The sequence below is a fragment of the Podarcis vaucheri genome, assembly GCF_965113315.1.
Source record: "Podarcis vaucheri genome assembly, chromosome: 4".
NCBI classification, from domain to species: domain Eukaryota; kingdom Metazoa; phylum Chordata; class Lepidosauria; order Squamata; family Lacertidae; genus Podarcis; species Podarcis vaucheri.
In genome coordinates, this window is record NC_138762.1 from 67840617 (window position 1) to 67984795 (window position 144179).

The 144179-nt window shown below is 41.1% G+C and overlaps 3 protein-coding genes across 11 annotated transcripts; 1 reads left to right on the forward strand and 2 right to left on the reverse strand.

Annotated features, from left to right (window-relative positions):
• Positions 1 to 1905: 1905 nt before the first annotated feature.
• On the reverse strand, positions 1906 to 34664 carry PPEF1 (protein phosphatase with EF-hand domain 1). Of its 4 annotated transcripts, none has more exons than XM_082221638.1 (17): positions 34178 to 34664; positions 30342 to 30548; positions 26966 to 27093; positions 26402 to 26462; positions 21704 to 21861; positions 19134 to 19248; positions 16160 to 16206; positions 13613 to 13779; positions 12716 to 12752; positions 11754 to 11903; positions 10478 to 10807; positions 8993 to 9178; positions 7319 to 7461; positions 6756 to 6862; positions 3733 to 3896; positions 3455 to 3539; positions 1906 to 2449 (listed from the first exon to the last, which is right to left on the reverse strand). In XM_082221638.1, the coding sequence occupies exons 2-17, from the start codon at positions 30391 to 30393 to the stop codon at positions 2256 to 2258; spliced, it is 2124 nt and encodes a 707-aa protein (XP_082077764.1). In that variant the 5' UTR covers positions 30394 to 30548; positions 34178 to 34664; the 3' UTR covers positions 1906 to 2255. The 4 variants fall into 4 exon arrangements, with proteins under 4 accessions (XP_082077764.1, XP_082077763.1, XP_082077766.1 ...); XM_082221637.1 differs by having other exon boundaries at positions 30342 to 30564; XM_082221640.1 differs by lacking the exons at positions 30342 to 30548; positions 34178 to 34664 and adding an exon at positions 29335 to 29399.
• On the forward strand, positions 32391 to 72999 carry RS1 (retinoschisin 1). Of its 3 annotated transcripts, none has more exons than XM_082221642.1 (7): positions 32391 to 32530; positions 51268 to 51374; positions 63462 to 63487; positions 65475 to 65580; positions 67603 to 67744; positions 69216 to 69411; positions 70986 to 72999. In XM_082221642.1, exons 2-7 carry the CDS (start codon positions 51326 to 51328, stop codon positions 71136 to 71138), a joined length of 672 nt encoding a protein of 223 aa, XP_082077768.1. In that variant the 5' UTR covers positions 32391 to 32530; positions 51268 to 51325; the 3' UTR covers positions 71139 to 72999. The 3 variants fall into 3 exon arrangements, with proteins under 3 accessions (XP_082077768.1, XP_082077769.1, XP_082077767.1); XM_082221643.1 differs by lacking the exon at positions 32391 to 32530 and adding an exon at positions 33265 to 33347; XM_082221641.1 differs by lacking the exon at positions 32391 to 32530 and having other exon boundaries at positions 47476 to 51374.
• Positions 73000 to 79793: 6794 nt separating this feature from the next.
• On the reverse strand, positions 79794 to 143305 carry CDKL5 (cyclin dependent kinase like 5). Of its 4 annotated transcripts, none has more exons than XM_082221632.1 (18): positions 143160 to 143305; positions 130603 to 130819; positions 128131 to 128165; positions 120740 to 120785; positions 117206 to 117342; positions 115141 to 115261; positions 114636 to 114695; positions 111744 to 111834; positions 105379 to 105568; positions 102609 to 102689; positions 101680 to 101831; positions 100201 to 101227; positions 97646 to 97751; positions 94438 to 94561; positions 93701 to 93797; positions 90304 to 90426; positions 89030 to 89149; positions 79794 to 86918 (listed from the first exon to the last, which is right to left on the reverse strand). In XM_082221632.1, exons 2-18 carry the CDS (start codon positions 130664 to 130666, stop codon positions 86529 to 86531), a joined length of 2964 nt encoding a protein of 987 aa, XP_082077758.1. In that variant the 5' UTR covers positions 130667 to 130819; positions 143160 to 143305; the 3' UTR covers positions 79794 to 86528. The 4 variants fall into 4 exon arrangements, with proteins under 4 accessions (XP_082077758.1, XP_082077759.1, XP_082077757.1 ...); XM_082221633.1 differs by having other exon boundaries at positions 94438 to 94543; positions 143024 to 143298; XM_082221631.1 differs by having other exon boundaries at positions 143024 to 143297.
• Between the last annotated feature and the right edge of the window lie 874 nt (positions 143306 to 144179).

A 144179-nucleotide genomic window follows, 5' to 3' on the forward strand; every position in this document is an offset into this window, starting at 1 on the left:
TTAGAGGCACAACACAGTGGGAACTTCCAGCCTTCCAGTCGCTTAATTCAACATTACATAACATTCCCAAATCAGAATGAATACTCAGTAAATAGCCAATGTCATATGACCTCCCTGCATCCTTTGTGCAAACAAATCGGGATGAACGATCAATATATACGCCATATGGAAGTGGCCTCCTTATCAGCAAACTACCATTCACCTGGATCGAATTGCAACAGGCAACCTGTGCATGAAAACTCCTTTGTGAATAGGGATCATCTTTTATGGATAGCTCTGGGAATGACCTAGAGACCTGGATGCTCCACCACTGATTGCACACCAGTTTTGTCCCATTCTGACCCTGAAAAGGAAGCAGGCCAGGCCCTCGACTCCATTCCATGGATGTCTGGGCTGCAGTGACAGCTTTTCCCCACTGGAAAAAAATATTAACAAATTTCTAATGAGGATGTTACTTTTATGTGAAGGACACAAGGATGAATAAGCATTAGCCTAATCTAAGAACGGGATGCGGGTGGCACTGTGGGTTAAACCACAGAGCCTAGGACTTGCTGGTCAGAAGGTCGGCGGTTTGAATCCCTGCGACGGGGTGAGCTCCCGTTGCTCGGTCCCTGCTCCTGCCAACCTAGCAGTTCGAAAGCATGTCAAAGTGCAAGTAGATAAATAGGTACCGCTCTGGCGGGATGGTAAACAGCGTTTCCGTGCGCTGCTCTGGTTCGCCAGAAGCAGGTTTGTCATGTTGGCCACATGACCCAGAAGCTGTACACCGGCTCCCTCAGCCAATAAAGCGAGATGAGCGCAGCAACCCCAGAGTCGGCCATGACTGGACCTAATAGTCAGGGATCCCTTTACCTTTAATCTAAGAATGAATGCTATTAATACAAGATAATCACATCATCCCATATCGCTATTTAAAACAAAGGGAACGTTCCCCTGTTCTGATTAACATTCCTACAGCTGTTTGTTCCCAATGCTTGTTATTGCCCATGCATTTCTTCATGTTGTTCAGCAGTTAAGGCAACTCTTTGGTTCATTCATTTTCATGATCTTAGGCGCATGCTGCTAAGACTTCAGGTGCCAGTTCCGCATGATGTAAAAGTCACAAGTGCTTACGATGTAAGAATGTACCGTAGTCTTGATTCCTTCCAGAGCATTTGGAAGGAATGAACTTTTGATACTGCAGATTAGCGAAAGTCATCAAATAATCTATGCAGTTTGGGAAGCATTTCACCTGTTCTCTGTGTAACCTTAAGATATTGTGACCAAATTTGCATGATAGGTCATGAAATCAAGAAGCAGGTGATTTTGCTTTATGTTTGGCTACAACTGGATGCCATTTTGAATTAAAGGGATGGATACTCCTTATACTCCTGCACTGATTTTTTTGGCTGAGGGATGCTGAGTACAAGACCACTAGCAGCAACTCTTTTATACTAGTGCACCTAGATGTCTCTTATCAGTTGTTTTTGAAACTAAGGCTCCATGCAGAAGTGTGAATTTTATTGGTTACAATGCCAGCACTTCTGTCCCAATTTCTAACATTCCTTTTACACTGCGCTACCCGCTGCAATATGAAACAGTGGCTTTTAAATCAATATACTGCCATATTGCAGTAAATTTTAAATCATGGAGAAGAACTGTATGCTGGGACACTGCCCCAGTTTTTGTCACATGAGCAGCAGTGCTGAGATCATGAAAACTGCGGGAAAGTTACAATGTAAAACTATGATTTTCCAAGTGAATGAGGTTGCAAATGGACTTTTTCTAGAAACAACACAAAAAGGACCGCTTAATTTTTGCTAGTTTTCTAGATCACGGAATATCAGTTTTGCCCCATTAGAGATGAATAACCAGCAAGACCTACACTGTTCTTCAAACCTGAAACATGATTGGATTAAAAAAAAATTGTCTGACACAACTGTATGTTTCACAAGAAAGAAAACACTGCATATGAAAAAGCCATCTAAAGGAACCATTATTAGAGTAACCCTGAGATTATTAATATGGCACTACAGCAGTTATTGTGGACAGCGTAGCTTATATGTGTTTTAACCATATTTTTTCCATTTACCTATACATCTCATTAGCAGCATTCTGCCAAATAGCTACGCTGACATATCATAAAGTAGTGCCTTCCCCAGCCAGTCTCTTTTCTAGGAACGCTGCTCAATCAAACTTAACAGTATTAAGGCAGCAATTTATTTTAAGCAAACGTGCCGTGCGGGGGGAAGGGGCTTGTCAGGAATTCAGCTTCTTTAGTGATTGTACCTATTCTCAAATTTATGGACCACATTAAAAGCTTCCAGAAATTCATTGAAGTCAATGCTACCATCTTTGTTGAAATCAATGCTTCGGGCTAAGCTGTCAATGGATTCATCATCCACATTGATTCTCAGATGCAAGTTGAAGAGCTTCCATGTCTGACGGAACTCATCAACGGAGATAAGACCTAAAAAGAATTGGAAGGAAGGGGTATGTCACTGAAAGTACTGCGCGCGCACACAAACATGAACACACACATAACTGTTGGAGAGTTAATGAAATCTGGAAATGTAAGAAGACTCTGGACTTGAATTTAGGGTGCCTAGGCATCTTATAACAAGCCTTGGCCGCATTTTTTTTGGATAATAAACAGACTACTTCAATTAACTGTTGTGTAGATGTGCCCAAAAGTGTTCACATAGCTGTCCAAACCAAATCACTGTACAGGCCAAGACCAGGGAATGGGAGAGAGTGTGTGTACTTAGCTGTACCAGTCTCAATGGTCAGTACAACCATGAACCAGCCCTCAGAGTACAGAACCAAGATGGTGGCATAAGAAGAAGCAAAACCATAGTCACTTATGGTCTGTAATACTGGAAGAACCACCTATTCCCTGGCTAAATGGTATCCCTGCCTTCTATCTAGAACACGGGTAGGCAACCTAAGGCCCGGGGGCTGGATGCGGCCCAATCGCCTTCTCAATCTGGCCCACGGACAGTCTGGGAATCAGTGTGTTTTTACATGAGAAGAATGTGTCCTTTTATTTAAAATGCATCTCTGGGTTACTTGTGGGGCCTGCCTGGTGTTTTTACATGAGTAGAATGTGTGCTTTTATTTAAAATGCATCTCTGAGTTATTTGTGGGGTATAGGAATTCGCTCATTTCCCCCCTTCAAAATATAGTCCAGCCCCCCACAAGGTCTGAGGGACAGTGGACCGGCCCCCTGCTGAAAAGGTTTGCTGAACACTGATCTAGAGGGACAAATCAGTACATCGGTACACAATACCTAGCTAGGGAGGACAACAAATGTTTCTAGTTTTCAGTCGCCTTGTTCCCACACATATCCACTGCTTATGTTTTCTAATACTGATGAAAATCAAGCAGCTTCTACAAATATCCCTCAAATTTCCCCCCTCCCCCTATCTATGTTTACTTCCAATGCACCACTTTGGGAAACTGGATTTTAACATACCTGAATGATCTTTGTCAATCATATTAAAGATAATCTCCAAATCAGCTTTGTATCTACACAGGGTTTCCACCAAAAATGGCTGGACCTGAAAAATGTTTTATCAGAAATCAGAATACAGTGGTACCTCGGGTTGCAGATGCTTCAGGTTACAGACTCCACTAACCCAGAAACAGAACCTCGGGTTAAGAATCTAAATAGAATTAAGTGCTATTACAAGATCTTATTGTAAAACATCTTAACAAGGCTGTGAAGGTCAGCTGTTTCCTAAACTATCTCACCTCTTTGATGGGTAGCTGGATTTCAAAATTGTCAAAAGATGAAAGGTATTCAACTCTACCATCCTGGTCCAGGTAAACCAGCCGTGAACGTAATGTTCTCCAGGGAAGATCGAGACATAAGACAGACTCCACTGCTGAAGCCCACTCACCAGGAGAAATCTTTCCTGTCAAAAATAAACAAACAAAGAGCATTTTATGGTCAAAAGGAAATGGGTGCATTTCTTATTGAGTCACTACGCTGAGAATAGATTATATGATTGCAGGAGAAGTTCTAGAGTTCTGCACACTCAAATTGCAATGTTAAAACTGTTAATTTAAAATAAATTGCAAAACTCAATGGCTTGGATCCTAACAAGGTAAGGTACAGAAGGCACTTTTTATGTCCTGGACCACAACACCACCTCCCTGAGAACCTTCTCTGGAGCCATATGGGTCTCGCTGAACCACATGGAATGGGACATGGGTGGAGAGAAAAGGCTGCAAACTTTCCTGCCATGAACATCCTTAACCTACCATCTTTGAACCCCAGCCTAATTTTGGCTGATCCCACACATATCCCCATCCCATGTTGCTCAGGGGAGCCTCCATGACTGCCCAGAGAGACTTTCTTGGGATACTTTCCTTCTGTGAAGATCTGAAAGTTAACTTTTTTTAAAAGATGCAAGACAAGAAATGTCTTATCCATCTGAAATGCAAGATGAGGAATTGCAACAGAATTCATTCCATCTGATATGCCTAGATGAACATGATTTGAGATCAAAGCAATCACTTATTTTAAGGACATCAGATTGGAGCCTGCCAGGGGGACGGTTCATAATATTATCTAATTTTTTTTACATCAGAGATGCATAAGATATTAACGAGAAACTTGCTCACTTCAAAAGACCGCACTGTAAACTGAAAAATTAATTCTCTAATACAATTTTTTTTCTTGCATTTGTGTACTGCAAAACACAATTGGGGGGGGGGGAGAGCTCTGATGCCTTTAAGAATTGCCACCTCACTCAAGAGGGTAGCTTAATATCCAAATTTTTCTTGTGTACATGAAAGGGTTCCATTCATGTACACAAGCTGAACATCCTGCAGCTCCCAGGATTAGCAGAGTGGATTCTGGATCTGGCTATGATTGTCCATGTAATTAGACTAAATTGCATATAGAGGGCACCAATCCCTCAGCTGATGGACAGACTTTATTTCACTGATGCCATCTGTGCAATTTCCAGTACTTATCTAAAAGATACCGGTCCCAGAGATTTTTTCTTTTAAAGATGCTTATCTGGAAACTCCAATCACAATTACAAAACCTCTACTATCAGAGACTACTTCCCTTATTTTCTGGCAGCAGATGTTAAAAGTTGGCTACTTGCTAAGAAAAAGTGTGTAGCCAATCAAAAAAAGTGTGTAGCCTTCAAATATATGTCCAAATGTTTCCCACCGACCTTTTTGAACTCCAGTGTGCATCGTTTCCCACTTATTAAACCCCATTTGCTATTTTCTTGCCTGATTAAAAACCTTTAGGAGTTGCTTGGGTTTTCATCATCAGGGCTAGCCCTGACACAACCTTCTTCAGATAGCATTACAGGACGAGGGGGAATAGATGAAGGCAGAAATTGGTGTAAATGAATAGTGTTGGCTTTCAGTGCAGGGGTGGTGGTGTTGAGCATTGTTAGGCTGTACTTCAGATGGCAGAATGTCTTGGGCAGCATTGTCCATTGTCATACATCCTTTGATGTAACCCACCATTCTCAGCTACCTAATTGTCAGTATTGCTGAAATGCAAATCTTTGGAGGGGCCACTAGGGGCGCATCGGAAGATGGCTGACAATAACATCTCTCCAACCCACACGAGGTAATTAGGAGGCTGTGATGGGAGTAAATAGCCTCCCTACCCCCCCCCAAGGTTGTGGGGGGGGCTGCCCTTGCCTGCTGTGCCCTATACCACCCCCAAATTTGTGGGGATGGGGGCACTAGGCAGAAAGCCCTCCCGTGGATCTCGGCGCTCCTGGACGCTGTCTCTGATCCACGCCCCTAGCTGCAGTAACTTCAAAAGAAACAGTTAGGAGGAAGCGAATGCACATATTTCAAGGAAGGAGGGGGAGTAAAGACTGCTAACTGAAGAGATCTCTGAGAAACAAGACGGGTCAGAGGAACAGGAATAAATCATGAGAAGATCACCAAGGCTCGGTATGGCAAAGGGACTGGATGGGGGAGGGGGAAAAACTTTCCTTTATGTGATTAACCAAGAATCCCCCCCCTCAAGTCAGAAATGCCGTTTTAATGACTTAAGCTGTGGATTTATTACTGTGTGGAGAAGATCGTGGAAAGTATAAGAGCTTTGGAATGACGCAGTTAAAAATACCGTTGCCATGTTGGCAAGTTCTGTCGGAAGACTTAAGTCCTCAGAGGGACTTAAGAGTGACAGATTTGTAAGATTAATGATGGAAAGAGCGATGTTATTTATGAAAGCGATGATATATGGAAACCATCTTGATATGAGGATTGGACGAATGGAAAAATTCACACAGGATTATAATTGGTGTTTATCTGCTTAAGGAGATTATCAGAAGAGATCATAAATAAAAAAATAAAAAATATACGAATAAGATGAGATGTGGAAACAGCAAGATAAGACTGGATAGAATTATGAACATTATTTGGACTGATTTGGATATTAACGCAGTAGCAAGAAGATGATCGGAATCCCCCTTTGGAACTTGAAATATGGGTCCCCTCAACAAAAATTTAAAATTTGGCTTTGTAATTCGGAATTTATGTGATGTGATTTTTTTTTTATTTGATTGGTCGGTTAATAAAAGTTATTTTAAAAAAAGAAAGAAATGCAAATCTTTGGGGGGGGGGTGCCCTGCCGCTTATGTCCTTCTCTTACAAACTCTATGCATCTGCTTCCAACCTCTGCTTTCTGTTGATTTGCCTTCTATTTCCCACTGATCCATCATAAATACAGTCATTTACATTACACTGAAATGGAGCAACTGCGAAGTGCTGCTTTCAAATTGTGTTACCTGTATAATTTGGATCATACTGTCTAAAAGCAGCAATCAGTTCCGATTTGTGTGTGTAAATTTTCTCTCGCAAGCACCTCAAAGCAGACAGCTCAATTGCAGTCACCCTACAAGGGAAGAAAGTGATTAGAATGGACAGTTAAAGAATCAAAAAATCTCTCCTGAGCTGTTTAACAGCAACTTAGCATTTACTAACTTCCTCTGTCAACTTTCTTTACTTTGGAAGAGTAGCTCCCAAACCATGAACTACTTTAAAACTGCTGAGGGTCTTGGCAGACCATTTAATGATTTTTCTGCCCATTGTATAAATTGCAATTCCATAGAATTCAGACTGTAATGCAACATAAAAATAAAAGAAGCACTAACAATACAGTTAAAAATAAATTTGACTATTTAATATGATGGATGTGCTGTCTCCCATCTTCAACCACAAATCCACACCAGCTGCCATGAATGAAGCTCAGTGACCACTGGTGGTGGGCCAGAGCATTGGGGACAGTTTTGCATTTTCAGTTCTGTTCATAAATCTTTAAAAACTAATATGTGTGTTCTCCTTATCCTACCTCTGATGAAGAGTCTCTTTGCGTGTAGATTTGCTGACTTGATACTGAACAAAACGAGGGATCAGATCTGGGTTTAGTTTGATGTAAGCACCGCGATTACTTCCCTCTGCATAGTAGTTTGAAGCAGAAAAAATAGTGATAACCTGGTTTTTTAAAAGGAAACAAAAATGCAATTTAAGTAATGAGGATTTCAAGCTTGATCTGGCAAGATTTTAAACAAGTTGTAGACTGAACGAAGCAATATGTGTTAAGTATGACAAAGGCTAATATTGTGAATGAAAGCACCCTTTCCATGGCTGATACTAGGAAACTGAAATGTTCTTTGTATTCGAGATTACATCCAGGGTCATGAGTCTCTTTGTGCAACAACCTTTATCAAAACAAAACAAAACCTTAATTCAAGTACTGGGTACATTGTCTTTCTCTAGGACACTGGAGAAAACAGTCCAGCAGAAACTCCATGTGATAAACATGCACAGCTCATCTACTGAGTTCAAGGGCAAGTTCCACACCTACATTTGTCCTAAACAATTTTATTTATTTATTTATTTGTTATTGTTGTTTAGTCGTGTCTGACTCTTCGTGACTCCATGGACCAGAGCATGCCAGGCACTCCTGTCTTCCACTGCCTCCCACAGTTTGGTCAAACTCATGTTAATAGCTTCAAGGACACTGTCCAACCATCTTGTCCTCTGTCACCCCCTTCTCCTTGTGCCCTCAATCTTTCCCAACATCAGGGTCTTTTCCAGGGAGTCTTCTCTTCTCATGAAGTGGCCAAAGTATTGGAGCCTCAGCTTCAGGATCTGTCCTTCCAGTGAGCTCTCCGGGCTGATTTCCTTAAGAATGGATAGGTTTGATCTTCTTGCAGTCCATGGGACTCTCAAGAGTCTCCTCCAGCACCATAATTCAAAAGCATCAATTCTTCAGCGATCAGCCTTCTTTATGTTCCAAGTACTTACTTACTTACTTAATTTATTTATTTATTTATACATACATACAGATATTCATATACCACTATATCATAAAAAATATCAAAGAGGTTGACAGTAAGATCTATATATAATAAAAATTCAAATCAGATTATTATCAGCTGTTTTGGAAAGATGCATACTGTATTGCCTGCATAAGCCTAGTGGGATAGGAAAGTTCTCAGCTTGCATTTAAAGGCTGAAACACCTGCTGAATGTCTACTGGCCGAGTAGTGCACAAGGCTGGGCCAATGACACTGAAGGGTCTATTATTTTGTGTTGATGCCAAATGAGCCTCACCAACTCAGGGGACAACCAATGACACTCCTGTAGATGATCTCCCAAGCCATTTAATGAAGTATGGATTGGTGCCCATGATTGAGCCATGAAATGGCTCAGTGGAAAATAAGGAGGGAGAGGTGAAGACAAAAATTAGGAGTGGCTGGCAACTCTCAGCACCCTTAAACTACAGGTCCCAGGATTATTTATGGGGAAGTCAAAGTGGTATAAGACTGCCTTCAATGTATACTGCAGATGGGGCCTAGTAGACGACAAAGACTCTGTGCTGATCACAAGTACCACACAGATATGGTTAGTGACTTGTATCTGGCAGACAGAAGCTCCGGCCTTACTCAGAAAAGCCGAGAGACTTACAATAAATGAAGCTGTGAAGACTCTGAAATTTAATCTGTAAATTTCTGGTTACCTTTCCATTATGACTGATCTCATACCCATCCTGCTTGCATTCATGAGACCGGATGAGCATTTTCAAATTATAACGTCTTAGCAACCTGGCAGTAACATCTGGTCCGAAGTAACAACCTCCTCCTCGAAATTTGTTTGGTGTGCATCCATTCTGATGTTTCGGGTCACTCCAGAGAATATCCACCACCTTTCAATAGCAATTAAACAAAATGCTAGTGACCATCCATCGCTGGAGTAACGTAAATAATAAAAAGCAGAGTTTGGCGGGTATCTACAAGGTCATCCCATCACAGTATGTAATGGGACTCCCTCCCCGTCCTCTCCCTAAATCTACTCCAGAAGCTTGGGGGGACTCCTAAGACTGGAAAGTCGCATTGCCCTATTGGAAACCCTTGCTGTGGCAGCACTATGTTGAATAAAACCCTTCGAAAGAAATATGAATCATCGGGATGTAAGGATCCTAACTGGGTTTAGTTCCAAACAATATAATTTTATTGTACTAGTGGTGGTAAAACCTTATGACACTGAATAGGTAAGTTGGTATGGTGGCACAGAATGTTGGCTCACATAAGGAATGTTTGCAGTTCAGTCTCTCTGAGGGAAAGGAAAAGATATCTGTTTGGCTGCAGTTAAACCTCACAAAGTCTTTGGATTTGGGGGAGGTTGCCTGAGGGGGGGCATCAAGACAAACCTGTTTGCTGATCGTATGTCCTAATTTGTTCAAAGGAAGATTAGACAACACTGGAAATTCAATAAACATTCGTTCTAGTTTGTATGTGGGGAGATTAGATGACCTTACATCAAAACAAGGGCCTTTCCCACTACAGTATTTTCCTTATTGCAAAAATTCTGATCTCTTGGGGAAGGCAGTTTGTAGTGCAGCCTGAATTTGCCAACATGTGACTGGATCTCAACAGTGATGGTCAGGAAGTGCCTTGGTATCTGAGAAGGGATTCCAGGTGGCAAGGAAACTAAAGTGCAAGGAGCCCTGAGGCAAGAGAGCTAAAGGAAGTATTCAAATAGGCATTGTATTGCAAAAAGGCAAAGGTAGATGAAAGAGGATTGAGGGTGAGGGCAGGGGGAATACTAAACTCAGACTGTGTTTTATATAAGGGGTGTTCAAATAATCACCCCTCACATGATGAGAGAGGGGAGCACACCTATAGAGTATACCATTGGAGAACCCATTCTGTGAAGGAACTCGGACCCTTATACCCTTTTGATTCAGCCCAACATCATCCTCAAAGCATGAATGGGTGTTCATTTAAGCGCTCACATACTGACTTGACAAACCAGCCATTTTGTTTTGTCTGCAAGCTTCTAGCAACTATAATTTGATATTAAAGTAATTAGCATGCCCATTACATTATCTCAAAAGCTTGTTTCCGAGTTGGTTTGTTTTTAAAATTATTTCTCAAATGTTAACATTTTAATAGCCAATATTTGTGGAGGAGGGGAAAGACTCTTATATACAGCTTTGGCATACTTGCTTCCACTCCTTTGTTGTTAATTCTGAGGATGTGTGCGGTGTGGTAACACTGCCAGGCTTAAGATATTGCACCTCCGGAAGAAGACTAGAACTGCCTCTGCCAGGGAGGTTGCCAAGATGCTCTTTGCCATCAGACACATCCCTACTGTATCGCCTTCTCTTGCTAGGTGCTGATGTGGACCTCGTGGCCTCTTTGAGAGAGATGTCCTGCCCGGAAAGGGACTTCGTGGCCTCCGTCCGGTGGGAACAGGTTTCTACAAGGCTAGCTCCACGTGGCTTACAGACTGTCTCTGCATTTGACTTCACTGGCCTCAGCACAGACTTCAGCTAAAAAGACAAAATGAATGATCACCATTTATTGGTCTAGATCAGCACAGGGATATTGCTGAATTCTGACCATGAAAGTGAAAATATAGTAGCTGATCTACCAGGTATAGGCGAGAAGCAATTCATAAACAAGCGTTGACCACAATGGAGATCTGCACAAAAGGAAATTACCTTAGCCCTGAAAGTGTGTTATCTTTAATGAACTTTGGCCAATGGTCAAGGAGTGGAGCAGCTCACCCGGTGAGGCAGCAATAGTCTCCTGGCAGGGGCACCACTCCCAGTTACTGGAAGGAGGGAAGCAGCAGTGAGACCAGGGTTGCAGGGACAACGATATGAGCACTGGATTTTCTCTGCTGATGCAGCCCAGACCTTCTCTTCACCTTGCCCCTTTTCCGCACCTCCCCAGTAAGTGATAGCAATCTCATTGCTGGGAGGCTATTGCTGCAGCACTGCTTCTCCCCCCAGGCAGTGCCAGTCCTTGGGGCTTCAGAGGTGAAGCACCACTGCCCTCCCAGCTTCCAAATACATTATGTTGCTGGTGTGTACTGGAAGGAGAGGGATAAGGCATGGAGAACTAGGTGCTGTGCAGTGCAGCATGATGGAGCCAAACCACAGCTCTTGCCATTATGTGCCTAGACTAAAAATCACGATTAACCCCTTAAAATATTGTTAAGGTGACTATTAGCCTTAAGGTATGGTCTAGAGAAAGTATGTACTAGGGCCACATAATGGAACAAACTAAGGCATTTTTTTAAAAATCTGTTGTGTGTTGCTAGTTTACTCCTTTAAATTTTCAAAATGCTAATGGCATGTTTACGTAAAAGAGTTAAGATACACAAGGTTAATTCTCATTGATTTCAATAGCATTTGTGTGTTGGTGAGATGGATTGGAACCAAAAAGAGCAGAACTAAATAAAAAGAGTGTCTTGCGAGTTTAACACCTTACCTTGTTTCTCTGAAATAAATTAAGGAAATTCAAATCAGTAGTGTCCGATATCCCTCCGTGTAAAATAAGAACTTTGCTGTCAATTATAGTTGCAAGAGGAAGCCAGCTATAGACATCTTCCAGAAGATGTAAAATTGCTGTTCCGTAGCACTATGAAGTGAAAATAAAGGTAACAATCAGAAGGTCCCTGAAATAATAGCAAATTGATGTGCTTCGTGGGTGGTTTCTCAAAGCCATAAAATAATGAAGTGAAAACTATTTGTAAATCTATGTATGCTTGCCCCATCTCCGAGTCGCCTTGGCCCGCCCCCCAGGTACCCAAGCGGCTAGCTACACCGCTGAGCACATGGGGAAAAATAAAGGGGTTCTTGTGAGTAGGGATGAATGAATCTACCACTTTTGGTTTCTCTCTATTTCTGACTTTTCCATTCTTAAGCTCAATACTCCACATTCATTTTTTAAGTGCTCATGAAAATTCATCATTTTAGTGCAATTTTTTACACATTTGTATGCAATTTTGCATAATATACATATTTTACTTGATATACAAATTTTCCTGTTTTAAGGAATTTTTGCATGTTATATTCACTAATATATGCATGTACACACACACACACTTTACACAATATATGCATTTTTGTACACATTACTTGGCTGGACAACTGTATAGCAAGGGCAAGAACATGTGAATTTTGAAGGATCGCTGAGTTTCAGTTCACATATCATTTCAGAAAATGTAAATTGGGTAAGTTCACCATTAAATGCAAACTGAATTCAGTTTACTCCCCATACTTACTCATGGGTAACACTTAAAACATCTCTGAGTTCAATATTCTTTACAGAACTAAGGTCCATAAAATTAGGTTAGGGCTTTGAAATGCAAGGAATGCAGTCTGTATCACTTAGCTAAAAGATGAGGTTGCTAACCTGATGCCACTACCAAAAGACAGCCAAATATTTACCTGGTACTTCTTCATAACTTCTTTTGTGAAACCATATCTGAAACAAGTTAAAGGTCATTTCAATAGTGGATCGCACTCTCTATGTACCTATATGTAAGAGATAATTCTTTCTTCTACATTATAGATTTATAACAGAGGAGAGATCCATTACCAGAGTACTGTATAGCAAGACAACAGAAATCAGATTTGAATTGTAGGATATTTCTGTTGCATATTTCTGTATCTGCACCCCAGATACAGATTTCCCACTTATTTTATCAGTATGCATCAAGGAACTTTTCCATACTCTGGTACAGTTTTTGTCCAGTGCATGGTCTGAAACAGGGGTGAGCAGATTTCAGGCTTGTGGGATCTACTTTCAGCAGTATAAGACAGAGCCAGGGATGTGGTGGGCGGATTAATTTTGTTGTTGCCATAGTAAATTAACTTAGAGTCCTTGCTGAAATGCTACAGAGATCTACCATTATGTTCCAAACTCCTTCCTTCCCACCTCTTATCTAAAGCAAAAGAAATAACAAATAAGGTTTTCTTTTCCAGTATTTCTGTATATTGAAATGCTGAACCATAAAATAACACAATGCTTCTGCCTTAACTTAAAGATAATGCTGCCACAACCTTCAGATGCCAAGACCATTTCTAAAGAGTAAACGGAGTCCAAATTCTAACCGAAATGCACAATAATTTGATTATTACTTTCCTTTATACTAAGCTACAGTAACATGTGTAGAGAGAGCTCATAGACAGTATCTACTGATCTGAAATCTGAGCAAAAATTACAAGTGCATCTCTCAGTTATCAGATCAACTGTTTCAACTGGAGGCTTTGGGAAGACAAAGTATGTAGATTAGGCGAATGAAAGATAATATATCTAGCTAGCTAGCAGAACAATGGCGATACCTAAGATTCATGATATGGTCCTCATGGTTTCCTCGGTTCAAGTGCAAGTGGTTAGGGTAGACGAGTAGAAAGGCAAACAGGATTATGAGTATTTCTATGGAATTTTTCCCTCTGTCCACAAAATCCCCATTAAAAATGTAGGGGTTTTCCTCTGAAGGAAGTCCATTCTGTAGAAGAAGAAAAATGACAACAACATGTGCAAGTACAACAGATATTAATTATCGCAAAACAAGAGTCGGCCGGTCAACAGGGCAATGCAGAGCTGTAGGTGGCCTCACCTCCTCATTGATGCCAACATCTCTTTTGTAGTACTGCCATATCACATTAGTAGCTGCACCTGTGCCCAGGTGAGCATCAGGTCCTTGGTGACAGACGGAGGACACCAGGGATGGTTTTACTTATGTTCACCTTGAGCTGCCATGTCCGCACAGTTCATAAAACTATTCCTTTTATATTCCTTTTATATGTACCATTTAGGAATTCTTTATTATGCTTGTCCTAACCAATTGTGGAAAACAATGGTTAGATGTGCATCTACCCTATGACCAAGGAGTTCAAGTCAGCATACGTTCTTCTTCCCTGTGTCCCCCAATTTTATCATCACAAGATCCATAGGTTAAGCTAAGAGGGTGAATGGCTGGTACACGGTCGTCCACCCAGTGAGCTGTGCAGCTGTGTGGGCATTTAAACCCTGGTCCAATACTCTAACCAAGCAGTGATGAACCTTTTTGGGTTATACCTCCAGGGCCTGTGGGCCCATGGGTGGTCTGACAAAAAGTGTATGTAGCCACCCCACACACTCCTGCACACACACACAGTCATCAACACACATACAGGGGAGCCTCCCTTCCTCAGCTGATCTGATTTTTCTCCCCCACTCATAAAGTAATTGATCTGATGGCTGGGGAGGGAAGGATTTTGTGTCCACATTTTTGGTGGGAGGGAGGATGTTCTGCTGCTGCCAAAATTAGTAGGAGAAGCCGGAAACATTTGCGCTCTCTCTCTCTCTCTCTCTCTCTCTCTCTGTGTGTGTGTGTACATCTCAGGCCCATGGGCTTGGACGTAGCCACACTGCTCAAACCACTACACCGCAATGGTTCTTTCGGCTCCTCTTCCAATCTCCCATAATGATCATAGACAAATCTGAGGCTGAAAGGAAGGGAATGTTGATGAAGCTGAGCCCTAGTCATGCAACGTATCTAACTCTGTTCCAATTGCTCTGTCCCCTGCCTAGACGTCATATATATCATAAGCCGCCCAGAAGTCCAAGGAGGAGCAGTAGAATGAAATTTTGTCGAATGAATTTTAGCAGGTTCTCAAAATGCCTGCAATCAACGTTTATGTAGCCTGGAAAACTTTTTTTTTTTTTTTTGCAGTGCCAGCTCTTAATACACCTTTACATTTGACATTGCATTTACATTTCAAATGTGAAAATCCAATTTACTTCAAAATACAATATATTATACAGCATGCTTGCTTCCCCTTGCTTTCCTCAAACAGTTCCCTGGCTTTTGCTAATGCCCTTTTCGAGGCTGGGGATGAAATGAAAATCCATAGCAGCAGGCAACGAGAGTGAAGACAGCTTTCCAATGGTGAGTGGAATAGGGGGTTGTTACTGCCACTGCCTCATTAGAGTGCCTTCTGGGTTTGCGCTTAATTAGCTCCCTTTGTCAATCTGCCTTTTAATTCCGCTCCAGGATGTCTATATGCATAGAATCAATTTAACACAGGCTAATTTAGCAACTGGCAATTTAAAATATTACGGGTTTGGGGTTCTTTTTTGAGGAACATGATGGGAAACGGCATCATTTAACAATGATTAGTGCAGTGAATGGAAGTGTCTCCAAACTGCCTACTTTAATTAAGCCAAGGTGTTATTCTTAAGAGAAGCCATTAAAAAGCATTAAAGGCATGTTATCTAGTTTAACTGGCTTCAGACAATGTTAAGGTCATCACTTATGGCCTTTAGCTGTTTCCCACCCACCCTTCCTCATCCCCTCCAAAGGCTTGTACATGGTGCAATTTGAGGAAGCAAAATGAAAGAAATACAAGCCACGCTGTAATCTGAATCTGGGACTATAAACTCTAGTGGGCAGTCCATCAATACACCATGCTTAAAGGGCAGTAGCAATATGATACATATGTTATTATCAGAGAGTTAGGGGAAGTTGTCTTCCCTGAAAGCTCCCAATGGAGATCACGCTACACAGCATGGATAAGGTTAAGCTTCTGTCCCTCATGAACACTTTGAACAACAGATCACTTGAGGCTTGGGGAGATTCCCACCCCTGCTTTGTTTATACTTCACAAAAATCGAAAGGAGTATCGTCGTTGAGGTTTGATACTCTCCAGTCTCCTGCAGATTGTGCCCTTCAATCAACATTCAGTCCTGATTAACTGAATGTGGAGAACGGAAAGATGGCCATAGGCCAAAAATTGATACCACAAAGTGCCGGTGATCTCTCTCTATATTTACACACACAGTTGCTAACGGAATCCAGCAGCATTGAGGCACCGTGAGGAAACAGCAATGCCAAATTTACTTACTTTGTAGAAAATCAGCAAAAGGTCATCAAGCTTTCCATGAAGATCGCCTAGAAAGAACACAAATCGGGCAGGTAGAATATGCAAAACTGGAAGCAAACAGTGATTATTGTTTCCTCCTCCCCTAGGCAGGATTCTAGAGCTCATGCATGTTTAGAACTGTTGTAAAGCAATGGTATGAAGCACTAATTGCATGGTGGTCAACTCCTGAATCCGATTCCCCAGGGGAGCACTTTGCATTCCCTGTGGACCAGCTGCTTAGAGTAGACATTTTGTGAAAATATGCACATATATGTATGAAACCATAATGGGAAACACAGCAGGTGCAACTGGTTATCTGCCCACCCACTGCCCCAAAGCATTGGGAAGCTGTGTTGGAAGCAACAGGGAAGCTAGGAGGAAGCAGCCAAGGCTTAATGGTCCCTCTCAAACTGCTATTTCAAGAACAAGATTATAAAATCCTTTTCACTCTGAGGGCTACATTCCTTGATGGGCGACCTTTCGAGTGCCACATGGAATTGGTGGTCAAGGTCAGAGGCAAAAATGAGGAGAACAACAAATGTAATTTTTAAAATTTTTCTATAGTATACTAGTTAACACCCACACTTGAGTTGTTGGTGACGATGCAAGTGAATCCTAAACACTACACTGCTCTTTTCTAAGCAAATATGACCAGGGTGAGAAAGCTCTCAAAAGGGAGGGGGATCATATTGAAAATGGAAAGGAGTCTTAAAGGAATTTAAAATGGGAAGAAGCTATTTTAGGACTTTAAAACAGAAAGGGGGGGACATTAGCTTCGTAATATGGAACATATTAAGCCCTTTAAGACCAAACCCAACAAATATTACTATGAAATAATTAATTGGATTTGGATTTAGTGGGGTTTAAATGACGCTCATTAAAGGAACTCTCACATATGCAACACATGAACCAGATGAATATTTAATGCCTGTTTCAATGTAGAAAGTTAAAAAGGATTTGACGGAAGTGACATAGATCTCGTTTTGTGGCAATCAACATTTTGGCTCAAACTTCAGTAAAAAAATACACTTTCATCTGCCATTAAGGATGTTTTGAGCATGAAGACTATTATTTGCTTGAAGGACACATCAAAAAATCTCTCAGATGCTCTTTCAATTGTGCAAATGAGGACACCCATTGGAGGATGTATGTACATTGATTATCAAGGCCACACATAAACACACATACGTGTGTGTGTGTGTGTGTAGAAGTCTAAGGATATTTTGTTCTTGCTTACTAAAGCTCATTCAATGGTATAAACCTGTAAATAAAAGATATCTTATCTATTACTGCATTGAATATTTTATTCAATCTTTTATTAAAATTTGGTTTCTCTCTGCACCTGCAGCAGTATAATTAATTTATTTTGTGTGCACGTCTTCTCTTGATTTGAAGAGAGAGATTAATTATTACTAGTAACCATTTAGTGCTGTCTTGCAAGTGGGTCTCCTCAAGCAAATCCAGGAAGTCCAATCCCATCCATTCATCCATGTATGGCAGTGTAATCAAGGCCAGATGACTGAGAGGCACTTAGATGTTGCCATCTTTAGCTGACTCTTCATGCAGGTGGCCAATTGGTGATCCATGGCCACAAAGCAATTTTATTTGGGCTCCAAATGGATCCCCAAAGCTCAGGACAAAACATTTTGCCTCCAGTTTCCCTATGTTGTTTTTCTTAAGAAAAGGAAGATTGCTTATAATACTTATATACCCAAATACTAGACAACCACATATGAATTTGTAGTTGTTTGCATATATTAGTGATACATACTTTACTTTTCTTTCTCTTTTTATGCACCTTTTCTTTTTCTTTTCTTTTGCTCAACTGAAATACTTTCAGGCAAAAACTAAAATAAAAAAAGATTGCTTTCTGAATTTCTGCATTAGAGAAAGAATATGCACTTTAATGTTCGGCCTCTCTCTCTCTAAATATACACCCCCTCAGAACAAAGACGGCATAACATTTCCCCACTGAGACATCTATATATGGGGGGGGGGGGAGAGAGAGAGAGAGAGAGAGAGAGAATGCATCATTGCTTTGCTCATTTTCATCACAGTGTGGATATGTGTTTGTTTTTCTGTGTGTGTGTGTGTGTGTGTGTGTGTGTGTGTGTCTGTCCCCAGAAGAAACATCAATGGACTGGGATTTTCTTCTATCATGATCATGTTCACGAACCGTTTGTTGAAGCACTTGCGGGAAGGCAAGAGGTGAAAGAAATTATTTACCACACAAAGTAGCATTTTACAGATGGAAAAGCAGCTCTTTTCTTAAAAGTTTGCCAGATTTAGTCACTGACTCACCCAGCAACATCTGACAGGGGGGAAAAGAGGGAGGAAGTGTTCGGCTTACTTTAAAAATGCCAGGCGATGAGTCATCAGCCTTCCACCCCCCCACCCCCAATAATAAAGGGAAGACAGGAAGGATTTGTACTGCGAGGGGGTTGGGGAAGTGTAACATTCCAATGGCAGCTATAAAGACCACTTACCACTGGCTGGTGGGGAGTGGGAGTTGTGGTCTGGCCTGGCCAAGGTGGGTTAAGGTTTACTTTAGGCGTAGCTGGGGGAGGGGTTCATTTCTGTCCGGATGCACAGACAGCGGCTGATGGGCCATAGCACCCTCAAAATGGTGGTTGCGGGGAGGGGGTTCACCCCAATTTGATGTATGCCAGAGGGCGACCCTTAACCTTGGTTATCCCTGCCAAAAATCAACCAGTAGGCAGGCTGGTTGAGGCAGGATACACATCCAATGCCTACGCCCAAACCTGCTGACACCTGTAATCAATAAAGCTGTGGCCTGCTTAAATCTCCTTTTGGTTGTCCTGCGTTTATTGCACCTACATATTGCCTTGGCCCTACAGCGCCTGGGCCTGCAACCACAAATGCTAGACAGTCCTACAGATTCACAATATAGTTTAGATATCAACCCGGTGCCACATTTCTCTTAAGGAGAACTCACCACAGATGGTTATTTCCTTGGTATAAGAGGTGGAGAGGTGTGTGATGTTTGGCAGCTGCTGAAGGACCTTCCTGGTCTCGTGTAGCAGCTGAAGAACGTATCGGGCGTGGAGGTGCTGTACGGAGTCATGCAAGAAGAAGAAAAAGAAGAAGAAGAAGAAGAGTAGGAGGAGGAGGAGTTTGGATTTGATATCCCGCTTTATCACTACCCGAAGGAGTCTCAAAGCGGCTAACATTCTCCTTTCCCTTCCTCCCCCACAACAAACACTCTGTGAGGTGAGTGGGGCTGAGAGACTTCAGAGAAGTGTGACTAGCCCAAGGTTACCCAGCAGCTGCATGTGGAGGAGCGGGGAAGCGAACCCGGTTCCCCAGATTACGAGTCCACTGCTCTTAACCACTACACCACACTGGCTCTAAATGATATATTACAGAGAGTCGTTGGAAGAACTCCATCACCAAAACCCAGTGAGCTTTGTGCTTGCACACAGTTCTTGCCAGCGTGACAAGCATTTTCCAGTCATGACTGCAGACTTGGGGGATCGTCACTGCACAGATGAGCATGGAGATGGGGGACATCTCTAATGCAGTAGCAGCGTTGGTGCCCATACTATATTAAGAATCATCATTTTATTTGTATGCCACCTTTCCCTAGGTAAAACCATGCTCAAGGTGGCTTACAACATGAAAAGATTTACATGACTTCACACATAACAAAAGTAGCTTAAACATGGAATAAAACACATCAAAAAGCACACAACCGAATTGAACAAATGCCACATAAATCATAATATCTAAAACAAAGATACAAAAAATTGATATCAATAACAAACAAAAAACCCCTAAGCAAAACTCAGCCTCAGCTTTCATAGCTGGAGTCAGTCAGTCAGGCCACTGCCTTCCTCAGACAGGCAAGGGGGCGGGGAGCCAGCAAGGCAAGGAGCAGGCCTTCCAGGACTCACAGCCAAGATGCCCTCTGGCCTCTACAGCAGCCTCAGCTTTTGTAGCTGGAGTCAGTCCAGGCCCCGCCCTCCCAGGTCAGGTGGACAAAGGCAAGCAAAGCAGGGATCATAGTATCAGTATTGGGTTGTAAGTGTGTGTAGGGGATGTAGCTCAGTGGTACAGCATCCACTTTGCTTGCAAAAGATCCCAGGTTCAACTCCCAGCATCCCCAAGTAGAGCTGGGAATATCCCCAGTTTGAAACCCTAGAGAGCTGCTGCCAGTCAGTGTGTACACTGAGCTAGATGGACCAGTGGTCTGGCTCAACATAAGCCAACTTCCTATGTTCAAGTAATGTATCCCGCTGTCCCTATTGTTTTAGTGCGGTTCTTGACACTGCCAGGTATACCCAGAGACCGTGGAGTTCAGTTTTAGCAGCCAACAGATAAAAGGAAGCAGAAATGCCATGGGATGGGATATCCAGCTTTGCAATGTCCGTCTTTCAAATTAAACCATATCCCATTATAGCTAAAGATGTGGAAAGCATAGGGCTGTGTGAGTCTCCTGCGCCAAATGCTCTCAAGAGCAGCAGCAAGTGCCAACAATGACTAAGCAATTGCTAAAAAAGCGTGCCAGTGGAAAGAATTATGTTTTCTTCTCTGATGAATGTATTGGGGTGAATAAACAGCCTTTCAACAGGAACAGGGCTGGCAGAGCAACCTTTTTCATAAAGCTGTCAGTTGAGGCCTGTTGTGTTTAATAGGATCACAGAATTGTAGAGTTGGAAGCGACTCTGAGGATCATTCTAGGCCAACCCCTTGAAATGCAGGAATATGCAAGTGTTCCATACGATGTTCGAACCTGCAACCTTGGCGTTATCAGCACCATACTCTAACTCACTGAGCTATCCAGGCAGAATACATACATACATAATTTTATGTGTATGCCACCTTTCCATGATTAAAACCAGGCATCCCCAAACTCAGCTGTCCAGCTGTTTTGGGACTACAGTTCCCATCATCCCTGACCACTGGTCTTGTTGGCTAGGGATGATGGGAGTTGTAGTCCCAAAACAGCTGGACAGCTGAGTTTGGGGAGGCCTGATTAAAACCATGCTCAAGGCAGCTACAGGAAAAAATACATAGTTACAAACCTAGCAAAAGTAGTAATAAATAATAAGTAAAACATCAAAAAGTGCACACTCAAATTAAATAATGCCCACATAAATCATAATAAGAACTAAAAGAAATATACAAAAAATTAGTATCAAAAATAGCAACAACCCCCTAACAAAAGACCCCTCAGTAATACCCCAACCCTACTCCTCAGTATTGCATCTGCTATTACATGTGCTTTCTTGTAATTGTTTTCAATGTACCGTAAGCTCCTTTGAACATTTGGAAAACTGGCATACCATTATTTTGGTAAATAACTAAATGCACCATTGTTCATCGCTTTCAATATGCGCATATCAAGTGCTGACAAATTCCTTTCCCCCCACCATGATGCACATTAGCCTTCCACGCCCTGCTGTCTTAATGGTGTCTAAGATGCCCTTACGATTATCAGCTGACACTTTTAGAGAGCCCATAAAAATAAAACAGAAATCCATTTAACCATTGGTCTGAGCTTGCCTGTCGGTGCTTGAAAGCCTGAAGAAGAACATCAGTGTCAGCAACAGTGAGGGGGAAACAAAGGTGGGGCCCGTAGTAGGAGGGAGGGACCTCAATGGTCTGTTCATATTCTCTCATTGTATAATCACTGGCGGTGGAGAAAAAGTTAGAGCTGACGTCTATAAAGGAAGCAGAAAAGCAACTTACAAGGTTTTAGTTAGTTGTCAACAAATGTGCCTTTGGATAACGAGTTCATGAACATTTGTTTAAATTGATGATATATTCAGCATAACGCCAACAAATATAACAGACACTAAAATCCAAAGAACCTTTTGGGCATTTGTAAGAACAAGGAAGAGCTTTGTCATGCTCAGTGTTGTTCTGATTTTGGGCCCAGTTTTGGCATGGAAACCTCCTTGGTTGCCCTTTCCTTTATGAGGAAAGTGACAGGACAGATGTTTTTTTAAAAAATAAGATTTTTATTAAAGTTTTTCACAATACAGTACGATAAAAGCTACAAAAAATACAAACAGATCCTGTAAAATATGGAGTCTTCTCCTAAAGGCAATTTTCAGTCCCCACCACCCACAGAAGGCAGCAGCCCTTCCAGCTCTCACCTTCCTTTCTCCTTCAAGCCTCTTTCCTTTGGAGACCAACATTTCCCTGTCTCCCACCCAGGGCTCTCCATCAAACATCTACCACCCCACATGAGTACACAATCCCAAACATATGACTCCCAAGAAGAAGAAGAGAGAGAGAGAGAGAGAGAGAGAGAGAGAGAGAGAGAGGAACAAGAAAGGAGAGACAAGAGAAAGAGTGAAAAGTAAAAAGACAAAGGGGGAAGAAACTTTAGAGAAAAATAAAAGGACTTCTGATGTTCCATCTGCCAGTTACATTTTTAAAAAGAAAGATTATTTAAGACATTCAGTCCACGATCTTCTCCACTTTCTGTTAAGCAATATTTATTTTAAGTCAAAGTGTCTCAGAGTCATTCATTTCTTTTTCCCACAAAAAGTCCAAGAGCGGTTCCCGAACTATTATTATTGGTAAATGTCTGCCATGGTTTCCCCCCTCTAATATTAACTTTACCTTCATTAATTGTCGATTCTCCCTACTGAATGTCAATTCTTCCATCTATTTCTATGTTAAAATCTCTTGACAGGAGAATTTTAAATTGCTGCTGGAATCTTATTGTTTTGCTGTACAGATGTTTCAGAGATAAACCTCCCACCCACAACCACAGGACGTCTGATTGTGATGGGGTCCAATTCGGGTTCAAGAAAACACAAGTTGATCTTCCTCTTCAGACCTTCTCTGCTCAAGAAGGGAAAGGCTCATAACTGAGGAAGTGGGAGACACTCGGCTGGAGCCAGTGTGCTTGACTCCATGCCTCCTACTCATGCTAATATTTCCTACTCAGGGCTCTTTTGTCATCCACAGGACTAAAGAATAATGTTTCACCTATGCTTTGTGTATGATATGTGCAATTCCCACAGGGGAAAAGCTTCGACAAGTATGGCTTAAATGAAAACTATCAACCAACCTTGGCATTTACTGGAGGACATGCCAGCTTGTGCAGGGAAAACCACTAATTACTTATAAAGGAACAAGGACTATGGCAAACAGACTGAGTCACAGCAGCCTACATTAAAATCACAATTATAAAATATTGTCAGGAACAAATATTGCCCCAAGAGGCATTTTCTGCGTAAGAGCACACTGCAATTGAAATGTGCTAAGTGTGATAAGAATTTGGAGTGCTTCTTAAAAGTAAACATTATTTCGAGTTATTTATTGGCTTCCTTGCTAACAACCCCAAACAAGAGCCACAGTCCCTGGTTTCTCAGCATCAGTCATTGCAAATATGCACTCCCTGCTATTTGAAAAATGGGTTTGTTAGTCTTTTAAAAATATATATTATTTACTTTGAAAAATTGGCATTACAGAACATGAAAGCAAAACTTTCCCACATACCTTCACACATACAAACATATACATAATATATACATAACATTTACATATACCAATATATAAGAGGCATACTAAAAGCCAATTTCATATATACCATGTAATTTAAACTCTTAATGGCAGCATATAATTTGATTCTTTTTCTGTTATGCCCAGTTCTTTTTCAATATATGTTTCTACTGGGACCAGTTTGGCCATTTCTTCTCTAATAATTTTATAGCGATACATCATCAGTTAATTCTTTGTCTCTGAAATGTTTCCTTCATAATTCCCACCACCATTTGCCAATACGACTGCTTTTAAAAAAAACAAAACCATGACATATGGTAAAAAAATCACCTTTTACTTATGGATAAATCCAGGACTTACTTTCTTCTGGCTTACTGATCATTTTACTTTTCAATGAAGTCCAACACAATCTTAAAGCAAATTTATTTATGGATCATAGCTGTCGAGAAACTTGAACCCTTTTCAAACAGACATTGCCATGCCTCTCTTGGGATTTCTCTATTCATATGTTTATTCCATCTCAGCATATAGTTATAGACTATTTTCTTACATTTTAAAATATAAACTGTTTCAAATTCAGGACTCAGCTATACAGCTGCAAATAAAACGTTTTGAAAGTGTTGTAAAGTGCAATATACAATTGTGACACTAGATGGTAACTGAGCTATAGCAAATTCAATGCATTTTTCAAAACGATTTTTAAAAAGCATTTTCACAATGTATTTAACATGTGTGTAGATTCCACCTAAGTCTTATCTCTCTAAATCTCCTGGCTTCTGATCAGTCCATTTCATAAAGTCCCGCTGTGTGGATATTGATATCTAGGTGGAGCGATCTTCACTTTAGTCTTTGATTGTTCAACGGTCTGTATATTTTTCCAATCCTGGTATGTCTCTAGTCTGTTTTCTTTCCATTAAAAAAAAATCCTAATTGCCCCTTCAGACTAAACCATGAATCTTCCACTAGAGATGCCAATGGAAAAGTTTTAGATGGGGGAGGGGCACTAGGGGCACATTGGAAGATGGCCGACAATACCATCTCTCCGACCCACACGGGGTAATTAAGAGGCTGTTATGGGAGTAGGCAGCCTCCCTTGTTGCCCCAAGGAAATGGGGAACACTGCCCTTGCCTGCTGTGCCCATAAATCACCCCCTAATTCGAAAGAAGGGGGTGAGGGCCCTAGGCAGAATGCCCCCGTGTGGACCTCGGCTCTCCTGGACGCTGTCTCTGATCGCGCACTAGCTGCAGCAATTTGGAGTAATTAATTACAAAAGAAGCAAATACACATATTTCAAGTGACGAAGGGGAGTGAAGTCTGCTAATTTAAGTGACCTCTGCGAAAGAAGACGACGGGTTGGAGAAACAGGAATATTTTACGATGAAGATACACCAAAGGCTGGGTATGTTGACAACGGGACTGAATGGGGGGGACGGACCTTTTTTACTTTCCTTCTATGTGATTTACAAGAACCCCTCCTCATTAGAATCGTCGGTTGAACTGACCCAAGCAGGATTATTAAGGTCTGTGTGGAGATAAACTTTAACCAAAAGTATGCTCTATGGAGATTGAGTAGCAATAAGAGCTTTTGGAATGGCACAGCAATTAATTCGGAGTCGCCATCTTGCCAAAGGATTTATAGCCGGGAGGAAGAACGGACTAGTTTTCAGACTGCATTCCTGGTGAATCTCCTCAGAGGTTTTGAGAAAGGAGGCAGATTGGTGAAGATTAATGACGCTAAGACTGTTTTGATGTATGGAAGTGATGTTATATGGAAAACGTCTGGATATGGCTACTGGATAAAAAAAATAATATCCACGCAGAATTACAAACTGTTCTAACCAGCTTGTGGAGACTATCAGAGGTCACAAAGAGAAAGGAAAAATATATGAAAATAACAACAAGAGATGTGGGGAAACAATAAGAAAGGACTGGATAGTACTGTGAACATCATAAGGTTAGATTTGTAGACATTAAAACAGCAGTAAGAAGCAAGAAGTTGATTGGATCCCCTTCGGAACGTGAAATATGGGTACCCCCAACAAAAATTTAAAATTCGGCTGTGTAATTTGGAATTTATGTAATTTGGTTTGATTTGATGTGATTGGTCGGTTAATAAAAAAATATTCTTTAAAAAAAAAGGAAAAGTTTTAGATGGAGAGAAATAATTGTTTATATCAGGCGTAGTCAATCTTTTTATACCTACCGCCCACTAATGCATTTTTCTTGATGGGGAAATTTCCTTACTGCCCACCAGTGCTGCAGTAATATGTGTAATAGAAGCCCCTACCGCCCACCTGGAATCCTGAAACGCCAACTAGTGGACAGTAGGGACCAGGTGGACTATCCCTGGTTTATATTGATCCCGGATTCCTGAGCAAACATTAATTGCATAGGACCCCCCCTTCCTAAACTGTTTTCCTAGTCTTTCTACTTATCCATAACTAGTTCGAAATGCTTTTCTTTTCTTTTACATCATATCCTGGCATTGTCCACGCCACTTCTGCTGCATCTGCACAGTCATATTGACCATTTGACTGCTATTGCATTTGCTACACAGATGCAGGTTTTTCTGATTTGAGAAACATACAGTTCCTCAACTAGCTACAGGTACACGTGCAAAGATAAGTAGTTCCACACATATATGCTCTTGCTGCACTGGCACACACACACATACACACACCATTTTTTTTACAAGATACGCACATGTAACTGCTCTGAAAACGTATTCAGTCAATCCTTACCTGGATCAGTTTCATTGGCCTTAGTAAAATGGTCCAGCATGAATGTGAAAAACTTAGATAGCTGAATAAGAAAAGACATCGGTTAGTTTACAAGCAGAAATGATTATATTACTTTGTCTTCCCCTTATTTGAAATAAGCATGCTGGCTCCATCTACACAGTAACAACCCTGGCAAAATCTCAAGCCTCTTATATCTCCATTGATAGGGACAAAGCAATTTAAGGGTCTTACCAGGGGAGTGTGTGTATGTGTCTTTAGATGATAACGTGCATTACTTTGCTTGTGTCACAATTCAAAATTAGCATTTTTTTTTAATTAAAAAAGGCCTGATGTAAATGAAAATAATGTTTCGCAGTTTGTAGATGTGCCTGATACTAACCAGCTTCAAAAAATGAATGGCATGGTACTAATTATATTATATTATCTTCTTAAAACTTAAGCATCAACCGTGAGAGGGAATAAAAATTTACAAGCTACATTATCCATGATGAATATAATCTGAAAAGCCGGCATGTCCTACCTCACTAACAGTTTGCGTCAAAGAAAAATCCACAGAGTACAAACCTGTAGCTGTGCTTGTTCTTCTGCATATTCAATGGACTGAAAGATACTCAGGGCATATCTCCGCCTCATCTCCAGCCGGGCCATGTAAGAGCGATACCACCTTTGAATCAGGACAGCTGCTTTAATCGCTGCCAAGACATGAAGGGGACAGAAAGAGAAGATTAACTGTCCACAACTAGTTATGCAGATCTCTGGATCTTTGGTTCTAAAATGCTGTGTGTGAATCCTGCTCTGAAACGCAGAAGGCTAATCATGGCTCCCCTTTTAACCTTACCAGCACTCCTGCATTTAAAGTTTGAGATAATCTCATGGCAGATTATCTGGTGCTCTCCATGTGTCCCAGCCTGGTCAGGAGAGTGCTGATGTGCCCATGCTCTGCTTACAAGCTTTCCACAGTCACCCGGTTGGCCACCATGGGAACAGCACGATGGACCATACCACTCTTGGTTTAGGCAGGTTTCTTCTTACTTTCCTGGGAGTCCTCTTCTCTGAAGGGCTGTCTGGTCCAGTTTAAGGCAAAAGAAGGGAGAGCTGCAGTTGTTCATCAGCTGTTAGCACCTGGAGAGCAGATGGTCAGGCACACAGGGCCACCTGGGAAGTTTTTTTCTCACTGTGTGTTTCTATTTCAATTGAAGTAATTCTTTCTAAATTTGTATCCAGATGTCTAAATTAACGCATGCTCCTCCTCCCTTAATACACCTGAGATGGGGCAATACTAGGAAGGTTTAGGAGGGGATACAAAGCTAGGATTGTCTTTGGAAGCATTGCTGTACAGCTCAAAAACATTGCCAGCTGTACAATAAATTCCAAAGCTTCTGAGGCCAAGAAGCCTATGAAAGTCACATGGGTCAATATCTTAAACACATTTTTCAAGCTCGCACATACAAAATATCATTCGTTATAAACAAATGTAGGTTAAAGTCTCAGGTGATGCACAGCAGCTCAAAATTTGTTTCAGTGTGTGCCCTGGAGTACCAGTTTTGCTAAATCCCAAGTATTTGGGTCATAGCAACTTGCATGAAACAAAGGGAAGGGCATTATGAAGTCATAAAACAAATAGTGCTTGCATTATGATTTACTAATGCAAGTTTTTTACAATAAAAAAATGAATTTTATTATACAGTAGGCACACAGTTGTAAAATACTATTTTATGCAGAAACTTCTGAGTACAGTGGTACCTCGGGTTAAGTACCTAATTTGTTCCGGAGGTCCGTTCTTAACCTGAAACTGTTCTTAACCTGAAGCAGCACTTTAGCTAATGGGGCCTCCTCCTGCTGCCGCGCCGCCAGAGCACAATTTCTGTTCTCATCCTGAAGCAAAGTTCTTAACCTGAAGCACTATTTCTGGGTTAGCGGAGTCTGTAACCTGAAGCGTATGTAACCCGAGGTACCACTGTACAATTTGTCAAAAACAAATTGTTGTAGATAATTATTTTTGGGTTTTTCAAAATTTAAAACATTTGTTTACCTATAAAATATGCATTGATAGTATTTTTATAGCACCACCATATTAGTGCCTAAGAACTGCACATTAGTTAGTCTCAGCTCCAGGCAAACTGTGTGCAAGTGATTGCTATATGGTCCAAAATAAGGTACTGAGAGATTCATAGATCATAGGATATTAAACAAGTAGTAGCCTGCCTTTACGATGCGAGTCCTGGCACAGGAACATCACACTGATCACAGCTCCTGATTTGATTATTGCAATTCTCACTCAGGTAGAAGTGTTGCTTTGTTATTAAGACAATTAATTGAAACTCTAGAGACTTAGAATCAATGACATCAGTCAAGGCTATTCCCAAAAGGAACAGTCAATATTTCCAGAATCTACTTGCTATGGCAGAAGAAGCAAATAGATGTTGCAGAAGAGATACAGGAAAGTGTATGAGAGAGATGGCATTGCTGAACTGAAACAGGACTGATATAGATGATACTGATGTTGACCTGACGTAAACCATGAAACGTTGCGAGTGTGGTTCCAATCCATCTGATGGCTGAGAAACGGAATTGAAATCTGTGTTTGTCACTTCAGGCCTAGCTGAGTCTAAGACAGGCCCTGAAATCCAATTCTATGCATCACTTTGTCTTCCTTCCACAAAGACTTGCTTTTGTGTTCTACACAAGGTACAAATATCTGTCTCCTGGTGAGATTTTAAGCAACGGTATCCAGAGGGGGAATCTGTTTTGATGAGGGCAACCAAAACAATAGATGCTGATGGCAGACTAGAATAAAACCTATGAGTAATGGAATGGAGTTCTCAGCCAAGGTCAATTTCACAGTGGAGAATTTTCCTTTCCTTTTTACTTCTCATCCCGAATTCAACCCAGACTTTCTCAAACATAAATGATAAATGGAAAGATACACCAACCTTTTCTCAATGACTATTGATGACGGGACATTATAGGTAGTGGCTGTTTAAAACAAACAAAACCACGAGCTTTTGTTTTGCTGCCCTTGCATGTGGTGGCAGTTTTCCTAGGTTCCATCCCCACCCCCAACAATAGCTCATTGGAAATGATGCTTCTAAAAGGCACTCTATCATTTTTGCACCCTGAAATTGGTAAGTGGTTGCTTTTCTTTTCCTCTTTTCGTGAACCCCCGTTGAGTCTAATTTAGAGAGAGATAATTGCCCCAAAGATATTCAGATCCTGGCTAGTAGTCAGATGCCCAAACAACTTGCTGGGTATTCCTGAATGCCCTTACAGTAATTGCAAGAATTCCAGGCTTTATATGCATTGGGCTGGCAGTTGAGAAGGAGTTCTAGGAGAATGAGTTCCACACACTAAGAAAAGCATTGAAAATATAAAACTACAGCTTGCTGGTCTCTTAAACCTTCAAGACTTCTCACACCTCTCCTGCATGTCACAACAGAGCCCATTTTAACACTGGAAACGTACCATGTCTGTGAAGTTTCTCTTAATCAAACCTTTCTTGTCAAGAGAGTAAGAAACACCCTGGCCAAACATTTGGGAGAGCACTAAGAGATGTTAATATACATTGTGCCCTTTTGCACCAAGACTCTCAAAATAGGCACCAAGGTTTGATGCTTTAAAGCAGCCTGGTCCCATATGGTTTTGACTAAACTCTCATCAGTTCCAGCAAGTAGATATATGCTGGCAGAGGTTGAAAGGAATTGCAGTTAAAACTATATGGAGGGGAATCAGGTAGGGAGAGGTTCTTTAAACAGAGAACTGATGGCTATATTATCTCAACACCTTCTTGAGTCTTCTTCATAGTGTGTCCTCTAGCCTACCAGTCCAGCAGAACCACCTGGGATGGTCCAATCTACAATCAGTATCTTCCAAATTAATGCAGACAATAAGTTTGTTTAAGTAGCACATCAGAGAATGGAAAGACCACACACAGGTTATTTACCTCTTTCTGATTTGTTCACCCGCCTCGTCGTAATAGAAGTGCCACATCCCATGACTTCAGTTGAGACTGGGGTGCTGATTTAATATTTCCTCATGGGCGATGGTTTTCTTCAAGCCATCGGTGTTGCCAACCATACCATCTTTATATTCATCTCAATATGCAACAGTAAACGACGATTCCCGGAGAAAACTACGCCTGCCATTGGCCCTAATAACAGAGAAGACTGCATGACAAAAATAGATACCATATTGTTAGCCACTAAAGTGCTGAGCAGCAGAAATAATTAACCAGGTTATCTATGCACCGGTGAAGGCACTGCAGAGATTTGCCGGTAAACACTAAGCACACCATTCCAGCTTTTGGTATTGTTGCCCAAGCACTCCTGACTGGGGATCCTGCATTATGGGGTGGGGCAGTAAGGAAGGAGATCCGAAGGGGCCTAATCCAGCATAAGCAGCCACATTATAGTGGAAATCACTGGGCACAATTGTAAATCACACTTGAGGATATTTGTGGAAACCTCTATCATTGTATCAGTGTACCCATCTTGTGAGATTTGATGGAGCCAATCAGAAGCCATGTTAGAAGAGAACACTCAACATTCTGAACAGTGAGCTGCTGGCCTGGGTGCTTCTCTAGAACAAAGGGAGTGGGCTTGTGCAGTTACACCTGGACTTGTAGAAACAGAGAGACTGGTGCTTCCCCAATGTGTCACATGCCACGTCAAGAACTACCAGACCCAGAGTTGCTGAAGCATAGGCAGAAAGGCGAGAGGCATCTGCGGGGAAACCTAAAGCACCATAATACATCAGGAACATTGATCTTGGGGATAGGGTGATAAAGTGCTGCTGATTTACATGTAAGTAAATGTTGAGCACAAACACACATATCATACTGCCATGTCCAGCTATAAATCATGTAGCCAGAAACATAAGGATGTTAAACAAAGGGAATGAAAAGAAGCAAAAGGATGCCAATTAAACCTTTGTTTGTTTGTTTGTTTGTTTTTCAAAATGCAGAAAGCCTTTCTGAAGTCTGGCTCAGGCACTACAATTACTAGGCAAGCAGACGGCCAAAAGCAAGATGAAAATGATTTCAAGATAGGGACGGTGTCTGTGGCAACAGACGGGGCGGGGGGGAAGCTTCTAGATGTATTATGCAAGTCTATTCTAACGCTTTTAAGTAATACAACCATCAGCACTGCAACACTAAGAAGGAGAAGGAAGAGAGAGAAAGAGAGAGAGAAGTCCAATTTAGGCATTCAATGTGGGTGCATTTAAAGTGGGGACATTAGGGGCATGTACTCAAAGTCTACACAAAGATCTGAAGTGTGTGTTAGGTGGAGGTATTTAGAATCTTTACCACAATTGGGAACCCTGAAAATGCAGGGAGCAATCTGAAGCAGAAGAGATCAGCTGACAATCAAAGCATGCACGGAAGAAGAAACAGAAGATGGTGGCTCCTAGCTTCAGTATTTGTCTCTCATTGGTGTACAAATGTATTCTCTCTCTAAATATATAGGTACTTATTTAATTGTCATGGTTGATAAGAAGGGCTTTCATAGGTGAATCTGAGACAAAACAGGAGGTAGGAGCTAAGCTAAGGTGTTGTCTCACTAGGTGGGGCAGTGGCAATCCCACTTCTTGGTCTAGAACTAAGTCCACATTTCTCAAAAGACATTTTTCTGGCCAAGATTTCAGAGTACTTCCTTTTTCTCACCCCATCTAGAAAAGGGCCGTTTTTTTTCTGGTCACACATACACACACATATCCAGGGAATGATCACAACACATCTGGCACTGTGGAAGATGCAATATGGTAGTCAGGCTGCCAACACAGGTATTACTGCTGCCACTTGTAGTGGTGGTGGGGGAAACAACTTTAGGGCAAAAGAAAGACGCTGACCTACTAACACTGCTAAGTTGTTAACCTTACTAATGGAGAATTTCTCTTTTCCCTGGGAAAAGTTAGTCCCCTCCCACCAGTTCTCTTCCCACAAATAGGGTGGGGAAATCTGAAAGGCATTTGTGCCCAGCCCTCGTTTGTACTTACAAACTGCCTTGCCTTGAACCTATTTTGAATGTTATATTCATTCCTTGAATATTACTGAAGAGACAGCAACAGAGCATGTGCAGTTTCTAACCTACTGGTCACTACAGGATTCAGTACATAGAATCGCAGAGTTGGAAGGTACAAGGGTCATCTAGTCCAACCCCCTGCAATGCAGGAAAATTGGCACAACATGGGGCTCAAACCCACGACTCTGAGATTCAGAGTCTCGTGCCTTACCAACGGAGCTATCCTAGGTAGCTAGAAGAAAATTTTAAAGCAAAGGAAGTCTGATTTCAAAGGAAGTTTGAGTCCCAACTTTACTCATTTTAGACATGAAAAATATTCAGTGCTAAAGTAATGTGTGTGTGTGTGTGTGTGTGCGCGCGCGCGTGTGTGTGTGTGTGTGTGTGTGTAATGTAACAAAGGGAAGTGTAATAGGAAAACAAATGAAACACAAAGCTGGTGGCATGAGTGTCAAACGATACTCATGTTTAGGAAGTTATACTCAAGGCTGGGAATGGGGAAGAGATTCAGTTTGGTTCACAATTTAAAGGAAACTTCCTTAACTTGTACTTCCCAAAACAATATACAAACAAATACAGCTATATTTAATAATTTGCAGTTCCCCCAATGTTGTGTTGCAGTTTTCAAACCAGAAGAAGTGTACAAAAAGTGTATTAGTGAAAATAGCATACAGAATGTGCTACATTAGGAAAATTTGCTTGAAAAATGTGCATAATGGGAGATGTACACAATAAAATGCTGATGAATTTCTACAAGGATTTTAAAATCAATCAATCAATCAATCAATCACAAATGGATGCAGCAATGTGGTAAGCTGAACTTAAAAAACAAGAAACTGAAATAAGATTTACCCATCCTTACTCAAAACCAAGTTTATGCTGAAACTGAACAATTAAAAACATGCCTCTGGTTTTTAGAAGATGACTAAAAAGTAAGTAATTTCCTAAGGGGCTATGATTTTCCCACTCTACCCTGATAGAAAATGAATGAGAAAAATAATTCCATGCTTGCTGAAGGGTTGTTAGAAAATAAATAAATGGTGCAGACGGAAATCAATTAATATGCATTACATGAAAGAACTATGCATTGTTTAGGAAATATATGAATACCCCATATGTGGATCCAAGACTACATTTAACACAGTTCTGGAGACTGGAGTGCTGGGATTTCAAATTCTTTTTAAGGGAAATTGTAGTTTTCTTTTGCAACACCAACACTCTGTGAGAAGGGGGTCCAGATGCAGCAGATAAGGGGGATCATGTATCTTTAACAGGTGTGCAGAAGAGGAAATTCTCAGGAGTGTAGCATCCCTCAGCACCTAGGTGTTGTGTCACGACAAATTTTACCTGCCACAACTCCTTCTTCTGCACAGTTTTTAGCCACTGTAGCCACCCAATATCTCTGGACATGAGCAGGCAGAAAGAATGCGTGGGCAGCTAAATATTTAATCTAGTTCTACCCCAACATAAAATGGAGTTTACAAAACCCCAACAAACTAAAGGCAGTCAATATGTGACTCTGGAGTCTGTGATCTTAGAAAAGGCTGAAAATAAATAAAATCAAGGCTCAAACTATGGATCATAAATGATTGTATTTATTTAGAAATAAATTTTATTTAGATGGGCTCAATTGCAAAGAAGCGTGTCAGCAATGGCAATCTGTGTCACACCATGCACTCCTTCTCTCCACCAACATTGATTTAAAAATAAAAACAAATGGTTAAAATTTATCTACCAAAACAAAGGTACACAAAGAAATTACCTTATGTCTTCCATTGCATCAGCAAAGAGGTTTACTAGGCGTTGTAAACAAGCTTTCTTCCTGGGCAGAGGGTATAGGATGCGATATAAAATCAATTGACATTCCAGCTTCCTTCTTGGTGGTTCATATTTGTGCTCCTCTTACATTTATGCAGATAGAAGATTTATCAAGGAACAGCTCCTTTCTCCTTCTAGCCAGAAATAAGAGCTGTGTTCTGCAGCTACGAACAGCAGCGCAGGCACAATGATGTATTGGAGAAACCTATGTTGTTACCAGGCTCTCTGAATCTGAGGCAGACAAGTGGATGGCTAAAGTTATCTGCTTCACATTGGAAACTGCTTCTCAGCAACAGCCATTATAGTAATAATGAACCACAAACTAGCATTATGGCATAAGATAAAGCGTTTGGTGAAGCATGGGAAGAGGCACTAGAATTATTTAAAAAGGGGGGGGGGACAGAGACAATGCAGGTCATACTCCAAGTTAATAAAATTTTCAGAGACCATTTAATACTCAGTACCCGATTAGCCTGGCCATTTCCACAGCATCTTCTCAATGAGCTTGTGAAGACCATTAGAAGGGAAAATACAATGAGGGAACAAAAAGAACTTTGCAAGTTTCTCATTCTGTAACACAATACCACATCATAAAGCCTTCAGTTTTCAAAAGCAACAGAATGATATATATCATCAACACAATTTTTAAAAATCCATATGGCTTAAAGGGCCAGTTCTATTTGAATAAACAGTGAGTGCAACTTAGGAAGTTTCCCTGAGTCAAAAATCTATTACTTGACTGTTTGGACTAATCTATACATGTCAGTCTACCTTTGTGGTAGATAATGAGAACAAGAAAAAGGTGAAGACTTGAGCTACATCTCAGGTTGCCTACAAAGGGGATCATGATAACATGCAACCTGAGGAAACAGCAGTGAATTTAGTTTCCTCTCTCTCCGTTTCCAGAGTGGTAGTCATGCCAGTCTGATGCAGCAACAGGCCTTAGCTGACATCAAACATACCTACTTCATGAGATGGAGCAGACAGCCCTCACCAAAGAATCATATGCATATTCCTAACGTACATATGCTTTTAACACAGTGAGTGCAAAATATACAGACTGGTAATAGATGGGAACAAAATGTTCACTGAAACAAGAAAAAGCTAGTGCTTATTCAGCTTTAGACATATGTTTTCTACACATTGGTCAAATGAATGCACATTACAGATTCTAAAACTATGTAACTTTTATTAAATGGACTCACGCACATCATACAAAGTTCTGCCTTGTGGTCCAAGAGTCAGTTGACCCAATATGGTAACCGGACAAAGCAAGTTACATTGGGCTTAACACACCTGTTAGCAAAAGCTTTGTGCCATTAACATCTGCATAGCAGACAGAGGTCAACAGGTGGGTTTTCCACCAGCTTGGCGATGTAGTGATGGAAGAAGGTGTCTACTCATCCTGCAGCTGTTAAACAGAGAGTCCCTGCTTATTAAAAAGATTATGGGTGCTGTTTGGGATGCAAAATATTGCTGCAGATCGTGGGAATGTTTCTCCTTGAGTAGAAATGGTTTCTACATCATTTGAACAAATTAAAAACCTTTTATACTATTTGCTAAACCTGAAATTCATAAGCTACATTGCAGCATTCTTCTTTCAGGGTCATCAGTTTAGTAAGTGCAGAAAGTGCTTTTTAAAAGCAATGACAGGATAGGAGAGAGTAAACAAAACAAAAAAAGGAGTAATACTATGTTTGTACAGCTATTCTTTTTATCTCGCCTGAAGAATTTCATGATTCATGATAATGTTTTGCTTTCGTTTTTTTTAAAAACAATTCACTCCCTGAGGACTGAACAGCAGCAGTCTTCAAGAAAAAATAAAGGAAAGAAAGAAAGAAACAAGATCATTTTGATGGGCAGCAATTTGGAAGCTTCTTGTCATCAAGACAGCATGAAAAATGAACCAGGCAAAGGCAAAAGGGGGACTGGCAAACTGTAGCAGCTGTCAGATACCAACCATAAAGGAAAAGGCTTAGAATTAAGCAATCTGTAAGCCGTTGAAGGAATATAAGCAGCTTCCTTGTACTGAGTTAGACCGCTGGTCCATCCGAGTTCTCTATGCTGATGGGCAGTGGCTTCCCAATATATCAAGCAGGTATAGTATGTTTCCCAATCCCAGGGATTGAACCTACGATCTTCTGCATGCAAAGCTCTACCACTGAGACATGCCGCTGCCATTACTCCCAATATGGCTGCAATTATGGCAGGCCCCCGTTATTCCTGCTGCCTCTGAGCCCTCAAAAGTCTGTTTTTAATTCTTCATGCATACACAAACATAGCCGGCTCCACTACCCCACAACTTTAGTTGACATACAGCAGTCATATATATACACCCAAAGGACAGTGCAGGAAGAGTCTCATATACCTCAAAAATCTCCACCTTATTTTGAGAAAGGTGAGCACCAAAGGTAACAAGTGGCTTCTCCACTCTCAACGAGGATTGACAGCCCTCTGCTGACAGAACACCATAATCTGCTTCAAAGGTAAACTGGAGCAAAATAGTATCTCAACATACCTCATCCTTCGGGGTATTGCGTTTTATGTTGTTGCATTCCAACAGTATCTGCAATTTTTTTTCCTGAGGATTTTATAGCGCTTTTATCCACATATGTGGATAGTGTGGAGATGATTGTTAAATCATTTTAACTAATGCTTCTTATTTCAGTTCCTTAGCTTGACTAAAGTTATTGTTATTGGTTAGCAGTAGGAAGAGTTGTTGTTTAGTCGTTTAGTCGTGTCCGACTCTTTGTGACCCCCTGGACCAGAGCACACCAGGCACTCCTGTCTTCCACTGCCTCCCGCAGTTTGGTCAAACTCATGCTGGTAGCTTCGAGAACACTGTCCAACCATCTCGTCCTCTTTTTTTTTTTGTTTTTTTTTTTACATTACAGTACAGTGGTGCCTCGCAAGACGAAATTAATTCGTTCCGCAAGTCTCTTCGTCTTGCGAGTTTTTCGTCTTGCGATGCACGGTTTCCCATAGGAATGCATTGAAAATCAATTAATGCGTTCCTAGGGAAACCGCCTTCAGACCAGGTCCGGGGACAGTCTGTCCCCGGACCTCGTCTGAAGGCTGGGGGGGGGACAAGGGCTTTTCTTCCCACCCCCAGCATTTTAAAAAACCCCGGGACAGCGGAGGACTTCTCCACTGTCCGGGCGATCTTAAAATGCTGGCGGGCGGCATTTTAAAATCGCCCCGGACAGCGGAGGACTTCTCCGCTGTCCGGGGCGATTTAAAAGCCCCTGGGAAGGCAGGCAGGGGGGACAAAGACTTTCGCCCCCTGCCCGCCTTCAGAAGGTGTTCCCGCCCCCCGCCCCCCTTCGGAACAGCGTTCTGAAGTGGGGCGGCTGGGGCAGGTGTTCCCGCCCCCCCTCCCCGCTTCGGAACAGCGTTCCGAAGTGGGGCGGCTGGGGCAGGTGTTCCCGCCCCCCCCTCCCCGCTTCGGGACAGGGGGAGATTTTAAAATGCTGGGGGTCGGCAGCGAACGCTTCGCTCCCGACCCCCAGCATTTTAAACTCTCCCTGGGACAGGGGGAGATTTTAAAATGCTGGGGGTCGGCAGCGAACGCTTCGCTCCCGCCTGCCAGCATTTTAAGATCGCCCGGGGCAGGCGGGGGGGAAGGCAGGCAGGGGGGAGCAAAGACTTTTGCCCCCCGCCGGCCTTCAGAAGAGGTCCTCTTCTGAAGGCCGGCTGTGGGCGAAAGTCTTTGCTCCCGACCGCCAGCATTTCCCTATGGGCTTTGGTCTTGCGATGCAAGCCCATAGGGAAATTCGTCTTGCGAAGCGCCTCCAAAACAGAAAACCCTTTCGTCTTGCGGGTTTTCCGTCTTGCGAGGCATTCGTCTTGCGGGGTACCACTGTATATATATTTTATTCAGGATTTTCTTGTTTTACAGAAGTGTAGTGCCTCGTATTTTTTTTTCATGTAACATTTTTACAAATCCGTTTCATTTGTTGAGGCATTAGGGGGAGAAGAAAAGAAAGAAGAAAAACGAAAGGGGGTGGAGAGAGGGAGGATGGATAGGGGTGGGGTCGGGTGGTGGTGTTTCTATTATGTTTAATGTATGTAGAGTTTGGTGTCAGCGTTGCTTGTGTTGTTCACTTGTGTTCCTTTGGTGGTGAGAGAGGTTGGGGTTGGCCTAGGGCAGTGTTTCCCAACCTTTTTTGGGCAAAGGCACACTTGTTTCATGAAAAAAATCTCGAGGCACACCACCATTACAGCCAGGAGGGACATGAATTGCTAGCAAATTACATAATCACCTCCTTGAGGGCTGGCTCATCTTCTCCGAAGGCAGAACCCCATTAATTAACAGCACAGACTCACACCATAGCCAAGACGAGGGGGGAAAACCTCAGCCATGCACAGTCATGCACATGTGGGGGCTAAATGAGGACGAAGATCGGGCAGAGAGCAGGGTTCAAATCACCCCACCTGGCCAGGACAATCCCTGGGTGTTCCCTTGGGCCACTCGCCTGACCCACCTCGCAGGGCTGTTGTTGCGAGGATAACACGGGGAGAACCACGTGCGCCCCCGGGAGCTCCTTGGAGGAGAAAGCGGGCGATGAATGCAATGCACGAAATATATGAGAGGCGACCAGGTTTTGCAGGTGAGGGGCCCCCGCCAGCCTCCGCTTCCAACACCCGGCGCAACAACGCCGAAGTTTCCCCCCGGGCTCGGCTCGGGGAGCAGCGCTGCTCCCCCCCGGCTCCCCTTCGCCCTCCCGGCTCTCTCTGCCGCCCACTGGGGACCCCGCTCACCTGCCAAGTCCGGAGCGCCGGTGGAAGTTGCATGCATGCATGCAGGGCGCCGCGTTGCCATTGCATTGCACTGCACTCCATGCAACGCCTGCACGCATGCATTGCCTTGCATGCCCGCCAAGGGGTCTCCCCGCGGTCCGATGCGTCCCCTCCGGCACGGATGCAGCATTGCAAAAATAAAAAACCCCCGACGCAGCCCTACCTGGGGGGCAGCCTCCGCCGCTCCGCCTCCGCGGGGATCCCCGGGCTCCATCCTGCCGCCCGATCTCCGCGGGGCGCAGGCAGGCTGCGCGGGGTCTGCGTGGAAGAGCCCCTGCCCGCCCGGCCACCGCCGCTGCGCTCATTCCATGGCCGGGAGAAGAGCACTTCAAACAAAATGCCCGGCCCGCCAGGCCATGCTGGGAAACGTAGTTCGCGCACCCCGCGCGGGCGCGGAGCCCAAGGGCGAGGGGACTACGGATCCCGGCAGCCCCCGCGCCGGGGACGGAGGGGGAGAGGCCGGGTGCAGGGATGGAGGGACGGGTGGGTGAGCAAGTGAGTGAGTGGCAGCCGCCAAGCCTTGGCCGAGAGCCAGGAAGGGCCTCCCCGGAGGAGGAGGGAGGCGCAGAGCGGGAGGGAGGGAGGGAACCCCAGGGGTCATCTAGTGACGGCGCCCCAATCGAAAATTTGACTTAAAAAAAAAAATCTTTCAAATTTAATTTTTCCCGCGGCACACCAGGCAACATCTCGCGGCACACTAGTGTGCCACGGAACAGTGGTTGGGAAACACTGGCCTAGGGTGTGATTGTTTGCTTGTGATTGGCTGTGGTGATCTTTGCTTTCGTGTGTGAGGTGGGTGGGTGTTTTGGATCAGGTTAGCCATATTGATTTGTATGCTGTTGGTGGATTATTGTCACTGTCCTGTTGTCCCCTTCTCCTTGTGCCCTCCATCTTTCCCAACATCAGGGTCTTTTCCAGGGAGTCTTCTCTTCTCATGAGGTGGCCAAAGTACTGGAGCCTCAGCTTCAGGATCTGTCCTTCCAGTGAGCACACTGATTTCTTTAAGAATGGATAGGTTTGATCTTCTTGCAGTCCATGGGAAGATCAGTCCAGTAGGAAGAGTAATTAGACAGAAATCTAGTCTGAATACTGTAGGGTCTGTTGGGATACATTTCCCACTGTCCTTCGTATTTTATTCCAGATCAGAATTTTATATATATATATATATATATATATATATATATATATATATATATATGTGCAGGTTTTGGTGTCTTCGGGTGTCTTCCCGTGTAAGAGTCGGGGTGTCTGTGCGACGTTTCGACGAGGTCTCACTCGTCATCTTCAGGCTGGTGCTTTCGGCTTCTTGTTACTGTTAGGTTCCAGTAACAAGAAGCCGAAAGCACCAGCCTGAAGATGACGAGTGAGACCTCGTCGAAACGTCGCACAGACACCCCGACTCTTACACGGGAAGACACCCGAAGACACCAAAACCTGCATTCCTGTACCCGTGAAAATCTACGAAAGCAAATATATATATATATATATATATATATATATATATATATATATATATATATATATGCTTTCGTAGATTTTCACGGGTACAGGAATGCAGGTTTTGGTGTCTTCGGGTGTCTTCCCGTGTAAGAGTCGGGGTGTCTGTGCGACGTTTCGACGAGGTCTCACTCGTCATCTTCAGGCTGGTGCTTTCGGCTTCTTGTTACTGGAACAGAGCAGAGTCTGGTGTTTGAGTTCCTATAAATACTGTTGAGGGGTGTGGTGTATAGCCTCCAACGTTCTGGGCAGAGAGGAAGTTCCTAGATTAGTGTGCCTTTTCTTCTTTTGTTCCTTAATTACTTGAGGGATATCTTGAGTGATTTCATGAGTGATATTCTGAATACCACTGGGTGGGTCATTAAGTGTAGATTAGTTGCTAAAGCTTTCGTGTCTTGACCTCTTGAGCTTGTGAAGAGTTTTTCTGAGAAGATGGCTGTGCTGCATTTAGTTGTGCTCTGGCTTGGCTTCGTGTATAGGGGCGAGCTGTGGTTTTGTGCCTTGTGCCAGCCAGATCTGTGTAGGGATTGCAGGGGGGTGCAGCATCCGGAGGTGCCACTATAGTTTGGCTACTGGATGGAGTCTGTAATATGTCTGTGGAGAGGGTCTGGGTTTGGGTCTGGTGTGGTTGATTGGTGACGGCGTTCTGTGTGCCTCTGGTTCTGGTGTCGGTTTTTGTGGGGAGTGCTAATTTCCAGATGTCTGGCAGGCGGGACGTGTCGTCACGCTTGTTCATGTTGTGAGGGTGTTTCTCTATCTCGATGGCTTCCATGATTATTCTCTTGTGGTGATGTTCCATGTTAAAGAGCAATTTGGAATCTGCAAAATTAATTTCGTGTCCTGTTTCTTTCATGTGTTGGAAAAGAGAGGAAGTTTTTTCTTCTTTTTTGACGGCATTCTTGTGTTCTGCGATACGTGCATTTATTCGTCTGTTTGTTTGTCCAATGTACGTGGCTGGGCAGACTTTGCAGGGTATTTCATAGACCCCTTGGTTTTCCAGCTGGATTTTGTCTTTTGGGTTTCTGAGGATATTGGCTATTTTTTGGTTGGTGCAGAAGGCTGTTTTGATATTGTGTTTATGGAGGATTTTGCTGATTTTGTCTGTAGTGCCCTTGATATAAGGAAGGAGGGCCATGCCATTGTTTTCTTCTGTGTCTTGGTTTTTGGGGGGTGTTTCTTTTTGGATTAGCTTCGTAACCCTGTTTTTCTGGTATCCATTGGCGATTAACACATTTGAGAGATTCTGTAACTCAGTTGTCAAGTGGTCTTTGTCAGCTAGGCGTTTGGTTCTGGAGATGAGAGTCTTGGCTACGGAGTTTATTTGTGCAGGGTGGTGGTGTGATTGTGCATGTAAGTAGCGGTTGGTGTGTGTTTTTTTCCGGTAGATAGTGTGTCCTAGGGAGCCATCAGGTTTTTTGTAGATTAGGACGTCAAGAAAGGGGAGTTGGTTGTTGTCTTCTATTTCCATAGTGAATTGTATTTTGGGGTGTAGGCTGTTGAGATGTGTGAGGAAGCTATCTAGTTTTTCTTTCCCGTGTGGCCAAATTACAAAGGTGTCGTCAACATATCTGAGCCAAAGTTTGGGTTTGTGTTCTGACTTGTCTAAAGCATTGGTTTCAAAGTGTTCCATGTACAAATTTGCGATGACCGGTGAGAGGGGTGATCCCATAGGTGCTCCTTCTATCTGTTTGTATCTTTGTCCATTGTGGATGAAGTACGTGTTGGTTAGGCAGTGGTTGGTCAGGTCCAGGATGTATTTGGGGGGGTTGTATTTGTTTTGAATGGCTGTCAAGGCTTCATTAATGGGCACTTGAGTGAAGAGAGATACAACATCGAAGCTCACAAGTAGGTCATCGGGATGTAGGTATTGCTTCTTTATTGTTTCTATGAACTGGAAGGAGTTAGTAACGTGTGAAGCGATGGATTCTGCATAGGGCTGAAGTTGCTTAGCGAGAAATTTAGCGAGATTTTGTAGAGGTGAGCCTATGGAGCTGACTATTGGTCTGAGTGGTGTTCCTTCTTTGTGTATCTTGGGGAGACCGTAGAGTTTGGGGCATCTGGATGATTTTTCTCTGGGGATGATTCTTAGCTGAATTTCTTCACTGATAGGAGAGGCTTTTATTTTGGATTTGGTGGTTTTTTCCAGATAGGTGGTGGGATCTGTTTTTATAGGTTGGTAGGTAGGGTCTTGGAGTAGATTTGATAGTTTTGCTTGGTAGTCCGATGTGTTCATCACAACAGTGGCGTTGCCTTTGTCTGCTGGGAGAATGATTATGTTGTTGTCTTTCCTCAGGTTGGTGAGTGCTTTCTGTTCTTCTTTGTGTAAATTGCTTCTGGGTGGTTTGCTGGAGCAGAGGATGTTGGTGACTTCAAGTCTGATTTTATTGGCTTCATCTGGGTCGATTTTGGTCAGGCTAGCTTCGACTCCGCATATGATGTTTTCCGTGGGGATGCGTCTCGGGGCGACTGCAAAGTTGAAACCTTTGGAGAGTACTTTGGTTTCAGTTGGGGTGAGGATCCTGTCTGATATGTTATGTACTGTTTGTTTCATGGGTTGTTGTGGAGGGTGGCTGGGCTTCTGGCGTTTCTCTAGTTTGTAGAGTTTGTTGGTGTGTCTGTCTGTCTTATGTGAGGTCTCAGTTTCAGCTCTCCAGACGGCTAGTTGTTTGCATTTGTCCCAGAGTGCAGGGTGGATTTTGTTACATAGTTTGAGGTGAAGAGTCAGCAGATCTTTGTTGGTTTGGTTTAGTAGGTATCTTTTCTTATGTATTTCGTTTCTGATTAGGGATAGTTCAGTTCGTTTCAGGATCCTTTCGGTAGCTGGGGTTTTAGAGTGGAATTTAAGTTGGAAGCATGTGGGAGTTAAGTTGTTGTCTCGGCAGTTGCGTAGTAACAGGAGATCACATAAGATGGTGGCTCTTCGGATTTCTAGTTTCTCGTAGGTTCTTGTCAGCTGGAAGGTTTCCTCCCCGTAGAGGTGAGATATTTGCTTTCGTAGATTTTCACGGGTACAGGAATGCAGGTTTTGGTGTCTTCGGGTGTCTTCCCGTGTAAGAGTCGGGGTGTCTATGCGACGTTTCGACGAGGTCTCACTCGTCATCTTCAGGCTGGTGCTTTCGGCTTCTTGTTACTGGAACAGAGCAGAGTCTGGTGTTTGAGTTCCTATAAATACTGTTGAGGGGTGTGGTGTATAGCCTCCAACGTTCTGGGCAGAGAGGAAGTTCCTAGATTAGTGTGCCTTTTCTTCTTTTGTTCCTTAATTACTTGAGGGATATCTTGGGTGATTTCATGAGTGATATTCTGAATACCACTGGGTGGGTCATTAAGTGTAGATTAGTTGCTAAAGCTTTCGTGTCTTGACCTCTTGAGCTTGTGAAGAGTTTTTCTGAGAAGATGGCTGTGCTGCATTTAGTTGTGCTCTGGCTTGGCTTCGTGTATAGGGGTGAGCTGTGGTTTTGTGCCTTGTGCCAGCCAGATCTGTGTAGGGATTGCAGGGGGGTGCAGCATCCGGAGGTGCCACTATAGTTTGGCTACTGGATGGAGTCTGTAATATGTCTGTGGAGAGGGTCTGGGTTTGGGTCTGGTGTGGTTGATTGGTGACGGCGTTCTGTGTGCCTCTGGTTCTGGTGTCGGTTTTTGTGGGGAGTGCTAATTTCCAGATGTCTGGCAGGCGGGACGTGTCGTCACGCTTGTTCATGTTGTGAGGGTGTTTCTCTATCTCGATGGCTTCCATGATTATTCTCTTGATTTTAGACAAGTCAGAACACAAACCCAAACTTTGGCTCAGATATGTTGACGACACCTTTGTAATTTGGCCACACGGGAAAGAAAAACTAGATAGCTTCCTCACACATCTCAACAGCCTACACCCCAAAATACAATTCACTATGGAAATAGAAGACAACAACCAACTCCCCTTTCTTGACGTCCTAATCTACAAAAAACCTGATGGCTCCCTAGGACACACTATCTACCGGAAAAAAACACACACCAACCGCTACTTACATGCACAATCACACCACCACCCTGCACAAATAAACTCCGTAGCCAAGACTCTCATCTCCAGAACCAAACGCCTAGCTGACAAAGACCACTTGACAACTGAGTTACAGAATCTCTCAAATGTGTTAATCGCCAATGGATACCAGAAAAACAGGGTTACGAAGCTAATCCAAAAAGAAACACCCCCCAAAAACCAAGACACAGAAGAAAACAATGGCATGGCCCTCCTTCCTTATATCAAGGGCACTACAGACAAAATCAGCAAAATCCTCCATAAACACAATATCAAAACAGCCTTCTGCACCAACCAAAAAATAGCCAATATCCTCAGAAACCCAAAAGACAAAATCCAGCTGGAAAACCAAGGGGTCTATGAAATACCCTGCAAAGTCTGCCCAGCCACGTACATTGGACAAACAAACAGACGAATAAATGCACGTATCGCAGAACACAAGAATGCCGTCAAAAAAGAAGAAAAAACTTCCTCTCTTTTCCAACACATGAAAGAAACAGGACACGAAATTAATTTTGCAGATTCCAAATTGCTCTTTAACATGGAACATCACCACAAGAGAATAATCATGGAAGCCATCGAGATAGAGAAACACCCTCACAACATGAACAAGCGTGACGACACGTCCCGCCTGCCAGACATCTGGAAATTAGCACTCCCCACAAAAACCGACACCAGAACCAGAGGCACACAGAACGCCGTCACCAATCAACCACACCAGACCCAAACCCAGACCCTCTCCACAGACATATTACAGACTCCATCCAGTAGCCAAACTATAGTGGCACCTCCGGATGCTGCACCCCCCTGCAATCCCTACACAGATCTGGCTGGCACAAGGCACAAAACCACAGCTCGCCCCTATACACGAAGCCAAGCCAGAGCACAACTAAATGCAGCACAGCCATCTTCTCAGAAAAACTCTTCACAAGCTCAAGAGGTCAAGACACGAAAGCTTTAGCAACTAATCTACACTTAATGACCCACCCAGTGGTATTCAGAATATCACTCATGAAATCACCCAAGATATCCCTCAAGTAATTAAGGAACAAAAGAAGAAAAGGCACACTAATCTAGGAACTTCCTCTCTGCCCAGAACGTTGGAGGCTATACACCACACCCCTCAACAGTATTTATAGGAACTCAAACACCAGACTCTGCTCTGTTCCAGTAACAAGAAGCCGAAAGCACCAGCCTGAAGATGACGAGTGAGACCTCGTCGAAACGTCGCATAGACACCCCGACTCTTACACGGGAAGACACCCGAAGACACCAAAACCTGCATATATATATATATATATATATATATATATATATATATATATATATTTGCAAATTTATTATAACATTAGTACGTATACTGTATGCAAGTTATGTGGTAGCACTGGGTTCAATATTATAAAATTCTAGGGGGGTTAAGAGTGACAGACCCCCAATTCATATTATGTTTATTTCATTCTAGTCAAGTAGTTTTAAACAGATGTGGCAGAGGTATTATAAATATACATACACCTACATCTCTCTTCTTCTTCACTTAGTCCATATCAGTGGGCCTTTACATGAATGTATAACTGGTAATAAAAGCATGTGGTATTTCAGGAGTGGGCAACCTAAATTGCACCTGCATCCCAGGTTTTTCTATATGGGTCAAACAGAAAGATTATTCCTTCTGTGAAGCAGCTGAGCTGATATTCTCCATTCCACTAGATCAGAGCTTTCCAAACTATGTGTTGTGACACGTTAGTGTGTCGCGTGAATGCTCCCCGCGCCCCTCCCAGGGCGGGAAATGGTAAACTTCCGGTTTGCTAGTAAAACTGAATTACGGTACTGTGTCGCAAAATGATGCATGTCTGAAAAGTGTGTCACCAGCATGAAAAGTTTGGAAAGCTCTGCACTAGTTGGCAAAGCCCCTTCAGTCAGTAGGGCAGCCCCACTTCCTAATGGTTAGTAGCTTATAAAAGATTCAGGATCCTTTCTTGCTCAAAAGATCCTGCACCTTTAAAAGCTGAAAGCTAGTGCAGAATTCAACAGGTGCCAATACCTCAAGAACCTCTTCTCACATGAATTGACCTGGACCCTGAGGCTTCTGAGGCTTCTTCATGTGCCCACTCCACAAGAGGTATGGAGGGTGGCAACACAAGAATGGCCTTTTCTGCAGTGGCTCCGTTTGTGGAACGCTTTCCCCAGGGACGCTTGTCTGGGGTCTTCATTACATTTCTTTAGGCGCCAGGTGAAAAACATTCCTTTGCAACCAAGCCTTTGGCTGATTAAACATTATATGCTATTTTAAAGGTGTTATGGGGGCAGTTAATGGTTTTGTATTGTATTTTGTGTTCTCATTTTGTATTTTTATGTAGAGACCCACCCTCTGATCTTCAAATTAAGGACAGTATATATATATAATTAATAATAATAATAATAGTGATGTACGGTATCTTTCTAAAGCTGAAGCAAAGGACTCTTTTCTCACCAGTTTTCAAATGAGTTTGTCACTCCTTTCTACAAAAGTTCCAAAATCAGCACAGGGCAGAAAAAGATAAATAATACAACCTAATAAGAACACTGGCTAGCAAATAAACCCAAGATCAGTTCAAGAGAGAATCCTATATAGATTGCATGCATTGATACACACCCTTGGCCCTTTTCTTCTTTTCCCAAATTGTGAAATGCAAGCAGTGGCTAATTTGCTAAATGACTCCAAAAACCGTACTTGTGTTGGACAGGCTGCAATGAGGAAGGAAAGCGCAATTAGTTTTGTTTTTGACTCAAACCAGAACTACCGAAGACATGATGAAGGCAGCAGCCCTAATCCCGTTTACCTGGGAGAAAGCCCCATTAATGTCCAAGGGACTTACTTCCGAGTAGACCCGGTTAGCCTTGCTCTGCTAAATAACTTTGCTATTCGGATACCAAAACCGGTCGACCTGCACGCTCGTCCCTGGCTTTTTTTAATCTATCCCCAATGATCACAGCAATCACCCCTGGGACCGTGAGCAACAATCGTAATTCTTTCCTTGATTTCTTTTGGCAGCGGCGTAAGGAAAGGAAACAAACATTTCATACGTGGAAGTAACTTAAGGCAAACCCTGTTTTTCCCCCCTTCTCTGCATTGCCGCGGAAACGCAGCCCCGCCTCTTCCTCCTGGCGCGCCTCCGCTTGCACTGGGCGAAGCCAATGACAGAGCAGGAAACGGCAGACACCACGAAGAAGGAGATTGGCGGGAAAGGGAGCCGTCGTGACGGTTCCATAGTGTAGTGGTTATCACGTCTGCTTTACACGCAGAAGGTCCTGGGTTCGAGCCCCAGTGGAACCACTAAGTTGTTTTTTCTTTCTCTCTCCCACCCCTGCGCCTCCTTCTTCGTCCTAACCGCGGGAGTTGCAGAAATCTCGCCTCATTCCTCCAATCCCCTCTGGCAAAGGAAGGGGGGAGAGGGGAGAGAGAAGGATACCCAATGCACAAAGTCGCCGCTTTATGATGGCTGAGTTCCGGACACTTTTGCTGCCCGTAATTATTTGCATTCCAAAAAGGTGAATGGGTTGCTCAGCTGAGCGAAGCTTGGGGAGCCTCCGTCCCGCCGTCTCCTCAATCTGAATCTCCCCGGGAGAATGCACCCAAGCGTGGGCTGCGCTTATTAAGGAGTGGCGCGGGGAAGGCCCTCTGCACGCGCTCAGGGGCACCCTCGATCAACACTACTTCTTCAGCCACGGCCCCTGACGTTCAACAAAGGCTAGTTAGGGGGCCCAAACGCTCAATCGCAGGAAAATTCTTCCTTACGCCTCCAGCAACCAAAAGGAGCAGCCGCGTTTATCATTGCGTCGGCAGCCTCCCACCCGCCCCAGGTGCCGTCGAAAGGGGGAGAACTAAGAGACTGCGTGGGAGGGAAGAGAAGCGGCTTCTACACGGGACGGCGACGCCCCTCGATCGCCCTCCCCCCCCGCGGCAGGATTCCCCCCTCGGGCGGGCACGCAACTGCATTGCAACTGTAACGTGTGGAAACGCAAACACGCTTCATGCTGCTACTCTCTTTCCTCCTGGTTTCCTAATCCCACCGGCTGCCATCCATGTAGGCTGCACGATCACTGCGCCCACATTACACCCGTGCAAAGTGGGGTTCGGAAAATAAAGAGAGTCTGATGAGTTGGCTTGCAGGCAAAAGCTGGCGCACGCCGCGATCCCTAGCCTTCCCGGGCCGCGCGTTCCTCTGGGTTGCCAAGGGAATCGCACCCCGAAAAGGAACTAGCGGGAGGCGGCCGAAAGCAATGTAGTTCTGCTGGCGCCTGCCTTCATTGCATGGCTGCTGCTGCTGCTGCCGCCGCCCACGCTTCGGCTCTGTGCGGCAGAAATGCAGAGCAGCCTCGACAAGGATGCGGGGGAGGCGAGGAAGCTCGCAGGAGGCGCGTCCCACGCGGATGCGACAAAGAAAGGCTGCTCTGGGTGTTCCCTGTTTCATAAGATCACGTATTCCTGGGAAGAGGAGGGAGGAAGCGGGGGACGGGGGACGGGCAGGTTGATTGAAAACTATACTGCTGCACCCAGCTCTGCATTTTAAGATCAGCGAGGCTGCAGCCCTAAACACGCTTTTATAAAGGGAGTAAGGCCTATAGGGTACATGCTTTTGAGGAAACGCACAACACGCGTTCGCTCAGCGTCCCTTCACATGACATCACGCCCTTTGCTCTCTGGCCCTTTTTAAGATTTGTATTTTTCTCACTGTATTGGTGGCTTCAAGTGTTCTTCCTGAAAGAACAGCACTCTGTTAGAACTGAAGGGGGCAAGACTGCGTTTTTTCACTGGTTCTTTTAGGGATTCTTTGTGAATGGGCCTGAAGGATGAAATTTTCCTAAATCAGGTTAGCTCAGAGTCGCGTGCCGGTGTTTATATTTACGCAACGCACCAGTGGACGAAATGCAGTTGTGATCTGTTTTCACGATGATACAGAGGTTTAAAAATAGATTGGAGAAAGGAGGCTGGATTGCAGGGAGGGTCAAGCCATATGGCATGGATGAAGGGGTCGTTTTTCATCTGGGACTGTTTTGTGACAAAATGGTACATTGTGCTCATATGTGATCATACTATACTGTATACGGTATGCTGAAAAGAACGACGGGCAAGTCTACACAGTTGCTACTGAATTAAGAGCCGTACTGAAGTAAGAAAGGTATCTCTGCCTTTGGAATGAAGAACGATTATACAAGGATCATAACCAAAATGCAAAATAATCTTTAATCATTTTTTTTAAAAATAATAATAATAATCAGACAATCCTAACCATGGCTAATTTGTTTTTGTAGATACAAGTCTTGGCAAACTTAAGCAAAGTGGAAATGTTATTACTGTGTATTTTTGTTGTTGTTGTTGTTTAGTCGTGTCCGATTCTTCGTGACCCCATGGACCAGAGCACGCCAGGCACTCCTGTCTTCCACTGCCTCCCACAGTTTGGTCAAACTCATGCTGGTAGCTTCGAGGACACTGTCCAACCATCTCGTCCTCTGTTGTCCCCTTCTCCTTCTGCCCTCAGTCTTTCCCAACATCAGGGTCTTTTCCAGGGAGTCTTCTCTTCTCATGAGGTGGCCAAAGTATTGGAGCCTCAGCTTCACGATCTGTCCTTCCAGTGAGCACTCAGGGCTGATTTCCTTAAGAATGGAGAGGTTTGATCTTCTTGCAGTCCATGGGACTCTCAAGAGTCTCCTCCAGCACCATAATTCAAAAGCATCAATTCTTCGGCGATCAGCCTTCTTTATGGTCCAGCTCTCATTTCCATACATCATTATATAAATTGAATAAATGATAATACTTATTTCTGTGTATTACATTTATAACTTTCCTTCTCCAAGTTGCTCTGGGTAGTCTACATGGTGTCTCTTCTTCCTGCAACCTTCTTAGGCAGCATAGGGCCGTTGACACAACCAATCCAGTATCTAACTTTAACACTTTGAGGATAAAGTCACTCGGTTCCACAGCAAGGCTGCTGCTGCTGTTGTGACAGCCAAGGTGTCCAACTCAACGTTTAATCCAGAGTTATGGGATCAGTTCCTGTTAATGCATTCTGTCAATGTGGAGTCAGGATACTTTGTGGTGCATCTGACCACCTGCTTGTTAGCGCCTTCTCCATCATGGCTTATTAAAGCTAACCTAGAGTACAAGGGAGGTCCATCCCCTTTTGCCTCCTGGGGGGTGGGAGTGGGGGGCATTATGTTCTAATCTGTAAAACACATCCTAAACTGCTTCCATTCAAATGGCAAGTTATTTTATGTGGGTCCATTAAATTTCTTAAGCGGATGCATATTAATTTCAGCTGTTGTGTGTATCATCTCCAGAGCAATGTGTGTTTGTTAAGGGAAAACCTTAAAGAAAGATAAAAATCCTAGACCTTTCACATTATCCACATGTCAAGGACCTGTCAGACCCAGAAGATTTAACCATGTTTTGTGTGTTTGAATCCCCTAATTCCTGTTCCATCAGTATATATCCTTTTATATTTTTAAATGAATTTTTATTTTTTTTTAAATTGAATACCACTTTGATATTTTAAAAATATTAAGTGGTTGGTAACCGTTTCTAAAGAAATAAATGTTTTGTGATGCTTAGAAGAACCATTACCCTTGATATTTCCTTCAAAGCTGATTGTAGCTTACTGTAGTGAATTAGTGTGTCTTGGGTAAACCCCCTAAGAGCTAAAAGAGGAAGATGCTTAACGAGACTATGCTTAACTTAATCTCAGCAGAGAAAGCTGTGCCACACAATAAGCAGCCATAGCTGAAAGGTGAAAGAAAATAAAGATGCATTTCAAGATAAGTGTGGTTCTGTGTCTTCTTTTCTGGTATAAAGGTAAGCACCAATCGTGCCTGTCGGGCATTTAAATTGGTATAATTTGTGAAGATTCTTGTTGAAATTCAAAGGGTGAATTTTATTTTCTAGATAAATGCTGGCGTTTGTAGTTACCCTGCACCAGAGGAAGGGGTGCGGATCTTCTAGTGTGTTTTATCAAATAGCTATGTGCAAATGCCAAACAGCCATTTTAAAAGTTGCGGAATAAGAGGGAAAGGCCAGAATGTTGCTGGGAGGGACTATGATCCAAAAGACTTCACAGTGCATTTTTTTACCAGTTTATTTTATTGGAATAGCTATATCGTATGCTATCTCACAAACTGATGTATGAAACTCCTTTTGCTATGTGGCATGAGGGCTGCTGTTCCAAGAAAGTAAGCCTAACGTTCCTTGGGATCACGGAACATGATACATGGTTCTTTGGGTCCTAGCCAAAGCCTAAGAAAAGGATTACTGTTATGATGATCTGCTGAACTGCAAGAATGATTTTTAGCTTATCATTAACCAAAGGTTGGCTGTGCGCCTCCTGTTAGCAACTGTACTCTTTTCCATGCCATTTCTAGATGATCCCCCCTACCCCCCAATCTCTCCACAGCCTGTTTGAAAATAATAAAAGGCTTTGGTAAAGCCAATCATATGAACTATGGAGGGTTGAATGAGCTGTAGACAGTGCAGTGATTAACAGCACAATCCTAAACGTATATATACTTAGAAGTGCCCCGTTAAGTCCAATGGAATTTGTCCCTAGAGAAGTATCTGATTGCATTCTAAAATAGTCACTAACTTCAATATTTGCAGATGTGAAAATAAATGGATTTAGGGTCCTTCCTGACCTTAATTCACCTGCTTGTGCCAGATAAAAGCAGTGCTGGCTCTTAGTATAGATGTTATAGATCTTGGCTGCTGTCCTAAATGTACATAAGTTGGCATAGAATCATCTGCTTCATATGTCCTGAGCCAGCACAAGTGCACTGGAGATCATAGTCTAGCCTTTGAATAGCTAGATGATAAAATCTCTGATTTTCTTAGTACGTTTAAACTAACTAATGGTTAGATTAGTATGCACAAACATCTATTGTATCTCTGTGACTCTGAACATTGTATTCCTTCAGTTATTTGATATCTTTATATTCTTTATTTTGTTTTGTTTATTAAGGAAACTCTGTGAACAAATGTTATAGTCTGTCAAAGTATTTGGATGTGGAGTTGTTTTTCCTGTGTTTTTACTCTGATACTTTCTGTGTTTGGGGCAAGAAGAAGGTAGATCTGATTATGCTGGTAGGGTTTGCAGTAGATCGACAAGAGTTTCTGACTCTCTGAGGTTTTTTAAAAATAGGCTGCTTTGACAACAAAACACTCAGGTTTTGAAACTTCTGCGTGTGAAAGAACTGAGTTCAGTTCTAGTAATGAGAATGTTACTGGGCTGCGCATATTCTCAGAGGCACCCTGGTCCAAAATTGCAAGTGAACAGAAGCCTTCCTGCAGTCACAATTTTAAAAATAAAGTAGATCTGCCCAGCTTGAAGTCTGCTCACCTCTGCTCTATACTGCTGGGTTTTCAACATTACTGCATTTGCTTATCCACGTTTTGATGGATGCATCAATGACTATCACGATTAAGTACCATACATTCATATACCAGACTATCATTTTTGACTGAATTACCTGTGGTATCATATGCTTTTCTTAACATTCAAATCCAAAGATTCAACATTCTTTTAGAATTCCCAGCAGTTCCTTTATGTAAAGATAATCACTTTAACTCAGCATCCCAAGAGGTACTGCCAGGTCATTCACATAAGCTGGGAGCAATTATCTTGTTCTTTGTAGTAACCTGCTTATGAGTTCTTTTCCATTTGGCACGCAGCTCAGAGAGGAAACCATCTTCTGCTTTCCTCCTCAGATTAATTCTTTTCTGGTGTGTTACTGTACCATGCACGAAATAGCTTTGTGTGCTACACAAGGGAGGTTTCTGCTACAAGCAGTATCTAAGCAAACTTTAACCTGAACGCTAATTGAGTGCGAGGGCCAAATTATCTTGTTGGTTGAGACTATGGTAGCATAGGGCCTAAGGACAGCACATTATATATTGTCTAACAAAATACGCTGTGGTTGGTGGAAGACTTAAGACAGCAATCTTACACACACTTTACTTGAAAGCAAGCCCCATGTACACAGTGGGACTTAACTTCTATGAATGCATGCACAGAACTGCACTGTAAATTCTACTGCAAGATAAACCGAAAAACAATTTGGGTTGATTTCATCAAATTTCCTACTTCTATCCTTAAGTCCAGGCTTATTGTCTGGATCCTGCCACCACAATCATTTCCAAGTAAGTAGATGGCAGAAGGCGATTATATGTGAAGAGTTTGCAGCCAAAATGTGTTGGCTGATGCAGTTGTGGGTTTACCTAAAGGTAATGGACTTGGGTAAAGAACAACAATGGATGAGAAGGATGAGAAAACAGAAATGCCTGCTTCTTGCACCAAGCAACTGCAATGAATTACAGGGCTCTTGGAGCCAGGCTCTCTGAGATGGGACTGATTTTCTGCATCCATTTCAGGCCCAGTTTGAGCACTGAAACTGCTGTTGTTACATCATACCTTTGTTGAGAAAGATACAGGGTGTGTGTGTGACCCTGTTGTTGTTCTTGATCTCATACAAGCTTTCAATATTTCTAGCATCCTTCTAGAACATCTGAGTTGGGAGTGGGCAGTAATGTTTTGGTTCCAGTCCTGCTTGGTTGAGGGAATTCCAGAAGGTGGTTCCTGTTTGGTCCCTTAGAGCCTGCAGTCTAGCGTTCCACAGTGTTCAATCTTATTCTCCAGCTATTCAATATCTACATGAAACTGCTGAGTGGGGTCAATAGGGGTGGGAAAGAATTTAGATTCAGTTTGCATTTAAAGATGAACCTGAACTTAATATTGGAGAAATGAGAAATGGGCAGTACAAAACTGATAGATTCGGCTATCCCTAGTAATCCAAATTTTTGGAGTATGTTGCCATCAGTATGCTGATGACATGCCCATTTGTTCACCCTTTTCTTCTCAAGGAGGTGTAGGGGTAGATGTGCTGAACTGGGGGTTGACCATGGTAATCAACTGGATGAGACCCAGCAAACTGAGGCTTAATCCAAATAAGACAGTGAAACGGGTTAGGAGGTGGTTCTTTGGTCAGGATAGTTTGGTGTGCAAGTGGTTCTGCATGGGGCTGGATGTATGAATTTTATACTGTAAAGCATTTTGAGATTCTTTGGTAGAAAGCAATTAACAAAATAAACAAAAACTAGGAACGCTAGGCTAAGTTTTACTCAGAGTAAACCCATTGAAATTAATAATGACAAAGTTAGGTAGTTCTATTCTGAGTAGAACGTAACTGAATGCCACCCACTGACCTGAGTATTGCCTGTTTGTTTAAAAGGCTTCTATATAATATGGTAGTCAATGAACAGAAGTATTACAAAAGCTTTCGACGCTCTGCCCCCCCATCTAAAAAAATAAATGCCAATAATTGCAACATTCAGGGTGGAGGGAAACTCCTATTTTTAAATAGGAGTGCCTACTTTTTTGCAGTACTTGATGATACAAATATGCTTTTAACACACTTCACAGCAATGTAAAGTGCTTAAAAATATATATCTACAGGGTGTTTTAGTACATTTGTATACCACATCCCCAATATTCCCAAGGTGAATATGTTGAGAAACGGGGGGGGGGGGGGACACACACACGAAGAGACAGTCCACTTTGCCTTTTTTTGTGTGCAAAATGGAAAGAGCAACTGAAAGATCAAATTTAAACCTCCTGTCCTAACAAGCTTTGCCAAGGCAATTGGGGACTAAGTATGGCAAAATTATAATCTGTCAACTCATCTGCCTTTCAACGGGGGTTGGTTGACAGAGTAAAATGTTTTCTAAGTACTGTACATGCCAGCCTGATGCATTCCACCTTTTCAGCACTGGTTGAGAAGTGCTGACACTCCTGAGGAAGCTGGAAGGTGAGTGGGAAGGAAAAGGAAAAGATCGTCGCTTCTTTCCTTCAACTCATTATATATGAAAATTGCATTATACACAAGGACCCGGCTAAATGTAATCATATCAGTAGCCCCATTGAGTCAGATGAGACTTTTCATTTGCTTTGTGCAAGCACTTTATTGAATCAAAGTAGTATACTTCATACATTCTAAAGATTAATTATTGAGGAACATTTATGTAATGGAAGATTTTTTAAAATAAAAAAATTATGACAACCAGATATTTTGTAGAGGCAGTTATTTGGATATTTTTGTTTCTAATTCCAAACATAACCAACACCCTTATAAAGTGTACAGTTCTGGCCAGAGAAAGAGTTGGAAAGGGTTCCAAAAAGGTCAACCAAAATAATCGAGGGGGTGGAGGAAAGGTTACATTGGGGTGCTATCAAATTATGCATGGGGTGGAGAAAGCAAATAGAGGGGGGAAATTCCCCTCTCATCACAGTGGACATCAATTGAAGCTGAATTTTGGAAGAGTCAGGACAGACAAAAGAATTAATTCCACACAGTGCATACTTAAACTACGGAATTATCTTCTAAAATAATTATTGGTGACAACCAACTTTGATTAGACAAACTCATGGAGGATAAAGGCTATCAACGGTGCTGGAGGAGATTCTTGAGAGTCCCATGGACTGCAAGAAGATCAAACCTATCCATTCTTAAGGAGCCCTGAGTGCTCATTGGAAGGACAGATCCTGAAGCTGAGGCTCCAATACTTTGGCCACCTCATGAGAAGAGAAGACTCCCTGGAAAAGACCCTGACATTGGGAAAGATGGAGGGCACAAGGAGAAGGGGACGACAGAGGACGAGATGGTTGGACCGTGTTCTCGAAGCTACGAACATGAGTTTGGCCAAACTGTGGGAGGCAGTGGAAGACAGGAGTGCCTAGCGTGCTCTGGTCCATGGGGTCATGAAGAGTCGGACACAACTAAACAACTAAACAACAACAACAAAGGCTATCAATGGCTACTAGCTGAAATGTCTTTGTTCTGTCCTCACTGCTGGAGGCAGTATGCCTCTGGAGGCAAGTTCCTGGGATTCCCAAGTCACGTGACTACGGTTGCTCCTCACGTCTTGCTTTTAGGCTTCCCACAGGCATCTGCATGGCCACTGTGAGAACAGGACGTTGGGCTACATGGATCATTGGCCTGATCACACAGGCTCTTCTAATCCAGCAGGTTCTTAAAAGCTATTTGCAATGTACATCTGATTATGTTAGACAGAAATTAGTCACTGTGTTGTTCTATGTGTCAGTTACTTTGGCCACTTTCTATATCGGTCTGATTAAGCGCAGGGACTTGGGAAGTAAGTAGCACCCAAAAATTGGCACGCTCTGTTTCCCCTTTCTATAGTGTTTCGCTTTTTTAAAAAACCATACTATAAAACCTGCTTCCTGCCTGCAAATCCATTTCCTCTGCGTTTCACTGACTATGGCAAAGGCCCAAATTGCTCATTCATTTAAAGGCTTTGATTTCTATGCCATACACTGTGGGTTAGCGAGAGGGATGAAACCCACTGCAGGAGATCAAGCCTGGTTTCGACTCATCAGTTGTGTTTTGGAGGCTGCCTTTAAAAGCCCTGTGTGGCACAATCACTTAAGGGGCATCATGGTCATATGCTTGGGTGAATTTGACTATGCCTTCCAAAATCCAGATATGCTAAAGAGAGGTAAAATTGGTCTTGTCATGTAGCTGGAAACTATGGATGACTGACTCACCAAGATTACTGAAGCTTCCACAGGGTATATGGTTAGCATGCTGGGATATTAAATTCCTAGCTTATCCTTTAACTCATTGGTTGCCTTTAAACATCAACATGCCACACTTGTCCCTATTTACCACTCCCTAATTATCAGTCCCCTGTCCCTGCTAAATGTTCCATTCCTATTTTTGGGTTTTGGGGGATATCATGTGTTCCCTGTCCATGGCGTGTTGCGTGAGCAGGGCTAAAGAATTTAGCATGTACGAAACTTGGACACTAACACTCATTGGGCATGTGAAGCCGTACAGGCAGTCTGTAGTCACCACCCCCTGTCCTTGAAGCCCTTGCACATAGACAGCAGGGGCGCTGGCCTGGAATGGCCAGAGGTGAATGCTCTGCTGCGTAGCAATGGACTTGAACTTTAAAGCCCTAAACGGCCTCAGCCCAGTACACCTGAAGAAGCGTCTCCACCCCCATCATTCAGCCCAGACACTGAGGTCCAGCTCCAAGGGCCTTCTGGTGGTTCCCTCCCTGCGAGATGTGAGGTTACAGGGAACCAGACAGAGAGCCTTCTCAGTAGTGGTGCCTGCCCTGTGGAACGCCCTCCCATCAGATGTCAAGGAAATATGACTTTTAGTAGACATCTGAAGGCAACCCTGTTTATGGATTGTTTGATGTTTTATTCAGTTTTTTGTCCTCTGTTGTCCAGAGTGGCTGGGGTATAAATAATAAAATTATTATTATTATTATTAGCTCAGGCTGGCAGTGTGCTCTTTCATGCCACATGCAACATTTGAAGAGGGGGAAGAAACCAGCATGGACAAACATCAGATGTGCTCCCTGAGAGATCATGCACCCCCTCTGCCTCCACTGCTTGGTCTAGGTCACCTGTTTCAGGAAGCTTGTCGCCTGCCTTCTGCTTGATTTTTTTTTGTTGTTGGTGTCCTCCTGTTAGCTGTATTATTTCTTCCAGTTTCTGGTTTTTTATAATTGTTCTGTGGTTTTTACTGTTTACATTAGGAGCCTTGAACACTTCATTTGAATTGGACAGGTGGGATATTGGACATTTAGAAATAGATTAAAGGTTGCTTGTGATTTTGTGAAGTTAAATTTGAACCCTTGCTGGCAAGCAACAGTTATTTTCCTGCTGCTCTTTGTGCTGCAATTTTCCTGGAATCTAAAGTTGGAATCCTATATCCATTCACCCAGGAATAACCCCATCGAATTCAATGGGACTTTCTTCAGAGTAAACTATAAATCATTGGAGCAGATTGTGCATGGCATTAAAAAATTACACACACATACCACTCTGCAAAAGGTCATTAGCTAAGAAGTGCTGTGTGATATTTTAATAGGTTGTGATTACTTCCAAGCACACACACACACACACACACACACAGAGAGAGAGAGAGGGAGGGAGAGAGAGAGAGAGAGAGAGAGAGAGAGAGAGAGAGAGAGAGAGAGAGCACGCTTTCTTTCAACTAAAAACTACCAAGTTAGACATAGGAAATTTTGAACTGAATTAAGGAGTCTCCATAAGTCAGCTACAAACATGACTTTGTCCTTATATCTCTAGATCTGTAAGGAAACATCTGTACCAGCTGTTTTTCTCTGGATATGTTCCAGAAACAGCTGGTACAGTCTGCACCAGACATTCAGGGCCACATTTCACAGTCATTACTGGGAAGAGAATTCTTTGGTGAACATGAACATCTCTGAAATTGTCCTATGAACATTCTTCAGCAAGAGCTTTTGTTGAGAGTTTGAATTTATCTCCATAGCTGCTGAAATGTCCATTGCATGCAATATTATTTTATTATGCAATACTTGTAATTTCTTAAATTTATAATTACGTAAATATTCGAATATATATCAGATTAAGAGAATGAAGACCGAGACAGTATAGGGAGTCATCAAAATGATAGAAAAGTGATTGTTGGTCATGGAATACTGGAGTGATGTTTAATGCAATGTCAAGCGAAGTTTTATTCAATCTAGTTTGCTAGAGTATAACATGCTTTGCAAGTATATTGAACTGTACATCCCCCTTACTTATTTACTAATGGCATAGTTGGTGACCTGTTGATAATCACAGCAGCGGCCATGACTCTTGCTTGCAACTTAAGTAAGCATCAAATTTCCACAGCATTTGGATTTCAAGGCATGTCTATTTTGTAGGTAATTGATGCCAGGGCAAGCGGTCCAGAGGTCAGAAGACGGAGGGTGTTTAAGACCAACTGCCTGCAGGGCTGTACTGTACTATGGAGGCAATTATAAATTACCCAGGCTCACATCTGACCTATATTTCATAATCTAATTGAGACATGTCCTCTAGATTTTAAACTGACGATGCTGTCGCTGCTAAGCACATGACCTTACATCCCCAAATTAGCCACTCTTCAGGTCCTGACCCTCTTTTATCAGACTGTGGTAATTTTAGCATTTATTCTGGCAGGACGTACGTGTGTGTGTGTGTGTGTGCGCGCGCGCACACTCTTTCCATGAAAAAGCAGCCAGCGAAAGAAAAAGAAAACCTCATCGACTGAGAAAATGCTCATTAGCCTGAGGTCTGCTTCCCTTGGTTAATTAATGTGACTTGTGATTGGAATGTGTAGGGTGCAGCTAATTTATCACTAAGCTACGATTGACTACTTTTGAACAGAGAGGAAGGGGGTACACGGTGTAACATTTCTCTGCTGAAGCAATTTTTACCACACAAGATTTCCCCCCTCAGAAGAATGTTCATGTGAACATTCCAGGTTGTGCTTTTAAACAAATAAACCATAAAGTTATAAATGATACAACAATAAAATGAATGAAGTCAGTTTGTTTTTTTAAAAATGCCTCTGAATACGAGCTTTCTGTGATACCAGCTCGAGCCCCACAATGGAAGAAGTGCAAGATATGCATATGCATCTTCTTTTAAAAACTTTCCCCCCAATTTCACCCCCAATTCCTTATTTACTTCCTTTTCACCAACATAATGTTCCATTCGGAATCGGATAGCCACTGGTGGACTGAATGGTGGTGCCAGGTTTCCTGCCTCTGCAGAACCACAGGGTGGGAATAGAAATGGCAAGCTTTCTTATTTAAGCTGTTAGGAGATCTCCACCTCACAATTTACACTTAACTCTTACTGAGAGTACAAAATTGCCCTTGGGTAACACACACCACTGAGTCAATTCATCCTCCCGCTGTAATCTCTGAAGCTGCAAATGGAGAGGCCCAGACTGTTATCTGAGGTCACATTCTTGAGGATGTGCATTGCCTAAATCCAGCTCTTCCTCACTGGAGGCTCAAGGAAAGTGAGAGCCAGGATTTTATTGCACCAGGAGAAAGTGCAGAAGTACAGACCTAAGTCTCCATGGCTTTTGGTGGGCTTGGAAGGCAGAACTAATGGATAAACATACTAACCCTGTGGGCACTATGATGCTCAGACACCACTCTTACCAACTGTAAGGCTTCCAGCCCCGCCATTAAAAAAATGTATATATATTTAAAGTACAGTCTTTTGAAGAACATTTGATGTTCTTGCTTGTATCATACTATGTAGAAGAGGTATCCAACCTTTGTAGCCCACAGGAAAACTGGACCGTCTATCATGAGCAACACATGCACCGCAGCTAAGCACACAACACAACTTATTGCAATGGCTACGTTGCAATAGGTGTGGGGGGGGGAGGGTAGCAGGAAAGGAGACTCCGTGGGTACCTGGAAGCCCATGTTGATGACCTCTGAACATATTTAGTTTATGACGAGAACCCTTAGGTTATGATGAGAGGCCCTAAAGATAATCCAGTAAAATTGCTATTGTTATCAGCTGGGCAACTGGTTGACGTATCTTAAGTCTGATTTGTATCTTGTAGTCCTTTGCTGCTGCTGAGCACCTTGTGTCACTACAGTTGTAAATGCTGTGCTAGCCGCTGACCTCCATTTCTTGAATATCGTGGGGGAAAATAACTCCACCTGACAAGGTCAGTTGCATTGGAGACACCAGAAACATGATCTCTGGCAGTTCATGTCCTCCCGGCTTTCACATCAATATTCAGCACAATGACACAGGTGTGTGAGAGAGTGTGTAGAAAAAACAACAGTCCAACTTGTATTACGTAAATATATTTATAGCTCATGAACAGAAGGGGGGAGTCCATTAAAACTATATTTACATATATTATTTTTTCTCAACAATCCCACAATCTATTCTGATTTGTAAGATACCAGCAAAATTCAGGCCATACAAGGACATTGTCGACATCTTCCCATTTGATTCCAAAAATATCCCTTGGACTCTCTGGAAACTCCTGGTTTCTGCTTGTGAATGTGTGCCTTCATTGATCTTTCATATGGCCTTCATTGATCTCAGAATAGGAAAAGTACTTCTAGTGCTCATTAAAATTCCATTAACGGAATCTCCTGCGCGCACACAAATCAGGCATTAATAGGATCCTAGCAACAGGGATAAACACTCTCTTCTCCCCCCTCCCCAGCCATTCATAGTGAGGAAAGGTCTGATTGCCGATATGGGAACATGGTATTTGTCATGTGATTCCTGATTGACTGGAGTCACCTGATGAAGAAAAATGCTGTGGGGGTGGAAAAAGACTTGGTGCTGAAGCACTAACAAATGAAATTGAAGATATGTACTTGCTTAAGGGTAGCTGTTTCCCCTAGAGCACTTAGGGAGCCTGAAAGATAACATTATAAATAAAAATAAATTAGAGGTCACTGCGGAATTGTTGTTTGTCTGAATCCACTTTTTGTTATACTGGGATTTTGTATTACTCAATCTATGTTGGGTTCAGACAGATGTGAACCAATTGTTATGATAAAGCCCAGCAGGTTTGATCATGAGGGGAATAAAATGGGTATGAGGATTTGAAGAGAATATGTGGTAGATTTTCTGGGGCTGGGGTGAGGGTGAGACTGTTTTGTTTTTATCCTAAAACCCCAAGATTCACCAACCAGATCCTGGTGCAAAAGGTGGAAGTAAAGAATTCTGAGCCCATAGATGTAGGGTTGGTTCCCAGAACTGAACAGACCTCAGTCCTTCCACAAACACATCTGCCTTCCTGGTTAATTGGGGGTGTGAATAATTCTTTTGTTGCTGCTGTTGTTAAACAGATGAGACTCAGAAATCTGTGCTGATCTACTGCAAATGACACAGAGATACTTGTGTAGATTCAGATCTACCTTCTGCCCACTCTTATGGTAGAGGAATACATAGTCAAGTTTTGAGTTGGCAGAGAAGGCAGACAGGATAGATCACCCACCTAGATCTACGTGTTGCCTGAACCATCACACTTTAAGGTATTTGCACAATTTTCCATGCTGTGTAAACATATCACCAGTGAACACTAGGGGCATGGCACCTGTGGTCTCTGACTGCAATAGGCATGGATCAGTGCTAACTGGATTTCCTTGATATGGAGCTATGCAGCTTCTACTGTTGCCTCTTTAGTTTTCTTGATTTTCTTATCTCCCTTTAAACCACCTTGTCCCAAAGTGGGCAGTAACCCATGAAACCTCCATCAATTTGTTAGTCTTTAAGCTGCCGCAGGATTCTTGGTGTTGAAAAAATAAAGATCAAAATGCTCTGGATTAGAGTTCCTTATGTACTCTGATTGCACACGCAGAGTTTTCTCTACAGGCAGGATCGCACCTTTATATGGTCGTCTTTGTGTAGATGGAGATACACTATACATTGCTATGAATGGGGAAACCTTTCCCATCAAGGAAACTCTGTGTGCATATCAGATCCCTACGGTCCAGAACAGGTATGGGGAATCTCCAGATGTTGCTGAACTACAACTCCCATCATCCCTGGCTCTTGGCCATGCTTGCTGGAGCTGATGTTCAGTAACATCTGGAGAACCAAATGTGCCTGACACCTGGTTTAGACGGAATTGTTGATTTGAGGCAGGTGCCATCTTGGGACCTTCCAGCTGAGGCTGAGAGTTGTAGTCCAAAGCATCTGGAGTGCCCTGGGTTGGCTAAGGCAGCTCTTCATAGTGTGGAAAGAGAGAGGTAAGAAACTAAGTTAAGAAACTTCAGGTAGGAAAACATATCCAGCCAGATTTGATTAACATTAGGGAGTTTGGAGTACACTTCTTCCTTGGGCTCTGGCTAATTCATAACAAACAGCTTATGCAAAGTACAATTTTCTCCATTTTTGCTTCTGCCCACAGTTTGTCATCCATTGCAACGCAGTACTTCATGATGCACGAGCAACCATGTGATTCATTTCCATGCCTTTTCCCATTCATTTCAGTACCTCACGAGTTATCGCTATGCTTTTAACTGTCGTTTTCTTGTCGTTTCCCACCATGCTGCGGTATCTCTGCTGTACAGCCATGCTGGCATTGTCACCAGCAGAGGTAGGCCCTTTAAACTTCTTTCTATAATATCCAAATATTTTTGGAGCTTTATCCAGACCTGTGCTGACCGTTCCAGCACTCACTGATTAGAGTATAGTATTGGTATTTATGTTTTCAGGTCATTTAGTCCTTGGATGATTTCTGGCAAATATATAACAGCACACCCCTCCAGTGTTTGCATAGTACCAGAACACATCTTTCCACCGCAGAAGCAATATTGTGAACTTGCTTTAAACAAACTCATATTTGATGCCATGTCAATAGACTGTGCAACTGGACAGAGACGCTGTACCAAATGGATCTTTCGTTATTGCTTTTGTTGTTTTTATTAGTCCATTTCTATCCCGTTCCTTCAAGGAGCTCAAGGTGACATGCATGTCTCTCCCCCACTCTCCATCTTACTTCCATAAACACCTTGTGAGGTCAGTTAGGCTGAGAGATGGTGACTGTCCCAAGGTCATCTAGTGAATTTTGTAGCAGAATGGAGATTTATTCAACAGTTTGGGCCATGACCTAGAGTGACATACCTTACCTACCTACTCCCATATGCACAGATGCATATATATTTTTTATCAGCTTGCCTTACAAAGGCGACCCTGCAGAACAACTGCTTTTAGGACTGGGGGGTGCACCACTGGATTCGTACCTTGGATTGTATCCTACCTATGGAAATGTCAACAGTGTACATATTCATATGCTTGCAACAACTAAATCATTATATCATTCTGATTTTTTTGTTTCCTTCTGACTCGCTCAGCCTCTTGGAAACATCTTTGCTTTTATGATACCATAAAAACTTGAAATGCTTTCCTATGCAAGTAGTTTGCAGAGTGCTTGGCCCTTTCCCCACAAGGTACCACAGCTAAGCTGCTGCACGTTGCCGTATACTGCCTGCCATCTATCTGCCTGCTTCCCTTTCCTGCCTGCAATGATTAAATGATAATTCCTTGGCCATGAGGGCAAGTTGTATGGCCTGCTGCCCATTCTCTACCACGCTTTGTTATGATGCCATCAGGGTGCACTTGCTATCTTAGTAATGCCAATTTCTTTAAATGTACATGATTAATTTCACATCTTGTTCTTCCCCTTGCTTTTAGAAGCTGGTTTTTTTATTATTATTTAAACTGAGAGCTGCACACCTGCCCACACAAACTGCAGTGTTTCACATTAGCTTTGGTAGTTATTTAAGCAAGAAGAGAGGAGGGATTTTGGGTGGGCAGGGAGGAGAGAAACAAAGCCTGATAACGACTGCCATGGTGTCTAGCAACACAGGAAGCTGCCTTAAACTCTGAGTCTGACCCTTGTCTCACCTACCTCATCTAGCAACTAACTGGCAGTGACTCTCTGGAATTCCATTCTGGTGATGCCAGGCTTGAACCTAGGGACTTCTGCATGCAAAGCAGTTGCTCTATCGTGGAGCTATTGCTACCTCAAGCTGTTATTGCTTAAAGAAACATTATAAAAAAATCATCAAAAGTAATACAAAAGAGTCATCTGCAACTTGCAACATGAAATTAAATGTAGGGAACTGGTCAATTTATACCGTCAGTCCGATTAATATGCAAATAGGTCTCTGCTCAGTATTTTGGCTTCTCTAGCAAATAGAGCAAAACAGATTTCTGATGAATTGCATTGTTTCCCAACTTTCTCTTGGCCACTGCAGAGAATCTGCCCGATATTTCTAAAATAAAAGCTTGTACTCAATTTGTACTCAAATTGAGAAACCTAGTAAGTAACAACAGATATTCTTCACAGAAGATTAGCTCTGAGACTCCTCTACATAAAAGCATAGTGCCCTTTAGGAACTTATATTCAGGTATATAGCAGTCATTGGCATTCATCATCCTACACTTTGAGCTGTCCTTTGTTTCTATGTCAAAATGGCAGCGATCTGGACTTGCTGTGTTGGCCAGTGGAAATGGCAGGGATTAAGAGAACAGGGTTTACACCAGTTTGCTTCTTTCCTTCTTCTTTTCTGCTCTGTTAGGATGACAGACTGGAACACTGGCACAGTAAAGCCTGCAAATGTGATTGTCAGGGAAGTCCAAATTCCGTATGGTCCTCGGGGACAAACAATCTGGAATGCATGCCAGGTAAGAACTTTTGACTGATCATGGCTTCTAGCACAGGCCTATATTTACTTAACCTGTGAGTAAGGCCTCCATCGCAGCCACCCAAAGCCAGTTTTAATTTAAAATAAATAAATCTTTAGCACTTTTTCAGGAGAAGGCTTGGGCTTTGCCACACCCAGCGGAACAGAATCCCAATGTTGAAGGAAAGTCACTGAGGGCACCACTACCTATGAGGGAACTGGAGAACTGGTCACCCTCCAGATTCCAACTCTCATCAGCCCCAGGCAGCATGGCCCATGGGAGTTGTAGTTCAGCAACATCTGGAAGGAGGTTTAACCCTTCCCCAGCTGTGAGCACCTTCCCGCCCCACAATATGACAATTACAAAGAAAAGCTCCTAAGTTTAAATTGCTGCTTAGAAGCGGATTTCCATTGGGATGGTAGCTGGGAAATGATCACACCTTATTACCCCGTGCACTGTGGTCCTGATAAAAGCTGTATCACCTACACTTAGCATTTAAGATGGGGAAGGTGCAGATGAAGCTTTATGTTACGTATTTAATGCAACCCTTAAATGATAATGTGTCATTCACTCTCTCTCACCCCCCCCCCCAAATCTAATGACAGTAATTTGATTCTTGTCTTTGCAAAATTTACTTGTGTTAAATTTTGCAGGATTCTTTAAAAAATAAATGCAACCCTGTAATTTTCCACCATCTTCATTATAACTAAAACCACATAGTAGTATTAGCTGAGAAAGAGTTTCACCTTCAAATGCCATATTACGGAGAAAAGATATACGGTGGTAGAAACTAGGCAGGGATGTCATTCTAATGCACAGCACACAGAGAGACTTCTAAGGTCAATGGTAACAGCATTAAATAATTTAACTGACTTGGTCCATCAGTCCCCAGACATCTGTCTGGTAATTTCTTTCTCCACGACTGTTTTCTAGAACAGAAGGTTACCTCCTAAGTATATTATGATTATGTTAGCTAGAGATTAGTGCTACTAAAAATAAAACACTCGTTTCTTGTAAACATTGCAGGCAATTCAGCCCAGTTTTACTTAACATAGTTTGCAAGACTTCAACGCATACCGTCACTGTGATTTCCATGGTGATGGAGACTACAAAATATGCCCTCATTACAGGGAGTTCATGGGTAGTATCAAAATGAAAGTGGTGATTAAGGAGGGGTAAGAAATTGGATTCAGTTTGTATTTAAAGGCAAGCCTATCTCATTCACACTTCCCAGAATTTTGCAATGCGCTTCTCCAGTCAAGCAATACATACAAAAGTTCGTATACTAGAGTAAATTCTGCAAAATAAAAAATAAAAAAGCATCCAGCCATAAACATAGCATTCCAAAATGCATTGCATTAGGGAAAAATGGGTTTGCAAAAGTTATTTGGCAAAATCACATACAAATATGAAATTTGCACTAATATGCTGATGAGTTTTCATGAGGTTTTTTTTTTTAAAAAATTCGCCAACTGATGTGGAAATGTGGAGAACTGATATTGAGAAACAGTGTGAAACCAAACTTGACATATTCCTCCATCCCTAGAGGCAATTCATACAAAAGGGCAACTCCATGCAGGTCCAACACAGCACAATTCTGATAGTGGCCTCCCACATTCCCAAGGCAATTTTGTGTACCTTGTTTGGCTGGTGAAAGTATGCAGGCATCATACTTTCCGTGGGCTAGGAAAGCAACGTTACGGACTCAGAAATCAACAAAAGGAGCAGAGGAAACAAAGCAGCCCAACTTCTACTCTTCCTAAATGCTTCAGTCTACTAGTAAAACAAAGTCTGCATCTCACCCTCTGTAAGAGAGCCTTAGGGCCAGGGAATCCATGGCCTCTCTGATGCTATTGAGCTCCAACTCCTATCAGCCCCAGCCTGTATGGCCAGTGATCAGGGATGATCGGAGTTGATAGCCATCAACATCTGGAGGGCCAGACGTTCCCCAGCCCTGAGATAGAGAAGGAGATTTTTGTACTTGTGCACACTCTTTTGAAAATGTTTGTTGTTCGATTACAGAATGTCCCTATCACAAGCCACTTGGTTTTGAGTCAGGAGCTGTTACTCCAGACCAGATAAGCTGCTCCAGTCCAGAGCAGTACACTGGATGGTACACTTCATGGATTGCAAACAAGGCCCGGCTTAACGGGCAAGGTTTTGGGTAAGCAGCACATCTTCCTCCTAATGTTTTGACCAGCAAAGAATCAGCCAGACACTATGTAAAACTCTCTCTCTCTCTGTTTCTAGAAGTCTGCTCAATTACCTCTGCTCTTTGTCTCACCTGCTTTTTGCTGTTGTGCTGATCTACTTCCTCCTGGTTTTTGTTCCCCCAGCTGTCGCTTCCTGCCAGCCACCATGTCAACAAGTTGTTCTTCCTGCTGGCTGTATTAATACATTTTGATACAGCTCCTCTAAATTACATATTTCTTGAGCATTTGCTCTAGGTTGCTTGTGCAAAGTTTATGCAGAGGTTAGATTATAGCTAGTTTTTATGGAGCATTCCTTCTCACTTGTTTGCAGGGAGATTATATGACAATGAGCATCCACCCTGCATTCCTCTTGGTTTGCTTGCAGGTTGTGTATATAATGTGCCAGAAAGGCATATAGTGTACATTTCCTTGCCATTTTCCTAATGCAACCAAATAGTTGTGCTAGTGCAAGGATTAGTGCTAGTGCAACAGGATTTCCTTTCCTTCCCTTCCCCCCATATTCCCTGTGCCATCCCAAAATATGCTCCAGAGAATTAAGGGAACCCCAAGAACAGATTTAGGGGGTGGACAGGGCAGAGGAGAGGGGGAGAACACTCCGTTGTGCAAGGAGAAATCCTTTTGCTAATGGATCATACTCTGGTATAGCCTGTATAGCTCAGCTGGTAGAGCGTGAGACTCTTAATCTCAGGGTCGTGGGTTCAAGCCCCATGTTTGGCAAACGTTTCCTGTATTGCAGGGGGTTGGACTAGATGACCCTCATGGCTCCTTCCAAATCTAAGATTCTATGATTCTCATCAGTCCACCAAATAATTACATGATTCCTTAACACTACTTTGAATACAACAGGCTGTTTCTAGAGTTTTTGCCACACTAGGGTGATGGAGCATCTTAATCCGCTTTAATTGTACAATTCTAAATTCCATAGTATGTTCTTGAACTCCTCCCTCAAACTAGGCCCTATGCAGAGGGAGGTGCGGAAGGGGCGCAGCCAGGTACACTCGCCCTGGGCCTCAAAGGGCTAAGCTGGCCAGTTGGCTGCACCAGGGACCAGCTCCTTTTTTGGTTTGAGTTTCTAACTTTATTCTAAGAACACTCCCTCCTGAGGCCTCAGGGCACTGCACAGGCCTGCTTCAAACTCTTGGCAGTCTGGAGGTGCCTTTCATCCCACCTACATTGACTCACCGAGGGTATTACACATAAATCAAAATGGCAAAATGTGGAGTTAAGAGGCACAGGCGCAAGCGCAGCAAACGCGTCTGAGCGCTGCTGCCAAATTGTCCCAGAGAAGTTGCTACTAGCATGCCGGTGTCAGCTGTAATTGCATACCCCTCCGACCTCAGAGAACACATCTCATTCACTGGCAAGTGTTTCTTTTAGTATAGGACATAAACTTCTATGCCTTTCTCCTGCAACTCTTAACAGGTGTGCCTGGCTCTCCAAATACCAAGACACAAACCAGTGGCTGCAGATTGACCTGAAGGAAATCAAAGTGATTTCAGGAATAATCACACAAGGACGGTGTGATGCAGACGAATGGATGACAAAATACAGCGTGCAGTACAGGACTGACGAGAACCTGAACTGGGTCTATTACAAGGATCAGACAGGAAACAACAGGGTCAGTATGAGATTCATTTTCTGAAAGAGGCATTTTCTGAAGATGTTCCCACATTGGCATTTGTTCAGAACAGAGTGTGTCGAGATGAATAATCCCATTCAAATAAAAATGAATCCTAGTATTCATTGACTTTCAGTACTTGACAATCAAATTTGAGTCCAAGGCTGAGATTCTAAACCCACTTATCTGGGGTTACTTCTTAGTGGCTAAAATCATTTTGTTAAACTCATGTGCCCCGATAAAGTGAGGGACAAGGAATATTCCCTCTTAAAAAATTTATGCACCATACTTCAGTTGATCACCCAGTAAATAAACAGATAAGGAAATAAATCAGAAGGCTGAATGTGTGTGACCAGCCATCACAACACTCATCTAGGAAGGTTGCCATTGAACTGGCTGCATGTGTGTTTTGACAGATATGGAAATGTCCAGAGGAACCAGTTGCTACATGCAACAACTTACCTACATCTAGAACAGATTAGAGGATTGAGTTTCCCTGATACTGTTGATAGGGAATCTAGTGGGAGGTAAGCAGTGCCACATTTATTTAGAAAAACGGTGTTTCTGTAATGTGAAATATACTGTAGAAAGAAGCAGAACTTTTAAAGTGTTACGGCACTGGAAATATATTATTTTCTCCTGAGTAAATTGCGGGGGGGGGGGGGACAAAGGCTGTAAAGAGCACTGCTATGTATAATAGAGGATGTTGCTATGATTGTGATATTTTTAAGCAGATAGATTCTCATACAATCCGCTACTTGTTATAGCTGCTTTCCAAGGTGGCAAAGTCCACACTGAATACCATATTCTGCCATCTCTTTAGCATCTCATCAATTGTCAGTTTTGCTGCACTCAAGTTCAGAATTGAGGAATTCTGAGTACTGTACAAGCTTTCACAACCTGGAGCTTCTAAGCTAATTGCCAGTCGACCCCAAATCTCCCTGAAGTTTGGACTTGCCATGCCTTTTGTTTCACCGATAGCCAAAAGAAAAACGAAAAAAGAATCTGACTAAAATTCTGTGTTAATAGACAACATTTGAATAAAGAATTTGAATGGAAAAGGATGAGAAAAAGAATCTGCATTAGCCTTGATTTCATTACATTGGAGCAAAGTCTGCATTTGTTCTAAACTGAGAAAACTGACAAGAATTACAAGCGACATTTCAGTCGTAAACATTTTTACGCTATGTAGAGCCAATACATTTATGACACTTACTCCTCATTTATACTAGTGGGTTCTTCATGGATTTGACTAGCCATGCTACATGCCAGGATGAAACTACACGCCCTGGAAAGCCTACTATTGTATAAACATAATTCAGCTGTGGAGAGGCTGGTTTATCTCCCCAAGCAGAATTTGGCAACATGCACCATGTAATTGCAAGTAATTTGCTTCTAGTGACAGAAACCAGCAGCAGTATTGCTTGGTAAATTAGTGACACGAAATAATTTAAGTCGCTAAATATGTTTCCAACTTACTGAATGCAGAATTAAAGGAAGTTAAGTCCTCGATCCTGTCTTCTGTGAAATAAAATCTGTCCCCGCTCCCCGACCTTTCTTTTTGTCTTCTGTAGGTTTTCTATGGAAATTCAGACAGATCATCTTCTGTGCAGAACCTTCTGCGCCCACCCATTGTCTCGCGCTACATTCGCTTGATACCACTTGGCTGGCATGTGCGCATTGCCATCAGGATGGAGCTGCTTGTATGCATGAATAAGTGTGCTTGATGCTAAACTTCAGCACCACATGACATTACAAGGGAAAGAGATGGGAGGCATTAGCAAGATATAGAAGTACAATGAATAGAATGAGTAGGTTCCTCATGTATCTCAGTGTACTATAAATGTAAGCATTGTCCCTTTTGCTGTGACTTGCACCTTCCACAACTATGGAAGCTTTAGTGGAAGTCTAAATCAGGCGTCCTCAACCTCGGCCCTCCAGATGGTTTGAGACTACAGTTCCCATCATCCCTGACTACTGGTTCTGCTAGCTAGGAATCATGGGAGTTGTAGGCCAAAAACATCTGGAGGGCCGAGGTTGAGGAAGCCTGGTCTAAATCAATAGAACCCAAGAGCCCAATTTTGAGATGAAATTAATATCCACATGTCCATGATCCCATGTTGTATTATATTTACTGTTTCAGCTCCCGGGGTGGGAAGAGTTGGTGGTGAGAGGGAAACGCTTTGACTTGATTTTTATAGAGTTTTGGTTTGTTGCTGTTGTTGTTCAAAGGAAACTGCTGAGTCGTCTCTCTCCCTGTCCCTGCTGAGCATTATTTATTTATTTGTTGTTTGTGAATGGTTTGATGGCAGGTAGCAAAAATTTCATTATTAAAACAATTACAATATACATTAAAATAGTAAAATAAAAGTAGAAGGCAAGTAGCGACAAAGCAACAAAACAGCTGCATTGAACAGCAATTTCAGGAGGAGAGAAGGTGTCTACGCAACAAAAGATCTGGATAAAAAAGGGGCGTTCATTGTTGACAAAACATACAGTGATGGCACAAGACATACCTCGGAGGGGAGGTCCTAGCATTTGCAATATCAAATCTTTGTTGCTTCCCCTAAATTATGATGATTTTTAAGCATTAATAACAGCAGCAAACAAACCATGTATTTCACCATATATACAGAATGACACAAATCAGTGCATGTGCATGAATTGTGTCCTGGAAAGCTGAAAATGTTAACCAGATTTAATCTGCATCATCTTATCCTCTCAGGTTTGAATCTGGCATGTTCATTTCAACATGATAGTATCCCAGATGCTATGCAACCTGTCCAGCTCAGATGGGGCCATGGGTTTCTTCCAGCTGCAGGCAATAAACACCTGGACTGCGACTGATAATTTGACACTGCTTGTCATTCAGCTCAGTCACCCCCATAGGTAAAGGGACCCCGACTGTTAAGTCCAGTCGCGGACGACTCTGGGGTTGCGACGCTCATCTCGCTTTACTGGCCGAGGGAGTAGACAGCTGTCCGCAGACAGCTTCCTTGTCATGTGGCCAGCATGACTAAGCCGCTTCTGGGGAACCAGAGCAGCGCACAGAAATGCCGTTTACCTTCCCACCAGAGCAGTACCTATTTATCTACTTGCACTTTGACGTGCTTTCAAACTGCTAGGTTGGCAGGAGCAGGGAACGAGCAACAGGAGCTCACCCTGGGGATTCAAACCGCCAACCTTCTGATCAGCAAGCCCTGGGCTCTGTGGTTTAGACCACAGGGCCACCCGCGTCACCCCCATATAGATACATAATTTAAGAGGTGCTAGGATGTTCTGATCTATCTTTTTTATAGGTTTACAGACACTCCCATTTTATAAATTAAAAAATAGAAATCTTAATTTGTGTTTATTTATCTGTTTATATACCGTTCGACTGTAATAAAACCTCTCTGTGGTTTACAAAACCAGTTACACAACGGTTCAATGTGTGTCACTGTCAGCATATAGAAAATTTCCATTGTATCGTGACTTAAATTTGTTTGTGATGTAAACATGTAGAATTGTGTGTACATAACTATATTCCTTCCTTATGTACATGTGTTAAATGTAAGGGCTTTCAAAATAAATTTAAATCTACACTCAGAAATAAATCCAAAACTATTTTGATGATTTACTCAGTTCTGCTTCTTCGAGCTGATTCGCCGCTGTGAACCTGTGCTATTCTCAGAACTCTCCAGGGGCCACAATTCAACAGAGTTAAATGCACGTTATACCAATTACAGTGGTACCTCGGGTTAAGTACTTAATTCGTTCTGGAGGTCCATTCTTAACCTGAAACTGTTCTTAACCTGAAGCACTTCAACTAATGGGGCCTCCTGCTGCCACCACACCACCGAAGCACGATTTCTGTTCTCATCCTGAAGCAAAGTTCTTAACCCGAGGTACTATTTCTGGGTTAGTGGAGTCTGTAACCTGAAGCGTAGGTACCACTGTACTTCTGTGTTGGGTTGGGGCCTATAGCCTTGATTAACTTACAAAATAAGCTTCCATGTGATTAGTAAATAACTATGTGCTTTGACTTTAGTAACAATCCTATTAGCTGTGATCTTCATTTTGGACTTTGATATAGTCCAGCTGGGTACAGATGGAATCCTGGCTCTGCATGCACTGGTGGCTGGGTCTGTTGCCTGTCGAACCTTGATTGCTCAGTGCAGGCATCTTAAGCAGGGATGTACGCAACTCCCTGGCCAGGCTTTCAACTAGGGAAGGAGTATAAATTCTGTTCAACTCAGATTTAAATGTGAATCTTCCTGGTTCACACCTTCTAAAAAAGTACATTAAACCTGCAATTTACACAGGGGTTGCGTTCTGTAGGGTGACATAGCTTTTACTCACCCACTCTACCCATAGGTGACAGGGCAAACTATAGCATGTCTTATCAGGACTTTTCCTTTTCTTTGTTCCCCAAGCTGGAAAATAAGAAAGCAGCTTTTCTTTGGAACTTGGAATTTGAAAAAAATACTTCACAATGCAAAGAGCTATAGTTCAGATTTGGGGTGGAAAGCCAAATTATTATGTTGGTACGGTTTAGATTTCCCAGATAGCATACAGGGATTAAAACAGTGGAAAAATATGCATGCATTTCAGTTTTAATGGAGGTGGCTGAAGCAAAATATTTGAAGGCTAGGCTCTTGGGCATCAACGGTAATGAATAATGAATTTGATTCATGGATTGGAAAAGCACTAATTCTTTAAGCTCCAGTTATCGCAGCTTCCCTTAATAGGCTGCTTGAATCCATTGAACATTGTACTCATAGTTATCCCTTCTCACTCTGCAGTTGCTGCTTTAATGTGTTCATATTCAGCATCCCATGGAAGTTTGTTTTTTAAACTGAAATAATTACTACTTACTTTTACAGCTAAGATTTGATATTGAGAATTGGAGCCATCCTGAATTTATCCATCTCATTGGTTTGAAGTGACAGCTTGCTTTTTTCTTTTGCCAAGACTGTGCCCTCCCATTGCTGGACTAGAACTCCCATCATCCATGAGCGTTGGCCGTGTTGTCTGGGGCTGATGGGAGTTGGAGTCCACAACGTCTGGAAGACACCATCTTAGCAACCCCTGGGCTAGCACATTGCAACCATGGGTATGTTGTTGTGGCAGTTCTTGGGCTATTTTAAATAGCCCCTTTAAAACATACCCACACGTCGGTGCAAGTGGAATGGCTTCAAATGTAAAACCAAGCCTTCCCCCACTATTCATGTACAGTAAATAAGAGCAGTGCACTTTCCTGGGCTATGAGTCATAGAATCCTAGAATTGTAGAGTTGGAAGGGACCCCAAGGGTCAACTAGTCCAATTCCCTGCAGTACAGGATCCTTTGAATGCTAATACTCTGAACCTGAGCAATGTGTCTCGGTTTAAATGGAATGACGACACTGGCAACCTTCTTTTACCTGGCTCACATCATGTTCAAATTAGGCCTAAATGTCAATTAATCATTGTTTAACATGGCTTTACATACAATATACAAACTACTTTTGTATAACGGATTATGTTCTTTGAACAGCTCATAAGATAAAAGACAATACTGAAAAAGACAAAGGACTATAATTACTGGACAGACAATGTGGTATAATGATGATACTGTGGATGAGGACCTGGGAGACCAGGGTTCAGTGTCCTGCCTCCTTTGGTCATGAAGCTCACTAGGTGATCTTAGACTAAAAAGGCACTCAACTCACTCTATAGGCTGAGGGAGCCGGGGTTTGTCCTCAGACAGCTTCCGGGCCATGTGGCCAGCATGACTTAAGCCGCTTCTGGTGAAACCAGAGCAGCACACAGAAACGCCGTTTTATCTTCCCGCCAGAGTGGTACTTATTTATCTACTTGCACTTTGACATGCTTTCAAACTGCTAGGTGGGCAGGAGCTGGGACCAAGCAATGGGAGCTCACCCCGTCACAGGGATTCGAACCGCCGACCTTCTGATCAGCAAGCCCTGCCTAACCTACCTCCAGGGTTGTTGGGGGGATTAATTGAGCAGGAAAAGAAGCACATCTGCCACCTCGAGCTCCTTGGAGAAAAAGGTGGGATATGAATGAAATAAAGAAGAAAAATACCATAACAGAAACAAGGAAATACAGTACATGTCCACTTGCCTGCCCCTGCTAGCAGCTCCCAGGTGGCTGAGAAGTTGGCCACCTATTGACGCAGTTTTCATAAAATCCAATTGTACATAAACAGGGACCTTTCCCCCCCCCCCCCAGAATAAAATCCTAAAAAGGCTACTGAGAAGTTACTCCCATGTAAGGGCTATAGAATTCCAGGTTAAATCATCTATGGCTGATGTAGAGAGGGAGGAAGAGAAAAGTAACATACAGCAATAAAAGCAGCAGCTGTGGGTTTCTAAAGATAGCTATCTGAGGGGAAAAATATATACGCTTATACGACACAGGCCTTTTCCCCCAATAGCATTGGGATTATGGCACCCAAATATAGAAAGTAAGTTGCTGTAGGTAACCAATCATGTTTTATTCATCTGAGCCAGCACTAGATATTAGACAGAAATTCATTTCGGTTCACATTTAAAGGTAAACTTACCATATTTGCACATTCCAAAACAATGTGTGAACTGGAAAAGAGCCAACCTTTCTGAAGTTTGCAATTCAGTTCTCCATTCATGCAGTGCAAACAAAAAACCAAAAAAAGCATATATTGTGCATAATTTATCATTGGTTTTTTCCCAATGTATCCAGGTGTCTGCAGGAAAAGCTGGTGGTATACATGATACTGTGCACTACAGATAATGGCAGAGTCTACCTCATATGCCTATTGGCTCAAAATGGGCACTCATTTCAAAGTAGCAACTACCTTCCCACAGACTTGGGCTTGCCAAGACCACATAACATTCTCATCTTCTAAGCACCTAGAAGCCTCAGTTCTTTTCTCAATACAAGAGCAAATGCATTATGGAGAAAGAGATTAAAATAGCCTATAAAGCACCAAAACAGCATATGTGTGAGGAAATCTAGGAAAGGAACACAGCTTGCAGAAAATGTCAAAAAGTGGGGCTGGAAAGTTGAAGCAGAACTGCATTTTCATGTTGGTGTCAAGAAGTATTAGCTCCAGTGAAATGCCATACAGAACATATTTATCATCTACCATTGAGACTGATTAAAAAGTGCTGTGACAGTCATCTCAGGAAAAGTGTAGGAAGAAACTTGAAATAAGCACATAGCCATACCTGCAGAAGATTTTGCATATAAAGCTTCCAGAAAAGATGGAAGCTTATTTGCTTTGATTAAAGGGCTCATCTTAATAGACTTCCCCATAAAGCATAAGCAATGTGGAGATAAAAATACAACCAGTTATTCAACCTGAAAATAGAGGCAATGCTAGCTGTTGTTTTAAAATGAAGAAACATATAACCAGTGCTTTTTTCTGGGGGGGGGGGTACGCAGGGGTATGCATACCCCTAAACATTTTGTGAATCTAAGTTTGGCCTCATTGAGGGGCAGTATTTCAATATGAGTAAGAAAATGAGAGTACCTACCCCTAAACTTTTTTTTTTTAAGAAAAAAGGCACTGCATATAACTAGAAAGTTTCACAATAGTGGGAGAAACTAGCTCAAAACATGCCAGACATAGATGGATTCCAAAATCCACAGGCAATACTTTTATTAGGACCAACCGAAATGTCAGAAAAGAGTGAGCAAGCTTTCTCCATAACTCATCAGGATGGACGTTAAGCAAAGTGGCCTCAGGGGCAGGGAGAAGGGACAGAAGAAGAAGAAGAAGAAGAAGAAGAAGAAGAAGAGGAGGAGGAGGAGGAGGAGGGGGAGGAGGAGTTTGGATTTGATATCCCGCTTTATCACTACCCGAAGGAGTCTCAAAGCGGCTAACGTTCTCCTTTCCCTCCCTCCCCCACAACAAACACTCTGTGAGGTGAGTGGGGCTGAGAGACTTCAGAGAAGTGTGACTAGCCCAAGGTCACCTAGCAGCTGCATGTGGAGGAGTGGAGACATGAACCTGGTTCCCCATATTACGAGTCTACCGCTCTTAACCACACCACCACACTGGCTCTCACAGGCAGGCAGGCAGAAAGAGGGAGGGTGTGAAGCTAGTATGCAGCTCCACTGACTAGCAGTTGAATATTACTTCAACGCTGGCAATGGGATAGCATCCTCTTCAGCATTGAAAGGCAGCAGGCAAGTTTAGGGAGAGACTGACAGGTTGTGTAGCTCTGATCTCCTACAGAAAGGAATGGCCAAGAGGCTCAAGAGTGCTGCCAGTGCTACCCACCCCCTCAGTATTTGACTTACTCTGTCTAATAAATATCCATGAGGCCAGTGCAATTCTATAGGCATCAATAGAATCCTAGTTCCTATCACAATTCACATTCTGATAGGGTGACCTAAGTGCAGGGGTGGAACTCAGGCTTTACATGCAGAAGGTCTCTGGTTCAGCTCCTAGAATCTCCAGTGAAAAGGGAACTCTGGCTGCAGACTTGGGGAAGCCCAATGTTCCTAGAGAGCAGATTATCAGGCACCAACTCATATTTGCCTCCTTCCAGTTTTCACAGATACATTGAGATCTCACTCTTCTTGTTACTGAAAAGGTCAACACAGAAGCTCCAAATTCTATCTCTCTCACACAGCTGCTCCTAGGATAGACTTGGCTTTTCGGTGTGTGCTCATACCATCCATTTATTCTATCGTCTTCAGTAACTGGGCAGTTTCTGGCAGCAAAGTAGGTGTGTGGAGTCAAATTAGAAAGCAAGAAATCTTTACGGAACAGAAGTATCTGCATCCAAAGCCATTTATAGAGGACAAAAGGTGGGTATTTCTTTCCGTAAGACATTTGCAAAGGAGGAATTATCTAAATGCTGTACTGGAAATCTGTCACCCCGGGCAAATGCATTTTATTAAACACACCAAAATCCCCCAAAAGTGATGGCAACAAGCAATAGAGATACCTAAAGGAAATGGAAAACTTCAAACATACTGTATATCCAAATGATTGAAATGATGTGGAACACAAACCGCTGACCATGATTATACCATTTGGAATGGCAGTTATCAAGATTTTGACGAACTAGATGGGTTAATATGCAACACAGCATTGCTGCCACAAGCAATTGGCTCATCTGTTAGAAACACAAAATCAGTGAGCATACATTAGCTGACAAACATTTCCAAATCAATGTTGAGAGCAATAGTTATTTCTCAATGAAGCAGAGGATGACAAAGAGATGAAGAAAATATTGAAAACAAAAGGCTCTCCCAGATACAGAAAATGAATTGTGGACATTAAGCCCAAGTCTGGACTAGTGTTTGACAGTCCTGATTTTTCCTACACAACCATCTTTGAAGCTGGGCAGCAAGTTAAGCTGTGTTTACATATGCTTCACACTAATGTGTGGAGGGGAACAGGAACATACCCACTCCTGATGTTGTCCTGGTGATGGCTCCATCTTGGATGGCTTTAAGAGTAAATGAATTCCTGGAAGAGGAGGCTATCAGTGGCCATGTACTATCTCCACTATGGGAGGTAGTAGGTCTTTGGATATCCACTGCTGGGAACTGCCAGTAGTGAGCGCTGTTGTGCTCAGCTTCTGATTGTAGCCTTCTTATGGGAAACTAGTTCACCACCGTGTCGAAAGGATACTGGACTAGACGGGCCACTGGCCAGCTCCAGAAGGCTCTTAGGTTCTTACCCACATGTTGAATGAAAAAATGTACCCATGGAAATACAATTGTACACATATAGGTGCTCCTTTTTGCACACCTTGCTCAATGTATGGACACTGGCTATGGCTGGGCTAATGGGACACCCACAGACCTCCTGTACATGTGTGAATAGGCCTACTGTGACTTGCTCATCTGAGATTCATGGTCTAGCTCCAGCCTTGCCATACGTAAACCAAAGAAGTCAGTTTAATTAAGAAGAACACTAGTATTCTGATGCTGACATGTATCTGTACACTTCTTTCTGTTCTCTTGGCAATTCTTCGGCTTGGGGAAATTATAAGATCATAGTAATGAAGTAGATGAAACACTTGTGGGCTGTTCTGGAATGAAGCAGAGAGAAAATTGATATTCTTTTCCAGGACAGATTCTTCTAGTGGCCTCTGTAGCTCAGTGACCCCATGGGACGAAGATGTAAAGGGAACACTGGCATATTATGTCAGCTATACGGCTATGTCCAAAAGCAGGTCAGTGTCCATTTGAGATACTATCTGAACTCAAAAGTAATGTACATAAACTGGTATCATTTAAATGTTTCAGATAAGTCAAAAATATTTCTTGGCAAATACATTCAACAAGCTAGAGGTTCAGAAAAAGCTAAGCACAGAAGGGTAAATAAAAGATCAGAAAGGCTGGAGGAAACTTACTACAGATGCACGAAATGCTTTGGAGGGATGACAACCTCAGTTTTCTAGTGCAAAACCTGCATTTTTATTAAAGACATGTTTTGGAAGGCCCATTCAAAAATACATTGTGCTCAGTAAAAATGAATAATTCCCATGCTGATAATTAAAGATTAAACATAGGATCATTTCTTTCTCTCTTTCTCATACTATTTACATAAACAATAAAAATTATACAGGAGTTAAAAATGGAATACATGCCTGAAAACAATCTGATACGGTGTAAGCACAACATGATACAAAGAGTTCTATAAACACTTTACAGATGGTTTATTAACTTGGAATGAAATCTTCAAATACCCAACATATTTTCAAAATCAGTTTTAATTCAAAGATTTACATAATGTCTTTTTCATAACAGAAAGCAAGGTTGATTTTAAGTTTGCACATCTGAGATTTTCTAAAAAAGGGATAGTGAAAGTGGGTAATCTTTACTTATAATGCTTCAAAAGCCAAGAAATCTGCCTTTTTAATTAGATCTTTTGGGTTTACCTTGACTTTCCTAAAGCTATTAACTTCTCCAGGAGATATCCTCTCCCCTATTTTTTCATCTACAATTCTTCTTCAATATTTTGACAGTGGAGATCTCAGCAGTCCTGGATTTCTAAATATATTAAATAGCCAAAGCTATTTCTCCCTGAAGACCTCTATTTGGCATTTCCCCCCCTTCTCCAGAGAACCTGAATTTATAGGTCAAAATGTACCACTATGGAATTAGTATGTCCTTCACTTTAATTCTTCTAACACGGAGGTTGGAGAAAAATAATCTAAAGGGGGTAGATTTCCCGCCACTTATGAACTCTAAATCCTCCCAGTAGAATTCATTACAGCAATGTATATTTTGCAGTCTTAGAATTAGCACACATCTCAGGTGATTCTATTTGCAAATATTAAATTGTGATGTTCCATACATTTCTTAAGCCACCATGCATTTTACCGACTCTTCAAAAATAATAACCCCCACGTGATGTATTTTCCACATTATGTCCTGTGGACTAAATTTTTGTGGGTTTTTTGTTTGTTTTTTTAAAGCACATTTTAAGATAATGGTTATGCTGGAATATGATGAGAGTTAAAAATGCATGTCTCGGATAATCTAGCAAATAAATGAGCAAATGAACATCCTGGACAAAATCTAACAATGGTCTAACTGTTTCAGAATGGGAAATAAGATATTTTCACGTCCGTCCCCCCTGGAGCGGAAAACAAAACAAAAAGGGCAATCCAGCATAAAGAAATAAAGGAAGACCTTAAAGCAATTTAACAATGGGCATGCACTGAGCAGCTGAAAATTAATATAAGCACTGTCTAAAAACAGGTATGGGGAGCCTGTGGCTCTCCAGATGGTGCTGGACTGCAACTGTCATAATTCCTGATCATTGGTCATGCTGGAATTTGGCCAGGGTTGATGGGAGTTGTAGTTCAACAACATCTGGAGGGCCACAGGTTCCCCATTCCTGACCAAAATTCCGAAAGACCGGACTCTTCAAAAAGAAAGTAAAGCAAACACCGTATTATAATTTGTAATTAACTGACCAAGAGAGGTAACTGAAAAGTCCTGTGTTGAGCAATGTCCTAGCAAACAACAACTGTGTACAACTATTTAGCTATACATTCAGTAAACATGCTCTATGAACAGCCACAAGAAGCAATGGTACTGTATTGCGGCAGCTTGTTTAGGAGAGCTTGGTCACCTTTATTTGGCTGAATGAACTTAATCTACATTTTCCAGAAGCACTGCTCATTTAGTGGTAAACGTCATAGGAGTGGGGAAATCTTCTACACCGCTACGCTGAAGCGAGTGACGTCAACTTCATTACTCTTAAAAGTAAATGGAACTGTGTTCAGCTAACATATAAAATTCATATAAGGATTTTGTTAACAAACTGGTCAGTTTTGTTTTCATGGTACTTTTATTCTATAATGCAGAATATTGATAAGTGAGTTTGTGTTAGCAGAGACAAGTGGACATGTGAGGAAAGGCTCTCACCCTGTTGTTACGGTAGCTGAATGAAGAGAATTCACTGGGAAATAAAGATACATTAATTTATTTTGATAATTTGTCTGGATGCAACTGTGTTGTATTAAAAGTTCTTAAACAGCAGCTGGATTATACTAGACACTAGGAAAAATGGCTTTTGTCCTTATCTGCTACTAATTCTCATGTGTAAGCCAGCTGGCATAATAAAAAATAACAGGAGAATGAATTTGGATACGGAAAGGCACCTTTTCTTCTCGAACATTTTCTCAACCTGGTGTCTTCTAGATGTTGAGGCCTACAATTCTCGTCAGCTCCAGAAAAGCAAGGCCAATCATCAGGAATGATGGGACGTGTACTCTAAAACATCTGAAGGGAACCAGGTTGAGGAAGGCTGTTCTAAAAGAATCTTAATTTTACAGATACTTTAATAGTGTTTGAATGTTTATTGAAGACTACTGTAATATGCTTTCCTTGCAACATACACCAAGCCTAGCTCAAATAACTGCACTATAAGACAGAACCATTGTACACTCCCTTGTGCATGTTCATCTAACGCCTGAATAGTCGCGCCACCACACAAAACAAATACACAAAAACGTATCATAGCATTACTGTTATGCAAGAGTCAGGCTACACATTCACATTCTCAGTTGAGAGTGTTTTAGGCAAAAGTCTGACTAAGTTTTATTATTCTACCTCAGAGCAAAACTAACAAACACTAGTCCAATACTCAAATAGAACTGTGACACAGATATACCTATTCTCTGCCAATTTCACATTTGCTCTCGGTCATAATTCAATTTGGTATTTTAAGGAGCCTTAAAATATTTGGATTCCTGGTTGTTCTCTGTTGGTTATTTTACAAATGCCTTACAGTGTAAAAAATAAAAGTTGGATATATTTAAGGCAGCTGGAAACTGAATTACTCATACTTTTGTGGTGTGGGGGGATGGCGGAATGGAAGAGAGAACATTTTAATAACTGTGTTTTCTATACAAAAGCCAAATGAAATACTAAAGACTGTATCAATACTTCTCTTCTAGGACATAAATGATCTTTTTTTTAATATTTAAAAAAATAGTTACGAATCAGGAGCGGGAGGCTGATCCCAATACTAGTTGGGGATTTATATGGGAAGCCTTCTGATATAGGAGTTTAAAAACAGAACATGGTTTTTTAAAAAACACACCTGAAAACCATACCTCCTGATCTTGGGTTGAAATGCTTTAATAAATGTATGCCAAATCCAAGAAACCAGGAGTGACTGCCATTGCCCTTCCCCAGTGATCTTGTCTGTTGCTCAAAGTAGTGTTGTTGTTTTTCTTTAAAAAGGGAGATATCCAATTGTGGCAACCTGCTCACGTGACAAGCCAGTCTGCTAGTAGGAGTCTCATTAGCAATGTAGTGCAACAGCCAAATCCAGTGGGTGCCTGATGGTTGAGGATAACTAGCGCAACTGCCATTATTATTATAGTTGGTCACAGTTAAGCTTGTCCGTTTATGCTTGTGCAATGTCAGCTCTCAAACCTCTTGCACTAAACATGCTAGATCCCACTTATAAATCTCTGTAACCTTTCAAATTTTAAACACGACTTACAATTAAAAAAAAAAACAACTTAAAAATATGCTCATTCCCCACTCTCTGAGAATCAAGCAAAATTTAACTTGCTTCTCTTTTTACTATCATCAACGTTTACCAAAATGAAAATCTCAGCAGCATGTTTACCAAATTCTACTTTCAATAAACTGTTTAGGCCGGTTTTAATGCATTTTATTGGAATATGGGCACTTTCAAACGAAATGCTATTGAATGGACAATTTTGCAAAAGTATCAAAGATTTGTTCCACAGATATTGTTAAATATATCAAGGTTTTATTTTCCCTATTTAAAATATCCCTACAATCCCACAGGAAAATGTATGCTGCCTTCCAGTAGTATACATGACACTGATTATTTTACACTAGGAATACCATCAGAGAGCAAAACACATACCTAAGTTTAGCTGCTCTATCCTTGGTAAAGCTACAGAGAGTACAGCAAATTACTTTTCTAATCTCAGCGAAGAGAAAAGCTCACACTTGAATAATAGTTTAATGTGTAATAGGCTTTGCACTTCTTCAGATGCTAGCAAATCTCCATTAGCCTAATAAGATTTTTGGATGTCTTAGCATATTTACAAGTCTAACATATTACAAGTTGGCTACATAAACCAAATTAAGTGCAAGGCTTTTGAAATAAGACTTACTCTTTATATTAACAGATTGGAAACTGTGTGTTCAAGCATGATGTACAGTTTTTATTTTAACAAAAAGAGAAAATTATATTATTTCTTCACTCTCTCCTGAAAGTCAGACAGATACTTTCAGGTTTATCCTTGAAAATGGCAATACTAATTTTAAATGCAACAATACAATTAATGATTTTCTGATATACTTAACTTTGATGCTAAATCTTTTCAAGGCAGAGGGCTTCCACACACGAGCTAGAAATAGCATTACAAAAAATTGTGTGTGCAAATTGCCTGCAGTGTAATAAGTATTAGTAATCAAAATGGGGTATAGCAATAATTAAACAGCTACAACTAGTGTAACGCAGACAGTACTGCTCAGAGCTGCAGTCTCAAAACAAATAGTAAGGCCAATTTGGCAGCTGGTGGGTGAAGGAGACTGTTAGAAGATAGATACTCTATTAATCAAATTGACACCCAGTTACTAAACAAGCTCCATCATACGGTCTCATATTCCCCACAACACACTCATTATTTCATGTATTGTTCTAATACCTGTTTTCTAAATAGGAAACAGACACATATACTATCCTTCCAACTCAAGTTTTTGGTTTTTGCAATGAAAAACATTTTGTTCCTGCTATGAAGTCTGCTGATGCTGTTTTTAAAAATTCACATATACCTTTAATGTACTGCAAACTAAGAGTACATCTCTTCCATTCGTCTGTACTTCTAAATATCCGCGTAAACCAGCAAGTTTCTGCTTTTCAGGTAATCTTTTGGAGGACAAAGCAGTAAACTGCTAGAAAAACAACTAGGTGACTAAGCTATGCTTTCAAGAGTTGTGTAAGTCTGAGGAGTTATGACTTAAAACATGTATTGTTCTGACACTATTGTCTCATTCTTTTTTCATTTATACCAGCTCCATAATGGGCCAACATTTTTCCAATTATCTTTTTTCCTGAGTTATAGTAATTGTGAGCAAACGGAATATTAGACTCTACATACACTCTGCTATAAGTCCACTTGATTTTTTAAAAATAATATTCTATAGGAAATTAGAAAACATCCAGCACTCTGAAGAGAGTGAAGCTTTAATGTCCACATAGATATTCTTATAAGTGATATAGGGGGAAATCAAACTTAGCAGAAAAAGTGTTGCTTTCCATATTCAAATATTATGTCACAGTTTTTATTAAATCTTAGAAACAAAATAGAAGTGCCACATCCTCTCTTACATTTAAATACAATATTTTACTTTCTTGTCGGTACAATTTCAAGCAAAGTGCAAAGAATACATAGAGGCCTAAAACCTTTCACCATGATTTACAGTGCTAAGTCATGCCAACTTTGGCTTGCCACTTGCAACTCCTGCTGTGGCTCTTTGGTCTTCACCTCACATATTGAACAGAAGAGGATCTGCATTAACATGTTACAAGTTAGTTTTTCTGCATGGACAACTGTAACAAGGTGGGATTCTACCACGATAATGCAGATGCCCATCTTCAATTAAGAGTAATGGGAAAAGCTAAGCACACATTTAGGGGGGAATATATCACTTTTCAATTGACTTTAAGGGTTTCCATTTTTGATAAGCCATTACCTGCAGAAACAAGCTAAGAGCAAAGTCTGAGAATTACTATTGTATTTTGTTTGTCAGCAACGACACTGCATCTAGTACTAGCTGGGCAAAACGTCTTACAGTTCACACTTCAATCCACATTCAGTTCCCTTTTATTAGAAGTATAATACTGCACTTTATATCACAAATGTATAAAAATATGGCAGATAGTGTCATAACAATACTTTTCTTTTAAATGAGTATATTTTTAAAAAGACAGTTATTTACCATTTATATATATCTGTGTATATATATATATTCATATATATAATTTATGTATATAATAAAATACTCCTGATGCAATCTATGTATGTTAGTTTTTATAGAAACTACTGTAGCTGTTGCACTGCATCACAATGTTTCAAACAGCTCAAAATAACTATACATTGTAACATAAGATATGATTATAACAATACAATAGTAGATCATAAATAAATATTACAAACCCTATCAAATGTGGAAGTTTAAAAAACAAATAAAAACATACAACTTAACTTTAAACCCTTATTAGGGATACAAGTGTTTCACATAAACCCCACAGTTTCTTTAAAAAAAAATTAAATCTAGGCAGCAATTTTTTTTCCATAAGGGCACAGGTCTAAAGACATTTCTTTCAACTCTCCGAAGTGCCTATACAGACGGAGGAGTGCACTAAGCTGGAATGTAAAATGAGAGAAAAGGGCAAAAAAGTTCATTCTCCCTGAAGTGCACATTCTTTTGTCATGAGATTAGATGAATGGCAATTAATAATTTCACTGCAAGATCCCTATTGGTGTGGTACCAAACAGTAGCTCCACGTATTCAATATTGCACACCTTTTATAAAGCTGAGAATTCAGTTACCACCACGATCACCAGCACTGCCATGCCCCCTGATAAAATCCCTGCAATAGCATTTCCTGGAGTATTATTACAAAGCTGTCTCTTTCAAATCATTCAAGTTTGGCATTCGGGATCTATTTGTTCGGTTGTAAGTATGACCATTTTGCCCACTCTTAGAAGGCATCTGATCAGAGTATGAAGTCCCATCATTGGCACTCCTGTTCACTGGGGAAACATGCCAACTGGGTTCCATCTGGCCCGGGATCTGGAGTGTGGTTCTGCCTTTTGACTGGGACTCCTGCCGTAGGTTGCTGCTGCTACTGGAGGAAACTTGACTTATGGGATGAATTCGAACTTCAGAAAAAGATGTTTTAGTTGGCTGACTTGGTAAGGGCTGGAATCGAGGTTCAGAAGGAATTGAATGGTTTGAGGATGAAGAAAGGTGCAACAACTTGCGGAGGGATTTTAAAGGCTGGCTCTAAAGAAAAAGAAGAAAACTTCATGGGCCTTGTTATTTTTATTTATTTGTACTCCCTTTTCTGCTTATAAACACTGAAAACAGCCTTTGTTCAATAATGCTTTGAGCTGTAAGTGTATTATTTACAATATATTTCTTTTTCCATCCACTTTCCGCTTTTCACTCAAGAAAGTATAGTCTAGAAATACAGTGCCCCAGTATGTTTTTATAATATTCTATAGCTTTAAACACTATTGCATTTTCAGCATCTGCGTGCAGAATGAACATTTCTCTACTTGAAGATTCTGTGCTCAAATTTTGATATAAATGATAAACATTATTCTTCACTCTTCCACCAGGTTTGATGATTTCTTATACAGTGGTATCTCTCGGAAGCCGAACATTTTGGTTTTTGAATGCTGGAAAACCAGAAGTAAATGCTTCTGTTTTCAAACGCGTCTTAGAAGTCGAACGGCTTCCGTTGCATTTTTTTAAATTTTCTCCACTGCAATTGCAGACCGCCCTTTGCGCCTCGGTTTTTGAATGTTTCGGAAGCCGAACAGTCTTCCAGAACGGATTATGTTAGAAAACCAAAGTACCACTTTATTATTGTTAGTTTTAGCTGCCTTCTAATAGATGCAACAGCTTCATATAGATTTTATTCAATTAATTAAAAAATACCCAAATAACAGTTGAAATAAGTTTATAAATAATGAAACTTTTAAAAACAGTTGCTAAGACTCAAAATATTTCCAATGTAAGATCCCTGAACATCCATCTGTCTTGAATGACTAATTTCCACAAGACATTTCTAAATTATGTACTTCAATCTAGTACAACATATGGGATAATACCATAACAGCCATGCTCTGAACTTCTCAGAAGCTATGGCTTCCCAGTACCTCCAGTTCTCCATATGAGTTAAAGGGGTGTGCTTTTAGCCTCCTCTCCTGAGGTCATTTTAGCATTGCTGGACAGGATGGAATGCAGATGGCAAATCAATTTACATCTAGCTGAAGGGAGTTCATGTGTGTTTTGAGAGTTCATCACCTCACATTTGAAACTGAAACCTCTCCTGTACTCTTTCTTATCTATCCTTATGAGATTTCTGACTCCTCCTGGCCATGAGTCTGAGATAAGAAGTTCAGAAACTTTTGTTGCTGGTGTAACACAATGTGGCAAACAGGAAATACGGTTCATTTCAAACAAGGCAATTTTAAACCACGGTTTCTGAAGCTGGCTTGTTGAAACTAACCACAGCTAGTGTTAACCACAATTCCAAGCTTGGATCACACAACAAACTGGCTAACTAAAGCAGAAGTGAAAGGATCTGATTGAATCTTACTGGCCATGTAGGAGGAAGAAAGGGGGAGCACTCAGTGTGGATCGTGCACATTGCACACCATAGTTTAGAGTGACATGTGAATGTGGCCAATAGCTCACTAGCAGTTATAGGATCTGGCAAATAATTCACCTATGCTTCAGGAGTGAAATGAAGCAGAAGTTTAGGGCTATTCTTATATTTTACCGCAGAATGTAAAGGACATCAAATCATCCCAAAAAGTATGCCACTAATTGGCAAATGGAGTAGTTATTAAAGAAGCCAGGTCAGAACCTTGGGGAACTATTTCTCCTTTGAAGCTGCCAATGTCATCAGTAAAGAACAGGGGTGGAGACAGTACCTGTCCACTACTGCTGAGTAGCAGCAAAAGGGGAATTAAAGCAAAAATGGTCCTCTGGGTTGTGAGACTGGCAACCGTAACTATTCTAGGTTGATTCTGGAGAGAAGAAGGAAAGACAGTGACATCAAAACACAAGGCAGCTTTATCTTCTCCCTTCAGCATTTCTCTGGTTCTTTCATCCGCCCCATCCTGCTGTTTGGCATACCTAGATACTTGCTTGAAAGAGAGAGTAGGGCTGGACTAAAAACCCAGAGAAAAGAGGGTTAGAGAAGCAGTAGATTCAGTCAGCATGTACTGTACTCAGTGGATGGACCAATGACCTGAATGCAGTATAAGCTTCATATGAGCCTATGATATAAAGGTATATACTGGTACTTTGGGTTGCAACTTAGTAGACCTACCTGCTATTCCCCTGACCTTAAACTGGAATGAAGCAATAATTTCACTTACATGACTTTGGATTTCTGTCATCTTATCAGAATGCCAATCCTTCTGCCTGCTGCCAGGGTGATTAGATGAGTGCATAGCTTTCTGTAATGCCAAAAGATCCTGACTATCACTCCCAGGCATCTGCAACACAGAAAGATTTTGGGGGCTGATCAATTCCTAAGCAGTAGATGTTCCAAACTGCTTCCCTTCTCCCAGCTTCCCACATCAAAGCAATGCAGGTGAAGCCTGTTATTGCAATGCCCCTTTAATATGTCCATATTAATAATCAGATTTGTAGATGCCATGCAGATTTGTTACAACCTCCACCTTTAAGGCATTCACATGCTGTTAGTGAAATCACTGTAAGAGAGAAAGAGCAGTTAAATAAGTGCATTGTTGTGTTTCACCCTCATTTCCATAGCATTCCATACTGCTCTTAAGATCATGAGCCACCTCCACAAAAGACAAAAACAAAACATGTTTTCTTTCTTCTAAAGAAAAAAGATCAATATATGAATTGAGAGTTATCAGGCTGTTTGTTGTACATTATTTGTGCAAGGAAATAATTTATTTCCCACCAAAGTAAAATGAAGTTTTTAATCACACAGGTTGCTAAGTAGTGCTACACTAGTTGCAAGGGGAAATGATGGCTGAACCCATCACCAGGATGGTTTGAGTATTCATAGAATTATTGGGGAGGGACGAGAAATTATTGGCTAGATAGTGTTTTCTCAGCAACTAAATCTTAGGATTAAAAACTTGTTAAAACATTAAATGTAGGGAGCTTAGCTTTATTCTGCCAATCAAAACAACAAGGCGGCTAATTACCACAAAACCTAAGGAAATTAAAGCTATTAAAAACAGACCAATATAGAGTTCTGTGGCAAATCAAGTTAATAAGAGGTTGCTTCGTTTTTCAAAGGAAGTTTCTTTTTGCTTAAGCCGAAGGAAAGAAATGGCAAACCATGTAAACAAGACTCAACTAAATAATATAAAGAAAGGATAACTTGAACATTAGTACCATGTGACTGATTTCAGATGATGTTGCATTTAATGGTTTGCTACAAACACCTATTCCTAATTTTTCAAAATATAACCATGCCACACTTCTCAGAAGTTTTGAAAACTTAAAAAATCTTTGAATTTGTGGAACTGGCTCAAGTTGCTTAGCTTGCATGAAGAGGCTTGTGATCCCATGGGAAAAATACATGCTGTTGTGGTCAGTAAAATAAATTTACTGAAATATTTGGTTTTGTTTTTTTTAATTCAGTGCTACCATTTTTAAAAGTCAATACCATAGGTAGAGTGACTACAGGAATCTTTTTCAAAGAAGAGCTATGCTTTAAGTGATTCTTTGTACTAAAAAGTGGAAAGAGTGATTTCTTGATGCTTGGATTCTCCGCCTTGTTGGATTCTGTCTGCAATATAAGATAAAAGACTAATTGCATAAATAACAGTATAATTCAGGAGAGCTACCCATGTCTCTTATCTGCACATATATGAACACTTTAATAAGTTAGCCATTTCTTATGCCAAATCTGCTGTGATATAATTGTGGCAAGATAAGATTAATTGCTCTGCTGAATAAAAAAGTGTCTATGGAAGAAACACACCTGCCCACTTAACACATTTCAAGAATGTGTCTGTCAAAATGCATGTATTTTATGTTCAGAATGAATTGATTTAACCAGGCTTTTGAATTTAGCATATGAACTCTTAGCAGAATCATGATAGCTGATTTTGCATGTAGTAAGGTGCATAAAATGTTTATCAGTTTACTTACACAATGTAGGGTTTTATATCATTATTGTTTAAGATCATTATATCCAGATGCAGCAAGTGGTAAGAGAAATTAGAAAAGGGTTTACTTGCATGCAAAGTAGCAACTGACTCCTAGTATGCACTTAACTAAAGTTATAGCTAGTTTCATTTTATTAACTAAACTAATTATCAAACAATAAGAGAAATACACCCTTCAATGAAAATGCATGTCCAAGGCTGCAATCCTAATTCCTAGGCTATAAACCTCACTGAGCACAGTGAATTTAATCTGAAGCACATATGTATAGGAGTTGTGCTCTGCATATGCCTTGTAGCTGACATATGTATTTCAGAAAGAATTATATGGGAGAAATAAATTATCTGCAGGCTATGAAAAACTTAGTTGCACTACAGTGTTATGTGCCACTTCTTAATCACAGGCCAGCAGTTTCAAATAAAACTGCTCAGAAAAAATAGCTTTGCTACTTAGCATCCTGAAATCTTCTTTTCATAGCAGTAGGGAGGATCCAAAGTGACTGCAATAGAGGTGATTGTTGTTGTTTTGTTATTCTTTTATTTTTTCTGCAAATATATATTCCATACTATAATTCCCCCTTCTCACAGTGTCCAACATGCTCTCTCCCTAATTTTGCACTCACAATTATCCTGTGAAGTAGGTAAGACTGGATATTTAACCTGAGTTCTCCCTAGTGCTATTCCAACATATTTTAACAACTAAGCCACTCTCTTTGCCTCTGTTTCAGAAAGAAACTAGTGAGAAATGTTCTTATGGCAAAGCATTGTGCTAGCTTGAAATAGGCAAATAAAGCTAGCACAAAATATTTTCACCGCTGAATATGAAGTAGTTGCGGCAATTATGCTGACGTCCTATAGCTGTTGATTTACACCAGTTTCTATGTACAGCTATGTGGTCTTTATTACTGTACAATAATTCATTACAATAACCGGGGACACTGATTTGTAGCTGGCTCCATAATGGCCAAAATTTTACAGATTGGCACACAAAAAGCCCCAGATCCTATGCACAGCATATTGCTTATTTTCTCATTTCTGTGCCATATGACAGCTTTGCACACTGATCTAGCCATGGTGAACAGAAGCTTTGATCTAAACCGTCTCACAGACCAGTATCTTGGGTTGAGTCACAATGTCTTAGCAGATTATGATCCTTTACTGAAACAATAGGTAAAGTTTTGCCAATATCTAACTATAGATATTTCCATTATGTTAGATACATGCAACAGAAGCTAAATTCTCCTTTCAACTCATTTTTAACCCACATCAGCAATTTCCAAGGAAACATTTCCCAGCTTTAATTTTGTCTAACTGCACTACATTATGGGTTTGTATCCATGCAATAATACTTGCTCACAAGAACAAAGGTGGGTTGGCAGAAAATGGGGGAAATGGGCATGAGACTGCAGAGTTTAACGAAAGTGGTTAAATGTGAGAATGCAGATATCACAAGACCAGATAATGCTCATTCATATGAGTGTGACTTGTAGCATGCTCACCCAAAACATGGCAATTATGAAGCCATATTAAACATGTTATCCATTTTATCCAGACTTAAATTGGTATACAGTAACAGTTAGAAAAAAGAAATCCAATGGAATTTCAACCAAACTATGTTCAAAGTTGTGTTTCCAAATGAGAATTCATCATGCTAAATACAATAATCATTTAAGATATCAGCTATATTGCTGCAGGTATTACAATACTATAAACACTAATGCCACTTATTTCTATGTAAATTAAATACCATTTACCAGAGAATATGAATTCTAACCACATGCTTTCACTGCACTCATTATTTGATATTAAAACAGCATATGCATGCATGCAGATGCATCACCCATTCTCATACAAAAATATGCTTTTTAATTAGTTAATTCCTAATACATTACCCTGTAAAATTTATGCAATAAATTATTTTCTGTGTCTAGCCTGCCTCATTCCAATTCTAGTTTAGCTATTTTATTTTTCAACTGTATGCATAAATGCCTTTCTTTGTAAATTAATTGGAGATCTCTAAAAATCAGACGCATACAATGCTAAATACAACATTTTAAAAAATGCAGAAATCCCCCTTTTAAGCTACCTTCATTATATCTGCTGAAAGAATTTATTGTTCGAACAATACTGCACTAACTGGTATTTACTGTTTTTATCAAATGCATTTTAATCTGTTCAGCATATCATCATGATCTGGGATACTATTATGGTGTACTGATAATGAATAAGATTGAAGGTTATGCATGTGGGTATGATAAGACCAATCATTCCCCTCCTCTCCACACCAACCAGCCAGAACAGAGAGCATATTTAGAAGCATCTCCCAAGCTATGAAACTGGTTATTCAGAGCGAGCGCAAGCCCATCCAGAACACTTTGTACTTCTACTCATGGATCAGTTTGTCTATTGACCAGCAGTACTTCTGCCTCGTCTGGATGAAGACTCAGCTTGTTAGCATTCTTTGTTTAGTCTTGCCATACTATAGACTTCAAAAGAAAATATTTCCACGGAAGTAATCCTTCAGATACTTTTGTTTTCAGATATGAATAATTATATAGCTGACAACTGTGAAACTAGTTTCCTGAGCCCAAGCGGGGGTGGCTTTAGGTATTTTTCTTGAATTACAGCACTCTACTTCCCTTGCCCACATAGTAAATTGCTTTTGATATTATGAGCTTCAAAAACAACTTGTGATCATCTTGGAGTCAACTCTCTAAAGTGAGAAATTCTGCTGGTCAGCATAAACCAATTATGTAAGTCTAAGTAGCTCTACAGATTTCAGCCTAAAATGTTTATATGCAGATAAGCGTAAACATCTGAAAAGGAAAACTGATGCTTGATAAAACTATGACATAAAAACAAACTTTTTAAAAATAGGAAACTGAAATTACTTACAGATTGAGATTTCTTTTTCTTCTTCTTTATCGCCCTGAAAAACCCTTGCTTTTCTTTTTCCTTTAGTTGCTCAGAATGAGCATTTTCAGGACTTTTCCTTAACACAGAGGGGGAAAACAAACAAACAGAAAGCCAACTTTAGCAAAAAAAAAATTTTTTTTACATTGGATTATATTATGGAGTCATCATTTTCACAGGAATGGGTATGAAGAATCTCCTCAGGCCTCAAAAGTCCTAAAACATATAGGGCTGCACCTGAATTCTGATCTAGATTTTCATGATAGAAAATAAGCAGTGCAAAAAGGAAAGCAAATTTTGGGGGCCAGAGGTGAGGAGTAAGACTTACCCAAACCCACAATGAGTTCTGGCAGGTGTTCCCAGTGCATTTGCTAAGGAACTCTAGGCACATGTACGGGCTGACGACATTAGCTCAGACCACTGTTCAGGGGTTTTGTGTAACCTACATGTGCTACCAATAATTTTTTTGTGTTGACTGATTATATTAACATTACTTTGCCTAGAGGCCTAATTCAGAAAAACACTTGAACGTTTCACTTAAAAGATTTAGTTTTGGAAACTAAATAATTCACCATGAGTCTGACTTAAACATGTTAATAATATAGGAATACCAATGAAATGCGCAGCAATAAAAGGTTCAAGAAAATAGAAATTGTTAAGTGAAACCCTTTCCCATCACCTGTTCTGTTTTAAAACATCCCTTAAACACACCAACTTACCAGGGATCAAAAGCAGTTTGTCTCTTTGAGTGGCTTGTTACACTACTACTTTCTGCTGGTAGTGAAGGTATTCTGTTTGAGGCACTATTATCTAGGAATGTTCCCTCTGGGCGTGGAGATGGGACTGTAATTGAAAAAAAATAAATACAAAGCTGCCATATATCTATCATCATCTGAATCTCACCAGCTTTTGTCTCTATTTACCATGCTGATTATTTACAAAGCATGACATCCTATCAGAATTGAGAAATGAATGAAAAGACACTAGGTTTTAGCATGTGGAAAACATAACCGGCTTATTCAATTTGCTCCTGTAAGTCGGATGGCAAATTGGAGGATAGCAGCCGAAACCTCTTTAGGAAATACGGCTGAAAACTTTCAAGAGAAGTTTACCTCTGAAAGAAGCATTTCAGCTATGAAATAAAACTAGTAACAAACACGAAGGGCTTAATAATAAGAAATGTATAAGCATGCATAAGCAACTTATTGCATTTAAATGAGTATGAACAAAACATAGAACTAATATAGCAGCACATAAATGCCATTTATGGATTTGTGTATTTTTACAACCCTGAAGTTACATTTTTTAAAGTTGGTGATATTTATTCCTTTAACTTTAACAAATGAATACAATTCAAGCAAAACAACAATGCAAGAGACAATGAGAAACTTACAAAGAGGACAGGGAGGACACATCAGTAGAGAGAAGAGAAAGAAGAAAAGAGGGTAGGAAACAAAAGACAAAAAGAGTTGAAAGGTAGGTAAATAAAAAACTAATGGAAGTACTTGAGCTTTAGTACTGAAACAAATCCATACTTCTGCCAAATAAAATTTGTATGTGACTTTTCTTCCATAAAGTAAGTTTGTCCTTACACATTGACCTCCCTCTGTCCACTGCTCAACAAAAAGAACGGAGGGATTTCAAGTGTGTTAAGTATCAACCTCTTTACCACCAAAGAATCTCACTGAACCAATAAAATGTGACTTTGTAGAAAGTGCACATAAAGATGGAGCAAAACCGAAAGAAAAAGGATAAAGAAAAATTACTACAATATTTCACTTCATGTAGGGATGCTCCAACACATATGCACAAAGCTCGCATTTGAGCAGACAGGTTAGGAGGCCAGTGTGAACGGGGCAGAATTTTCTGTTGAATCAACAAGATCTGAGGCCTCTGACTGAATTCAGAATCACCTTCTACTGTAGAGCATAGGTTCTAACATGGGCAATTGACAGCAATTTATCTGTAATAACGTTAAGCACCAACAGTTGGACAAAGTATTCTATTCAAATACTCAGCATAATACAAGAGAGAATTTGGTTCCAAAGGACTACAGGCCTCTAGACTAAATCTGAAGGCACTGTAAATATTTTTGGGTCACTTTGGTGAGAAATGTAACTAATAAATTATGATGTTGATGACATTGCTATATTGCCACAAAAAGCAAACTAAACTTCTCAAGTTGAAGAAATTAAAATCATTTTCTTTAATATCCCAATAATTTAGTAGATTCGTTTGTCTAACCAGTCCCTTAATTACACTATTTTAACTCTAATAAGAATCTTCAGATTCTTGCACAGTGTCAATTCCTGGATATTATTAATGTGTGTCCATGCTGTGTGTGATTGTTGGCAATTTAGAAAAGTTAAGATGGACATGCCTGTAATTTCCAGGCCTATATTACTTAGGCACTTCAGTCTTGATATTCAACATTTAATATCACACTCTTAGAAAGTATTACAATACTGACACAGGATAGGGAGAATAAAGCCCCTCAGCATCAAAGGGTAGCAACAGTTTTTGAAAAAAGTCATTGTGTTCCTCCAAGCTAGCTTGTTTCAATAAACCATAACTAAGATTTACTGCATAATGGGTAAACTGTGGTTAACTTAAAATGGAAGTGAAACCTTCCAGTCTCCTCCTTGCAGCCACACTGGAGAAGAAACAGCATGCATGTGTTAGGCTTACATAGGCTCCTTTCTGTAATTATAAACCAAAATTTATGGTTTTGGACAAATACTACCTATGAGTTTGAATGGTCAAATTATTTTTATCCAAACATAACCTGTCAGAGCTGCTCATATGTCTATAATTAGAGTAATTTTAAAAAATCTGGATAAGCTGAAGTCGTACAATATCTTGACCTACCAATGATGCATATACAAGTGACAGAGAAAAATGAGAGATAGGGTGCAACCCTTGTATCCAATACCAAATGAACAGGACCCAAATATATTCAATAGGATACAAGCAGGCATAAACTAAATACTGAGATGGAAAACCAAAGCGAATTCAGAGGACTACTTTAAATTTTAGCTTAAAGCCATTCCATTTCATAAATACTGCACACATATACATAAATTCCATTAGTAAAATATTTCAAATTTAAGTATATATTTGGAAGGAATAGAAAGTTTGGTATTTTAAAATACCACTAATTTCAATGGGACAGGCTGACCTTTCCCTCTAAAGACAATGGGATTTCAGCATTCAAAAATGTGGATGAATCACACCAATTATTTCTTGTAGCTGCAGTCATGTCTGAAAAGAAGTTCATCGGTCCAGAGCCTAGACTAAGGCCCAATTCATAGGAGCTGTTGTAATCATACATACTCTTCCCTCCTTCACACATGAAAGCAGAAGTTAGCCATTTCCGTTTCTAATTTGCTGCAAGCCACAGTTTGCAATTTTATCTAAATGTGAAAAACTGCGCATAACGGCAAACCAAGATATGATGGTATTTCTGAATGTCGCCAGTAAGTTAATACAAAAAACCTCTGTTGTATTATTTCTAAACTGCACTCTCAAAAAGGTGCAACAAAAAAAGCTATAACCAAGGCTGCAGTCCTATGCATATGTTATGAGTATGCAACCTGAACACAATAGTACTTACTTCTGAGTAAACACGCTTAGGTTCGGTCTGTAAGACTACTTAACTGAACACAAGTCTAAAGGTGCAGCCAAACCCTGCATATCTACCCACAAGTAGAAGCAAAAGTTGTAGAAGAAGGGAAGGAACCTCTACTAAAACAAAAGGACTTTCATCTTTAAGTCTTGCCTAGCTTTAAAAGGACAGAAGGCTCCTCCCACCTGTCCTGAGTTTGTCTGCCTGGGGAAAGAGTGAAATCAGTTCTCAAGTTAAATAGGTAGTATCTTTTATCTGAACAATGGAAGAAATATTGATCAAATTCCATGAGATAAAAATACCTCTGTAAAAGCTACCAACTCTCCTAGGTACAGGATCATTATATAGAAGTCTATTTTCTTTTGTGGATGCTCCATCATCTGTGTGCTGATCATGATATGCTCCACCCTAAATAAAAGAACAATCAATTTGTTAAGCCAAAGAGCTCTGTTCTCCATTGGTATGTAACAGGACAAGAAGGAATCTGCCCATAACCTCATTCTACATTTATGAGTATTTGTTAAAATGAAACTTGCCTCCACACAAAAAACAAAAGGATTATGTTAAATGATATTTGTTCCAAAGCCGTATGTTAAGAACTGTAAAGTGACTAGATTTTATTTTTTCATGAATTAAAAAGCGCACAGCACCCACCCTAGAGATCTTGCAACTGAAATCAAATCTGGACAGTCCGGTGACAACAATGAAAGAAAAACACAATTACTTATTACTAAATCCACCCCAACCTGGAGGCTCGGTAACAGAGGAATACCATATCTAAAATATGCCCCCATATTGTCTTTAAAACAGCCTGAACTAGAACAAATATTAACACCTCCACAAATTCCACTAATAAGTGAGAGAAAAGGCTGGTTAAAAGTTGAAAAATAGATGATGACAATGACAACAACTGCCATACAGTTTGCTACAGTGACCATCATATATTCTCTACAGGCGGCAACAACCGTTCTGTACAGGGGTACTGTTCCTGGTCCCTGTGCACATCAGCGGAACATGTGTAAGCCCGTTCCGCCCTCTTTTCCAGCCATTTTGGGGGTCAATGTGATGCCCGCATGCACAGTCAATTAGACGTGCCTAAAACAGTCGTTGCCTGTATTCACAACAATGCCTGTTTATAGTTCTGGTATTGTTTTATGGGAACACCTGAATACTGAAGCCAATTCACATTTACTGGCTGTGTTTACCAGTTAAAAGTGCAATTGCATAGAACTGCATATATTTTGAAAAACTACTTAAAATTCCAGGAGTCTGATACTGTTTGCACTCCTAACCCACAGTTTCTACCCACTGAAGTAGATGCATTTCTTAAACATACAAATACTGTCTAATTAACCAAGTTGAAGGATCTTAAGTCAATACAGCACCCCTCTGAATGGTTTGTAGTTGCAACCTGTGCTGTTTTGTAAATCAGACATCTTCAAAGTCCCCCCCCCCACTCAAAAACCATCACAAGGTACATGAATAAAGCAAATGCTATTACCCAGGCATAGGCAAACTCAGCCCTCCAGATGTTTTGGGACTACAACTCCCATCATCCCTGACCACTGGTCCTATTAGCTAGGGATGATGGGAATTGTAGTCCCAAAGCATCTGGAGGGCCGAGTTTGGCTATGCCTGCTTACCGCATAAAATTACAGATTTAAGATTTTATTTTAGGAGTGTTTCCTCTAGCTAGACCAATTTTTCCAAAACATAAAACCCCCCACTGCTCCCATCATCTAGACTCCATCGCTTCCCCTTTCTTCCTGCTACCTCTCCAGCATATTGCAACTTCCAGACCAATGACTATGTAAGAGCTTCCCTGCTAGATAATACCAAGGTATCAGCTAGTGAACCTGTTTCCAAGTGCTCTTCCCTGCTGTTTGTCTCTCATTTTTAAAAACCTGTGGAAGTTCTATCCTTTCTTTAAGTACAAGTGCCAATGGCAGGAGGGAGGAACAGAACCTGGCCAGTAAGTAGAATCCTCAGCTCCCCTACCCCATTGGCCACTTTGACCTGTCAGTCGCCTGATGTCACCATGACATCAAGTGACTAAACTTCAATGGAAAGAATCAAGAGCACACCCAATTATTTCATTTCTTCCTTTGCAGGCACAGCTTGGAAGATCTTTTGAATCCCTGGCTTGAATTCAAGTGGAGCTCTTCCTAGTCAGTTTGTATACGGCAAAAAAATTAAAGGCTGCTGAAATGCAAGCCTTGCTTGCAGATGTACAATGAGTGCACTAACTTTCCCGACTGTTCCTTTGGAGTTGTGACCACACCTGAAAAACAGCCTTGTAGGCCAAATTGGGACCCTTGTTGGGCCATAGTTTCCCCATGCCTGACATATGGCAAAGTTTTCATGGGCTGTTTTAACCTATGCTAGGCGTAGCCTAGTTGTTTGCTCTTCGAAGGAAAGGTGAAGAAATACCCATAATTTCTTTGAATTTCTCATATCTAAAATCTGCCTGTACTTATCCCAAGATCAACTACTGTTCAAAACTATTCTTTAAAAAATGTATTCAAAAATCTGGGTAAAACTATTATCAACACAAAGTAATAGCCTTATGACACATGCAACTTTCAGGATTGCGAAGGCTACGGAGAACAATGCACATCACCTTGAGCTCCTTGGAAGAAGGCTGGGGTATAAATGTAATAAATAATTTCAAGCATTTATGTTCACACAACAGGTTTCACCTATTTTTATAATAAAGTAAAAGTTCTAAATGGATATCAAAGTGGGTCTCCCAGGGTGGGGTAATTCCTACATTTAACAATTTAGTTATATGCTCACTCATGACAGACATACAAAATGGGGAAGAGGAGTCTCTCCAACAGTCAAAATACAAACTAACCCTACTGGTATCTTCTGTACAGTCTTCACGGGAGGAGCCAACAGATCTTGTGAGTGACTTATGCTGCACCTGTGGAGATAATAGTTGCAGGCTGTTTGCTCTGGCTGCCATCCCTTGCCCTACGCTTAAGCCACCCTCTGAGCCCTTGGTCCTCACTCTGTCCCGGCTCACATACATAGAATGTCTATGAGGGCGCTGCTGTGAAGAAAAGGGACTTGTATAACCTAAACCATAAGAAAAAGATTCATGGGGAGCAGATAAAGAGTGTGAATGGCTTCCATCCATGTGATCTGGCAATTTCAGCTCCTCCATAGTTTTGGAATGTCTTGTAGATGGTCTTCGCGATTCAAGCGTACCGTCACTTCTGTTATTTCTTGCAGAAGGACTCAGCAAAGTCCTGTTGTCAGCATGGCGTGGAGGTGTTGGTGTGGTAGGAGAGTTCAAGTCCAAGCAGCTGGATGGAAAATACCTACTGTTGTTTGGTTCTGCAACTTGAACCCTGGCCTCGGAAAGATTACCCACAGATTTGGAATCTGTCAGAGCCCCATGACTTTTTGACTTTGTTCGATATGAGGGACTCTTTGAAGACTGAGGAATAGTATCAATGTAACTGTGCCGGCTATGCCTTTCGCCTGGTTGCAGCGTGCCAGTTTTGCTCTGAGAACTCTCCATAAATGAGTGGCGGTTGTGCTGAGATCTGGAATTTGACTTCAAGTATTTTGTACCTGGACCATCAGATGCTTTGGGATCCGAATTAAAATCAAACTCAGTTTTTGTTTTTGCTTCTTTTGGACTGAGGAGGTGTGGGATGTTGTTATTAGCTAGATCCTTGCTTCCAGATCCAGGAGCGTTAGTTGGCTTTTTGGAAAGCATTGGGCTATGTGAAGCAACAGGCATATTTCCATTTAGAAAGCTTTCATTTGATGGAAGAACTTCTTCTCTCTGCAATCCAACTCCTATATTCTGTATATCTTTGCTGTTTGATCTGTGATGAGACTGTACAGCAGTACTTTTGCTAGCTTGAGTTCTATATTATAAAACACAGAGAAAACAAATGTTAATTTCTACCTTTAAACACCAGTTGCTTCAGTAAACTTGGTGTTTAAGATTTGCTTACATACAGCATGGACTGGAGACTGTTGGCACTGAGATGGCTAACTTGTTTGTTCCAAGTGCCTAGTAAGTTAGAACAATTAAAGGAGAACCCACAAGATCAAGTTTTCAAAAGTAAAAGATGCACAGAATCAAAATGAACAAAGAAGCAATGAAGAGTACTTTGTTCACTCCTGATATGATTCAAGTATAGGAGGCTCAAAGACTCAAATAGAACAGCAACTGTCATAAACACAGAAGGTACTCTTCACATGAGTCACTGTGCCCAGTTAACAGGCAACAGTTTCCATTAAATCCAGTGAACATGTGAATTGCTAGGGCATCAATATCCCAATATCCCGGTGGCAAGAGATGGTTTGCACTTACCTGTTGGATAAGGTGTTACTATCTCCATGGTAAGGTTTTCTTTTAGTTGACCGTGAAGGTGAACGATCCAAGAGCCTCTGAGTTTGAAATGCTGGGTGGTTCAGACACTGCTCTGTTAAGTATCTGTCAGCTGGATCCAGTTTCAGTAAGTTCTTTTGAATAGAAATTCGGGTTTAAGTAATAAAGCTGAGTTGTATACCATTTGGAAGCAAAAAGTATTTGGCCAATTAATATTTAAACACTGCAATTTCTAAGAAGTATTTTGTACAACTGAAAACTATTTTAAACTATTTGCCTATTTTTCCTCTATCTTGTATTTAAAACATTGATTCTAAGTGCTATAACTATTGTGAAAAACTCACGCTACAAACTGATGTAGATGTATTCAGCATGAATAACCCTGGGGCCAAGTAGCCACTGGAACCTATAACATTTGGGCCTGATAACAAGCAGTTGGGTTGCTGCAGAAGGTAGGAAATAGATTTTATTTTCTATTTGGCTCCTAAAAAACTTAAGTTTCACAAAACCATTTTGTTCCTCTGGTTATTCATTTATTTTAATAAGCTGGAGAAGGCACTTACTGAAATAAACACCATTATCTCTATTGCTAACGTGTTAACACATTATTTATATTAATGTGGACTAAATTCAGTTTTTTGTATCACCTGAAAAGAGGTCTACATTGTGGTAAATAGGAGAATTACACTGCTTTCACAGACAAAAATAATGAATGAAAAATACAATTTTCTATTTTTTAAAAACAGAGTAATACTCAGCAAAAGGCATAATTCCCCTGAAGTATCCCTGGTACCGTTTCAAATATTTGAAGCTGATTTGAAAAAGAAATCAGCATCACACAGATTTACTACTAACATCAGAACAGCAGTGGAACATAGAAGCAATAATACATAAAATAATAATACTCCTACCTTCATAAGGTCAAGTAAAACACCACTTAAGATTCCTAAATATCTCCTTTCCAAAGACTGTGGATGGTTAACTGCAGGAAACTGTATAAAAATAATTTCCATACATTAGGAAGGCACATTTATAAGTCATCAAAGTACTGTTTGTGGTATATGCTGCCTAAAATACCTGGGACAATATACAATAGCATAGATAGCTTAAATACAGATTGGCCTCTTGAAATAATCACACACATTAGAAAACCACAAAGATAATCGCCTTATTAAGGACATACTAAATGCACTCTATGTTTTGAAAAAGATTAATAGCACTTGTGCAGTCAGGGAGGAATAGAAAAGGGAGGAAGTCAGACCAGGACTATTGTGCTGGAGGGGAAGGAAAAGATGGGTTAATGCCCCTATTTTTTCCAATTAAAATTCCCCTCTTGAAAAATCACACAGTAGCTACATAGTCAACCACAAAATGCTATAAAATGCAGCTTGGACATAGGTAAAATATTCCACTAAAGGTTGTAAAGTTTCAGGGCACTATTTTCAGTTTTTTGTTTGTCAAGAATTGAACAAAGACAATATGTCAATGGTAAGCTTCCATAGGTACATTGCTTTCTATATAATATTTTTGTAAGAAAAAAGTCATCATGCTGCAAGTTTGTGTGGCCACCACTAGGCGGCCAAGTGAATTGCAGCATGACAACAGTGGGAAGTGCATGTGAGCAAGCCAGCAGAGGAGGCAAATAAGTGGGCCAACTGGAAGTTCAGGCAGGCGTTGTTATCGCTGTCATTGCCACCTGTGTGCCCACTCACTAAAAGGCATGCACAAAAGGGCAAAGGAAGTCCGGGGTCTGAGTGAACAGGTGGCCCAGCTGAGCAAGTGATCCCGAGTAGGTGGTCCAGAAGAGTGAATGAGCAGGCAGCCCAAGAAGGCCTTCATTTGCTCCTTGTTATTGTCACGGCTCCCCTTCGACCGTCGCTACCAGAAGGAAGTGTGCAATATTAAATATATGCTTCCTTCTGTTGGTGGTGGCATGAGGTGAAACACCTTCTCCTGTTTGTTTGTTTGTTTATTTGTTTGTTTGTCTCACCTCTCCTCTGTAAGAAGTGGCGGAAGTGGGATCTTGGGACTGGAGTGAGCTGTGAGGGGATTCAGAGGGGGGAGCTCTTAGGGGATGGACGCTGGCAGCAAGGTGGCGGTTTAGAAGGTAGGAAGGGTGAGGGAGTAGGTGGGGCAGCGGGTAGGTGGGAGTAGAAATTTAAAGGCGATGTGGGGGTTGGTTGGGGTGCTGAAGGAGCAGTGAGGGGATGGGGGTTTAGGTGAGGGGTGGGGAGGAGGGCAGGGGTGGGGAGCAATGCAAGCAGGGGGAGGGGCAGCTCCTAGCAAATATTATATTTGGTTCTGTTTGATCCACCAGAGTTTACAAACTGCTAATTTTCTTGCTCTGGAAGATGTCTTGCATATACAATATCCTAGATCCAAAAGTAGGTCATATAAATGGTTTGAGAGCTTAATAGTGAGAGTTCTTCCCAAGTATAGCTTTAATTACATAACTTTTCAGCACTAGCATACAACATTCCAGACTGCTTGTCTCCCTTGATTAATAATGTTAAAAACTGAAGGAGAGCTGTTGTAAGAAGACCTACTGGAAAGGGAGTCATCATATATCTCAAATAGCAGGGTTTCACAAAACTTCAAAGGGTGAAGAGCTTGATCTCTTACTGCACTCTTCATTTAAATTACAGGAACTACTGCAACTTAGTATCTGCTTAATTGCAATTAATTTTACAAGTTGCCTAACTAAGAGGGTGATGTTCAACATTAGTCATACTCAGAGCAGACCCAAGTTGCTATGCTACTGCAGATTATTTTAATGTTTTAAATATGCAGTGAAGTCTTAGAATATCTTAAAAGATTTCCCCAACAGATGGGCTCTTCTGGCTGTCCAGATAAAATCTTTCTGAGGATGGAACTTTTTATAATATGGAAGATGGTAAAACAAGCTGCATCAAATATAAATTAATAATAATAATTTGTTTTTTATACTCTGCACATCTGGCTGGGTTTCCACTCTGGGCGGCTCCCAACAGAGCACAATAAAATGCCAAACATTAAAAACTTCCCTAAACATCATAAATATAATAGGCTTTTTATAAAGGAGGGATTGCCCCCAGCCAAAGATAAACACTGCTTATGCTGCCATCTCTTGTTATTAATCTCCAGAATTACCCTTGGTAAATTGACTTTTGCCAATACCACCTGTCCTGTCCTGCTCAAAAGTTATGTTCTTTCTAATCTGGTTAACAGAGGCTAACAGGTTAAAATTTGTTTTGACTTGCTGTGTTGACACTTCTGGAAACTCTTACACAGTGTAGAACAAGCAATATTTATCCATTTTTTTTTAAAAAAAAGAAATATCATTTATTTATCTTAAATTAATTATTTTAAATGTGAAACATACATATTTTATCTGTGAAATATACATATTTAATTCACTATATAGTATGGACTCTTTATCCTTCCAATCTGTAATTTTCAAATTTGCTGTGAACAGAATACTAGGAAATCTCTCTTCCCCCACCACCGACTAGACCTTGTGTATAGGGACCTATGTTAATGAATCATAATTACACACTTGCGTTAGTAGTGAAAAACAGAAATGGAAACACATTTATAAATATCTACCTCATTACAAAAATATTTATTGAACAGGGCGATTATTTTGGTACACACATATTGTCCACCTGGAAACATGGATGAAAAACTTAATTTAAGCATTACCCGCAGCCCATGGAAACGGGGATTGCTGTAGAAAAGCTTCATTTGCTCTGCAGGGAGTGGTCCTAGCACCTTCTGAATTGTAAAAAGTTGGTCAATTTCACTTTCGCCAGGAAACAAGGGCTGTCCATCACTAAGTTCCCCAAGAATACAGCCTACTGACCACATATCTACAGACTTGCCATATGGGGCTCTGAAAAGAAAACACATGGAAGTTATTGCTACTTTGCACACTAATACACATATTAAATTTAACAAATCAATGTTTTAATGTTTCCCCCTGTATTGTATCTAGGAAGAAATTCAGTATCAGGGGTCTCTCATCCTTTAGAGAAAAAAGCTCTCTGCTCACTCCTCCACCTTTCGCTGCAATAGATGGCTTTTCCTTAGAGCACCAATAGTTAAGGTAATATACAGAGGAAAATACAGTAATTGTACATGCTTCCACTGAAAAACTGGTTTTGAATTTGACAAAACCTGCCAGCCTTTTTATAGGAATTCACTCAAAAAAATATCCCCCCCCCCCCAAATCAGAATTACTAATGCTCTTGTTGATCTTACAACTGAACTGAACAAAATGTCTTTGGTACACTAAACATGTAGGTCAGGATGTTAGTCACATCTATTCCATTAATTAAGCTAAAAGAACCCAATAATGATATTTCAAACAGCAATAAACTCTTCAAAAATGTATTAAAAATTAAAATTTATTTGTTTAAAAAAATATAACATTTCCTTTTAAGAACCCTAGTTTATTAGACCAAAGACCCATCTCGCCCAGCATTCTGTTTCCACAGTGGCCAATCAGATCTCTTTGAGAAGCCTGCTAGCAGGACCAGAGTGCAACAGCATTCTCCCAATTTATGATTCCCAGCCATGAGTACAGTGGTACCTCTGGATGCGAACGCCACTTCTGCGCATGCACATGACGTCATTTTGAGCATCTGTGCATACGTGAGCGGCGAAACCCGGAAGTAACATGTTCCATTACTTCCGGGTCGCCATGGAGCACAACCCGAAAACGCTCAACCTGAAGCGTATTCATCCCGAGGTATGACTGTATTCAGAGGCATCCGGGCCAGGCAGGCAAAGGCATTTTGGCACCTGAGGCTAACCACAAAATAGCACACACACAACCCCCGTCAAAGAAGAAGGGGTGAGTGAAGATCTGCATCAGGAACACATCAGGAACAAGGGGAAAAGAAATATCTTTATTGGGAACAAGGCTGGGAGGAGACCAGCAGTGCCTCCTATTTACCAAAAGGCCTCTGTAGATGTGGCTTGGGGGTGCTGCTACTAAGGAGGCAGCAGATCTGGCCTCCAAGAAGGGTGCCACAGCTGTTGTTACTACCGCAGAAGCGGTATCTTCATCAACAATGACTCTAAGGTCCATTTTTTAGCCAGTCTCTGTCAATTCAGACTTCATTAGCATATATGTGAGATTTGGGGTTTTTTTTGTTTCAATCCACAAACTCACACCAGATTGCATTTTTCATCTTATCTCCCATTCATTTATTTCCAATCTCCCAGTTTGGAGATATTCTTTTGGCGCTTCTCACAATCTTTTCGTTTTAACTACCTCGAGCAATTTGTTATCGTCACCAAACTTCACAACGCACTCCTAACTCCTAATGAACAAGTTAAAAAGCACAGGTCCCAGAACTGATCCTTGCGGGACTCTACTTTCTACATTCATACATTGGGAGAACTGTCCATTTATTCCTACTCTATACTTCCAGTTTCTTAACCATAAGCAGCAACCTTAGCAGAAAGGTACTGCATCAAGCCTTACATATCCGGAAAGTAAGATAGTGTTTTTAGGATAAAGTAAGATGGTGTTTTTTCGGGACGCGGGTGGCGCTGTGGGTAAAAGCCTCAGCGCCTAGGGCTTGCCGATCGAAAGGTCGGCGGTTCGAATCCCCGCGGCGGGGTGCGCTCCCGCTGCTCGGTCCCAGCGCCTGCCAACCTAGCAGTTCGAAAGCACCCCCGGGTGCAAGTAGATAAATAGGTACCGCTTACCAGCGGGAAGGTAAACGGCGTTCCGTGTGCTGCGCTGGCTCACCAGATGCAGCTTTGTCACGCTGGCCACGTGACCCGGAAGTGTCTCCGGACAGCGCTGGCCCCCGGCCTCTTGAGTGAGATGGGCGCACAAACCCCAGAGTCTGTCAAGACTGGCCCGTTCGGGCAGGGGTACCTTTACCTTTTAAGATGGTGTTTTTAGGAGAATCGAGGTGGCTGAGGAAAGCCTTTCTGGTCTTTCCTTCCATTTTCTATGGGTAATAACTGGGCTTTTTTCTTTAAAAAAAAAATGTTTAGGGGTACTCTCATTTTGACTCAAGAAAATCACCATTTTATAGTTCAAATCGGGGAAAATAAAGACAGTAAATGAACAAAAGTACAAAGATTCCCAAAATGTTTAGGGGTATGCGTACCCCTGTGTACCCCCAGAAAAAAAATTGGGTAATAAGAACATAATAACAGCCTTGCTGAATCAGGCCACTCGTCCATCTAGTTCAGCATTCTGTTCTCACAGTGGCCAACTAGATGCACATGGGAAGCTTGCAAGCAAGACCAAAGCATAATGTACTCTCATGGGTACATTCCACACAATAAAAACCTGAATGCCCAGAATGTCTTCCTAGCAAATATTGTTTAAATGATACAAAAGAGACTCATGTTTAAACTGAATATGCATGTGCATATGTTCAATTTGCTGCTGCCAGAATTGCAAACAGTATGTAGATCTCATAAATGAGAAACAGCCAAGAGACAAAATACTTGAGTTTTATCTGAGCAAACTATGTGATTACCTGGCAGGAGCTTACATTAATAGGGTTGCTATATTTCAAAAGGTGAAAATCTGGTATATAACAATCCATGGCCAGTGTTTCCTCTGTGCTTGGAATGATTTTGTTTTAAGGCATGGCTGTCTGTAACTATTATTGCTACCTGTAACTATTATTGCTACCTGTAATTTTTCGCCCTATAGGACGCACCGGCCCATAGGACGCGCCTAGTTTTCAGGGGGGGAAATCAAGGGGGGAAATATGATTTCCCCCCCCCACAGCTCTGGGCGCAGTGGACAGGCTGCACGCAGCCTGTGCGCTACTCCAAGACCTTCTCCCTGCTTTTGCGGGAGGTGGCGGAATTCCCCCACCTCCCACAAAAGCCCACAGGAGCCCCACTTGACTCTGCGGGCTTTTTGACCAGGAGGGAGAAGGGACTGAAATGGCCAGTCAGTCCCTTCTCCCTCCTCGGGGAAAAGCCCCCAAGAGCGGCGCGCTCTTTAAAGGGGCTCCGCGGCTCCTGCGGGGTTTTCTAGGAGGTGGGGGAATTCCCCCCCCCCTTGTAGAAAAGCCAGCAGAAGCTGCGGAGCCCCTTTAAAGAGCGTGAGGCTTTTGCGGGAGGTGGGGGAATTCCCCCACCTCCCGCAAAAGCCCGCAAGACGGAGAAGGGACTGACTCTGCCAGTCCCCACCGCCAGCCTCAAAGCCCACCGCCAGCCTCAAACCCGGGTTGGAGAGTAGCGGCAAGGCGTCACGCACCTTCCTGCTGCCCCCCATCCTCTGGGGCTGGCGAAGGGGGAAGCGCTGCTTTCCCCACCGCCAGCCTCAAACCCGGGTTGGAGAGTAGCGGCAAGGCGTCACGCACCTTCCTGCTGCCCCCCATCCTCTGGGGCTGGCGATGGGGGAAGCGCTGCTTTCCCCACCGCCAGCCTCAAAGAGCAGACTCTCCTGGCTTCAGTGGAAGCAACGCGAAGCCTCCGGAGCGCAGGCTTCAGAGGCTTCGCGTTGTTATCGCTGAAGCCAAGGAGTCTGCATTCGCCCCATAAGACGCACACACATTTCCCCTTCATTTTTGGAGGGGGGAAAGTGTGTCTTATAGGGTGAAAAATACGGTATTTTACTTTCACATTATGTGTTTGAAAAGTCAACAGTGTTCCTCCACTGCCCATGTTTATCTGACCTTGGTCGTCCCTCTGTCCTTCTAACCAACTACAAGTAACTGCTGCTTTCTACTTCAATGGGAAAAAACATTTAAAAATAACCACTCTCTTTTCCCTTGCAAAAAATAAATCCCAAATTTACATCAACAGCAACAGTTGATGGGTATACCTCTTTCCCCTTATACTGCAGTACACTAGCCCCCTGATGCCGAAAGTTTATTTTCAGTTGCTTTCTTCACATTTACCACACATAAATATTGGCGTATAAAGGCCAAATCTGGACTAGTCTTGGTTTGCTCTGCTATCCCCACTACAGTCTGCAAAGCGCATCAAAACATGCACCAAAGCCAAGAAGTTACTCCTGCTGATAGAAATGTTAAAATTGAAGTTACAGCAAGCAACTCCCGATAACCCCCCCTCTAAGGATAATATCTGCACAGATGTCCAATTCAAACAGCAGTGGAATAAGCTATCTCTTATTATTAAGTTTATATTACAGAGTAACGAAGGTTTTCAATAATACTGTGAACTCACAAAACAAATACAACTAAAATGCAACCATGAAAGCTATTTAAAAATAATTAAAATACAAATTATCTTAAGAATGAACAGTAAAGTAAGAGAAGGGAAGCTCTTCCTAGTCATGCTAGTAAAAGCTTTACAATTCTTGTAAGTCAAGGGAAATTATAGGTTATTACCATGGGAAAAAGTCATAAAATATTTGGTAGTACAGTATTAATTAGCTATTTGTCAGGTTTCCCTGCTCTCTTTCAGGCTTATTAAAATGGCACTGTAGCATATAAGGAATTCAAAACTCTAATATTTTCAACACTCAGAAAAAAATATATAAAACTGCTAAAGTGCAAAAAATGACCCATATTAATTATAATCAAAACCACAAAGAAAGAAAGATGTGTGGGCTATACCTGGAGCATCTAAAATTATTTCTTTATCCATATTAAAATAAAGTCACACTTTGGAAGCACATAACTCAAGAAATAGTGAAATTTGATGTATCTTAATATACACTGCAGCATACGTATACTATATGTGTCATTTAAATTGTGTTCAAATGAATTTAAAATTTATTCAAGAGCTGCATTACCTTACCCAAAAATTTTAATGGGGGGGGGAATGGGATTTTATGGGCCCCACTCATCCACTTCACAATAATTATTGCCCAGACCATTTTTTCTTGAGTTGAACAGCCTTTGAGCAGAAACGCAGGCTGATGTTAAATGCACCTTTCAATTTAACAGGTCTTTTTATGTGCAAATAAAAATGGGAACAATGGGATTGCAGGTATCAAAGGACGATTTCCTCCTCTGCTGTGGCCCTGAGGAAAATCCCCATTTGAAAGCTTAAGAGGGGAAAACCCACAATGGCACCAATGCAGAATTTCTTCCCTGATGGAAACGGCAACTTCAGAGAAGAGATTTTCTTCAGGAGTGCAGCAAGGCAGAAAGGGGTTAAATTTACCTTTCACAGCAGCAGCTAGCTGAATTGAGTTGAGATCATTTTAATTTCTTTTAGTATTTTAATTTTTGTATGGTTGTGATTTTTTCCCTTGATTTTAGTGTTTTATCTTTTTGTAAACCATTTTGAGGTTTGTTTGTTTTTACAATCAAATCAGTGTATAAATTTTATGAAATAAATAAATAAAATGCAGAGACACATTTAAAGTCAGATCTAAGATGGACCAAGACTTAAAGAAATGACAAGAGGTAAGAGATAATAGAATATGGGGAGGGGCAGAACAATCCCCAGGGTTGAGCTACAATACTGTATATGGTGAATGACAGTCTCATAATGACTCTCACAGCGCTGACCAGAATGGAAGAGGATAAGGCATGCAGGAAGTTCAGATGCTGGTAATTGGTACATAATGTGGTAACATGTAAGGAAATAAGACACACAAACTGACCAGATGCTTGGAGAATGTGTATATAAAAGAAAAACCAAGAAAGTGAGAGAAAAATTGACCCAGTTTTCGAATCTATAAATCAGAGGTATCAGAAGCTTGACTACCAGGAGGCCACATGAATATCTGCTGGGCAGGGCTCTTCACACACACATTCCTGGGCTCTATGGAATGCTCAAATGAATGGGCTCCAAACGGATGCCAAAATATACAGTCTAGTTGCTGCAGAAGTTGACCATCTGTGGCCCAAAACATGTAAGGCTAACAGATTTCATAAGAATCCAATCCTATAAAAACATTTTTGCTTTTTTTTTTTATAGAACGATGAAATGACTAAATTAGGCTTCAATTTAGTGCTGATTATGAAACTAGCCAATGGAAATAAGCAACGAAAATAATAATTAAATATGCTCCTTATTGAAGGTTAAAACTTTAGCAACCAAATGCTAGTTAGTGGATAAGATTTGCAAAATGGTACACTACCTACAGATAGATTACTTACCCAAGCAAGAGTTCAGGTGAACGATACCACCTGGTGGCCACATATTCTGTGTAGTTAGCATTGCTCCCTTCTGATAAATTCCGTGCAAAGCCTGTATCAGGGTAATTTGAAAATGACTTGAATGTGCATATACATTTATTTTAGCATTTTATTTTAGCATTTTATTTTTTTAAAGTAATTTTTTATTAAATTTTCCACCGTAATAACACAAACCACAAAGCAAAATTAAACACAAAAACAGAAAAGGAAAATTTTAGCATTTTAAGTTAAATGCTCTTTTTAAAGAAATTTATGAGCTATTTGCATGTCAGTTTTACTGCATTCCACACAAAAGCCACCTTGCCACTAGTTATTCAACATTAGCAGTCTTCAAATTTTTGTGCAAAAGGATCTTCTTTTTCCAGTTAAGTCAAGTCCTGTAGGTTATTCCACGAAGAGTAATGTAACATTAAGTGGCAGAAAAACAGATCCACAGAGAAGGCATTTGTATGCTAACCCAGAAGCAGCATAAACAGAAATATAATTAGTAGTTCACGCCCCGCCTCCTTTCCAGGCCTTCTGTGGAAGGGGAGAGGCAGCAAACTGGGATTCAAGTATGCATCTCTTGCTTTCGTCACAGACCTGGAAGTGTGGGGAAAGGAAGCTAAAGTCATTTGGCTCTATTTCTTGTTGCTTCTATGGAATGTATGAAGTGGGTCATCCAGTTAAGTAGGAACATGAATGTTCATTCTATCAGGATTCTACTGCTGGTAACAAGTATATCACTACTGCCTAGGAAGGGAGCTGCTTCTCTTAAAAGCCAAACCTACAGAATAGTGAGCTTTAGCCCTAATATGCTTCTGCTGTAGAACATGGGCATTCTTACCATGATTCTTGTTTATGGATGGGGCTAGAGGCCACTTCTCTGATATGGACTTCCAACTGAACTATTTGATACTTATCCATTTGCAAACACATTTGATATTTCAGTAGTCTAAGTAAAACCCTGCATACTTCTACATAACTGCCCAAATGAGTAAGCCTAATCTTGTGGGAGGGAAACAGTCTCAAAACAGAGCAGATGTACTAGAGCATGAAACACCATAGTATAATAGCCAAGTGCATCTGTCACAATTAGTCTATGCTTAGTACTCTTCTCTCAACATTTTTACTAGCAAGAAATCGCACCTGCACAATACATGTCTAAGCAGCTACTGCACATTGTATAAGTACAAAGCACAGCATATTTAAGGCATAGCAGACAAAGACTTCTAAAAAGCACTTATGTGTTAGCTTTGGACTCTTTCTTAAATAATAGCAAGAAACTAAGTGGAAAAAGAAAATCTTTCCCACAGGCAAAAAAAAAAAAAATTTGTAAGGAATCTTTCAGAAAAGCCTATCTGTCCTTTTTACTGTGAAACTGGTAAATTTCCAAAGAATTTGTGTGTGTGTGTGTGTGTGTGTGTGTGTGTGTGTGTGTTCCTGAATCGCAGAATGAAAACCGCTTCTACAAAAGAAGCCAAGAAACACAGACTTACAACAGCACAGTCCTATACAAGTCTACTCTGAAGTAAGTCTCACTGTTATCAACCAAGCTTATTCTCAGGTACAGGATTACAGCCTTAATGTTCTAAAAGCTCAAAAACACTGATATATTTTGCGTTCAAATTCAATGCTTCAGATCCTGAGTCTGATGATGAATAGAATACTGACGAGTATTTTGGCTAAGAATACCACAATTATTGGCTATTGTAGCTGTTCCAGGATTACTTATATGACAGAGCTCTCAAAATAGCAACCAAAATGTTTCGTGTCTGAGGTAACTCCCCTGTGAGGGAAAGTTACAACATTTGGGGCTTTTTAGTTTAGGAAAAGTCAATTAAGGGGAGCATAGTGGAGGTATATAAGATCATGCGTGGTGGGTAAAGAACAGCTTCTCTTTCTCTCTCTCATAATACAGTGGTACCTCTGGTTACAAACTTAATTCGTTCTGGAGGCCCATTCTTAACCTGAAACAGTTCTTAACCTGAGGTACCACTTTAGCTAATGGGGCCTCCCGCTGCCGCTGTGCCGCTGTCGTGTGATTTCTGTTCTCATCCTGAGGTAAAGTTCTTAATCCGAGATACTACTTCCAGGTTAGCGGAGTCTATAATCTGAAGTGTTTTTAACCCGAGGTACCATTGTACTAAAAACACAGGAACATCCAATGGATGGTGGGATTTGCAGGACAGAGAAAGGGAAGTACTTTATACAGTGGGTAGTTTAACTATGGAACTCACTTCCATAGGCGGTGGAGATGGCTCTCAAAGATAATTAGACCAATTCATGGAGACTAAAGCTGCCAATGGCTATTAGTCATGGATGGTACCTACTACCTTCAAGATCATATACACTATGTCTCTGAATACTAGATAGAATGCCATAGCTGGATGTTGAATTCCACCTTATATCTTCACACACTTAGGCATTTCAGGGCAGCTCAAGTAATTATCCTGTATCAGCACAACAAAATTAGGCCACAATCCTATGTATATTCAGAATTCCTTTAATTCAATGGTGTCGAGTCCCAGTCAGGTGGAGCTACAATTTCTGCCATTCATGCCCCAACTTTTACTGTGGGGTGAATGGATGTGTGCGTATGAGTGTATATGCATCTGTTTTTGCACTGAAATGCTAACTGGCAAACCATTCAAAGAACTGGACTATTTATTACTAGCAAAAGAGAAAACATTTTTGTTTTTATTGTAGAAACTAATTATCCTACAAAACATGTTAAAAAGAAAAGTTTTTCAGATGAAGCCAAACAAAGACAAACATAGTTCAAATTACAAATTTAAAGTCATAATATACAGAACATAAAAACAAGACACCCTTTTAAAATAAGAGTGTGCTTAAAAAAATGAAAATCCTTACCAAAGTCACACAATTTCAAAATATCATTGTGGCTTATTAAGAGATTCTCTGGCTTGATATCTGAAATATTAAATGTGTAGGAAAAAATTAGCATCATAGCATTTCACTAGTTCTGCATTATTAATTGATTTATTAGTTATTTTTCACACTATTTATTTGAAATACAGAAAAATAAATGTTAACAAATTCTACTTTTGGGGTTGTATCAAATACTGCTGGCCTGCTCATGCAACAGACTTTGCAACAGACCTTCCTCCCCCGCCCTTCCCTGCAGTCATTTATGCACTGGCAAAATCTGCTCTAGAGGGTTGGGAGACTTGCTGTTACATATTTTGGGGCATACGGGGGGGGGGGAACAGTCCCAGAAAATAAGATGGGTCCTAAAAAAATACACCTCAGTGTCCAAGGCCAGGGTAATGAGGTTCACAAGGTAAGGAGAGGCAAAAATATGCATTAGAGGAAAGCTAAGTTTGTTGACACGTGTTCTTATTTCTGATATACTCACCTCTATGAACAATATCATTTTTATGACACCAATGAATTGCTTTTATTAGTTGATAAATATAGCTTTTTACTTTTTCAGGTGTAACTCCATTTGGCATTTCTTCTAGCAATTCAAGCATATTCTATGAGTGAAAGCATAATTATATTAGAGGCTAAAAAAAGTTAATCTAGATTACTACCATAATTGCAAAGTTTTAAAAAACTAATTATGCAACAACATCATGACTTATTAATATTACAGATATGTTAATCTAACTTCATTTCAGAGAAAAGTCTACACACGTTCAATTTTTACAATAATCCAGAATATGGCAGTTAGTTAAGACTTCTGGTTCTGATACAAGACGACAGAAATCGGTTCTGCTTTCACAAAACTTAACAAGAATACTTGCAATAGTGTTTAAGTTACTTGTAACTTAAAACAAAGACAAATAGTATAAAAGGACAAATTTACAGTACGGCAGAACAAAGCAGAAACTTCTCTAAAGCTGGGTCTGAAAAGACTGGTATTCTGTACCAGCTACAATTTTCAGAGACGGCCTTACATAAAGTGTATCACAGTGCAACAGTCAGAATGTAATCAAGACACATATAGCGACCAGATCTACTTTTTCCATTGAAGTGTACTGCTGGCACACCAGCCCAAGCTGTGCAAAAGTAATTCTGATCACTAGCTGACCATCCAGGAACAAAATCAATGGTGAGGTTGAAGCAACGGCTGGAAGTCAGGCTTAGGCAAACTCGGCACTCCAGATGTTTTGGGACTACAACTCCCATCATCCCTGACCACTGGTCCTGTTAGCTAGCGATGATGTGAGTTGTAGTTCCAAAGCATCTGGAGGGCCGAGTTTGCCTAAACCTGGCTGCAGCTTTCTATAGAGAGTACAGAGTTTATTTTGTTTCATTGTTATGTCTGCTTAAACAGGTTTTTGAAAGCAATTGTGTAGATAATGGGTTTTTAGTTCCTCCTCTTGTTTATATTTGCTTCAAATTGCTGTGCATGGTTTTACTCTTGTTTTTAATTAGCAAACTGCTTGGGGTATCTTTATAAATCATATCCCATATCACAATTTGTTACCAGCTCTGGTTAACGGTAAAAACCATACACATGTTAAAGTTGTGATCCCATGCATGCTTACTTTGAAGTAAGTACTATTACATTAATCATCCATGGACTATTATTTGGTCGCCAGGATTAGACCCATGGTGTGATCAGGGGTGAGCCTTGGACTACATGCTCCTCCTGAACGGAATGAGCGCAGGATAAAGTCAAACAGAAAGTGGTCCCTTTCTCTCTAGATGATTAATAATTAGTTAATAACCTATGAAGGATTTTGGATATGGATTTATTAGGTATTCACCATTTAGTCAAATTATATTTTATATTACAAACTTGTGTTCTCCAGACTTTACTCAGAGGTTTCTAGTTTTCCTTACTGAAAGGCTTACAAGATGCTGGAAGTGTCTGTCAATTAATATCTATTGTCTGTCATTGGTTATGTCAAATAGGTAAGATCAGTCTCCAACAGACAGTAAAAATACAGGGTGAGTCCCTTAAAAGAGGCCCCGTGGATACAGAGTATACTCTTTTAAAAGACTCACCCTGTATATTAGCTGTTCTTGCAAAACACATCTTATCTATAGGTGGTGAAACTACAGGTTAAGAAACAAACATTTCCTAGAAAAATAACTGAATGTAGAAGTAGCTACTAGTTAGGATCGGAAAAAAGAAGTTTTGCCACATTTGAATAGTGGCTTAATTTAAGAATTACTTGGTCAGAAAAGAATATCTTCATTTATTGTTCAAGAATGCACTAATAATTTGGTTATTTCCTGCAAGCCCACATGTCCAACTTTAAATCCTCCTAGTCCCAACTGATTTTGCTATCTTCTGGCTAGAGATGGATCTACTTTTGTGGAATAATGTAATCAAGCAAGTAGGAGCTGTTCATAATATTATTTCTGCAAGAATAAAAACTATAACAATTTTTGATGGATAAAAATAACTTCTTTTTTTAGTTTCAGGTTTAGGAACACCCGAACTAATTTTTTTTAAAAAAACTTACTTTTTCTACATATTCAAACACCAAATACAGTTTCCCCCTTCTTCTGAAAGCTTCTTTCAGCTCGACTATGTTTTCCTGTTTCAAAGTACGGAGCATTTTAAGTTCTCGTAAAGTAGTTTCTTTGACCTCTTCATTTTCTAAAAGTTAAAAAGGAAAGTTGGTAAAACTAACTTTAAAAAACAAAACAAAAAGCCTCCTTGTATGGAAAGAGATTCATTAAAATTTTGACACCAAGGAAAGTCTACCACTATCAATCCTCTATTCATATAACATTACAGGTACTCCATCAATGTTAGTACGAAAGCATATTCTTAAAAACTATTATTATACTAGGGCTAAGGAAATGTATTATGATTTTTACATAGACAATGTTCGCATCTCGGAGGATAAACTAAAGAAAAACTAGAAAGATACAAGTGCCAAGTCTACTGTGGATGTAGAGAACTCTCCTTTTTCCATTCAAAAGGTATTAGAGACGTGGCAATACATAAACTTTCAGAGTCTGAAGGTTTTATGAAGCACTCAAGTGGTAATACTAAGAGATTAATTTCAATACTGTACCGTGGTTTATTGAAATCAGAAGTGAATGGTACAAAAGGTCTTAAAATAACGTGGGAGCAAGAACTGGGTTTGAAACTAGAGGAACAGGAATGGCAGGCAAGATGGAACAAACCCCCATGTAGGTCCATCTCGGCTAGGTCCATCATACATTTTTAGTCACCAGAAGACAACATTCCTCTTTAACCAGACCTTTGGCTAATTAAAACTCTATATCCTTCCAAATGTGTTAGGGAGAGTGTTATTGCTTTGTTTTGTTTTATTATGTATTTTGTGTTCCCATTTTGTATTTTTATCTTGCCACCCACCCTGAGATCTTCATGAAGGGCAGTATACAAATTTAACAAAATAATTAGTTTATTTAAACTAATAATTAATAATTAATTTAATAAAATAAAAATTAGTTGCAAGAAAAACTTTTTTGGGATGGGAAAGCAGACAGCATGAAGGGCTAAACAACCATTCTCTGCTGGAACACTCCCTCCCAAGTATGCTCTGTGACTGAGAAGTCTATCATTATATGTAACTGCTGAATTTTGCGCTAAGCTACACTGTTAAACATGCTTGTGATACGTGAAACTCAACTTAAGAGGAAACTACTTCCAAGGAAACATGCTCTGAAATAGGTTGAAGTTTTCGGTCATCCAAACCTTTCCCAATGGCTTACCTGTGGTTTGTTTACTGCCAACAAACCACAATCATGCAATTAACATCACATTTTGTTTTGCCCTAAACACTCGCTGTGAAGAACCCATGCCTTTCTGACTCTGAAGAATCAGTCTGAGTGAAAAGGAAAAGCTAGGAGAGCTTTCAAGTGGAGAGTAAGAACAAGTAATACTGCTTACTGTTCTACTTTCAACAACTGCCTGACAGGCGGAATGTCAGCAGGCGAGTTTATGTGTTAAGGAAATGCTGTACCAGGAAGGAGGGGTGTTGCCTGATGAATATCCATCAAATATGTACCCTGCCTCTCACCCACTGCAGCAGGAGAGAACAGCAACACACCAGCAACCTGAGTAACAGCAATTTTAGCTTCAGTAAGCTGGCACAACTTACCCCAGGTTAATTTACCCCCATTACAAACTCCATTTGGGAAGAATGTGACGTACACTGCTCTTTTTTGCAGGTTAAGTTCCACTAGGGTACTAGTTCAGGGAACCCAGCTAAAAGGTGACCCTTCCACAGCCTCAGAACACCCCTCTGGGGGGCTTACACCACCTTAACTTCCACCCGCTGAGCCAGGGTGAAAGACTTATCCCAACATAGCTCTGGCTGAAACTCCAAGGTGTCAGGTGTAGATTGCTTTAAATGTGTTTAGGATGGCAGCCCAAGTTTCAATTTCCATTTATCAAAAATAGTATGGTTTCTTAAAGCTGCCTAATTGAAGAAAGTAGACCATTTAACAGTAAAATTATGGAACAGGATCATTTTGATTGGAAATCAATTGGGTAGTTTGTAAAGGTCTGATTTGAAAGGGAAATATGGGTGGGTTGCAAATTGAAAATCTTATTTCAGGTGATCTGGATAGGAATTAAATGATTTATCTAAATGAAATTAGAATTCTAGTGATTATTTCTAAATTTGCACATGCAAATTCTATCTCCATTTAAGTCCTCTTCTTTGTTGGTGCATATCCTCTTTTTTGGTGATGTATAAGTGCCTACACTACAGGCCTTTATCCACTTCTTATGAGCAAATTGATGTGTTTTCCTAATCTTAAAAGCAATTCTTTCTCATACACGTGTGGGTCTCAGGTGGTACGTCTCCATAGTTTTGGGCATTGCACTTGGAGGAGGTAAAAAAGTACCTTACTTCACCAGTCTTACAGGAAACCAGGCAGAGGGCCTTCTCAGTAGTGGCACCTGCCCTGTGGAATGCCCACCCACCAGGTGTCAAAGAGAAAAAACTACCACCAGACTTTTAGAACACATCTGAAGGCAGACCTCTTTAGGGAAGCTTTTAATGTTTAATATATTATTGTATTTTAATATTCTGTTGGAAGCCGCCCAGAGTGGCTGGGGAAACCCAGCCAGATGGGTCAGGTATAAATAAATAAATAAATAAATAAATAAATTATTTTTATTATTATTATTATTTTATCTCACATAGGATAAAAGAGAATTTCACTCCCGAATATGTACACAAAGAAATCGGGAACGTAGTAAGCTAGTCACAGCTTTAATTCATGATTCTGTGAATCTGGGACGATCAATTATATGCCTGCTGCTTTCCCCTGAATTATGTTTGTGATGGAGTGTGTGTGACATCGACAGTAGACTATGTCAGCATCTATGACAAACTGATAATGAAAAAGGCCTTTTGAGATGATACAGAGTAGTTAAAAACTGTGAACCTGTATGAAATAAACTAGTAGCATATCAACGGCCCTATCAAAATCAAGAGTCCCATGTTCTCTAGTTAAAAATTCAAGAACTGAAGATTATTAAGACAAGAGTTTATTTCTATATTGGATATGAAAGCAAGTTTCTCAAAATTATAAGATCTAATTGCATCAGTTAAATCATTCTTAGTAAGTTTGAAGATCTACATGACATACAGAAAGATGGGGGGTATAAATAAATTATTATTAATTATTATTATTATTATTAACTGCAACATAAAAAGTTTAACCTTCCTCCCTGAAAATAATTTTAACTACTTGGAATAAATTAAAGGGAGCCATAAGTACCAAAAATAAAAGTTAAAATCTGTTCATAATGTGGAAAGCATACAGGTTTAACATTAAACATCTAGCATTGTCTCAGCAGAAGCTTTGGAACAAATCTCCTTAGGTCCCCTTTGCCACACAAAAGAGTTAGCTCTTAAGTAGCTATTGTGAGTCTCGGAAATAGTCAATGCTTAACACAAACGACACTAAAATAAGCATTATATAATGGGACAGATTTTTATCTTAAGACACAAAGCCTGCTGAATTTCATCACCAATGCATTGATATATACAAGTGGAAAAAAATACCTTCACTGTCTTTGAACTTCTTAATGGCCACAATTTCATGTGTTTCCTATAAATAAAAAAGGCAGCAAAATCAGCTCTTTGTCAAACCACACAAATATCCCACCATCCAATAAACATCAAGGTTCTGCAATAAACGCTTACTTTCAGCTAGTATCTAGTGCTACTTTGTGTTCCAAATCTGTGAAGGCCTAGAAATGTTGTAGTTAAAAGCAGGGCTTTTATAGCTGTCCCCAAGGTTACAAGCAAAATTCTCGCTCAGAGGTCTGCAGTTCTTCCAATGTATTGGATTTTTAGTGGAGAATGTAAAGATCAGCTTTTTCACTTGGCATCTGAGCTGGCTGGCTAGTCTTTCTGGATCAACTAAATAGACATCATGTTATTTTTTATGAGGTTTTATATTTGCTCGAATCCAAAGGGCCTGTTGCATACAGCTAGTGCAAGGGGAGGAACTCCTTCCAGACTTTTTACCAAGTCCTCCTCTCATTGCAGCCATCACACCTTATCATGTTATGACATGAGGGCTCTCCAGCTCTTTCAGGGCTGCAGGAGGAGGAGGAAGGTGTGAAAGCCTTTTAATGTCACCAAAACTCTACTTACACCCATGCCATGGGTGGTTGCTGTTGTTATGGGAGGGTGTTTGGGTTTTTGTTTTTGTTTTCTTTGGTAAGCCACCATGAGCCTTGGAGATGTGGCACAGAAATTAAAACAATAGTAAACATACTTTCAAAGAAACAAAGTAAATTAAAAATTAAATTAGAAGGAAAAAATACTTTTAATCACCAGGTGCAAAGCAATATATGGATACACTGAATATATTACTATTCTTATATTGAAACCTGGCATTAAATCAATCTTTTGAGAATTAAATAAAGGTTCATAATATGAGATAAGCATCACAAGCATTTGAAGCTTATTCAATTGGGATTACTTATCTAAAACAAAATACCATCCTAGATCCTTTGGATAAAGCAGGATGCCACTTTGGGAGGTTATTTTACGTATGTGTGGTTCTTCTAGAATACAAGTAAGGAAACCTCTGGTGCTTGGGCCAAATTGAAGTCACCAGGTCGGCCTATTGTGGCCCACCAGGCTGTCTCCCCCAGCCACAATCAGGGACAGGCAAAGCTATGGCTATAAAAAAACAACAACCCAGAACCCTAGAGCATGCTCCTGTTTGTTCCTTTGCAAACAAAAGGCTTCCACTGTTTCAAGTGGGTGCCAAATACAAGACTCAAAGCCATAGTCAGATCCACCATTGTATAATGTCAGGTGATTTGATGTCAGTTTTGGCTTGTAGAAGGCTGACCACAACAGGATCCAGCTCTCTGGCCAAAAGTGGCTCCACGTCCCTCTCTACCAGAACATTCGAAAGAAATGATCCAACTAATATTAACACTGAACAGAATCACTTTGCCACTTTCTACCATATTAATTACCTAGTTCTGAATAGTGAGTCTTCTCTTCAAATTGCACAGACTATGGTATAAAAGCTGTGAGCTTCTATTCATGCTAAACAGGTTGCACAGTAGCAACACTGAGAATTAAGGTGATTTCTTACTAAAGAATCAAAAGCATATAGAGTAAAAACCAAACAATTAACAATATATATTATTGATGCTGTTCCAATAACTAACTACTCCCTGAAAAAGCTGAAATACAAGAACTGCACAGGAAGTTACTTTATCAGAAGCTAGCCAGAAAGTCATAACAATCTACAGATGGCACTGCTTGTGAATTACTCTTTACATAATCATGGCAGTATTCCATATTTGCCATAAATGTTAATTAGTTTCAGGAAGACAAGTTCTACACTTGGTGAGGATGTAAGCTATGGAAGATTGTAAATTAGTAGGCAAGCTCTTGACTTTTAATAATCCTGTTTTGGCTAGGGAGCCCCCCCCCCCCGACACTCTGGCCTTTTGGTCACTTCTGGTGCTAATCTTGTGATCCTTCAAGTGTAAGACAGGCCCATCCCACACATAACTTCCCTGTGTTTGTCCAGGTTGAAGATGGTGGCATATAAGAATCATTTAACAAAAAAGTTTTTTGTTTAACAAGCTGTGTTTTAAAAGGCTTCCCTATTCACCCAGCTTCCAAAAAGCCAAGAAATTGCAGCTCTTAAGGGCCACACTCTGAACAGACATATCATTTAAGAAATAGTGTAGTAAGAGACACTGCACCTGCTACTCTACTGTCTATAGAGCCCTATTCCAAGGAACAGGAGATGACCACTGCTGAGATGACCAGTTGGCAACGCTCCAGATAATGTTATTTCCTATTCATAATATACTGATTCTAACCCAATAAAGGCTTTGAACATCCCATGTATTGTTTCTCTGTCAGCAGGCACTGGTACACATGGATTCTTCCCCCACACCCTCTCTAGTATGATTTAGCTTCACCTGGCCTCGGGACAGGATTCTGAGTGGGTGGACTGAACATGAACCATGATGAGCTCAGAAGTAGTAGTCCCTCTTATCCATGCTCAATCAAGCACACTGTACTGTGAGGAGAGGGGGCAGTCCTCTATATAATTTATTATGGTCAAAGACCAGCTCACATAACATAACACAATAAAAAACAGTGTTCATAAAGATAAAATATACAGTCGTAACAGATTGCAGCAATAGCTCATGAGTTAAAACTGAGATATACACCCGTACAACTGAGATTTGGGCTACCATAAAAAATTGACCCTGAGGCACCCCAAAGGGCAACTTCAGCATTTCCCTAGTGAGCTATTTTATTCTAGAGGATGATCTGTGCCTACAAATCTGGGCACAGAATCTGGCTACCAGCCAGGTCATCTTATGATCTTTGCCTAAGAGGAGAGAATTAAGTTTAGACTTGTCTGAAAGATTGGTGAGCCTCTTCAGCAAAGGGTCAATGGTGTCTCTATGAATCTCAACATAAAAAGTAGGGGGCAGTCTGCTGCCAGGGTATATGAGCCAGCCTGGTGGAGAAGGGCTGGGCTGGTTATGTGGGTTGCCAAGAGAGGGGGTGGGCCAAAAGGGCTGGTTGTCCCATGGGGGAGGCAGACTATTATTTTATGCAACAGTACTAATTGACCTAGGTGTGCCTGGGTGTCTAGGTCTGTAGGAATGCCACCTAGCAGGCCACCTCCTTCATTTTGACTGATAGGCCAGCCCTGCCAGGTAGCATTCCAGCAATTGTTAATTATGCCTCTTGTTGCCACTATTTGCCTTGGGTTCCTCAGACTCCCTTCCTGAAAGAGTTCTGTATATTCTGGCCCCCTCCCAATGGATGCTTGATAAAAATCTTTTTTCCCCCTTCAGTAGGTCTTGACCCCCTGTTCCACAGAGGGCTGTGAAAGCACCTCTCCAGGGCTCTTGCCTAGAGAGCTATGTAAGCTCTCTGTATTCTACTCAAAAACAGTGGCTGTGAGTAGCATAAAGGGTATTCAAGGTAGAGGCTAGCAATACAGTCATACCTCGGGTTGAAGTAGCTTCGGGATGAATATTTTCGGGTTGCGCTCCGCGGCTACCCGGAAGTAACAGATTTCCAGGTTTCGCCGCTCACGCAGACACTCAAAATGACGTCACGTGCATGTGCGGAAGCGCCAAATCACAACCCATGCACGTGCATGCATGCGGTCGCGGGTTACGTTCGCTTCTGGATGCGAACGGGGCTCTGGAACGGATCCCGTTTGCATCCAGAGGTACCACTGTACAGGGGTAACTGCTAACTGTGGCAGTGGGCCTTATATGTTATCTTGCATTCTGTCTGTATTGTGTGGCTGTGATCAGTGTACTATGATCAGTGGGCAGCTGCATTCTTTTCCATAGATCCCAGGGGTATATAGGCCATTTTCTGGTTGTGAGTTTCCCCACTACCAGACACAGGGGACACTGGCCACTCTGCCAGTGTATCTTTGGTCTGGCATAACATGAACACAGATTGCGAAAAGACTGCAATTAATATTGATTATATGAGTTTAAATTGATTAAAGCAAGAAGGTATCAGTTATACATGTCTCATGGCATAGTGCTCTGTGAGAGTCCAAATCCACCTCAGCACCTGTATTGCAGGACAAAAGATTTCTGCCTAGCCTACTTTCAGTTTACACCAATAATGTACAGTAGAATGGCTGCATACCTGCACTGCAGGGAGTTGGCGTCCCTTCCAACTCTACAATTCTATGCTTCTGTGACCATGGTTCAAACTCTTACAACTAAAACAAGCCCACTGCAAACGGTGGATTGTGAACCTGTTTTAAGCCACAAATATTCAATTCATACGAAAGCAGTCAAGATTTATGGAATCTGAAATTAAACGCGGCGTAAATTCTTCTTCTGGAGGAGAAGGGAGCTCATGAGTTCAAGTCTTCACTACAGCTCATTCTAGCTTGCACACTTAGCACTATATACAAGCCAGCTCCAAATGTCCTTGAGCATCTCAAGAAGCACTTCAATGCAAAGTCTTTCCCAGAGTCAAAACGCAGGTTTTATCAAGCGGCTTGGGAGAAAAGGATTATGTCTTCTATAAAACAGAAGGCCAAGAACACAACAATCCCTGTCTAGCAAAGTGACCAGATAACATCCTTGAGATATTTTTCAGTTTCTTCATCATATTAAATAAAACATTCTCAATTGGACTCAATAAAAAGTAAAATTGTCACATACACACTTCTCTTCCCCTACTAAAAAAACCAACCCACACCAAACACACCCAGTGAATATTTTTATCTTCTTCCAACCACCTTACAATTTATTCACTACCAATCACACAAAATCTCACAGGGATAAAATTTAAAAGGGCAGTGCCAACACCCAGTTCCCTCACATTCAAACGAGGCAATGGAAGTGCTGAATTGGTGCCTGGAATCAGAAGGAGGCTGGATGAAGGCCAATAAACTGCAGCTCATTCATGATAAAATGGGCTGGTGGTTTCTTTATTCTGACAGATGGTGTTCAACCTGTTCTGAATGGGGTTGCACTCTCTGTAAAGGATTGCATTTGTAGTTTGGGACACCGATGCTGGACTCAATACTGCCAAGAGAGGCCACATGTCTCTGTGGCAAGGAGCACCTTCAATCATTTTAGACACTGAACAAGTTATGGTCTCACATTAGGCAGAGAGCCTAGTCTCAGTTATCCAAGCTTTGGCAATACCGAGGATTGACTACTATAATGTACTGAGCATAGGGCTGCCTCTGAAGATTGTGTGTAAACTTCCATTAGCTCAAAATCCAGGCATCCTGCTGTTGACTGAGGCTAGTTAGTCAAAACATTTCTCCAGGATTTTAAGCCCAACATACTCATATTTGACTTCAAAGAGTAATGATTTGACTTCAAGATATTGTAGAGCTCAAATAGGTGCAGAACAGGGCACCCAAAAGGCTCCTTGGGCCAAAAAAGTCCCCTGTAATGAAAGGTTCTAAACTTTCTAGTTTAGAAAAAAGGGGAGCACAATTGAGGTGAGGGAATAACACAACAAAGGTGTAAAAAGATTGTGCACAGTGTGCAGAAATAATTTTTGTTCGTGTCTACTGTTCTGTTTTACATTTAATTACAACACTTGGTTGAGTGGCTTTCTATTTAGTTTTAAATTATTTCTAAATCTTCATCTTTTGCCATTTCTATTACAGAATAATTTCAATATAAACACCTCAAAAAGTTTTGATGGGCTGTCTCAGCACAGTGAAGAGAGCAAAATAATTTAAGTTAAAAATAAATAATTAAACTTACAAATGAATGCACTACATTTCTGAACAATTATCCTATTTTCTATGACAGATTAATTTATATCTTTGTCTTCTTACAGTCTTTAGTGGCTATCTGGTCATATTTTCATCTGTCGTGTACTTCAATACTGTTTTATCCCTAGCTTTCATATTGTTAGTGATTTGCTTTTCAAATCTTTCTTGGCCTATTTTACTGGAAACTTAACATTTTATCTTTCCAGTATTTGTACTCTTTTATATTACCTTCATTCAGAAGCAGAAAATGGGTACGGTTCTTTCATATGAAAGAACAAAGTGCTAGAGTAAACACTAGTGCTGATTAGATGCAGATATGTGCTAATCACAGTATTTCATATTGTTCTCAGAACTTCAGATTAAAGCTTCATTCACGTATACTGAACTACATTTACTGAAAGCAGCACCTCCGGTATTACATGCAACACCAGTTGTGTTTGTGGAAACATTTTCGCACACCTTAATGCTGCAATCCTAGGCACACTTGCTTACGAAAATATTACATTGGGATTTAAAACCAGTTTAAATCCAAAATAAATAAGCTGAGGATCTGGATATAAATGTTGAGAATCAGTGCTCTTCAATACATTCACTGCATGCGATTATTTTATGTTCTCAGTAACTTCACAGGAGCTAGCTTTTGGACTAGGTCTTTTCATCTTGTTTAACATAAGATATGTAGTGGCTTTTGAGCCTGACTGGTTTGAGCAGTTTTTTAAATCAGAGATGTTACTTTTCATGGAACTGCAGGCAACTCAGCAGTCTTCTGCTGAGTAACTTAAATGCTAAGCAGGTGGAAGACATGAAAAATTCGCCTGTGCAAATCAGACTACAAACAGTGAGATTGTGATTGAACATCAAAAAGGCTTATGTTTCTATCCCCCCCCCCAATATTATGAGGTTAGATATACATGGCTATTTCACCCATACTTTTGAAAGAAGGCAACCAAAAAAAATGAACACAAGGTTCAGAATTATACACATAGCTTGTGCACAATTAAAAGAAAATGCTCCTTTAAGGACTAGTGATGACTTGCATAACAAAGTGGAACTTCTTACTTTAAAAAAAAAAAAAAACAATGGTTCCTTATCATGAATCAGAAACTTTATAAAACACAGCTTTCTTTTTTAAAAACATGGTTCCTCCTTTTCCCTAATGTTCTCTGAAACTTAGCTACCACAAGGAGCTTACTGTAAAATCCTCTGGAGGACATAGGATTTGGTCCAACACAAATCAAAACAACAGGTGGGATTCAATCAATGAGTCCCCTTAGCAATGAGTCCTCTGTGCAAGGGCTTGGACAGCATGTGGGGAAAGAGTGGAAGAGTGTTTTGCCCAGCAAGTCCCTGAAGGAAGGGATACCTTCACACAAATATAAACAAGTCTTAAAGGAACTCCCTTCTGCCTTTACCTCACAGCAAAACCCTTCCCTCTACTGAGACAAGCCCTAGTTTATGATTTGTGCTTGCTCTGCAAACCAGAATCAAATATTAGTTTGGTTCAGACAAAACAGTAGACAATGGGTTGCCTCAAACTAGGAAGAGAGGGAAGAAGGGAGGGAAGAAGGGATGCCAAATCAGCTCTGCATATGGTAGCAATTTACTCTAAATTTCATCTATACAATTTCATCATGGGAACTTGAATTACACAGCTTAAAAGTATTTTTCTTACCTTGTGCCTGCACTTAAGAACAACTCCATAGGCTCCTAGATCACCATTTTTCAAAAGAGGGAAAAAAGAGGTTAGCCACCAGAAGGCAGGAATATATATACAAGCATACACAAATAAAATATACCCACACACCCCTCCTCATTATTTAGACCAAATGCTGTAACATTTAGTAATATGAGGCGACTCTGAATATACTGAAAATTGGCTAGTAAGTTTTCAAATTCTTTGATTCTTTTACATAGTTTGAAACCATGGATACTTGTATCTTTCAATAGAAAGCAGAACTCTATAAAGGAATAAAGACATGCACACAAATGTACTTTTAAATGTCTGCAGCATAAAAATACAGAGGTGATAGAAATGCTGTTATATCATCAGCTTTATTTTTAAGGAGTAATGAGCAAACGTTGGACCAGCAACGCTTACGCAGGGAAGCTTAGGCTGTCCAACAATAATATATACTTTCCTTTACATTAAAAGTGTCTAAAAGCATTTCAGAAATTAGTACCAAAGTGCTACGTTATTAAGTAGATGAGTCTGCATCCAGAAATCAATCTGCCAGACACAGTAGAACATATCCTTTTCTACTGTCCATTGTACAACCAGCAACTCAAACGCGTGCTGTCCCCTTTCTTGGGTAGTCTAACATCACGGCACAATGAAAATATCAGATTCTATCTGTCTGACATTAACCCGGAAGTAACTGCAAGGGTGGCTGAGTTTTTATTAATAGTATCTCTCAGAGTGGTGAATGGCACTAGTTAGCAGGAAGAAACTCCAATGAAAATCCTCGTTATTACATATTTTTACATGGCTGTTTATTGGTATATATTTTAAAATTTTACATATGGATGCTTTATGATGGCCTATATTTGTAATGCCTAAAAAAGGTTTGGCGAAGCAAGCATCTAGAAATTTGAATTAGTTTATTCACTACTGACATGTGCTTTGCACACACTGTTACACAAAAAAGAAATGCATGTTAATGCTAGGGATCAAAACTGGAGCCAAGAAAATAATGCACTTGGCAACAACATTCTCTTTGCAAAAGGAAAAGGAACAGCCTTGTCTCTTGAGGGTTTCTGGACATTAGGCAAGCACTGCATACTTTGCAAGCTTGATAGAGCAGACGGGTTCTTCCTGAGCTTACATGAAAATGTATAAAACAGTGAGACAGCTTGTTTTGAGTGATTATGATTAAGGAGAGGCCCCATCCTTTTCTAGGCTTCAGAGAAGCAGGGGAATTCCCTCCCTGCTTCACACACCAAGATTTAGAGCTGGGAAATAAAGAAACACTATTAGCTATTAGAATATATATACTATGGTATGTAGGTAGGGGTGTGTGTGTGTGTGTGTGTGTGTGTGTGTGTGTACACACCACTTTTTATTTCTAAAATATATACCAAAGCTCTTTATACAGCCATAAAAATCACAATAAAGATATAACACACACAATCAATTTTTCTATTTAAAAAAATAATCAATCACAGTAAATGAGGGACATCCAGAAGTAGCAGTAGTGGTCAGGACTAAATAGAACTAGTTTTAATTGTAGGCCAGCATCAGTGCCTGTCTAATCTCAGTGGGGAGATCATTCCACATGATAGCTACCACCTCCATGAAAACCCCTCCACATCATTCCTGGATGTATGATATGGTGATATGGACAAAAGGACCTCCCTGCAGAGATCCCAAGGACCAAGATGAGACTACCTAAGGCTACCTGGTCCCAAGCTGTTTAGGGCCTTATCACACTAATGTTGTAACAGAACATTGTCTGTCAGAAGAGAATATGCTAGCAATAGATACCATTAGAGAGAGAGAAAAAAAAATTGAAGACTGTATGATAGTTAATGCTTCCCATAGTGGACAGTTATTCTCCTTCTCCCCAGAAAAAAGATTTTGTAGGTTGCTTGTAGTGTTTTTTTAAAAATTATTTTGGCAGATACCTAGGAGTCTGCATAGTCTGTGCACCAGTAGCTTCCTCTTACCATCATTAGCTCTCTCTAAAAAAAGGATTAACTTGTCCCTAACTATTAAGAATACGTTGAAAGCACAAAGAGGTGATTCGGAAGTCAAAAGAGTGCATGATGTTAGATGTTGTGTTATTAGTTAAAGTTTAGAGGTGTTATTGGGGTATTTTTTTTGTTTGTATGTCCTAATTGGGTTTTTTTTATCTTTAATGTTTTGTGTAAAGTGATTTGCAATAAAAAAATTTTTTTTAAAAAAAGCTTGTCCCTAACTATAACCATATGTGGAGGTCCAAAAGAGATTCCTGTAGACACCATCTTATTTTTATTCTCCCTCTAGTTATGTCTGTGCACCATCATGCACTTAGTCCCAAAATGAACTGAAAAAGGATGCAGCAACAACAAAATTATTATTTATATGCCACCCATCTGACTGGGTTGCCCCAAGCACTGTAGGTGGCTCGCAACAAAATATTAAAAACACAATAAAACATGTGCTTACCTTCACCAACAACCCCAAGGATCTCAAATTTATTCATCACATTACCAATATTAGGAATCTTCATGAAGACAAATTCCTCATGGGACAACAGTCACACAACATGGCATAGAGAAAAGCTGAAGGCTTTGCAGACTGAAGAGAAGGTTTTTGATAGTACAGTCTATCAATATAGATTTCTTCTTTCTTACAGTCATGTATTTAATTTTGTGGGAGATTCCTGTGCAGAAATAAAATAAGTGGCATCAGCTAACACTGTTTCACAAAACAATCAATGGCAGATTCACTATATCGGCAATTATTTGCACTCCAGAAGTTATGACTCAAACCCCATCAAAAGAGACACACACTTTTTACAGAAAAATAATTCAAGAAGCTTCAGCCCAGTTTTACATTGTGGTTAAAACAGAAGCACAGCATGCTGTCCTTTGATCATTCAAGATGTTAAGAGCTAGAGAGTTCCTGCAGAAGTGCACAAAGGCCTGGGTGTACAGATGTTGTCATGATGCTTATGCCTCAAGTGCATCATTAGCCATCCTGTACAGGCAGTAACTATTTCACGTGGGGGTTCCATTCCTGGCTACCCATACCACCCACACCCCATTCTGCCCTCTTCTGGGTCCAAAAGGACCCACACGTCGGAAATTATGCATCAGTTGGATGTACCTAAAATTCCACCTGTATTTGAAGGCAGACTGTAATGTTGCTTTGGAAAAGAGGACATCTGAAGTTGCATGGTATATGCAAGGCATGCTACTCCTAGGAGGTGGCTAGGAGTATCCCAAAATGTTTTAATATCAATTCATAGTTTTAAAGAAACCATGAAAAAGTTTGATACTGTATTTTTAAAGTTTGAGAATACATAAAGATAAGTGTCATTATTAAGTTAAATTAAGTTTAAAAACTATAAGATGTAGCATCATTCCAATAAAACATTTTACACAACTGGACCAATACCATGGTTTTAATTTTAAAAGTAAAACAATAAAATCATACAATATGAGCTCTTTAAGTGCAGAATGGGGAGGGGGGCACTTTGTAACAGAATCAAAGCTAAAGTAAAGCTTTACACAAAGGAAGAAATCAACCAAATTGACTGAGGAACAAATTATCTTTACATATCTGCCGTGGAAACAGAGAAGCTCATGTGAAACAAGACTTGAGGGTAGGAATGAATCTAAATAATTAAATAAGCATATGCATATAGATCAATGAACCAATCTGTTGGGCTTTGCAACCCTAAAAACAAAGCTGCATTACTATTTTTAGTGCACTCAAATACAGTTAATGGGCAACTTATGCACATTTATTTACAATTTATTTACAACCCTATCAGATACAACCAAAATCAGCAGTTACCAACATAATGCAGTAGGTGGTTTATAATTTTTTTTGGTAACTTATATGGAGTGAGATACAATGGACAAACGTTTCATTTTTTAAATGAAATGCTGCAATATCAATAAGGTATAGCATCTTACACTGGCCTGGAAGGATTGCTTAATATTACTTAAAAGTAAAATAGCACTTTACTAATGCTTCAAAGTAAATTACCGGTACTTCACATGTTTTTAAGCTCAATTATTGTGCTGAAACCACTCGGGTTTCCTATTTTTTAAAAAATAAAAACCTAGCTGATCTGGGATTTATTTTTTAAAAAAACAACCCTCCCTGCTTAATAAATTTAACAAAAGCATCCTGTCACAATGCTGGAAAAACGGTTGCAGCTTGGGTATTTTATTCATATGTGGTGGTCATTATAAAGTTTATTGGGAAACTGAATTGATCATGGCTCAAATGAGTGATATAGACCACAGGATTTCTCTTCGTTCCATCTACTCTACAGACATTGTGGATCTCATTCAGAAGGACCTTGTAACTTACCTTACGATGGAAGAAGACCTTACAACTGTTTGATACTGGAGAACTCTAAATGCTGATTTGTTTTAAATGTGGTTTAAGCAGGTATAGGACTTGATATTAATGGAAAAACTGACTGACAAAGCTGAAGACCAAAGGAATGACACACGATCAGACAAATTTTATAAACATGGTTCAGCTTTATTTACTAAGCAACTACAAAAGAACATAGCTATGGACTACCAGCAACTTATGGGGAAATATAGAAATATGCTTTTATTTGAAGGAGAATTATCTGTGTGTATTTGAATGGGACTGGGGCTTGGGAGGTGGTTAGGAAGGAGTTTTTCTTTTTGATTATGTTTACATATTATGAAAATGACAAAGCAGCTTTTAAAAAGAAAGTGACAAACAAGCATTAAAAAGATACCAGAACAGCCGTGTTTTTAACATGTTATTCTTAAGGTCTAAGATTATTCCCACTTTTCAGAAAAGGGGTGGGGCTTCTTTTTTCTTTTTCTTTTTTGTTGTTTTTGGAAGGTGAAAACTATATCCTGCAAAGTTGTGCTTATCCTAATACAGTAAAGCTAGAACTGGTTATATTTGGCAGTCAGTATATATGCAACAATGTTGCTGACTATTGCTTCTTCCCCTGAGAGTTGTCCTGTAGGGTGTTCAGGGATTAGTTCTGTCTCCAATCCTTTTATTATAATCAACAGCAAGTTCAATTAACAAAGGTAGATAAAAACATACTAACAGAGCAATCCTAGCTGGGGCGGGGGAAGATCAGAGCAGCAGACAGCTGTTGCATATGAAGCCTTGCTGGTTCCTACTATCAGAGTGGAATGGAAGTGGAGCAGCTACCAATTCTAAAACAATTTCCTATTTAACTGTACTTCTTTTTTTTTAATGTCTACATGAAATTGCTGTAGGTTGTTGAGTTTATAGAATGCAGTTTCTTCAATATGCTGATGAAACTGAACTAGAGGTTGTGAAAAAGACTGATCATCCCAGGCTAATCAAGATAAAAGACTTTTTTTGAAGGAGACTTTAAAACTGCACTGAATTTTATGGCAGATGGGGATCTGTTTGACAAAATTCTGTATCCAAAAAGATGAAGCAAATCTTGTACAGACATTGGTGTTCCCTTGATCTGGACTGGGAATGGGCCACAGTGTTACTTACTCCCTCCTGTCAGCCAACTCTCTTCATGCCTCCTGCTCCTAGTCATAGTTCACAAATACAACTCTATCCATATTAGTCATGGTTATTTCTAATCTGCATAGGCTCCTACCCAAACACTTGATCAACTCTAGCTATAGCTTGTTTCATGTAATTTCTACTAAGCCATCTTATGGTTCAAACCAGAAGGGAATACACATTATGAAGTTACTTAAAATGCAAATGTTTAGTACATTAACAAGACAGATAATTCATTTTCTTTATCCCTCTTCCAGAATGCTCAATCCAGAGAGGGTACATTTATTTTTAGTAATGCAACACAGCTGAACACAAACTGGCATGCATTAGAGAATGTGACTCTATTCAACACGGTTGAATGTATACTCTCCAACTCTGCCTCCAGAATATTTCTTTTACAAGCAAATTATAAACTGGTTTTACGGGACTGTCAACACAAATTATCAAACTCCTTATATGAATGAATATTAACCAATTGAGAGGAGAGCATCTTACACCCCTGCACCAACCAAAATTATAACATTCTATGTACCCCACAAATGAGGCAGAAAAACAGAAGGCTCTTACAGGCTAACAAAACATCAAGAAACTGGAGAACGGGTTTTAGTTTGGCACAGCCCTAGTCTAATCATAAACTTTACTAGACGTCATTTGCAATTTGCTACTGGCATCAAGCTATATCTGCAAGCAAAGGCCTGGAATCACATGGCAGCAACATTTTACCATCTGCACCATCTCACAAGGTGTCCCTGGCAGTGTTAGAAACTCAGATATATAAGCCGGGTGCCAAATGGCTCCTTAAACCAAGGTTACAGTTGCCAAAACGGAATGTTTAGTTGCCATTTTTGAGCAAGACAGTCCTAAAGTCTTATTTTTCAAATGATGGATTGAGTGTGGCTGATTCTCAGTTAAACATCTGGCTAGTTCAGATAACAACTTTGAGCTTTGAGAACTTAAAAAGAAAAGTCGCTTGATCCAGGGGCAGTCCACATATATACTGGCCTATTCCAACCTCTATTTCTTACTGGTGACTGCTCCTACTCAGGATGCACTAGAGAAGCATTTTGGTACTGGAAATTCATTCTGATTGTGCAGATAAAATATAACTGATAGAATTCTACAGAATGGGATATTAGTGTGTGAAAACAGTCCAGATCCAATGATCACCAGGCATGCACCTCCAGATGGTGAAGATATCAGAACACCATCCAGGCATAGCCACTTGGTTGCAAGTGATCGAAAGCCAGGTGCAAAATGTGCCTGGCACCTGGCTAATTTCAAACACTGGTCCCTGGCAAAACATACACTTCATATATGTCTCCATCTCAGTCCCTAGTATCCCTGGTCAAGCTACCTCAGGTGGATTCACTAGAAAAGTCATCTGTTTAGGTTCTGAGGCAATCAAGTCAAGGGACACAATATTCAATTAGATAACCCATCAGCCTGACACTATACAAAGCTGGTTTGTAAGCAACATTCTTAGGAGCCACTGATTGTATTGTACACTCATGCAAGAACAATAAATACAATTCAACGAGTTTAACAAAAGTTCTTTGTACACCAACTCTTGGTGGTTACAGTATACAACAGCAAACAAAGGCAGCTTTAAATATAAAGGCACTGTTTTTAAAGACAAAAATGCACGACTTAACAAGAAATTGAAATTGCTATTATCTATATTATTGGGAAAGATTGAGGGCACAAGGATAAGGGGATGACAGAGGACGAGATGGTTGGACAGTGTTCTTCAAGCTACTAACATAAGTTTGACCAAACTGCGGGAGGCACTGGAAGACAAAAGTGCCTGGCATGCTCTGGTCCATGGGGTCACGAAGAGTCGGACACGACTAAACAACAATATTATTACAGTGGTACCTTGGCTTAAGAACTTAATTCGTTCTGGAGGTCTGTTCTTAACCTGAAACTGTTCTTAACCTGAAGACCACTTTAGCTAATGGGGCCTCCTGCTGCCGCTGCGCCGCCGCTGCACAATTTCGGTTCTCCTCTTGAAGCAAAGCTCTTAACCCAAGGTAATATTTCTGGGTTAATCTGTAACCCGAAGCGTATGTAACCTGAAGCGTATGTAACCCAAGGTACCACTGTATAATGAAACAAACAAAAAGCACACAAACCAGTCAAAGCAACCTGCACAAGATGAACAAAATTGCTTGCAGGCTCTTGATCTTATCGATTTATGTGAAACAGTTTTAGCAAATAGCCCAAATAAAGCTTAAAACTAAGGGTAATATCAGATATAAAGATTTTCTCTAAGCAGGTAACATCCACTACTATAGGAGTTCAGTCTATGAAGGTGTCTAGTGGACAGTCTAGTCCTGAGCTATAAATTAAATTTCAGGTATTGAAAACAAGTTATGGCCTACAACATTCACGCAACCATTCACCTTCTTAGTCTAACATCTAGCAGGAGAGTTGACCATATGGATTCAGGAGGCAACAAGGGGGAAAGTGCCATCTATCTTGAATAAAACAATGGTAATGCCACACTAGAAGACATTATTGTTTGCTAGTTGCAAATATTCACTTCTTGAGAAAGCTGCTCAAGGGAGTGGTTGCCATGCAACTCCAGACACTCTTGGATGGACCTGATCACCTGTATTTCAACTTTGACTAGCTTTGGCAGAGAAACTGCCTCAGTTGTCACAATGGTTGACCTGTAATAGGAGACGGACAAGGGGAGTGTGACCTGGATCTCTTAAAGCAGCAGTAGAGAACTGAATCTGACCAGCAAGCTACAAAGTTATCTTATCCCACCCCTTACATCCCCGATTTGATTAGTCATGACCATCCTCCTTTCCACCGTCTGGTGCCACGATAGCATCAGGTGACTTTTTTGCCTACTCAGGTCTTGCAGAACCTTTTTGCCCATGCAGGTCTTACAGAACAGTTTACAAAGCATTATCTTATGAAGTCCCTTGGAAAGGACTTTTTAAGCATCACAGATCAGCACCTCTCTCTTTGGCTAAACCAGGTATTTTACCTGCCCAGCAGCTGACATAGAGCAGGTGGGAACAGCTCAGCCAAAATGGCCTAGCAGGCCAAATAAGGAGGTTTGGCAGACCTAGTTAGACCTGCAGATCATAGGTTCCCTATTTCTCTCTTAGAAGTTTTCTAAGGATGCTCTCCTTCTAGATAGGCTCTATTAGGAACGGGAGAGCCACAGTTTCTGCTGCCCCATGCCTTAATAGCATCAATTCCAAAAGGTGTTGCTTGGGAACTTCTGCCATGCTACATGGCACTGATGCCACAGGATTCCATTTTATTCCCTATGCTTTTCAAAGTTTACCTGAAACCTTTGAGAACAAGGTTATCCTGAATTTTGGGCTTTGGTATCACCATGCAGATGACAGTTCACACTCCCTGGTTTAGACTGGTTCTGCTGAGGTAGTAGAAGTGCTGGGAGGGTCTTTTTTGGGGAAGGGGAAATCTGGCCTATGGGTTAGCTACCACAACCTTAGTTCCTTTATGCCTACATTTCTCTGGGTTCCATCCACTGAGTTTTGCAACTTATTGTAAAACTATCTTGGACATTTTTTATTACAGAGTGGTACACATTCCCTTCCCAATTGCTCAGGAGTCCCTTGATCCTCTATTAAGACTTTTAAGCGACACACATAGCTGCAGTGGGAAGGAGGAGATGCAAAACTTTCATTCCATTGACTTCCTTAAGTTATTTTAGGAACCAAGGCAGTATAGAGGTACCAATAAGAACATTAAAATGAGAATAGTAGATAAAGTAGCCAAAGAACATATCCTAAATAAAAACAAAAAACATAGCAGAACAGGTCAGAGGTCACATGGTGTTTAAAAATAGCAGTGATGGCATCATGCACACATGTGCCTAGGGAAATAGTGTCTTAATTTGATCACTACCACAAAGACAGCCTTCTGTCTAACTAGCAATATCCTACATCTCTGCCCATTCCCCCCCTTGCTTGTGTGGAGGGGATAACAACAGTGAAAGCCCTGCCAAGACTGCTACAACTGTGACAGGGTATCAAGGGTAAATTGTCTATAAATTGGCCTTCAAACGTTATATAACAGGGAGGTCCAACATGCAGTCCAAGGGCCACATGCAATCCTCAAGGCCTTTCTGGGCAGCCCTCAGCAACATTTGACACCTTTCTCACAGACCTCCTTCCCAAAGCTGAGTCAGTGAGGCACTGGGCTTTGGGAATGCATGGGGGCGCTGATAGGGTCCTAGAGTCCTCCGGGCTCCTTCCCAAAGCCTAGTTAGCACTTTCTCAGATTTGGAAAGGAGATGGGAAGGCTCTAGGACCCTGCCAGAGCCTCGCACCTCCTTCCCAAATCCCAGTACCTCACTTATCCAGCTTTGGGAAGGCTGCATGAGGGCTGCTGGGGGGGGCGTCAAATCTTGGCCTCGCTCCACCCCCCCAAGTGCAACAAGGGAGTGTGCAGTCTGTGGGTTCCATGTCAAAGTATTCTTGCGGCCCACTTGGTATGAAAAGTTGGGCTGCCCTGTATATTCATCCATGCATACTTTGGCTATGGATTACTATCAAGGAGCATCTTGTGTAGGTTTTGAAGGTCAGTTTAGACATTTTATTCCCATCTTTGAATAAGATGCACCACTAGTGTTTCCCTCCTAACTTGACTGTAAAAAAAAAAAAAAATGAATAAGGGGGAGAATTTAGGTTGGTTGCCTTCTCATTCCGCCTACCTACCCAGCTGGCTGGTCTTTGTCCATGCATTAACAGAAAAAACTAATAGTCACACTGTGTTACTGATAGATTTCAACACCATTTGTCAACTCAGATATGCTAACACAAAGCCATAAGCTCTGCCCTAGGAGTGACAATTTACAAAAGCCAAAGTATCATTCTAGGATGAACTACTTTACTAAACAGCATTTCTTACTACAAACTTCTATCCTAAGAACACTTATTTGGAAGCAAGTCGCATTGAATACAATGGATAAATATTCACAGATCAGGCTGTGCATAAACTTAGAAATTATGTATGTACACTACATATTTGTTTACTAATTTGTGTATTACATCAATCAAGTAACATATTATTCTTTGAATCAGTAGTCACATGAGACAACAAGCACAGCTCCCTATAAAATAGTTTTTTTAAGAAACTGTTTACTGAAAGACCGAGCAAGAGATTCTGATAAATCATTGTTCTTAACCTGAAGAAATCTCAATAAATATGATTTCAAAGATACGAATGTTATCAACAAGAAATCTTGTTTATCTTGAACAAGGCAGTGCAAAAATAGTAGGGCTGCAATCCCATGCATACTAATTTTGAAGTAACTCATTGAAATGGACTTGTTTGAGTGAACATGCATAGGATCAAGCTACACTTCTACACAATGCATAAAAATATAGTCTTAAATGAGGAATTGAATACAAGCCATGGAAAAGTGCAAAGTCATACTTAAGTGCATCAGTAATACAATAGCTTCTACACATAACATACAGTGGTACCTCGAGTTACCAACGCTTTGGGTTACAAACTCCACTAACCCGGAAGCAGCTGCTCCAGGTTGAGAACTTTGCCCCAGGATGAGAATGGAAATTGCATGGTGGCGGCACAGTGGCAGCAGGAGGCCCCATTAGTGATCCCAAACTTCAGGTTAAGAACCGTTTCGGGTTAAGAACGGACCTCCGGGATGAATTACGTTCATAACCCAAAGTACCACTGTACTATAGGTAAAAGGTAAAGGACCCCTGGAAAGTTAAGTCCAGTCAAAGGCGACTATGGGGTGTGGTGCTCATCTCACTTCAGACTGAAGGAGCCAGCGTTTGTCCACAGACAGCTTTCAGGGTCATGTGGCCAGCATGACTAAACTGCTTCTGGTGCAACAGAACACCGCGACAGAAGCCAGAGCACACAGAAATGCATTTACCTTTCTGCCACAGCAGTACCTATTTATCTACTTGCACTGGTATGCTTTAGAACTGCTATGTTAGCAGAAGCTGGGACAGAGCAACAGAAGCTCACCCCATCGTGCGGATTCGAACAGCTGACCTTCTGATCAGCAAGCCCAAGAGGCTAGGTGGTTTAGACCACAGCACCACCCGCGTCCCACCATGACATACAATACATTAGAAAGATTTGACCATAATACTGTTAGAATGATACAGAAAAGTTAGTCAATATAAAAACTTACAATATTGATGTGGCACATAGAAATAAGAAAGGAAGAGCAATCCAACCCCTGATCATGCCATGTCTGTGGTTGTATTTTTTTTAAAAATATTTTTATTCAGGTTTTTTGTGAGTCAGCCTCTCATCCTCACCAGTCTTTCCCTTCCATCTGTTGAATGAGTGGGTGGGTGGCCTACTGGCAGAGCCCAGCGGACCCCACCCCCTCAAAAGGCTCTTTTTGAGAGCAAGGGAAAACCTACATGTAATCCGCTCAATCCCAAACCAAACTCACTGCCACCACACAATGGCATCTGATCTGATCTAGACATAACTGTCCTGCCCCCCTTTCCAGCATGGGCCACTCCATCAGCAACAGGAGCATAGATTGCACCCCAAGACACTACAATGTGGTCAGTATTAACAAGCATAATTAAAAATAAAAGAAATAAAAGAAAATGAAACTAAATAAATAAAAAAGCTTGAAGTAAAAAGCTACTACAGGACTTTATACATTTTTTAAAAGCATTGACTCAATTTTTACTTAATTCCAAAATATAAAATTTAATCAGTGGCCTAGGGTATCTCTGCAACAGGAATCCAATCTAAAATTGACTTACTAAGGTTCTGCTTGAGGAGGAGCACACGTCAAATCCCAAAGGTTGCATAATTCAAGCCTACTACAAACACTTTCCTAATTAAGACACCTAATCTTAATTACCCCTCTTCACTGAGAGTAAGCAACATACAATGCAGTAGGACTTCCTTCTGAGTAGACATAGGATTGGTGGGATCTAAGCCGTGAGCCAGAGTCCTTGTTTCAAATCCAGCTACTTGACTTAAAGATACTATTTGTCAGCAGTGATATGAAGACAACAATTCTACCTACCTTAAAAGATTGTTGTAAAGATCAATTATGTACTTTGAACATTAAAGCACTATGTATATTTTAAAAATATATACATATCAGATATAATTAATGTTATAAGCAACTACAGATATTTAGCATTTAAATTTTTTTCCAAGTGCTAATTTTAAGACTTTATTGAAAGTCTAATAATTATACACTTTGCCACTGAAATTCTGTTCATTTTTATTCAGAAGTAAGTGTCATTAAGTTCAAAGGTTTAGTCCCTACCCCAGGTAGGTATGCAACCTATGCAACCTATGGCTGTTTTGAGCTAACTTAGGAGCTTTGCCTCCACCATTCATCCAAAACAGCATTCTGTGGGAGGGGGCAGTGGGGAGAGGCAGGGAAGACACAGAAACTCACATAACCTTTTCTTCCCAAAAGAATGCAATTATTATATGACGAATTGTATTCTTTTTAAAAGTCATTTCATCACATAAGCTAAGGCAAGGAAAAGAGCTCCTAAACTAAGCCCTCACCAAAAAGGAGAAAGCAGAAGAGATATATATGTGTGTGCATTTGTGTAAATGTTCCCCAAATTTCACCTTATACCAATGAGTTTATATAACAATTGTTGATTTCATTCTAAGTGCCTCATATAGGAGCAATCTTTAAAAACTGCCAGCAGCTACAATATATATGTACAAGTAGAAAAAGCAGGCCAGGGGTTTTGAACCCTCCCAACAGAAGGTAGAAGACATGAGCAAGTGAAAATTAAACATTTCATTCAATCCTGTTCTTTCAAAACTTCAAATTTAATTTGCAATAGGGCTGTTGAGTAATTAAAGGGCTGTTTTTATCTATTTTTAGTATGTTGTCTGCTTTTAATGATTAAAACTATAATTACAGTATTTCAGTCATGGATGTATACATTGAGTATGTTTAACAAATACAATGCTTTATCTTGACCAAATAAATAGAATTACGTTTTTGAAAATTTCAAACACATTGCCCTATATAAGCAATGCACACACATATCCTGCATTATTATAAAGCCCAACCCTTTCACAAGAAATAGCTTCAGACAAATTATTTTTAAAAATTTCTAACGAAGAACACAGATTACTCAATTATACTTTCAATTCTACTGGGTCTGTTAGTTGACCACAATGTGATGGACGCAGAAGCTGCACTATAAAGCAAAGACAAGCAATGGCACCATAAGGGGAATCCCAGAGCCTATCTTACAGAGGGAAATTTTTAACGGCGCTTCATCAGGATTTTGCCATTACATTCAGCTTCCGCCTAAGGCTGCGTGTACCATTCTCTTCACAGCAATCTTTGACACCTTTACTTTTAAAAAATCTATCACAAAAGATGTGCGGGGGGGGGGGGGAGAGAACTGAAGCCAACCTGTGATGTGTAAGAATTAACATTCCCCCACATCTGTGCCTATTCAAATACACATCTCCACAGGGAGCCAAGGGAAAGGTGCACAAAACCTTGTATGTCAAGCACCCAGAGGTAAAGCATGGCATAGAATGGGGCTTTCAGCCCAAATTGCAATTTTTACTAACAGGACAGGGAAGGAAAAGCCACAGCACAGAACATGAGTCTGCAGTGAAATTGCATACATAATATTGCTCACACCTAACTCATTGGGGGAGAAGAGATGGGGGGGGGGGGAGAGAGAGAGAAGGAAGAAAGCCACATGTATGACATACCAGAAGAATAAAAATAGGCAAGGAGAAGCAGCGAAGGAGGAAAAGCTGCCTGGGCTGGCTCCTCTTGCCTTCATCTCAAAGCACCACGAGAATACCAAGCATATAAAAGCAGCCCGGCGAGATGGATCATGCCGAGGTCTCCAACGCCACCATCACTCCCAGTACAACATATTAATGGATGCGGGGGTCTGGCAAGCCCTTGGTCTTGCTGCTGCTGAAGACAGAGGCGGTGGCGGCTGCACTTGTGGGGTGGCGATGGTGGCAGGGAAAATACCCCTAACAACAACCACCAGAATACCCCCCCCCTTTAAAAATAAGCAGCAGCCCTGTGGGGAAATGGATGGTGAGGGGATGGGAAATGCCCAATGGGACTTGCGCTTCGGTTGGGGAAAGGGAACAGCAGGAAGGGAATTTGGAGGTGGTGGGGTTGTGGGGGGGGGAGGGAGAGAGAGAGAAGAGAGAGGCGAGGAAGTAGGCGGCATCTGTGGCAACTACGGCGTGTGTGCTGGGGGGCTGAGGGTGGGATTTGAAAAGGGGGGGGCGGTTATGGGAAGGGGGAGGAGGGGGAGGAGGCGAGGGAGGCTGAGGGGAAACTGCAATGTGGGCGACAGGTGGGGCAGGTAAACGCCTCCACTCCCGAGTGCCCGCGGCTTACCGGGCCTCGCATCCCCCGCCGCTCCGTCCCTCAGCGCTGCTGCTGCTCCCGCTATCGCCGCCGCCTCCCTGGCGCCGCCTTCGTTATTGCCCGCCCGCGTGGAAAAAAAAAGAGAAAAATTCCTCCCCGCACTTGCCTCACGCCTTCCTCTCTCTGCCTCGCAGCTCGCTCGCTTCGTTCTCAGCCAAACCCGCTACCCGCTTGCAAGGCTTGGAGGGAGGTGTTTACCGACACGGGCCTTCCCTCCTCCCCTTGCCTACCGCCCGCGCTCTCGTTTGGTCCACTGACACTCACTCCCGCCAATGGGAAAGGAGCACGGGGCGGAGGAGGCCACGCCCTTAGCCCCATGGAAACCAATGGGGCTAAGCGCCCGCCTCCTCTCCCCCCCCTTCCCCACACACACCGCGCTCGCTTTGCGCCACGATGGGGCTGGAGATGGGCGGGCCTTCGCCACCGTGACTCCACCCCCACGCCCGCCTTTTTTTTCCCGCTGCTTGGCCCCGCCCACTGCACGCCCAGGCTCGGTTGGCTTTGCAGTTCCCGAGCAACCACAGGGGCCGTGATGGAGACGGAGGAGGCGGCGGCGGCGGCTAATGCTGCTGCTTTTACCTCTGCTGCCGCCGCCGCCGCCGCTGCCTGGCAGCTGGAGCCGGGAGAGGGAGAAATGGAGGGGGAAAGGGGGGCTGGTAGCAGCAGGGGAGTCGTGACTGGGAAGTAGCAGCTGCTGCTGCCAAGGAGAGAGGGAAGGGTGGGGAGAGGGGCAGGGAGGGGGGCTGGGTGCTCGTGAGGGAGGCATAAGCAGCACCAGCAGCTGGTGCTGTTATGACTAAGCAGCGTATGTGACACAGGCAGAAACAGGTGGGGGCTCAAAACAGGCAGGGGAGAAGAATATATATCATCTTGTTCGTCGCTCTCTACCACGGATTCCCCTCAGGGTGGATGCTCTTTCGTCCCCCTCCCCACATTTTATGACTACTGTTGCATGTGCCAGGGAGGAGGGGAGGGGAGAGGCGCCAAGGATGCAACGTGCAGGAAACTGCTAAGCATGTTTGCAGTGTAGGTCAGTAGTATGCACAGGCTTTCCTCATTAATGCATCCTTTCTTGGTGGATTCTCCCCCCCCCCCCCGTAGCTCGCAAACAGGGCTGTGAACAAAT

Excerpts from the sequence above, each read along its gene's own strand:
- PPEF1 (XM_082221638.1), bottom strand. The coding sequence starts at position 30,393 with ATGGGATGTGGCACTTCTATTACGACGAGGCGGGTGAACAAATCAGAA. Across the intron at positions 27,094-30,341 it reads GGTGAACAAATCAGAAAGAG|CGATTAAAGCAGCTGTCCTG; the intron begins GTAAATAACCTG and ends ATGTCTTGGCAG. Across the intron at positions 19,249-21,703 it reads AGGCTTTCAAGCACCGACAG|CACCTCCACGCCCGATACGT; the intron begins GCAAGCTCAGAC and ends GACTCCGTACAG.
- CDKL5 (XM_082221632.1), bottom strand. The coding sequence starts at position 130,666 with ATGAAGATTCCTAATATTGGTAATGTGATGAATAAATTTGAGATCCTT. Across the intron at positions 128,166-130,602 it reads CCTTGGGGTTGTTGGTGAAG|GAGCCTATGGAGTTGTTCTT; the intron begins GTAAGCACATGT and ends ATGGTGATCTAG. Across the intron at positions 102,690-105,378 it reads CCCGTTTCCATGGGCTGCGG|TTTCCTGCAGTTAACCATCC; the intron begins GTAATGCTTAAA and ends ATTTTTATACAG.
- RS1 (XM_082221642.1), top strand. The coding sequence starts at position 51,326 with ATGCATTTCAAGATAAGTGTGGTTCTGTGTCTTCTTTTCTGGTATAAA. Across the intron at positions 63,488-65,474 it reads TGGCATTGTCACCAGCAGAG|GATGACAGACTGGAACACTG; the intron begins GTAGGCCCTTTA and ends CTGCTCTGTTAG. Across the intron at positions 69,412-70,985 it reads ATCAGACAGGAAACAACAGG|GTTTTCTATGGAAATTCAGA; the intron begins GTCAGTATGAGA and ends TGTCTTCTGTAG.